Source organism: Oncorhynchus mykiss, chromosome 2, assembly GCF_057628025.1.
Source record: "Oncorhynchus mykiss isolate SJ-2025 chromosome 2, ASM5762802v1, whole genome shotgun sequence".
Taxonomy (NCBI): domain Eukaryota; kingdom Metazoa; phylum Chordata; class Actinopteri; order Salmoniformes; family Salmonidae; genus Oncorhynchus; species Oncorhynchus mykiss.
Genome location: NC_143023.1, coordinates 62230927 through 62375105, shown reverse-complemented (window position 1 = coordinate 62375105; position 144179 = coordinate 62230927). Strand labels below are relative to the sequence as shown.

The 144179-nt window shown below is 43.3% G+C and overlaps 1 protein-coding gene and 2 long non-coding RNA genes across 5 annotated transcripts; 1 reads left to right on the top strand and 2 right to left on the bottom strand.

The window, feature by feature from the left end:
• Positions 1 to 64318: 64318 nt before the first annotated feature.
• Positions 64319 to 65539, bottom strand: LOC149985178 (uncharacterized). The gene is made up of 2 exons (XR_016487608.1): positions 65400 to 65539; positions 64319 to 64483 (listed from the first exon to the last, which is right to left on the bottom strand). It is a non-coding gene; the product is annotated as an uncharacterized LOC149985178 (long non-coding RNA).
• A 14437-nt stretch (positions 65540 to 79976) lies between these two features.
• Positions 79977 to 94809, top strand: LOC149985177 (uncharacterized). Its single transcript, XR_016487609.1, has 2 exons — positions 79977 to 80018; positions 94358 to 94809. It is a non-coding gene; the product is annotated as an uncharacterized LOC149985177 (long non-coding RNA).
• fbln1 (fibulin 1) lies at positions 91140 to 142184 on the bottom strand. 3 transcript variants are annotated; one of them, XR_016487607.1, is made up of 17 exons: positions 141613 to 141928; positions 131835 to 131943; positions 129914 to 130046; positions 128608 to 128758; positions 128196 to 128264; positions 127993 to 128085; positions 127712 to 127849; positions 127309 to 127446; positions 126482 to 126625; positions 126037 to 126162; positions 125233 to 125358; positions 122295 to 122414; positions 122012 to 122143; positions 121613 to 121736; positions 111401 to 114953; positions 110563 to 110700; positions 91140 to 91983 (listed from the first exon to the last, which is right to left on the bottom strand). XR_016487607.1 is itself a non-coding variant. In XM_036952607.2 (17 exons), exons 1-17 carry the CDS (start codon positions 141665 to 141667, stop codon positions 91844 to 91846), a joined length of 2082 nt encoding a protein of 693 aa, XP_036808502.2. In that variant the 5' UTR covers positions 141668 to 142184; the 3' UTR covers positions 91140 to 91843. The 3 variants fall into 3 exon arrangements, 2 of the variants coding, with proteins under 2 accessions (XP_036808502.2, XP_090060287.1); XM_036952607.2 differs by having other exon boundaries at positions 111401 to 111546; positions 141613 to 142184; XM_090204161.1 differs by having other exon boundaries at positions 111401 to 111543; positions 141613 to 141908.
• Positions 142185 to 144179: the final 1995 nt, after the last annotated feature.

The following is a 144179-nucleotide window of genomic DNA, read 5'->3' as shown; positions in this document are numbered from 1 at the left end:
GAGCAATTTGACATTAAGGCTAGAAGACAGAGGAAGCAAACAGGGCACAGACCAACCTGGACACAGAGCACTCACAAACAGTTGGTAGGTGTGTTCAATGCAAGTGCCTCCATGGGGGGCTTATTAATCACCCACAACCTGGATTCAGAAAGACTGCCAAAGCAGAGCAGTCTCATTTATCAATCTAAACCATCTGGAACAACCGTCTCAGTAACGGGTTGAATAAGTCCAACTACTAACAAATTTGATTAGTTGAGAAAAATGTATGTTATTTATCTTTGTGTAGCATAAGATCAATCAATCAATCAATCAATCAATCAATCAATCAATGTATATGCAAAAACACATTCATTAATCAACCTGCAGTAGAGCATGTTGGGAAATATGATAATATTGGTTGTGGTTTTGAGTGTTTTACTCTACACCGAGTCAAAATGACACAATCACGCTCAGGGCCATTATGCACCCCAAAAATCTGAGGGGCGCAAAGTACGTGAGGATGGCTGAGGGGCTAGGCCCCCCGACAATAAGTTGGAGAATTGTTTTGAATGTTTTAAACCCCTGAAACAATAGTTCTGCATAGTTAAGCATACCTCTTGAGCTGTCAGTGTCCTGACTGTTTTTTTTTAAATAAACTAAATATGCTTCTGTGCATCTCTGCTCAAATCTGGGTAAAATATTGAACGGAATGTGAGTCTTATTCAGTTCATTTAGTTATTGCTTACTTTTTTAAAAGTCTACCAACATTGCCAGCAGGCATGCCAGTTAAGACAGACAAGCGAGTTACTCAATCTTGATTGACACATGACAAATCTGATGGGGCACATGCCCCTGTACCCCCTATGGGCATGACACTTCTGATCACACTCACCTTTGGTTAACACCAACACTTGGGTTCTTTTACACCACTGAGTGTAAATGTACCTCTTTACAGAGTTCATTTAACTCCTGAATCAACTCTACAGATATTTCACTGAAAAGTCAACTAGGTAAAACTGGCCAATTTGCTATGTACAAATATTCCCGTGTAGGTACAGTTTAAATCAATCTCACACCTGTCCTTTTAAACTCTAGAGGGTTAAAGTTTAAACACTGGGGTAAACAGTAATACTCAGGCACTATTTAAAATAAAGGAAACAAATACAATACACAAGCTTATTCAGATTCTGAAGTGTCCTATGTAGAACCCTTCTCACCTTCCAAAGAATCTTTCTTAGCGTCCAAAGAATCATCAAAGAACCCTTTCTTCCAAAAACAGTTCTTAGGATGAGAAAGGTTCTAGGTTGAATCCTTTGCCTTACAAAGTACCCATGTCTTCCAGAAAGGGTTCTTCAGATGAAAATGGATCTTGGTAGAAGCCTATCCTTCTGCAAAGAACCCTTTTGGACCCCTTTTTTTCTAGGAGTGTAGTTATGAAGGATGAGAAAAAAAAAAGAAAAATCTACACGTCTTGAATTTAAGCTCAGAAAGTAAACTTAAAATTTAAAGAAGTGTGTAGACAAATGAGGTCAATGGACAGCAAACGGGGTTCAATCTGACACAATGACAAACGAGTCCAGATGACATTATTCATTGGGGAGGCACAACTGCATACCGTTTATTGCCCTTTATGAACAATATCACATAAAAGACAGCAGTGGCATATTGAGCAACACAGGCCATTGTGGCATGCATACTTATTCCTTCAAACTGAAGAGTTTGTGCCGGGGGGGGGGGGGGGGGGGGGGTAGACAGAGAGATAGACAGGTCTAAGAGCTGCAGCATTCACACACGATGTGCACTGAGAGGCTCCTTTCTCCCAGTGGCAGGCCCTTTCACAGGTCCCTCCTCGCCCCTGACTGGCCCCTGAAAGGGAGTCGAAGGCCACACCGCCCAGGCGGGAAGGGAAAGAAGAAGCAGTGACAAGTTAGTCTACGTATTTTCCTTTCCCATCATTCTCTCCCTAGTGCACCAGCTGTTACATGGCCGTGGCGTCTTGTCTTTATTTGGCTGCTTTTACAGTATAGGCCGAGTCTGCTCCAGTCAAAGGGCTAGTTGAGAGACAAACATTATACAGTTGTTTAAATGTAAGGAATACATTCACATCTGTAACAAAATGATTGTAAAAAAAAACACCCCAAGTGCAAGGCATGAGCTCAGCAACCAATTATGTTAAATCTAGGACAGCAATGTGATACATGAACCCACTGCACCCTCAATCTCTCTGAAGAAGACATGCCATCATCAGCCACAGTGTTTTGGCCATTTCTGGGTTTGGTCTAAACAGGTGCACCACCATCACCACCGCCGCCACCACCCTGATGGATTGGAACGAGCATTATGTCTCTTACTAACCCCATATCACTCAGAATCCACATAAAGACCTTGTGGATTTTTCAGAAGGGTAGTGATGACATTCCATGAAAAAGTGAAAAAATTCGCATAGCATACTGTTAGTGTTAGTGGGCCTGTGCCAGAAGATAAATGCCAAAGAATCCCCATGTGTGGAGGTGGTGAGCTAAGAAACCTTCAGAATGTTGGCAGAGAGGTTCCGCATCCTGACTGCACATGTGCAGTAATCCAACGGATTAAGTTTCCACTCGCTTGATTTTACGCCACACACACTTTACTGTCTATCTCATATACAACTCCAAAGAATTGACATTTGTGCACATTTCATTTTCACCCGGTTTACACAAAGTTCTACATCGTCATAAAACAGTAACTAGATTTCACTTTGTCAAAGTTATTATTCACACGTAGAAAGTGTACAGATGTAGGATCTTAATTCTCATTACCCCAGCCCCACACCTTCTCACTCTCAGTCTCTCTCTCTCTCTCTCTCTCTCTCTCTCTCTCTCTCTCTCTCACTCTCTCTCTCACTTTCTCTCTCACTCTCTCTCACTCACTCTCTCTCTGTATACACTATACATTTGATCAAATGAAGATCACACATCTGTACGTCTCGTTCTTGCTTCCCAGGTTCCTTTAGATTATCATCTGTGGCCTAAAGTATTTTAGAGTTGGTCTAAGGCACTGTGAGTAAATAGGATTAAGTGACATAGTCGTTGTTCCCTGCCAAGGTATTCAGCTGAAGGCTATCCTACCTGTGACACTTGGACACTCAATTTGTTGCCTGCAGAAAGCATTCCGTCTGTCAGTGGTCAAGGCAATTAGACAGTTGATTAGCACTTGTACTTGTGGGTAACTTTCATGATCAAAGCAGCATACCAAGAATGTCGTCACATTTGGCCTAAATGGGTTGTTCTGTTGTTGTTGATTTTGTTGCTAGCTCTGTTTTGCATTGCGAGAGACTCTACATCATGTGATTACAAACTCCTGTATGTCCTGATGTGATGTTCTGTGTGCATGTTTCTGTCTGACACTGAGATGAAGCTGGGATGTGCTTCGTTGCCACAGGAAATGAGACGTGGCATTGCGTACAAAAAATAATTTATTCGATTGTGACATAAAAGGTGGCGAAATTTACACATCTCACATCACACTTGCTAGGTTGGCACCGAACTCATGTTTACAGGACTGAAGGGTGACAATGCCTTCACTGGTGGTGAGTGGTGGTGAATCAAAAGAGGACAAAAATAACAGAAGAGGGTAGACAGGGTAAGTGTAAAGTATTGCTATACTATGCTATTGGAGGAATTTGGGCACCAGTTTATGCAACCATATAATCTGCTCAAATATATAAGGGTTCTCATCTGAATTGACTTCCCAAGCTAGCCGTATGGGTGAGGTCATTCCATGCCTGATGCCTACTCAACAGTTGACACCCGTTTTGTGACGGTTGACAACAGAAAGAGCGCATCCCCACTCCAAACTAGAGCATTTTTTCCCCCTCCAAAACTACAACTCCCATACCACAGATATTTTGTGTCCCTTTCTATTCTCGTCATTTTAATAACTTTTCAATACTCAAGCGGACAAAAGTTATCTAGATAAACCCTCACATTGCTATTCTTTCTCACAACTTGGTCCCACCCTGGCTAATGCATGGGATTTCCTGACCACTCGCCCGTTCCCATAAGTAGCTGTGCCGGTCCTAAGGCCCAGGCAGGTCAAGACATCCATTCTGCGGCGCTGCGGTCACCATGGTCCAATTGATAATCATTGAGTATGTGTCTTGTGCCGACACTAAGTGGTGAGTCAGGTCAGCGGCCATTCACTGGAATTCCATCCTGAGCATTCCGATGGGCATTCCAATGGTAACATTCCCCCAGGTTCAGGCCAGGAGGGAGGGGAGGGGAAGGGGACAGGTTATAGGTGGTTCACGGCTCTCTCCTAGCTGCCTGAGATATGAGTTAAACATGTGGAATGTTAAGCTGTCAATGTGTGGTCATGGTCCTATTTTAACCGGTTGTGATTTGAATCACGAGGCCCTGCCTGTTGTGTTTCTCTCCCTCCCTCAGCCATCCGTCCTTCGGTCCCCACCCATCAGCTGTGATTAAAGGTAACACACTCTGACACACTGATGGCCGTGAGAGGCATCCTTGGCTGGGCCAACAAAGCCACATGTCACACACTGACAGGAGGCCATCTTGTTTTCTATCCACCAGGCCTGTGGAATGTAGTTCATCCCCTCGCCCTCCTCAATAAGCCATTCTAGAACATTCAGGTTGAGAGGCCATTGTTTATCCAACTCTTAAGGGGTTGCAAAATACCCCTCGCCATGAGAAACTATGTAGAATGAATGCATTTCAGTGCCTGCATTATCCACCGTTGAATAGACTGTCTTCTCACTTAAACCAGAGTGATCCGAGACCACATCTTAGTAAACGTCTTGTCCGAAACAAAACAGTGAACCAGTGTTGAGGACAAATGCATGGACCAATAAACTTCCCAAAGGAGAAGTGTTCATCCCCCCCCTTTCCTTGAAAATCAATATCAGAGTTTTGACATTTTACAAACATTGCCAACATTACTCAAGAGTAATGAGTCTTTGGCCCCAAACACAAACACAAGAGTCACAACCTCTTTCGTTTCTTGTTTTAAGGAAGTGAAGAATAAATGGTTTTTACTCCCAATACGCTCGGATAAATCTATACCATGTTGGAAAAACATTTGTACCACAGCTCTGGTTTGTGGCGGGCTATTGTACCCAGAGTGGTATTTCACTTATGAAGTGATTCCGTTACAGCTGTCCCCCCCAAAAACCCCTGCACGCACTCACTTACTTACATACAACCACACACACACACACACACACACACACACACACACACACACACACACACACACACACACACACACACACACACACACACACACACAAACACACACAAACACACACACACACACACACACACACACACACACACACACACACACACACACACACACACTACTTAAAAACAGGTTATTTTAGAAATTACTCAATATGCCAAGTTGCACATCTGCAGAGCGGAACTGCCAGGCCTGGCCATGTAAAAGAGGATCTAATGTCGGCTTGCTTGGTTTCCAATGAATGACATCCTCACGCTTTTATCTGATGAATATTGCGTTTCAATTGCCCTTATATAGCTGGGCTCTCTATCAGGGGAAACAAATCTTGGAAGTATTATTGCATTGACTTTCTTTGGCTGGGCCTAGAATTGATATGGGGGGGGGGGGGGGGGTAGTTGTGGCTTTTGTGGTCTTGTGTTTATTGTTCATGCTTTGTTTTTATTCTTCATTAATGTTGTGTTGACGACCACTATCACAGACACTACCGAACAATAATTGAGTCTCATGCAATGTGCGGGCGATTTCCCTTTCCATCTCAAGGCGAGGCCGCGGTGTGGCGCAGAACGGTTCCTCCTGCCCAGCATGTCTCTCTCTCGCTGAGCTCGACTCGCAGAAGAAGACAGATGCGATACAAAAACACACACCAAACCAAAGAATGTCAATCTGCGTCCTCTTCAAATGTACTTTGCTCTTGGACTCGTTCCCCATGTTTTCAGCATGTTGTACTTCAGAGACGAGAATGTTCAATAACTGTTGTATATTTAAGCAATAAGGCCCGAGGGGGTGTGGTATATGGTCAATATACCACGGCTAAGGGCTGTTTTCTTAATGTTCTTAAGCACGACGCAACACGGAGTGCCTGGATACAGCCCTTAGCCGTGGTATATTGTCCATATACCACAAACCCCAGAGGTGCCTTATTGCTATTATAAACTGGTTACCAACGTAATTAGAACAGTTAAAAGAAATGTTTGTTATATCAGTGGTATATGGCTTGATATACCACCCAGTTTATAATATAATACTTTAACACACTTATCCAACTGCCTGGGGGCAAAGCACATGCTAGGTCCACCCAGGAGGTTAAATTCAGGTCTCAATGACCCCCTATTATGAAAGTCTCTGTCTCCACAAGTATTGTCATCAGATAATGTGTTCACTGACAGATGATATGATCGATGGGAAGTGATGATATGTGATGGTTGCCGAAATAGTTATTGATTTCTGAAAGGACAGATGTGAAAGGACAGACATTTTTTAAATTACAAGCTTAGTTGGTTTAGCCACAGAAAAAGACAAGAACTTTCCCGCTAGCCATGATTGGCTGAGATAATGGATGGGCTGGACATAACGAGAGATGTGTTCGGATTGGTCTGCCATGAAGCATGCTTTTGTCTGTAACATGAGCTGCTCAGTATGTGTAGGTAATCCTTTCTAACACTGCTTATTTAAAGATATCTCAAAAAACTGCAAAAGTGTTGCTAATGCTCTCCACTTTCTGGAGGACTATCGTGCCATGCTGACTGTTTCTGACTCTGAAAATGAATCAGACTATGAGGAACTCCCTGATTTAGGTAAAAACATTTTAATTGAACCAGACATTGTAGAGTCTTCTGAAATATAAACCAACAGTGTTGTTGCCACGGAAGAAGTTGACTGAGTTTTGAAATCTGTAGAATGCCCAGTGGAAGCAGAGTATGATAGTTAAGGAGATGGAGAAAATTCCAGCATTTGATCACCACTGATAAATCCACTATAATTGCGAATTTCAATAAGCATTTTTCTACGGCTGGCCATGCTTTCCACCTGGCTACCCCTACCCCAGTCAACAGCATTGCACCCCCCACAGCAACTCATCCAAGCCTTCCCCATTTCTCCTTCTCCCAAATCCAGTCAGCTGATGTTCTGAAAGAGCTGCAAAATCTGGACACCTACAAATCAGCCGGGCTAGACAATCTGGACCCTTTCTTTCAAAACTTATCTGCCGAAATTGTTGCCACCCCTATTACTAGCCTGTTCAACCTCTCGCTTGTGTCGTCTGAGATTCCCAAAGATTGGAAAGCAGCTGCGGTCATCCCCCTCTTCAAAGGGGGTGACACTCTAGACCCAAACTGCTACAGACCTTTATCTATCCTACCCTTCCTTTCTAAGGTCTTCGAAAGCCAAGTCAACAAACAGATTACCGACCATTTTGAATCTCACCATACCCTCTCTGCTATGCAATCTGGTTTCAGAGCTGGTCATGGGTGCACCTCAGCCACGCTCAAGGTCCTAAACGATATCTTAACCGCCATCGATAAGAAACATTACTGTGCAGCTGTATTCATTGATCTGGCCAAGGCTTTCGACTGGTTTCGCAAATGATTGCCTCGCCTGGTTCACCAAAAACTTCTCTGATAGAGTTCAGTGTGTCAAATCGGAGGGTCTGTTGTCCGGACCTCTGGCAGTCTCTATGGGGGTGCCATAGGGTTCAATTCTTGGACCGACTCTCTTCTCTGTATACATCAAGGATGTCGCTCTTGCTGCTGGTGAGTCTCTGATCCACCTCTACGCAGACGACACCATTCTGTATACTTATGGCCCTTCTTTGGACACTGTGTTAACAACCCTCCAGGCAAGCTTCAATGCCATACAACTATCCTTCCGTGGCCTCCAATTGCTTTTAAATACAAGTAAAACTAAATGCATGCTCTTCAACCGATCGCTGCCTGCACCTGCCCGCCTGTCCAACATCACTACTCTGGACGGCTCTGACTTAGAATACGTGGACAACTACAAATACCTAGATGTCTGGTTAGACTGTAAACTCTCCTTCCAGACCCACATCAAACATCTCCAATCCAAAGTTAAATCTAGAATTGGCTTCCTATTTCGCAACAAAGCATCCTTCACTCATGCTGCCAAACATACCCTTGTAAAATTGACCATCCTACCAATCCTCGACTTCGGCGATGTCATTTACAAAATAGCCTCCAATACCCTACTCAACAAATTGGATGCAGTCTATCACAGTGCAATCCGTTTTGTCACCAAAGCCCCATATACTACCCACCATTGTGACCTGTACGCTCTCGTTGGCTGGTCCTCGCTTCATACTCGTCGCCAAACCCACTGGCTCCATGTCATCTACAAGACCCTGCTAGGTAAAGTCCCCCCTTATCTCAGCTCGCTGGTCACCATAGCATCACCCACCGGTAGCATGCGCTCCAGCAGGTATATCTCTCTGGTCACCCCCAAAACCAATTCTTTCTTTGGCCGCCTCTCCTTCCAGTTCTCTGCTGCCAAAGACTGGAACGAACTACAAAAATCTCTGAAACTGGAAACACTTATCTCCCTCACTAGCTTTAAGCACCAGCTATCAGAGCAGCCACAGATTACTGCACCTGTACATAGCCCATCTATAATTTAGCCCAAACAACTACCTCTTTCCCTACTGTATTTATTTTAATTTTATTTATTTATCTATTTTGCTCCTTTGCACCCCATTATTTTTATTTCTACTTTGCACATTCTTCCACTGCCAATCTACCATTCCATTTCTACCATGCCACCATGGCCTTTTTTTGCCTTTACCTCCCTTATCTCTATATCTTTGTATATCTCATCGTATATAGACTTGTTTCTACTGTTTTATTGACTGTATGTTTGTTTTACTCCATGTGTAACTCTGTGTTGTTGTATGTCGAAAAGCTTTGCTTTATCTTGGCCAGGTCGCAATTGTAAACGAGAACTTGTTCTCAACTTGCCTACCTGGTTAAATAAAGGTGAAATAAAATGTTTTTTTTTAAATGCAAATATGCGGAGGGAGTCGAAAAAAGAACACACAGAAGAAGGTTATTGTATAAAACACCTGTCTCAGGATTGCATCTTCAAACTAAGGGCAACCATGGCACCCGTGACAGAGGGAGAAGCGTTCATCCCTGTATACGGGAAGAGAGTCTAGCTAGCTATATATTCAGTTATTAGACGTTTCTAACTTTGGCAGAAAGTATTTTTCATTGCAAGTTAAAGCGTACTGTTAGCTAGCTAGCTAGCGTTAGCTGGCTGGCTCGCTAGCTAACGTTATATGTATGATCTGTGTAGTAATATTATTTGTATCTCAGAAAGCCATTTGCATTGCTAGTTATAGCCTAATGTTAGTTAGCTAGCTAACATTGAACCTAGTTGGTTAGCTTTAGCTGCCTGCAGATTCATGCATGGCAGTAATGTTATGAGTTGGGATTATGGTTCATTGTTTAGCTGGCCAGCTACATGTCTAAACAAAAGATTCCATTATGCAAGCATCCATTTCTTTTTTTAATTTAATGTTTATTTTACCCCTTTTTCTCCCCAATTTCGTGGTATCCAATTGTTGTAGTAGCTACTATCTTGTCTCATCGCTACAACTCCCGTACGGGCTCGGGAGAGACGAAGGTTGAAAGTCATGCGTCCTCCAATACACAACCCAACCAAGCCGCACTGCTTCTTAACACAGCGCACATCCAACCCGGAAGCCGCACCAATGCGCCGGAGGAAACACCGTGCACCTGGCCACCTTGGTTAGTGCACACTGCGCCCAGCCCGCCACAGGAGTCGCTGGTGCGCGATGAGACAAGGACACCCCTACCAACCAAGCCCTCCCTAAACCGGGCGACGCTAGGCCAACTGTGCGTCGCCCCACGGACCTCCCGGTCGCGGCCGGTTACGACAGAGCCTGGACTCTGATGGCACAGCTGGCGCTGCAGTACAGCGCCCTTAACCACTGCGCCACCTGGGAGGCCCTCAAGCATCCATTTCACTGTACAGTTTACACCTTCTGTATCCTTTGCATGTGACAAATAAACTTTGATTTTATTTGATATAGTGCGTGTTACCCAGAGACGGTAATGTGAAAACAACATGACCTACACCAAAGTCAAATTAGGATATAACGTTAGGCCAACGAGACAGCGTCCAAGTTCTAAAATTCTCTTGTAGAATGCCCTGCTTCTATTTCACCACACTCACAACCGTAAGCTATTTTCTGTAATTAGCTCGCCATTAACTTGTGAATTATGATCTTGTTGTGAGTTTATTTTCCTGTAATAATTAATAAAAAATGAGCTAAAGTTAAGACGTTGTCAGCTATGATATGGTCATTATTTGAACTGGCTAACCAGCTAAGTTAACGTTTGCTAACAAGCTAGAAATGAACCCCAACTTTGTTCAGAAAGTTGCTTTTAGTTGCCTGGTTTGCTAGAGTGACAAACAGTGTACACGAATTTTCATTTTGAAACGGATGGGTTTGTTGGTGTTAAACACACCCGTTATGCTATTTTGGGACAACCAGGCTGCTGATGTCATGCAGCCTGTCGTTTCTGTGTTTATACTTTTTCATAAAGACAACGGCAATTTTGATGTTGGACGACAATAGAATTTTCATGATGTCTGCAGACATGTCGATAGACGTAGTGTAAACCAGACTTTAGTCATGGAATCTTTGGTTGTTTACTACACTACTCTACTCACTCTGTTTAGCACATGGCCTCGCATGTGAATCCTTCAAGAGATGGGAGGGGATGAGGCTTAAGAGGGTGTGAGCAATGCTGAATGGGTGAAGACAAAGAGGAGCGCTCCAAAAGGTGTACCAAAACATTCAAGGGACATTTTTTCAATAGTGGGGTTACAAGTCTATCAAAGTTCAAAGCAGAATTACTTCCCCATTGTTCCTCAACTGTAGTGTATGTAGAGTCTCTACTTCTATCCAATGTGAAAAACACAATTTCAAATTGTGCTACATGACCGTATTAAGACGGTCACATATGGCTGTCAAATGGGGAGTCCGATGCTACACTGCTAAAGCATCAAAGGTGATCGACAGTGAAGTTTCTACAAACTGACAATGGCATGATGGTGGTTGCTTGGGTCAAGGCAATTTCTAGCACATCTCCTGACTTTCCTTAGTAAATATGACCCTTGGTTACTTTCAATGTGGCGTAGTAGTGGCAATGTTTTCTATGTTGAATGTTCTGGAATAAAATATTATTCTTACTCAATAAAGAAGTTAAAAACCCTTGTGACTTTTCCAGTCAAGCATGGTGGACTGACTTTGTTGGAGATATATCTCTTTGTTGGAGATATATTTTAGCAGTTGAATGTTCTGGAATAAAATATTATTCTTACTCAATAAAGAAGTTAAAAACCCTTGTGACTTTTCCAGTCAAGCATGGTGGACTGACTTTGTTGGAGATATATCTCTTTGTTGGAGATATATTTTAGCAGTTGAAGGGCATGTCAAGCCTCCATATTACCCTAGAGAGGAAAACAGAACACTGCTATGGTTGGTTTCTATCCAGGGTCAGTCTCCCTGAGGGAGAGCAAGGGTTTTTGCTCCACCCGCTCGCTGACTGTAGCACAGGGGCCACTCCAGAATGTATAATCTGTGATGCACAGCTGTCCTTTACTACATACTACTGTCGCAGCAGTCTCCCAGCATCCCGGCAGCCCTGTGGTTTGGGTGGTGCAGGCCCTGGAAGTTTGTTTTTGTCTCGCAGGCCCTAAAATCATATCTCATCACCCAAGGACAGGAGCATTTACTATTTTGATTCACTAGCGTGTGGAGTTGTTCCACTCAAAAAATAGTGATTTCAACACCCACCATCTCAGATTGTTCTGAAACTTTTTTCTGAGTAGGGGAAATAGTACATCACCAAATTGACATTGCTGCAGGGACATGCTTCCATTCAGTCACAAGAGCATTAGAACTGATGTTGAGAACTGATGTTGGTCGATTAGGCCTTGCTCACAGTCGGCGTTCCAATTCATCCCAAAGGTGTTCGATGGGGTTCTGGTCAGGGCTCTGTGCAGGCCAGTCAAATTCTTCCACACCAATTTTTAAAGCTCAGAAATGCTCAGAAATGCTCAGAAATGTCTATGTCTTGTATGCTATAGCATTAAGCTTTCCCTTCACTGGAACTAAGGGGCCTAGCCCAAACCATTAAAAACAGCCCCAGACCATTATTCCTCCTCCACCAAACTTTACAGTTGGCACTATGCATTGGGGCAGGTAGCGTTTTCCTGGCATCCGCCAAGCCCAGATTCGTCCGTCAAACTGCCAGATGGTGAAGCATGATTCATCACTCCAGAAAAAGCGCTTCCACTGCTCCAGAGTCCAATGGCGGCAAGCTTTACACCACTTCAGCCAACGCTTGGCAATCCACATGGTGACCGTAGGCTTGTGTGCAGCTGCTCGGCCAAGGAAACCCACTTCGCAAAGCTCCCGATGAACAGTTCTTGTGCTGACGTTGTTTCCAAAGGCAGTTTGGAACTCGGTAGTCAGTGTTGCAACCGAAGACAGATGGTCCCATTGTGTGAGCTTGCTTTGCGGCTGAGCCGTTGTTGCCCCTGTATGTTTCCATAATAACAGCACTTACAGTTTACTGGGGCAACTCTAGCAGGGCAGACATTTGACGATCCTGTGAAGATGCCACGTTGAAAATCACTGAGCTCTTCAGTAAGGCCATTCTACTGCCAATATTTGTCTATGGAGATTGCATGGCTGTGTGCTCGATTTTATACACCTGCCAGCAACGGGTGTGGCTGAAATAGCTGAATCCACCAATTTGAAGGGGTGTCCACATACCTTTCTATATAAGGAGGGATTTAAAAGTTGTCAATTTGATCAAATGGCATTTATCCTACATGAGTCTATACCCAGTGTCATAACACATTACGACACGGTCATAACCATGTCATAGTATGTCATAACAGCTGACTTAACCTGTCATAACCTGTTATAATATGGTCATAACACTGTCATGTGACATCTATTTAGACCTGTACATACATTTGGCTATTGCTGTTATGACACTGACGAAACTGACCACACAAGGCAAAACATTACATTACACCATACCCTGCTTGTATGTTTATGTAAAATTTGAAATTTGTATTAATCATATTAAATCATCATTGTAATTGCACACACATTGATATCAGACATGCATCTACCCCAAAGCTATGTTGCTGGTGACTAGGATGAATGCAGGAGCAGATTTCAGGAGCAGGACAAGACACACTCTTTTTGACCGATGACTGACATAAGGGCATGTACGTGATAGGGCTATCTGGTTTATGTGATTATGACGGTCATAATGCTTCTTGACAGTGTCACAAAGAGTACTTTCTTAGTCCAAGTAAATTGACACAGGATGGTCATAATGCTTCTTGAGAGTGTCGTAAAAGGCATTTTCTTCATCCAAGTAAAGTGACACATGATGACCACAATGCTTTATGACAGTGTCATAAAGTGGATTTAAAATATGCTGAAGAAAAAAAACATGACAGCAAAGAATTCATTACAATAACAACAAAGGATTAAAGAGAGAAACTTACAAACAAAAGGAAACTCTTGTCATGGAAAAACTAAATTGAACAAATGTGGGTCTTATCTAGCTGTGAACCAGACATAAAATAACACAGTATTTTTCACAACAGGTATAAATGTATTGGTCATGACAGTGTTATCACCATATAATCACAGGTTGTGACAAGTTATGTCAGCAATGACACATTTTGACATGGTTATGACCGTGTCATAACGTTTTATGACACTTGGTGTGAAGTAAAGCGTTACCAAATAATCATATATTACTAGATTGGATTACATCACACAGACTTAAGACACTGCTTCCTTCACAGTGCCCTTCACTTAATGCCCTCTTTACCTATCGGAAATCTATGGACCCATGGCGGTAATCCTGAGAGGCACCCTGTACACTCTGTCTTGTGGCCAGCCCTGTTGATATGTGGGGATGGGAGCAGCCTGGCTGGTCAGGGAGAGGCTGGAGGGAAAACAGCAGGGCCCAGGCTGGGCATAGAGAGAGAGACAGCCTAGCCCCATTCCCAGTCCCCATCTCTGTCCAAGCAGCTGCTCGCTGACTGAGCTTCCTTCACAGTGCCCACTGCAGCCCAGCACCCGCTGCTCCCTCTCCCGCCGCGGTGTGGCCAATACCCAGCCACAGGAAGTGTCTCCCACCGCTCCCTCTCTTTTCCTCCTCTACTCTTCTCCCTCCCGGCGTGGAAACTATTAGCAGGGCAGGGTTCCATGGAGCTGTAAGGGGAGGTTATATCTCTCTCTCTCTCTCTCTCTCTCTCTCTCTCTCTCTCTCTCTCTCTCTCTCTCTCTCTCTCTCTCTCTCTCTCTCTCTCTCTCTCTCTCTCTCTCTCTCTCTCTCTCTCTCTCTCTCTCTCTCTCTCTCTCTCTCTCTCTCTCTCTCTCTCTCTCTCTCTCTCTCTCTCTCTCTCTCTCTCTCTCTCTCTCTCTCTCTCTCTCAAAGTAAACCCCACCACACAGCCCAATATAGAGGGGAGACTCACTTCACTTTGGCTTTGCCCTCTTTTTTTCCCTTTTTTTTCTCAACCTCCACACCACAGGGTAAGAATTTTTCCTGATACGCGTGTGGTGAAAATGCGTAAGACCTGACCTTTTTTTCTACTCCCTTGTGTGTCACAGGCAGGAGTGACATGGGAGGAAGGAAAATGTGATCGCAAGCAAACTGCAAAACAGTTAGAGTGTCAACACTAAGACAGAAAAGAGTAATAAGGGTTAGGGTTACAACAGGACAACTTGAGAGCTGAATGTAATGTACCTGCTCTGTGGGCAGTGAGTCCAGTCTGTACTGCTCTCCTCTTATACCCTAATCTTCCTCCGCTTCTCCTTCTTCAGAGGCTCATGTTGCATTGGGCAGCCTCACTGAAAGACCTCCATTTAAACACACACCTGCTAACAAATGGCAACAATGGCGTGCATGGCTGCCAGTTCAGTGAGCTACTTACACTGACCCCTCTCTCTCGGCCGGATATTAAACTGCCTCTATTTACCCAGATTGGCACACAGCTCAGCTCACAGCACAGCAGTAATGTTAAAGCACAGTGCATGCCCCATCCCCACAGAGATTTGTCAGGAGTGTCCTCAATCAGCCATTGTCGAGAGACTGAGAAGCGTCTGCTAAGAATGCTGAGGTAAAACTGAGGTTTAGATCATTCTGAGATTTTGAAGAAGACCTTGGGAAAGGCATATGAGTAAATCCTTGGCAAAAAGGTACTACTTCACTACCTAGGCAGGTGCCCAAAGATAGATCAAATGGTGTGTCTACCTTGCTATTAGCAATGAACTTCAGGGGTCAATCCCCATGCTATTACCATCGCTGTAACTCTCCTCCCTCTCTTTCCTATTGGTTATCGGGCATTTATCACCGTGCTTTAAACATGTTCTTTAGTAGGTTGTAAAATGAGAACCATGAAATGAAAAGATTGCCCGTATTGAGATAAACTGTGTCTCCTCCTCCTTGGTGGACGTACAGGGATAAAGCCATGCTGGGAGCCGGTAACACCGATGGCTGCCATTCTTCAGATGGGACCATTCTCCAGCACAGCTCAGCCCTGGCCACTCCTTTTGTGTGCTCTGAGGGGGGCAACCCATTCAGGCCTATCTGAGGGATAATAGCACACTGGCCCACTCCCCTCAGCAGCCCCATCCTCCCATCAAATTCCCCTCTTTAATTGCGTTCCCTGGAAGCCAGGAGGAGAAGAGGAAGAGGAGAAATGCAAAGGAGAAGAAGAAAAAAAAGAAGAATCTATAGCAGGGAGGCTTTATTCATCCAAGACTACACATTGTTTTGAAACAACAAACTGTGAACCCAGTTTCTATGAAGAAAGAGGCACAACGGTCAAAAGGACCATGTGGAGGACTGGCCCACCGGTTTCCAATTGAGCCGGGCCTGGCTTCTTTAATGACCGATCGGGTTGAGAATTAATCCCCCCTGGCTGGTAATAGAAGTCTCTTTAGAGGCTCAATTGCCATTGGTGGGACACAGGGGGACTGTTGTGTCCTGGGGATTAGAGCCGGCGGGGGAATCAAAAGGCACTTTACAATACAGTAATCAGCATGTTTTCACTCTGAAAAGCCCTCCCAGTCCCCCATTTAGAAAACACAGAGTATTACCCCTTTTCTGCTCTCTACAAACCCATTCAGTTACCTGTTTTATTATATGGATTACTCCTATGTGTTTTGTGGACCCCACTGCTTGGCAGGCCGGGGCGAAGGTGAAGAAGTGTACCACTCCAGAGGGGTGAGTGAGTGAAGGGGAGTGAAAGGGACAACCACTGCCTCGTTCCCCAGGCTGAGCCAGGCCTCTCCTCACCTCTATGGACACAGGAATCCCCCCCCCCCCCCCCCCTGAAGTTAACCCTTTACTGTCTAGACTCAGTTCAACCAAACCTTCTCACGGCACAGATCCACAACAAACATTGGTCATGATGTGGACAATGTAATAATCATCGGATGTTAGGTATCAAATCCAAGCCCTTGAAAATGTTCACTGAGCGTTACAATGTGAGCGTCTTTCAATTTGGTCAGCTTTCATATAATCAAAGAAAGGGATAGGGAAACTTCCCAAAGCCATACAAGTTCCTATTCAGCTTTAGTTTGATTGTTAATAATGTGTACCATAAGGTAATGACAATACTGGAAATGAATAGCAGAATACAGAGCTGCATATTTGAAAGAACAGAGACTTGAGAACTAAAAGTAATCATATGGGTAGAAATGTTGAGTGATGAAAAAAAAACAACAGCATGCGACTGAAAACAAGGGCCATCTGGGAAGAGAGGAGGAATGGAGAAATGCACCACAGCAACGCATAATGATATCAAAGCTGCTATTATGCTGCCCATCGTTACAGAAGCCTGGTCTGGTATCATGAAAGCGGAACTCCTTGTGCCGGGGATGAGGACAGGAAGTATTCCATTTCTCTGTTCTTCAACTTCCTGATGAAAACAACCACGGTCCATCTGCCTTCATTTACAGTACATCACCACCCACCAGTCTCATTGAGCTCTGTAACAAAACAAGCACTGTATATGTCAGACTGAGACTAGGCAAATCACAAACTCCTTCCTACCCTTGACTTTTTGACACTCCTCGACCAATCAGAGGCATCGAAAACAAAACATTTCAGAATGTCAAGGAAAGGGTATTTCATAACCAAATGGACACCTCTTGAACGTCAACAAACCTGACATCTACAACAGTAAATGCAGTGAAGCGTTGACCCGTTGTTAGCTCAACCCCTTGCTCTATGAGCCGCCGCTTGTGGACTAACAAACCATTAACATACCAGAGCCAACCAACGCAGAGGGAAAGTGGAAAAAGCCACTGTCGTGTTTGCTTACCCTACAGCCAGCCTATTAGGAGGTGTTGTGAACAATACAGCTCAGATGAGTCATGTGGTTTAAAGACGTAGCTAGGGAGGAGGAGGAGGGCAGTGATGCAAAGACCAGGCACAGACCAGGTTCACAGAAGGGCAGAGATGCTAGGTAAACTGACCAATGAATGGAGAAGTTGGTCAATGATCAGAGATCAGAGAACCTCAGTTCAGACCTCTTCTGTGGGATCACACTCCAAAGGTCAGACCAGAGCCTTTTATAGAGAATAGCATAACATACTGTAAGGCTCTGGATTAGACAGGTGGACAGAGGAAGCAGACAGGCACTGTGTAAAAGTTCCTACACTCTAAAAAAATGCTGGGCCCTGGGTAAATAGTGAACAGAACACACATTGGGTTATTTTTGACCCAGACAGTTGGGTCACTTAGTTGGGTTATTGAGCTATGATCCACCGGGTCAGATCAGAATACTGGAGGCGTGGTTTAGTAGGGGTGTGTCTTTCAGGTTTTTTGGCCACCCGTGATAGTAAATGTTGTCCCGGTTCATCTGTTCTGTTGTATTGTCAGCCAATGTTAAGGTTGAGTATTAACACTTTTGTTGTTTAGAGACTAAAACAAGTTAAGTGCCTATGTGTATCCCAATGTTAAGATAGTTACTACTTTGTTGTGATATTTAAATAATAACGTCATTAACCCTTTCTAACACATAGCAATTGTCGACGGCCGTTAATTAAATTACCGTAGCTAAATTGACGTGCTAAGAACTTGCTCTTATTCACGTGCTTGTTGTCATCAACCAGAAACCGGAAACAGGGTGTGCTGTCACATTACTTTTTACTCAAAATGACGTCGCAAATTTTCACAGAGCAAGAGGCTATACAGTTGAAGTCGGAAGTTTACATACACCTTAGCCAAATACATTTAAACTCAGTTTTTCACAATTCCTGACAATTAATCCTAGTCAAAATTCCCTGTCTTAGGTCAGTTTGTCACACCCTGACCTTAGAGAATAAAAAGGATCTTTGGTTTGGTTAGGTCAGGGTGTGACTCGGGTGGGAAAGTCTATGTTTTCTATTTCTTTGTTTGTGTGTGTGGTTCCCAATCAGAGACAGCTGTCTATCATTGTCTCTGATTGGGCATCACATATAAGTTGTCGTTTTCCTTTTGGGTTTTGTGGGATCTTGTTTTCTGTTTAGTGTCTGTGCCTGACAGAACTGTGCGTTTTCGATTTTCACGTTTGTTATTTTGTTTGAGTGTTTTTTGTAAATAAAATCCTGAACACTTTCCAAGCTGCGCTTTGGTCCACTCCTTTCGATGAGAGCCGTTACACAGTTAGGATCACCACTTTATTTTAAGAATGTGAAATAGAGAATGATTTATTTCAGCTTTTATTTCTATCATCACATTCCCAGTGGATAAGAAGTTTACATACACTCTATTAGTTTTTGGTAGCACTGCCTTTAAATTGTTTAACTTGAGTCAAACGTTTCGGGTAGCCTTCCACAAGCTTCCTACAATAACTTGGGTGGGTTTTGGCCCATTCCCCCTGACAGAGCTGGTGTAACTGAATCAGGGCTTTGTGATGGCCACTCCAATACCTTGACTTTGTTGTCCTTAAGCCATTTTGCCACAACTTTGGAAGTATGCTTGGGGTCATTGCCCATTTGGAAGACCCATTTGCGACCAAGCTTTAACTTCCTGACTGATGTCTTGAGATGTTGGTTCAATATATCCACAGAATGTTCCTGCCTCATGGTGACATTTATGTTGTGAAGTGCACCAGACCCTCCTGCAGCAAAATACCCCACACATGATGCTGCCACCACCCGTGCTTCACGGTTGGGATGGTGTTCTTCGGTTTGCAAGCCTCCCTTTTTTCCACTCGCCTTCTTTAGACTAGTGTCAGAAACAAAGACCTCAAATCAAATCAAACTTTATTTGCCACATGCGCCGAATACAACAAGTGTAGACTTTACTGTGAAATGCTTACTTACAAGCCCTTAACCAACTGCAGTTCAAGAAGAAGAAAATATTTACCAAGCAGGCTAAAATAAAGAATAATAATAAAAAGTAACACAATAAGAATAACAATAACGAGGATATATACAGGGGGCACTGGTACCGAGTCAGTGTGCAGGGGTACTGGCTAGTTGAGGTAATGTGTACATGTAGGTGTGGACTAAGTGACTATGCATAGGTAACAAAAAAACTACGAGTAACAGCAGTGTACAAGAGAAGGGGGGAGGTCAATGTAAATTGTCCGGTGGGGATTTTTATGAATTGTTCAGCAGTCTAATGGCTTGGGGGTAGAAGCTGTTGAGGAGCCTTTTGGTCCTAGACTTGGCGCTCTGGTACTGCTTTCCGTGCGGTAGCAGAGAAAACAGTCTGTGACTTGGGTGACTGGAGTCTCTGACAATTTTATGGGCTTTCCTCTGACATTATATATATCCTGGATGGCAGGAAGCTTCGCCCCAGGGATGTATTGGGCCGTTCGCACTACCCTCTATAGCGCCTTATGGTCAGATGCCGATCAGTTGCCATACCAGGCGGTGATGCAACCGGTCAGGATGCTCTCGATTGTGCCGCTGTAGAACCTTTTGAGGATCTGGGGACCCATGCCAAATGTTTTCAGTCTCCTGAGGGGGAAAAGGTTTTGTCATACCTTCCTCACAACTGTATTGGTATGTTTGGACCGTGATAGTTCATGGTGATGTGGACACCAAGGAATTTGAAACTCTCGACCCGCCCCACTACAGCCCCGTCGACGTTAATGGGGGCCTTTTCCTGTGAGTCCATGATCAGCTCCTTTGCCTTGCTCACATTGAGGGACAGGTTGTTGTCCTGGCACCACACTACCAGTTCTCTGACCTCCTCCCTATAGGCCGTCTCATCATTGTCGGTGATCAGGCCTACCACTGTTGTGTCGTCAGCAAACTTAATGATGGTCAGTCATTTCTTGTTCTGAGAAATGAAGGCTATTCCATGTGAGAAATTGCCAAGAATCTGAAGATCTCGTAGTTCCTCTGTCCAGTGTCTGTGTTATTTTGCCCATCTTAATATTTTATTTTTATTAGCCAGTCTGAGATATGGCTTCTTCTTTGCTACTCTGCTTAGAAGGCCAGCATCCATGAATCACCTCTTCACTGTTGACGTTGAGACTGATGTTTTGCGGATACTATTTAATGAAGCTGCCAGTTGAGGACTTGTGAGGTGTCTGTTTCTCAAACTAGACACTCTAATGTACTTGTCCTCTTGCTCATTTGTGCCCCCAAGGCCTCCCACTCCTCTTTCTATTCAGATTAGAGCCAGTTTGCGCTGGTCTTTGAAGGGAGAAGTACACAGTGTTGTACGAGATCAGCAGTGCTAACATAATTGCAAAATAGTTTTCCAATGATCAATTAGCCTTTTAAAATTATAAACTTGGATTAGCTAACACATTGGAATACAGGAGTGATGATTGCTGATAATGGGACTCTGAATGCCTATGTAAATATTCCATAAAAAAATCTGCCGTTTCCAGCTACAATAGTCATTTACAACATTAACAATGTCTACGCTGTATTTCTGATCAATTTCATGTTATTTCAATGGACTAAAAATGTGCTTTTCGTTCAAAAACAAGGACATTTCTAAGTGACCCCAAACTTTTGAATGGTAGTGTATATATAATCAATTTTGAATTAATTCTGAAAAATGGGATTTGTGTAATGGGATTTGATTGATTGAAGGTGCTGTGTAGCATCATGTTTTAGTGTAGTTTATTAGGATCCCCATTAGCTATTGCACATGCAGCAGCTACTCTTCCTGGTGTACCACATGATGATACTGTATACGGTGTGTGCGTGTGTGTGCGTGTAATGGGTGTGTGTGTGTGTAATGGGTGTGTGTGCGTGCGTGTGTGCGTGCGTGCGTGTAATGGGTGTGTGTGTGTGTGTGTGTGTGTGTGTGTGTGTGCGTGCGTGCGTGTGTGTGTGTAATGGGTGGCGTGTTGTAACCGTAACCAGTAAGGGTGCGTGGGTAAAATCGTCTGAGGAAGCCAAGCCAGTAAAAAAGCCACACTACAACCTATGTTGTGATAATTGCTTTGTTTGCTCTGTAACCCAATCGTTCATACTCCACCGTGACATACAATAAGGCCGTGACAACAACAAGTCAACCGTCACACAGTGGAGGAATAAATTAAAATAGACGTATGTTTCATCACAAAATCAGAGAGCATCATCTGTCCGGTGAACTCCACAAAGCAAATATTCAGTTATATCACCTGCAACATGATCAAGCAAGCTAATGTTTTCCACAGTTTACGAAATAACTACTGACTTAGAACCACAGAGTTACAGCAAGTCAACACAAAGACAACAGAAGCACTGCCTCCACTATTCCAGCACCATTTCAACTTAAACAGTTACACACCATCAAATCAACAAGACTATATATGCTTAGTTTCACAAAAACAATTTAGTCCAGTCAATGTTGCTAAATATCATGTGGTTGTCCATGATACTGATTTCTGTGTGTGTTTCTGTGTGGCCATAGATATGATATGCACTACAAATACGTAACTCATTTGAACATAATCCATTTCTAAATGTTCTTGACTGTCTTAATGAATTATCACATTAACTACAATCACATGAATATCACCACAGTTTTCCCTTTTAAACCACTCGGTGCATTGTGCTATGTGGCATATGACTTGGCTAGATTGAAGAGTCGTCCCTGTCCCAAATGCTCTAATCCCTGCTCGTGTCCCCTAAACTTTTGAAAGTAGAATAAACACCCTCCACATGTCAGCCACCTCAGTGTGTGTGTGTGTGAGTGTGAGTGTGAGTGTGAGTGTGAGTGTGTGTGTGTGTGTGTGTGTGTGTGTGTGTGTGTGTGTGTGTGTGTGTGAGTAAATTGGAAAGTAAACATCCCAAATTCATACAACCAATAGGCCTAGGCTACATAAAAGAACAGCCTGGTCTCATAGACTAGACGTGACATAGTTATCCGGGATACTCAAATTTGTATGACACTGTATGTTACATTTGGTATGGTTACATAAAACACCATGGTTACTTAAGGCAAAAATTAAAGTAGGGTGGTTAGTCGGGGTGGATGGATGGATGAATGGGTGAGCATATAATGCCTAGCAATGTCTAGCAACCAAAAGGTTTTGAGTCACATCATGGACAACTTTAGCAGTTTAGCTAATTAGCAACTTTTTAACTACTTAATACATTTTAGCTACTTTGCAACTACTTAGCATGTTTTCTAACCCTTCCGCTAACCCTAACACTTTTAGCTAACCCTTCCCCTAACCCTAATCTTAACCGTTTAACCTAACTCATAAAACTTAACCCTAACCATAACCGTAACACCTATCCTAGCTAAAGTTAGTCAGCTAGCTAACATTAGCCACCTCGCCAGAATTTGTAACATATCATACATTTTTTACATTCGTAACATATTGTTAATTTAGCAAATTCATAACATATTGTACATTTTGCAAATTCGTAACATATAATATGAATTATAATTTGTAACATCCAGAAATGAATACATACCATACTAAATGGAGTCTCGGATTTACCTTCAGAATAATACAAAATTTACTGAGACTATGTTGCAGCTAAAAATAAATGCTAAAAAGCAATGAATCTGATGCAACAGATCCAAACGTTTAGCTTAAAACGTTGATTAAACAGTGCAGCAATAATTAACTAAAGTTGAAAACCAATAGAACATGAGAAAAGTAAACTACTGGTTTTAATGGCACATGGAAGTCTTTAGAAAATAATTGCCACGGATATTGTCGGATGCCTTAGGCTACTTAGAAGCAAGGTAAAACATGCCTCATAATATGTAGTAAAATATTCAGGTTTCAAACAATGAAGTATCTACAGTACATATTTTCTAAATACATACAGCCTCCAGCTCAAGTGGTGTGTGACGCGTTGATGAAGCCTGTCTACCGTTGCCTATACATTTGAATGGCGAATAGGAGGTGAGCCTCAATTACCAGTTGAGAAATAAAAATAGTAGCTCTTTTTAATCGTGGCCAAAAAAAACACATTTTTAACACACAATTGAATTTAGAATTGTTGCGCAATGATTGGGTTTGTAAAAGCGCTGTCTGATAGATTTTCCACTCAAAGATTCTAGCTGTACGCTGTGCATGTGTGATAAGATACGTTTGAAGGGCGCAAGAGAGGATGTGTGGTGTGCATCCGGAGTGGATGCAGTGCAAAGATTTGGAGATGTGTAGAAACCTCCTTTGGGTGCTCTGTGTGTTCTGTGCTACTTTGCAGGATGGGGGCATGCTTCAAGAAGTTCCATGATATATCCTAGGCAAAATGCAAATGCTAAAGTAACAGTGTGAAGTATTCATTTGTCCTACAAAACTTTAGGGGAAACTGTGTACTTTTTGAAATAGTCTCTGAACAGTTGTTGTGTTTTGGATCTCCTCTTGATGTCAAAGTAGGCTACTATTTCTCCACTTTGTCAGGCCTAGTCTGTACTAAATTTTAATGAGAGGTTATCTACATTTTGAAATAGTCTCTGAATAGTTCTTTGCAATTTTACATTGTTACATAAGTAAGGATGTTTGTCAGTCCAGTAACTTTACTTTGCGTGGGTTTTGAAATACTTTCTGAATATTGTCCTAAATAATATGTATAAGTGTAATATATTATACTTGGTACATTTTGAGTGAGCAATTTAGCCAAATTTACTCAATTTTAAATACCCAAGGGTTTTTTGCTGTGTTGAGTGTTACTAGTTTTTTGATAGTGTCTTGAAAAAATGACTGTTATTCCTATTGACATTAATGTGGTGTCATATTAAAGAAGAGGTTCTGCTCTTTAAAACTAAGCTAACTTGTAATTGTCATTAGTCAAAAAAAAATGCCACATCTGTTAATTTTAAATGTGTGCAACAATGTGCTTTATCTTGAAAATTCTCAGTAACCTACAACAGCAATTCTACTGGGGTGTAAAGGGTTAATTGTATATTAAAATATGTAATGTGAAAAACTATTGAAGGGCAATTTAAACCTGGGGTAAACAAACATAACATGATATTTACTTTCACGGGTGGCCAAAAATACCTTCCTGGAAGACATGTCCCAACAGGCCACGCCTACTGAAAATAACCAGTAAATTACATAAAAAAAGACCCATGTACTGGCTCGTCATGAAAGTTATTAAAAACCCAACTGATGGTTAACCCATGTTTAACCCATGTTAGTGTAATCCAAAGGTGTGGCCTACCGGGGACGTAGCTTTCAGTTAATTCTTTTTGGCCACCCATGAGGGCAAATGTCATTCATTTTTGTCATGTTAATTGTTGTACACCACAAATTTTATTTTACTACACATTACATATTTTTTTCTATAAAATGAATAACATTATTATTTAAATATAACAAAGTGCTAAATATCCTAACATTGGGATATGAATAGGCACTTAAAGAACTCATACTTTTGTCTTAGCCTTATTAAGCTTCGGAAGTGTCAGTGCTCAACCTTAACTGGAGTGACATTTACTCACTTGTGGTCAAAAAAGCCATGCCCCTGCTAAGCCACGCCTACCATCTTCTGATCTGACAATGACCCAGCATCAACAACCTCAATAACCCAGCATCAACAACCACACTTAAAGAAAACATAGGGTTGTTTGTGACCCAAATGGCTGTGTCAAAATAACTCAATGTGTGTTCTATCCAATACTTACTTCGATTGGGTTGTTTGTAACCCAGCATTTTTTTTGAGTGTACAATAGAAGACTGCGAAGGACAAACAGTTTTTAGACCAATTTGCAAAGGTTTTAAAAAAGACTCAAAATGGAGCTCACTTGCATCCTGCTTCCATTGATCATCCGTGTTTCTACAACTTGATTGGAGTCCATCTGTGGTAAATTAAATTGATTGGATATGACTTGGAAAGGCACACAACTGTCTATATAGGGTCCCAAAGTTGGCAGTACATGTCAGAGCAAAAACCAAGCCGGGAGGTTGAAGTAATTAGAGCTCCGAGACAGCATTGTGTAGAGGCACAGATCTGGGGAAGGGTACCATAACATTTCTGCAGCATTGAAGGTTCCCAGGAACACAGTGGCCTCAATCATTCTTACATGGAAGAAGTTTGGAACCACCAAGACTGTTCCTAGAGCTGGCCGCCCGGCCAAACTGAGCAGTCGGGGGAGAAGGACCTTGGTCAGGGAGGTGACCAAGAACCCGATGGTCACTATGACAGAGCTCTATAGTTCCTCTGTGGAGATGGGAGAAACTTCCAGGAGGACATCCATCTCTGCAGCACTCCACTAATCAGGACATTGTGGTAGAGTGTCCAGACTGAAGCCACTCCTCAGTAAAAGACACATGACAGCATGCTTGGAGTTTGCCAAAATGGAGGTAAATACCCTCAGACTATGAGATACAAGACTCTCTGGACTGATGAAACCAAGATTGAACTCCTTTGGCCTGAATGCCAAGCGACACGTCTGGAGGAAACCTGGGACCATCCCTACAGTGAAGCATGGGGGTGGCAGGTTCATGCTGCGGGGATGTTCTTCAGTGGCAGGGACTGGGAGACTAGTCAGGATCAAGGCAAAGATGAACAGAGCAAAGTACACAGAGATCCTTGATGAAAACCTGGTCCAGAGCGCTCAGGAACCAGGACTGGGGCGAAGGTTCACTTTCCAACAGGACAACGACCCTAAGCACACAGCCAAGACAACGCAGGAGTGGCTTCGAGACAAGTCCCTGAATGTCCTTGAGTAGCCCAGCCAGAGGCCGGACTTGAACCCAATTGAACATCTCCGGAGAGACCTAAAAATAGCTGTGCAGTGACGCTCCCCATCCAACCTGACAGAGCTTGAGATGATCTGCAGAGAAGACTGGGAATAACTCCCCAAATACAGGTGTATCAAGCTTGTAGCATCATACCCAAGAATACTCGAGGCTGTAATCGCTGCCAAAGGTGCTTCAACAAAATACTGAGTAAAGGGTTTGAATACTTATGTAAATGTGATAGTTTCGTTTTTTAATTTTTAATAAATTAACAACACATTTTTAAAAACTGTTTTTTTAATCCATTTTAATCAATTTTAGAATAAAGCTGTAACATAACAAAATGTGGAAAAAGTCAAGGGACTGTATCCATTCAACACCAAGACGGGATAGTCTAAGTAAAGACAAACGTGTATAATTTTCTAAAACCTCCCACACATTCCTGACTAACCCCCCTCACGGTCTTCTTCTGTGAGCGTGTTGCAATAACCTCAGTGGTGACCCCTTTGCTTAAATCAAATCAGAGATGAAAAATGCGGAAGAACAAAATGGTGGTACTGTACAAGTGTTTTGAACGAGGAGGAGGAGGATGATAACGTCAAAAAATATCCCGAAGGCCATTGCTGCGTGTGGCACGCAGTGTCATGACAGACAAGTAACTTTACTTCACTATTCCACGGTCTCTCTTCCCTCTGTGAATTGTGTAACCTTTTTAGGAAAGGAGGAAGGGGGTTTCTCACTTGCTTATTTTTAGTCTGATAAGAAAAGAGCTTTCCCAATGAGAGAAGGAAAGAAAGAGAGGAGAAAGGGTCTGAGGTGAGTTTGGCAGCTTTCCATAGAAACCATTAAAGGTCCAGTGTGTGTGTAAGACGTGGTGCACTCCTCTCCTCCCTTTCCCAGGTTACCACTTTAGTTACGTCCCAAATGGCACCCTACCCCCTATATAGCGCACTACATTTGACCAGGGCCCATAAAAGCTCTGGTCAAAAGTAATACCCTCTATAAGGAATAGGAAATAAGACCTGTGCATTATGCCGTGACTGCCTTCCACTTGAAATTTTAAAACAGATCACATGGCCCCTGGCTCCCCTCCCGCGGTATGACACTCCTGGTCCACTACTGGCTCCACTTATGGAGCAGGTCCTTCCAAATGCATTAATATGCAATCTGACCCCAATGACTGGGTCATCATCATCATCATCATACTGGACATTGACATGTTAATGTGATAATAAGTGCGGTGGAGTGTGACCCGGTTTTTCAACTTGCACGGTAGTACATATAGTAGTACATATTCCTCATGGGGCTGAAAGCAAGGATGAATGAAAGCAATGAAGGCAATGATATACTGGCTGAAGAGGAAACCACAGAAAAGTACACAATGGTACCATGACCTTAATAAGAGAAGGGTTGTGACTTAATCGAGAGGCTGAGAGTGAGTCGGGAACATTCTGGAGCATTATCAGTGGACGCCGGTTGGGGTGCATATGATGGGGAAGGTGATGCTTATTCTATGAGTAGTGCTCTTGTTAGCATGTGTCGTCATGCTAACTCAGCCACCCAGTCGGCCAGTGGTCGCTGTGGGCTGAAGTGCGACAGGGTGATTAGCTGCAGTAGGAGCTAATACTCCCATTACACTGTTGTCTTGCAGCCCAGAGGTGTAATGAAACATGGCCCAGAGGCCAGAATCCTTAGAAAAACTCAACTCTCTTAGATTGTGGAACCCAGATTCCCTCGTATTCACTCTGGCCTCCAATGTTTCCATGGTGACTGTAGTAATACCACTGGTGTATTTGTTGCAAATCAACACGAGGGTTTCAAGTAACTGGGCTATGAAAGCAACATGAATGTGAAATAGAGAGACTGTGTAAACATCAGATATGGTTTTATAACTTTTGCAAATACAGATTTATTCTAAAAGGCCTTTGTGTGTTGTGTATTGCTATAATTTCCATCCACCTCATACTTTAAATTGGTACGTAATATGAATTTAGCACAATAGAAGCTACTAAGATATTGGATCAGAGTGCCGTAGAAAGCAGGCTCTACGCCAAGAAATTATAACTAATCCCTCTACGCTCACTGAACACGAAGTAAAGTGTGTGTGAGTGTGTGTGTGCGCGCGCGCGTGTTTTGCCAGTTCAACATAACCCCTCTTCGCCTTTGACCAGCCTCACATCCAAAAGAGTCACAATGGCTAGTTAAACATTACAAGAGAGCGCTGAAGGAGCATGAACCACCTGGCACTAGTGGAACAACATAGCCAGTGTTTCTCAATACCAACAACATTTATAACTTAAACCTGCTTCAATGGACATTGACACAAATACAATCAAGCAAATGCCGAGGTGGGTTAACAGGTTCATAGTGTCTTTAAGTATTAATTGTTGATAAAGTTTAAAATCAGATTCCAAAACCATGATAAAACCCACATTTTAGGTCGGCCAACTTATATCTACTTACTAACTGAGTTGTTTATGCATTGTGGATTTATTTATTGCTTACTTTACAGCTGTTAGTACTTTTATTGCGGCTGCAAATATGCTTTGACCTCAAATGGGGTATAATGCATAAATATCTTTCCTCTTTTTCTATGTGCTCCCAGTGACAAACCGTAAAAAGTATTCTCAAAACAAGGCTGTTTTTCTAATTAAATGTTGGCTGAAGGTGAAGTCCTCACTGAACTGAACTCCCGTCCTCTGACTCTCCTCCACCCCGTCCGGCCGGAGAACCAACCACCAAAATAAAAACTCCGCAGCCATGAACAAACACACATAGTCAGGCCGCGACAAAGCCTTCCCATGCAAGGCTGGATGACAGCCTCCAATATCCCCACGGAAACCACAGAGAGATGAATTAACCCACACACATCTCTTAGCGGAGGGAGAGGAAGGAAAGGGAGGGCCGAGCCAGACTAAGCCCAGGACGGTGTGTTACTCACAGCATGCCACGCCAAGTTCACAGGTCACGACTGGACTGGGCCGTGGCTCACCAGATTCTCCAGTCCCTCTATCTACTGGAATTCATGTGTATCAATCTACTCAACACGTTTAGTTGTACTGCTTCACATAAAGTCTCAACAGGCTCGTAAAGGATTTATAAGCAGCCCTTGATTACATCAATTTTTGAAGAGGAGAGAGTAGTCCTTAAATCAAACTGTTAGTCTAAAATAAATACTAGAACGCTTGATAGATACTTCAATTAACGTTTTTTTCCCTTCCGTTTTTCAGTATGTGAGTCTGAGAAACGCTGTGGCTAGTAAAAGGACTTTCCGACATGCCAGTTTAACACTTCTTTCACTGTCTTTTGTTCTCTATTGGGTTTCTCTATTCAACTATACCATTTTGTTCCGGAAATAAACTCGCAGTCACAGAAAGCTCCTGATGGATATTTTCTGAGGAAACCACTAACACTTGAACTGTCTGCCAAGAGCAAAGCATTTGCTCATTTGCTAATCACATATCCAAAACAAAATACAAAGAACATGTTAAGCTCATGGAATCGACCACAAGCATGACACAAACATTAATTCCCCAAACATCGTAAAAATGAGCCTCAGCAAAGGCAAACACAAATAAAATGTCGTGCAAGTTTTCTTCCCCCTGCTGCTGGGAGCTATCAATGCAGAAAACCACCGCTCGCAGAATGAACTCAACAGTAAAAACATCCTGAGGGCCTGCCAAGGGAAAACACCAACACTAAATACAGGGACACCTCGCTGTCACATCTGGCTTGCTGGCCCAACCCAGACCAACCGATCAACACACAGCCAGTCTCTGGTTCATTTGGCTGCAGACACTGTCAACACCTGTTTCAGTAATATCATCACTATTTGTAGCCTTGTTTGAATAAAAAAATAGTATTGACTTCTGCGCACACACCACACACACACACACACAAACCATCTCATTAACCATGCCACTTAGTGTACATTTAACTGTCCAAAACCTTTTAGATGTCTCCATTTATCACAGTCTCCCAGTCAGACGGCCAAGGATTCATCTGTGCAGGTAGACATAGGAAGCAGCCTCGTCCGGCCCTGCTGGTGCCCCCACCCCATCGCTCTGATGCCTGACACTTCAAATGGAGCCATTGTTCACACACACACACGCGCACACACACACACACACACACACACACACACACACACACACACACACACACACACACACACACACACACACACACACACACACACAGCGCCAGTCGGTCCAACCCAGCAGCACCCTACCTCCCTCCTTAGGGCCCCAGAGCCCCTCCAAAATACCCATCCCTCAGAGGGAGCGAGAGCTCAAACATTTCCCCTGCCAACCAGGTCATGCCACAGTGACAAGGAAGCACAATAGATGATCAGCCAACGAAGGGAGAAGGGCCCATCTATCCCAATCGCCCCTACTGTAGTAGACAGCGATTCCTCCAGGTTGTTGAGTGACTTTCCCTCCCTGAGACATGTGCCTGACCTGACTGGCTAAGAGGCATGGGGGGAGGTGGGGGAGGTTGGGGGGAGATGGGGTAGGAGGTGCTCAGGGGACGTGATGAGAGAGAAAGCTAGCGCGGCTGCAGGTGAATCTCCCAATCAGGGAGATTTGACATGCTTCACTGTCAACAGTCAGACCAGGCCAGTAACTCATAGGGGTACCATACTCATTCACAGGTACTGTACGGTGATGGATATATACTGTTTAGTGCTCATGTATAGGGGAGGTGGTTGGGTGAACTATAGACTTGCATGATGAGCAACAGTCTCCGAGACCTGAAGATGTTAGCGCCCAGAAGATGTGTTAGCGCCCAGATCTAATGCCTAGGCTTTAACTCAGTGGGATAATGCGAGAGTGAGCCGCACAGACAATCTGAGTTTGATACCCGGTTTGGTCACACTCACACCTTCTCTGATTAGCATAACAAAGCTCTAGTTGCCGTTGGAATTTGCTAGATGGGAAAGTATCATGAAAAGCCACTGCTGATTACTTTGGGTGTCTAATCCTTTCTCAGTGCCATTGGGTGGTCTATTTGCATAAGCCAAATGCCCCTCTCAAGGAATTACAAGCCTTAGCTGGTAGACCTTTTTTAGGGTTTCATGTCGATACGTCCATCTTGTCAGATTAACTGAGGCTCAGAGTGAGAGCGTTTAAGCAGTAGAGGAGGCCAATGCTAAAACGGATTAGAGGTTAAGCATGGCCCACCTCAACACAGTTATCTCCCGGGGTAACGGACTGTTTCAACAGACTCACCAACAGTGCAAAACTCTTTACTCCTTAGCACACCCTATAACTATAGATTGCGTGCACTCTGTACAGACTAGGATACCATTTTCGGAAGCAGCCAATAACATTGTACTTTACCTCAGCCCCTGATTCCTCCTCCTCTCCTAACCACACAGCTCCCCTGTGCTACTTTCTCTCCCCCTGTGCGGCAGGCAGGCTGGCCTGCATGTGCACCTTTCAGACAATGAGCCTAGAGCCAAGGTTTGAGCCGTGCAGTGAGTCATGGTTTCACCCAGAGCAAAGCAGAGCAGAGCATGGCATGCTGCTACAGCTGGATGTAAAACAGACCTGTTGCTTCCTGCTGAGTCAAACCCACAGCTCTCATTAAGTCATTATGCAGTAATTAGCCTGTGTGTTATATAGTTGATAGGTAGAGCAGGAGGAGGAGAAGGAGGAGGAAAGAGATACTTCAGCACACTGCAGGACACACACCCTGGTCACAGATCACTACTGCATGGGTCTGGTTGTTTTGTGATTCAATTTAATGTCAACACTTACGCAACTTATGGCCATGTTCTGTAGCTGATTTTGTTACTCATGTTTGTTTTAAGAGTGGACTGTGAAATGCAGGTGTCTTATACACTGCCTGGGTGAGTTTGTGGTTAGCTTGTGGTCCAGGCCAGGTTCTGCAAGTACATCCCGGTCACTGTCTCTGACAAGGACACGCTGGGCGCATCCGTAACCTAGCAACGGAGCGGAGGGCACATAAATCTGAGTGGAGAGGGAAAAAGAAACAGAGCCGTCCGGGCCGAGAGAGTGAGAGACAGGGCGCTGAGAGTTAGAGGGCTTCTCAAACAAACTGCTCCTCTCCACTCTACAGGGCAAACACTGCAGCCATTCTCTGCATGCAGAACAAACAGCAATTAAACAGTGTGCCAGGCCTGCGGAGCATGGAGAGGAGCGGCTTGCAGTGCAGAAAGAGACATGCCGAGAGAGGGGGTCCTTACTGACGCACATATGTCCCTTTGTCCCTTCCCTGTACCCCTGCTCTGTCCTGCCTCACTGCCCCTACCCCACAGCCAGGGGCCGACACATTCCAACACTGGGCTTCTGTCTGAACTGTAGTGTTGGTTTCTACTATGGCCAAGGAGTGGTGTTGGGGCTGGAGATAGGGTTATTGCTGAGGTTAGGGTAAGGGTTATGGCTAGGTTTAAGGTTGAGCCGGGGTGTGGACATGAAGCTAACATGCTGACAAGACCGACGCACTAGCTTGCCGTTTAGCTAGCTATTTTGTCCTGGGATATAAACATGGGTTGTTATTTTACCTGAAACGCACAAGGTCCTCTACTCCAACAATTAATCCACAGAAAAAAGGGTCAACCGAGTTTGTTTCCACTAATCTCACCTCCTTCAGTCTTCTTCTTCTTTGGACTTTACATGGCAGTTGGCAACTAACTTTAAGGTGCATTACCAACACTAACTGGACTGGAGTGTGGACGTCAGTTCATCTTTCAATCACCCACGTGGGTATCTGCTCCTAAAAACCATTGAGGGGATGGGAGGAGCGGCATTTGCAGTGAGTCAAGCTTCACAAATAGAAACAAGTTATATTTTAATGCCTGGCTACGCAGACGCTCGTATACTCGCTCGAGCAGTTTGGATGCAATGATTGATTAACATGGATGTTTTCCAAAGCGAGAGCGTGTAATGCGAGCGGTGTGGTCAGCATGAAAGGGTTAGGATTATGACTAGGGTTAGGGTTGAATGTGTGGACATGAAGCTAGAGCTAGGTCATATTGTAATGAATCCCCAAGGTTGATCCGATGCCTTCCAGCTGTGCGGAGACCGCTGCTGGACAGCAGCCCCCGGGGGTCCGGACACAACCAGCCCAGGACTTAGGGATAGGTATTTGGTTGCAGCCAGGGTGGTCCAGCCCATGTTACGCTTGGTCCGCCTGCCACCAGTGCCCATCCGCACCTATTTGGTTATGAGGTACTATGGTAGAGTGAAGATGTAGGTTACCGTTGAAGGGTAAGTTCTGTCCGTTGGTCAGGGTTAGGACAAGGGTACAGTTAGGGTAAGGGTAGGGTTAGGTTAGGGTTGAGCTAGCCTCGTTGAGAACCAGGCTTTCCTATTACTGGAAAAGGGTTGGGGACTCGGTGCAAATCAATCCAATCAAATGCCTTGCTCGGGCGGGGTTTAACATGCAGCTCCAATCAAACACAATAAAACACTTCAAATCAATTAAATGCCTTGTTTGGGTAGCTTAGCATGCAGCACTCCTTAAATGGGCATGTGGGGGAGGGTTCTTGAAATGTAACATCAAATAAAAATGTAGCCGCAGGAATTACAAAATTCTCCAAACGTTTTTGGAGGTATGGCTATGCGAGACTAGGGTTCAGCCAAGTTGTGGACATGAAGCTAGGGTTAGGGTCATGGCTAGGTTTAGGGTTGAGCCAAGGTGTGGACATGAAGCTAGGGTTAGGGTCATGGCTAGGTTTAGGGTTGAGCCAAGGTGTGGACATGAAGCTAGGGTTAAGGTCATGGCTAGGTTTAGGGTTGAGCCAAGGTGTGGACATGAAGCTAGAGTTAGGGCTGGGGCTGAGGGCTGGGGCGGCATGCAGCAAAGGCCTGGCTGGAATGAGGGGCCGTGGCCTGGAGGGCTGTTTGTCACCAGTCTGCTACCGTTTCTCCCAGTGAGTGGTGATGGTAGAGGTCCGCGGGGCATGGAGCAGACCCAGCACACCCAGCCAGGGCACCAGCTGCTCCCAACACATGAGGAGCTGATGGCAGGTACAGCAGGTGCTCTGCCCTAAAACCACAACCATCGCTTTTATCTGCCGTTAAATGAATGACATCATGATGGGCTGGTTCAGGAATAACTTCAGTTTAATAAATGATTTAATTGAAACGCTAATCCCGATGGAGAGCCAAGGGGCAAGGCGAGGAAAGGAAAAGAGAAAGAGAGAAAAACAACTTTGATTAAGTAGAGCCCAGCTATTGATCTCAGATCAAAGGTGGAATGTTAATTTCACGCAGGGGGATTTTTTTTTACCCCAAGGCTACTGTACCTCAGAATACCTTGTTTTAATTGAACTTCCAAAAGATATCACTGCATACAGGATAGTGGTGTAAGACCAAATTGCTTAATGTTAATGTCCCAGTCTTTTGAAAATGGTAGCAAAAATGCCTTAAAAGGTATGGTGTGACTATGAATCATCTATGTATCATCAGTTATTATGAATCGTGTGATTCATATTGGCATCATTCTAAAGAAGACAACAGAGATATATATGCAACAATGTCCCCTCCCCTGTCTTCCACACAATCACAGTAATAATCACATACATCATGGAACGACCACAGATTACAGGCCACTTCTCTGGTAATGACTAGTGCCCCAAACCAGGGCAAAACCAAGCAATTTCCGCTATGACGAGTTACCATTCCAAAAGTATCGGGTTCTGCATGGAATTCAGGATTCCCCCCTTTTTTCTCTCTTGTTTATATATACCTTTCTTACACTCGCTTGTGAATCTTCAGATAAGAGAATAGCCATTACTTTGTGTGCTACTGTGTTCAGGGCCTATCGCCGTGGTAACACAGCACCCAGCCTTCCTCCTCTCTGGATGTGAGTCCCACACCTCACTGAACTACCACGGAACACTCAGGAACACAGGCTGAACTAGCTGACCTCACACTGACAGATACGTATTGCAGGAAACACGAGGAATGATACTCCATGCCCAACATTTCCAAATAAACTACACAGCAAATTCTCTAGTGTTAAATCAACACTGACAGTGTTCAATTTAACACTGATCCAGTGTCTATATGGATACACACTTTTCAGTGTCAAATTAACACACTGCTTAGTGTACAGCCTTATTTGCATATTTCCCAAAGTGCCCTGCCTTTCTGGTGAATTGTAGAGTCACCACCCATGACTGAATCTGTTAGTAACAGAGACATGGTTGTTGCAGTATTTGTCTTACCAAGTTGGAATTTAATGAATGTTATCTTTCAAATTAAATTCTTTAACACAGCAAGGCCTTATTTTGAGGGTGTAGTTTTAACTAATATAGTGTTCTGAAAACATACTTAGCTATGAATCAGTATCCAAATAAATTGGATGTAGTGATCACGATATAAGGAAAACCAAAGTTCCAAATGCTGGGCCTACTATAGTGTATAAGAGGTCATACAATAAGTTTTGTAGTGATTCCTATGTTGTTGATGTAAAGAATATTTGTTGATCCGTGGTGTGTAATAAAGAGCAACCGATGCTGCACTTGACACATTTATGAAATTGCTTTTTCCCCAATTACTAATAAGCACGCACCCATTAAGAAAATGACTGTAAAAATCTGACTGATGAGGAATTAAAATTGTGTATGGCTCACAGGGATGAGGCAAAATGAATGGCAAATAGTCTGGCTGCACAACCGATTGGTAAACATACTACAAATTCAGAAATCATGTGACTAAACTGAATAAAAAGAATAAGAAGCTACACTATGAGACAAAGATAAAGGACATAAACAATTACAGCAAAAAGCTTTTGAGCATCTTAAATGAAATTCTGGGCAAAAAGGCATACTTTGCCCCGAAATTAATTGAACCCAACTTCTCATTCATCACAAAAACAACTGTATAGATTTTTTCATTGGCAAAATTAGGCATGGCAGCAAAAAAAATGCTGATGCTACACATCCAAGTACTGTATATCTGATCAAATTATGAGAGACAAGCGTTGCAATTTTTATTCCTTAAAGTAAGTGTGGAAGAGGTGGAAAAAAGTGTTGTCTATCAACACTGACAAGTGACCGGGGTCTGACAACGTGGATGGAAAATTACTGAGGATAATAGCAGAAATTATTGACACTACTATTTGCCATATGTTCAATTTAAGCCTACTAGAAAGTGTGTGCCCTCAGGCCTGGAGGGAAGCAAAAGTAATTCTGCTACCTAAGAATAGTAAAGCCCACTTTATTGGCTCAAATAGCTGACCAATCAGCCTGTTACCAACCCTTAGTAAACTTTTGGCAAAATTGTGTTTGGCCAGACACAATGCTATTTTACAGTAAATAAATAAACAGACTTTCAGCACGCGTATAGGGAAGGACATTCATAAAGCACAGCACTTACACAAATGACTGATGATTGGCTGAGACAAATTGATGATAAAAAATATTGTGGGAGCTGTTTTGTTAGACTTCAGTGCGGCTTTTGACATTATCGATCATAGTCTGCTGCTGGAAAAACGTATATGTTATGGCTTTACACCCCATGCTATATTGTGGATAAAGAGTTACCTGTCTAACAGAACACAGAGGGTGTTATTTCATGGAAGCCTCTCCAAGATAATCCAGGTAGAATCAGGAATTCCTCAGGGCAGCTGTCTTGGCCCATTACTTGACGACATGCCAGTAAACGAGTACTGCCATGTAATGTGGATGACTCCACACTGTACACGTCAGCTGCTACAGCGACTGAAATGACTGCAACACTTAACAAAGAGCTACAGTTAGTTTCAGAATGGGTAGCAAGGAATAAGTTAGTCCTAAATATTGCAAAAACTAAAGCATTGTATTTGGGACAAATCATTCACTAAACCTTAAACCTCAACTAAATCGTGTAATGAATAATGTGAAAATTGAGAAAGTTCAGGTGACCCTGAATTGTAAACTGTCATGGTCAAAACATAATGATACAACAGAAGCTATGATGTGGAGAAGTCTGTCCATAGTAAAGTGCTCTGCGTTCTTCATAACAACACTATCAACAAGGCAGGTCCTACAGGCTCTAGTTTTGTTGCACCAGAAAGGGAGACTTAGGAAAATTGCAATTGGCTCAGAACAGGGCAGCACGACTGGCCCTTGGATGTGAACAGAAAGCTAACTTAATAATATGCATGTCAATCTCTCCTGGTTGAAAGTGGAGAGATTGATTTGTATTTGTGAGAGGTATTGACATGCTGAACGCACCGAGCTGTCTGTTTGAACTTCTGGCACAAAGCTCGGACACCCATGCATACCCCACAAGACATGCCACCAGAGAAGTCCAGAACAGACTATGGGAGGTGCACAGTACTACATAGAGCCATGACTATATGGAACTCTATTCCAAATCAAGTAACTTCTTCAAGCAGTAAAATTGTATTTAAAAAACTGATAAAAATGCACCTTTTGGAACAACGGGGACTGTGAAGCAACACAAACGTAGGCACAGACACATCCATACACACACACGATAACATACACACTACACACACACAAGTACACATGGGTTTTGTGTTGTAGATATGTGGTAGTAGAGTAGGGGACTGAGGGCACACAATATGTTATGAAATCTGTTGGGAATGTATTGAATTGTTACTTGATGTTTCTAAAATTGTATAACTGCCTTGGTTTTGCTGGACCCCAAGAAGCTGCTGCCTTAACAGGGATCCATAATTAATACAAATACATTATAATGCATTCCAGAGTGGGGACTGCCGGGTCGGGAAGACGTCATTATGAGAATACCTAAACAATCTAAACAAAGAACAACCATTGCAGTAATGGGTGCAATATGTCCAAGTAGCAGATTGGATTAGTTTAGAAGAATGTATGTTATGTATATTTCAGTAACATAACATTAATTAACTTCTTCGATATAGGGGGCGCTCTTTGAATTTTTGGATGAAAACATTCCCGTTTTAAACAAGATATTTTGTCACGAAAAGATGCTCGACTATGCATATAATTGACAGCTTTGGAAAGAAAACACTCTGACGTTTCCAAAACTGCAAAGACATTGTCTGTGAGTGCCACAGAACTGATGCTACAGAAAAAACCCAGATAAAAATACAATCAGGAAGTGCAGCATTTTTTGAAACTGCCTCATGGCAATGACTCCTTATGGCTGTGGAGGAGCAAGGAGTCAGCTTACCTTTTCCACGTTTTCCCCAAGGTGTCTGCAGCATTGTGACGTGTTTGTAGGCATATCATTGGAAGATTGACCATAAGAGACTACATTTACCAGGTGGTCTTATATAATGTTACTTACCCTACATTATTCATCTCATATGCATACGTATATACTGTACCCGTATATACTGTACTCTATATCATCGACTGTATCCTTATGTAATACATGTATCACTAGCCACTTTAACTATGCCACTTTGTTTACATATACATGCATACTCATCTCATATGTATATACTGTACTCGATACCATCTACTGTATCTTGCCTATGCTGCTCTGTACCATCACTCATTCATATATCCTTATGTACATATTCTTTATCCCCTTACACTGTGTACAAGACAGTAGTTATGGAATTGTTAGTTAGATTACTTGTTATTACTGCATTGTCGGAACTAGAAGCACAAGCATTTCGCTACACTCGCATTAACATCTGCTAACCATGTGTATGTGACAAATAAAATTTGATTTGATTTGATTTGATTTGATCGCTTGGTGTCCTCCGTCGCAATTATTGCGTAATCTCCAGCTGCAGCATTTTTCCGTTTGCCTCTGATGAGAAACCGACTGCCAGGAATGATTTTTCATCGAACAGAATTGTGAAAAACACCTTGAGGATTGATTCTAAACGTTTGCCATGTTTCTGTCGATATTATGGAGCTAATTTGGAAAAAAGTTTGGCGTTGTAAGTGACTGTGCATTTTCGTTTTTTTTTCTTAGCCAAACGTGATGAACAAAACGGAGCTATTTCTCTCACACAAATAATCTTTTTGGAAAAAATGAACATTTGCTATCTAACTGAGAGTCTCGTCATTGAAAACATCCGAAGTTCTTCAAAGGTAAATTATTTTGTTTGAATGCTTTTCTTGTTTTTGTGAAAATGTTGCCTGCTGAATGCTAGGCTTAATGCTATGCTAGGCTATCAATACTCTTACACAAATGCTTGTGTAGCTTTGGTTAAAGCATATTTTGAAAATCTGAGACGACAGTGTTGTTAACAAAAGGCTAAGCTTGTGTTTCAATATATTTATTTCATTTCATTTGCGATTTTCATGAATAGGAAACGTTGCGTTATGGTAATGAGCTTGAGGCTATGATTACGCTCCCGGATACGGGATTGCTCGACGCTAGAGGTTAATCAGTCAATGTACATGCAACAACATACTGTAGATATTGAGACAAACAATTATAAAATCCACCTGTAATAGAGCATGCTGGAAAACATGATAATAATGGGCGTGGTTTCGGTTAAACACTGGTTATTACAGTGTTTCCAAAAATCTGTCCTCGGGACCCCAAGGGGTGCACGTTTTGGTTTTTGCCCTTACACTACACAGCTGATTCAAAGGATCAAAGCTGGATGATTAGTTGATTATTTGAATCAGCTGTGTAGTGCTAAGGCAAAAACCAAAATGTGCACACCTCGGGGTCCTGAGGACTGAGTTTGGGTAACCCTGGGAACCAGCACTTGAAGGCGTACCTGTACAATTGGAGGTGTACCTGTGGATGTATTTCAAGGCTTACCTTCAACCTCAGTGCCTCTTTGCTTGACATCATGGGAAAATAAATCAACCAAGACCTCAGAAAAAAAATTGTAGACCTCCACAAGTCTGGTTCATACTTGGGAGCAATTTCCAAACGCCTGAAGGTATCACGTTAAACTGTACAAACAATAGTACGCAAGTATAAACACCATGGGACAACGGAGCCGTCATACCGCTCAGGAAGGAGATGCGTTCTGTCTCCTAGAGATGAACGTACTTTAGTGCAAAAAGTGCAAATCAATCCCAGAACAACAGCAAAGGACCTTGTGAAGATGCTGGCGCAAACAAGTACAAAGTGTCTATATCCACAGTAAAATGAGTCCTATATCGACAAAGCTGAAAGGCCACTCAGCAAGGAAGAAGCCCCTGCTACAAAACCTTCATAAAAAAGCCAGACTACCCTTTGCAACTGCACATGGGGACGAAGATCGTACTTTTTGGAGAAATGTCCTCTGATCTGATGAAACAAAAATAGAATGTTTAGACCATAGTGACCATCGTTATGTTTGGAGGAAAAAGGGGGATGCTTGCATGCTGAAGAACACCATCCCAAACGTGAAACACAGGGGTGGCAGCATCATGTTGTGGGGGTGCTTTGCTGCAGGAGGGACTGGTGCACTTCACAAAATAGATGGCTCATGAGGGAGGAAAATGATCTGGATATATTCAAGCAACATCTCGACATCAGTCAGGAAGTTAAAGCTTGGTTGCAAATGGGTCTTCCAAATGGACAATGACCCCAAGCATACTTCCAAAATGGCTTATGGACAACAAATTCAAGGTATTGTAGTGGCCATCACAAAGCCCTGAGCTCAATCCCATAGAACATTTGTGGGCAGAACTGAAAAAGTGTGTGCGAGCAAGGATGCCTACAAACCTGACTCAGTTACACCAGCTCTGTCAGAAGCAATGGGCCAAAATTCACCCAACTTATTGTGAGAAGCTTGTGGAAGGCTACAAAAAACATTTGACTCAAGTTAAACAATTTAAAGCAATGCTACAAAATACTAATTGAGTGTATGTAAACTTCTGACCCACTGGGAATGTGATGAAAGAAATAAAAGCTGAAATAAATCATTCGCTCTACTATTATTCTGACATTTCACATTCTTAAAATAAAGTGGTGATCCTAACTGACCTAAGACAGGGAATTTGTACTAGGATAAAACATCAGGAATTGTGAGAAGCTGAGTTTAAATGTATTTGGCTAATGTGTAAGGAAGCTTCAGACTTCAACTGTATATATTTTGAAAAACCTTTCTCTTTTTTTCTCGCTATCCCCCATTTTTTGGATTGTCCCTCCTCACACATAACCACACCTACACCCCTGCACCAAGGAAAACCACAGCGAGCAACCTTTTCTGAGGGCACAAAACTACCAGTGCGAAATAATTAGGTCCTCTTATGAAAATGAAATGCAGCACTTATTAAAAGCGAGATAGCCGGGATACCCAGAGCCAGGTTGTGTCAGGAAAACTCACAAACTAACCCCTTTCCCCTGACATCTTTTTTTTCTTCCCCAAAATGTGCACTCCGGCCCTGGCCAAAAGGAACCTGCCAGCCAGGTCAGTTTGAGTGAGTGAGTGAGTGAGTGAGTTCCACTTCCCACAGTCTCTACCTCTCAGTGTCAGAGAGGCAGGCAGAGAGGAGGAAAGAGAGAACAGAGCGAGCGGGCCACTATGGACAGACGTGGGGGGTCAGAAGTATATTCTCTCCCCGACCTGAGTGAAGAGGAAGAACGGAGGAAGAAAAAAAAAGGAAAGTGTTAATATAGAGATTAGATTCCTGACATTCTGCAGGTCACCTCGAGCTGATCTCTCCTCCCTGTGACGAAGACATGGCGGAGTCACCATCCGCCCTTATCACTGCACAGGGGTCCTGCCAAGAGGTATAGCCGTGAGGCTGCTGATGAAATACAGGAGCTAGCGTTGTCTCTTTACTTTCTGACAAAGCTTGTGTATCTGGTCTATGTTCTGTGTGAAAGCACATGCAAAACATGCATTAGGAAGTCAGTCTGGATAGTACTGGTAGTGCTTCTTTCTTTTTTGAAATTTAAATGTAGGTGATGTGTTAAGATAAGCACTTCCCATCTAATCTTTTTTCCAAAGTGGTGATTTACAGCACAATACCAAATGAACACTTTTTATTTTAAGCTATGCTATAGATTCTAAGAGGGACAAATGGGTCCACTGTTTATATGAATCTATAAATTAGATTTAATTGTATGATGGGGTTTTAAGACGTGTGTGTCCTTTTTATTGGGTGGTTCATAAAATCAGAGACAGAAAAGGGTGCCGGAGTGCTTAACTGATAAATTAATATGGTAACGCCAAACTTCAAAAGCATCTAGGACCATGTTTATTTTATTGCATGATCTTGGATTTCACAACTTATACACTGAGCTATGTGTCAACACAAGCTAAAGCGCTTTGTATAGGACTGCGGAAAATGCATAGGGAATTAGAGTGGCATTTGTAAGACCCCATTCATGGAGGGTACACCAGTGTAAAGTGAAGGTGGATGGGCTGGCTGTGGCCACGTGAGTCAGAAACGACACTGACATCTAGTGTTTAATTGAGCTACGCAAAAATCAGCTTATCAAGTCACTAAGAACTAAAAGGGATGAAAAAAGCGGAGAAAAAAGGCCAAAATGTATATCAGCAACGTTTATCAATAAAAAGGAAGCTCTATGAAGGATCAGTAGTTACTGTATCTGTTGCAGTCGTTGGAGATGCTATGTGTGATTACATCTTCTGTCACTGACAATCATTCCACCTCTAGAATAATCAAAACAAACAAAACTGATGTCCAGACATCATGTTAAAGTAGTGTGGAGGTGAGTGAGACGGTGTTAAAGTCCTTTCTGCTGCTGCCGCCGCTCCCCAAACCACACACAGCACTCAGGCTCTAATCCCAGATTCTCTTCAGGGTAGGAGAAAACAGGGAGATAATTAGGCGTGTAAATTCCAGCAATCCGCTCAGCAGCTCAACGGGCTGGTGTTGAGAGGTGTGAACGCCTCGCTCTCGTTATGTTGAGAGAGAGAGAGAGAGAGAGAGAGAGAGAGAGACACACACAATAGGCTTTAACTGCATGTACCGACGGAGGGAGGGGGGACAGGGTGATATTTTTAGACATACACCCACCCACACCCTCTCCTAAAACTGTTGAATCACCTATGGCACACAATGCTCCATCATGCCTGTGCATATCACAGGTTAGCAGCTAAACCCAATCGTTAAGCAAGAAGAGAAAAATCTGATTGGATGGGAGAAGATAATTAACCACACAATGAGGCAACGGGTAATTAGACCTACGCCGGGATTCAGTCAAGTCGTGGTAAACGTTGCCGATGTTGGCTCATGCATGAATTACCTTTAAAGGTCAAGTGCAGTGTGCTTGTCAACAATAAGCCTTTGATTGAATCCCTGACCTTACCCTCTCCACTGGGAATTCACTATACTGGCTTCACTGGCAGACGTTGTTCTGCTTGCGTGTTGTGCTTCCTGCCTGCGAGTGCGTGTGTTTACTCTGGTAGCTATGGTGGTGTGAGATCTGGAGAGTAATGAGCCAAGACTGGCCTGTACGTCTACCTTACTGACGAATACAACTCATGTTCGGTAATGTTGACTTCTTTTGGACCTATAGGTACAGCACACCGCTGGAGCACGCCTCCCATTGGGGAAAAAAAATGGTTTGAATCAACGTTGTTTCCATGTCATTTCAACAACAACATAAATCTATACGTTGACATTGAATCAACGTAGGAAACTGATTGGATTTACAAAAAGTCATCAACGTAGGGAATGTAGTCTTTTTTTCACCCAACATTTAACCTACATCCAATGACATTGTGCCTTTTTTGTTGTTGATTTCACTTTTGAATTCACGTTAGTTGACAACCCAACCAATGTAAATAAAAATAGATGTTGAAATGACTACTGTGTCCAGTGGGTTATTCCTTCCAGAACTGGCACATCTGACTAAGTTAAATGCGGTGGTGAAATGTCAAGTAGTTCACATCTGCATCTGGAGAAATTGAAGGTAGGTGGTGAAAGGAAGAACACAATTTATTGAACACAGCTCATGTCTGTCTGGGGCTGGGCAGATGAGAAAACGATCACTTGGACTATTTTAGCATCTGGGTACCGACCTTGCATCCGATTCAGCTGGTTTAGTCTGGGGCTGACTAACAAACCTAAGAGGAGTAGTTGTGCAGCTCTGCTCTCGGCAGGCTGGCCTGGCTGTCCTTCGGGCAGGGACAGATTGGAGTAGCAGGGTAGCAGGGGAGGGGATCTGATTCCTGTTACATCATACTCTCCTGCCTGCCTGCCTGTGGCCCACACCAAATGACACTGACTGGCTGGCTGCACCACCAGACTTATCTGTCTGTGGTCTCGGATGACATTAGTCTGGACCAACAGCCATGAGTCACACTTTCTGTTTATCCTGACACAGCCCCATCCCTGAGGCTGGAGGCTGAGAGGGAGGTGGTTGAGAGCGAGGTGGGAGTAGGCTGGGGCAGGAAGGCTTGGCTTCGCTTCCCATCACATCCCATCCCATCCCATCCCTTCCTCTCCTCTCCCCTTTCCTCCCAACGGCTGGGTTGGGGTTGGCACACACTGCCTACCAGGAATGTGCTCTGCCCGCACCTCAGCGACGCGTAACACCTTTCCTGTGGTATGAGGCTGAATCCTCCCACAATGGGCTGCCATGCAGGCTATAAGAGTAAATATACATTCCTACAGTACACACTCACTACAGTCTTTGTAAAAAAGGGTTCCAAAACGGTTATTCGGCTGTCCCCATAGTTTACCTTAATTAAAAGGAGAACCATTTTTGGTTCCAGGTAAAACCCTTTATGGTTCCAGGTAGAACTATTTTGGGTTCCATGTAGAACCCTCTGTGGAAAGAGTTCTACATGGAACCAAAAAGGGTTCTTCAAAGGGTTCTCCTATGGGGACAGGCGAAGAACCATTTTAGGTTCTAGATACTATTTTTCTGAGAGGAGAGGACAGGAGGTTTACCCAAATGGTCTGGGTTGCCCAAAATCTGTTAGGGGAGTGGAGGAGACTCTGCAACATTCAAACTACATACAAGCTTTGGCAAAATATCAACTTAAAAAAAAAAAGAGTTACAATGACTGGTAGCGTAGGAGTTAGAGTGTAATTTAGGTATCAAATAACTTTCGATAACTTTCCCAGCAACTTTTTTTGAAATATGTTTTGAAACAGGCTTTGGGGGGATGGATTGATGAGTAGGTAAAAGACTGACAGCAATCCTACTTTTCCCCAACCCATCACTGCTACCCCGTTTCCACGACTACCTTCCCACTACACCACACACCCCCACCCCAACAGCTTGGCAAAACGCTCATGTGACCACTATGAGGCAAGTTCAACATTAACCAATGATAACAACATCATCAACTGGTCAGGAAGCCCCCTTAGAGGGACACAAACTCAAATTAGTGTCTCATCCCCGGTGAAAAGACACCCTGGCACTGTGCCCCAGCTCTGCTCCGTAATCTAAACCAGCAGCTAGAGCTCTTGTTCTCTCTCGTGAGAATGGGAGTGCTTGGACCGTCTGCCATGGCCCCCGCCACTGTGTTAGTTATATCCTCATCTTTATCTGCTAAGCAACTGTTGGTTTTCTCTTTCCTCAGTGCAGAGAAAGAGCGTATTTTATCAGTTCCTCCTCTTCCTCCTGTTTACATCGCTTTTTTTGCATACAGAGGTAATCAGAGAGGGACAAGCTAACTACAGTAACATGACAGGGATACAGGCCTAGTTGCATCCCAAATAGCACCTATTCCCTATATAATGCTCTACTTTTGATCGGGGCCTGTATGGTTCACCCATGGCCAATTCCATGGCCAATCAAGACAACAAGACAGTATTGATTAGGAAAGTGGGGGGAAAAAAAGTTATAGTCATGCTGGGAGATGATGCCACACTTCCAGTGGAGCAGGACTAATTAGGAATGCAAATAAACACAATTAAAGCAAAAGCTGGCCTGAGAGAGAGAGGGATGTGCAACTACTCTGTCCTTCTGTAATCTTCTGGGGTCTGGACTTGGCTCATTGGAGTATGTTAAATATACCATTGTGAGAAAGATTGAAATATGCAAACGCTTGCCACCGCCACAGTGATGTTTTTCCACCAACTAACACACACACACACTGCACTTTTACAGATATCAGATAAATCATGATTATACTATACATACAGTACAACTATGTGATTGCCTATCCGATTGCCCAGCTAGGACATTTTGTTCCTTAGAGGTTTTGGAAACGTATGTTTTTGGTATCACATTGGTTGTAGGAATGAAGCCATATGTTTCCTGACTGGTAAAACTGAACGTTTTTTAAACATTCTGAGAACAGAAGTGAAAATGTTGCTTGTTCCGAAACATGTATATTTGGGTTGCAGGGAGGTTCTGAGAACATTCCACTCTGGTTCCTTGAAAGTTTTCTTGGGAGGTTTAATTAACGCTCTGAGAACTGAAATTATAGGTTATTTGGAGGTTTTTGAATAACTTCCTTAAAACACATGTTTCAAGGCTTTTAGTAACACTGCTAGCTTATTTTGGGTTAACTGTTTTGAACTGCAATCATTCAAAGACATGTATTTTTTATTGTGACACAGCATCAGTGAGATTCAAACTTAATATTTTCTGTTAGCTATTGTCATGACATTGACCTCGGGGTAGGTTTATGACAGTCATAAATACCTCTTCCCTCCTTTTTCCTCTCTCTACCCTACTCATGTTACATTTGCAAACACCTTGGTTAACATAGAGATTCTGGGAACATCAGAAGGTGGGGGGAAATTAACTATATTCTGGTAATCTGACCAATTGAACATATGTGGTGGTACTTAATGAATATGATGTCAGTTCGGTTGTCATCTGAGACATCCTCATCAATGATAAGATGACATAAACTCTACAGTGGAAAGTCTACACATCAGAGTTATTGGATTCACATGGAATTGTTGTTCAATTTAAATGTTTGAATATGAAATTATTTGTGATGGGATGAAATGGGATTTTAGCTTCTAAAATGTGAGATTTGGGTTTTCATAAGGTTAGAGCCCTGCTCAATCAGTGGCCCGCCGCTGTGAAGGGACATGGGCTATAAAACTTTTCAAACACGCCCTCCTCTCCCTTCCTATATAAAGCCTTGGCGACAATATAACCTCCTGTTCCGAGGATGTGAGGACGACGGTCTGATGTCAGAATGGTTCCGATAATAACTACAGAACAAGGCCAACATCAGCGTGAGCTTTGGTTGCGAATGGTATGAACTTTTAACTCTTATTCACTACAGAAGTGATACATCCTAGCGGTTGAGTTAGCAACAGCAGCTGCAAACGCAGGTTAGGAAGGAACAGACAGAGTATCCTGTCTACCACACAACGACGTTACTACAATGTACTCGATTTACCAGCAGAGACATTCTTCAAAGGACAAAGGACTCGGTTGGACAACACGGCCTTCCATCTACCACCAACCTACCGAAGCGCAGCTCAGAGTAAATATTTATTGCATTTTCCTTTTCCAAATGTGCGGTAATGTAGAATGAATAAGATACTGTATTTACGATAGCACAGCTTCGCCCTTTGTTCCTCAGTCTTCCCGCTCTTTCACTCAACCCCAGCCCTTTTCTTTTGTGTAACAAGCTGTCGTACCTGTTCCGCCCGTAATTTTTAATCAAGTTATGATTAATTATGTGTATGTGTAATTCTGTGTGATTAGTTAGGTATTTAGTAAACAAATAATTAAACCCAATTTTGTATTGCTGATTCAACTTGTTAGCCAGGGTTTGTGCAGGTAACCAAGAATTTACAACTTTCAGATGAGACTGAATTAAGGTGACGATTAATATTGACTGCTATTGATGTAAAATATTACTAGGTCTTTAAGAGTTTATTCGGAAGATAACAGCTCTATATATATTATTTTGTGGTGCCCCGACTCTCTAGTTAATTACATTTACATAATTAGCTCAATCAGGTAATATTCATTATGGAGAAATTATTTTATAGAATAGCATGTCAAATCACTTAATCCTGCATAGCCAAAGACACGACACTATCCATGGAATTAGTACATGGCGCCATCAGAATGGTATAGTAGCATGCCATGTTTTTTTACACATACAAAGCTGTTCATTTTAGTCTATTCAAACAGACTCCATTTAAAGGAAACAAGAACTCATTAATATCAGGTGTCCTGTTAGGGGGTGTGGCCAACACACCTGATCACACTCAACAAGATAGACGATAGAGTTTTGTTGATGCTGAGAACAGAATGTACACTGTACGTTTTTAAATAATATTTCTAGAACGTTCTCTGAACGTTACAAAAACATTTTTGTTTTTTTGAGAACGTGACTTTAAATAGAACCATATAGAACCTTGAGGAAACCTGTAGGAAATGTTATGCTGAAGTACTACAATTCCCACAGAAGAATGTTGTTTCTTAATGTTTTCTGATTCATTTGAGAACATTCTCAACGTCAAACCAGTTGGAGAACGTTCCTAGAACATTCTCAAAATTGAAATGTAACCACGTTTTAACTTTTAGGAACATTCTGTTAAAGTAATGAAATAACTTACATTCTGAAATCCTGCTCTGATTTGTCATCCAAAGAGTCCCAGAGATAACATGAAGTGTTGTTTTGTCAGATAAAATCCTTTTTCATATCCTGAAAAGGTCCATATAGCATGCACGATCGATTTTTTTTTTATTTCCACTCGTTCAATTTGCAAAGAAATTAATCTGTTGAAGTCTAATCCTAAACGTTGTTTCAACCAGTCAAATCATGTTTGTATGTATTCCTCAGATCCTAGAATGTAACCAGACTTCACTATACCATTACGGGTGTAATATATCCTATAGGACACCATATTTGGTCAGAGAGCGACGCCTTCGTGGCACGCTGATGACGCGGGCGGTCTTCACTTGAACGACTCTAACTCTGTCAAATAAGCACCAATCAGGGTCAAACAAAGCTAGCTAGATAGCCAATGAGATTGGCTTTATGGGAGTATCCGTAAACCCTGTGTCTGTTGCAAAATGTAGCTGCTAACCTTGTGCGACAGCATGCCATTTCCTTTTGGACAAAAATTATACGAATATTCAGAGTTATGAAGGAATAAAAACTGGTTGTTTTGCAAATGTTGAACTTATAATATGGCTACTAATATTGGATTTATGAAAACTGCTGCACTGCTGCCATCTTGTGGACACCATTGGAATGACAACAAGAGCTATGGCTAGAACTGGGACCTTTCTTTTGCATTTCAAAGATGGTGGTAGAAAAGACTTACAGAAAACGTTTGACCTCTGTCATTGCCAACAAAGGGTATATAACAAAGTATTGAGATAAACTTTTGTTATTAACCAAATACTTATTTTCCACCATAATTTGCAAATAAATTCATTAAAAATCCTACAATGTGATTTTCTGGATTTTTTTTCTCATTTTGTCTGTCATAGCTGAAGTGTACCCATGATGAAAATTACAGGCCTCTCTCATCTTTTTAAGTGGGAGAACTTGCACAATTGGTGGCTGACTAAATACTTTTTTTGCCCCACTGTATATAAGCTGTATACAGTATTGTGCTATAGGATGGTGCTGGTGATCTTTAACACAACACATCTCAGAGACAACTGGGCAGTCAGGGACAAATCTTTCTCCGTTATGTGACAGGTTAATTGGGATTGATCATGTTTGAGTTGTGTGGTGAAACCTCCAGAGGGGTATCACTGACTGCAGTCTGGCAGCCAAACACAGATGGCTTCATCTCAACTTGAGCTCTGAGCTGGGCTCTCCTCATTGTCATTGGAGTATCACATCTACCACAGACACAGCGAGAAGCTTCCTACTGTAGACACAACAACAACAAGAGGAGTTTTCACACAGCAGGCACACAAGACACACACAGACATAACAAGTGTTTGAGAGATCCACAGACACAACAAGAGTTTGAGAGATCCACAGACACAACAAGAGTTTGAGAGGTCCACAGACACAACAAGAGTTCCACAGATAGAACACAAGATCCACAGACATAATCAAGATGGTTGTAGGCGCAACAAGAGACACGCAGACAAAATATGGTTACATCTTAGTGCCTTGATTGATTAGCTCCAGAAAAGTCAGACAGAAATGCTCCTCAGCACCCCCTCCCCTGCAGACGACCGCCCTCCCCTTCAGACGATTCTGCAGGTGAAGAAGTCGGATGTAGTGTTCATGGACTGGCGTAGTTACACGTGGTGTGCGGTTGTGAGGCCAGTTGTAAGTACTGCCAATTTCTCTAAAACAACATTGGAGGCGGGTTATGGTAGAGAAATGAACATTACATTCTCTGGCAACAGATCTGGTGGACATTCCTGCAGTCAGCATGCCAATTGCATGCTTCCTCAAAACTTGACACATCTGTGGCATTGTGTGGTTTGACAAAACTGCATATTTTAGAGTGTCCTTTAATTGTCCCCAGCACAAGGTGCATCTGTGTTATGATCATGCTTTCATGTAGATGTATTATCTTGTCAAGGGATAAATGCTCACTTACAGGGATGTGAACAAATTTGAGCACAACATTTTAGAAAAATTAACTTTTTGTGCGTTAACAAATATTTCTGGCATCTTTTATTTCAGCTCATGAAACGTGGGACCGACATGTTGCGTTTATATTTTTGTTCAGTATATGTTATGTCTAGTCTATGAGACCAGATTGAGTTCAAATTGAAACATGCAGTAAGTAAATACTCAATGAATGTGAAGGATGCTTCCAGGAAAAGCTTCACCGAACAGAGCCCAGTAGAGATAGCTGCTAATCTGAGCATGGAGCAGAAACCCAAAAAGTAGAGGACCGCAGGCAGGGCAGGCCACCCGGGCGTGACGGCCAAACGCATCAGACACCTTTGGGTGACACCAAACCACAGGAGGCAAAGAAGCCTGGGATCCACAGAGGGAGCAGCAGAGGGAGCAGCTGTAACTCGCTGTTGAAATAACCCTGACCACACTGAGGCACATCTGCGTCCCAAATGGCACCCTATTCCCTATTTAGTGTGCTATTTTCAACCAGAGCCCTTTTGGGCCGTGGTCGAAAGTAATGCAGTATTTAGGGAACAGGGCGCCATTTGGGACACAACCTGATGCACTCAGCTCTGCACAGCACACACCATCTCCATATCCCCATGGCCTGCAGGGAGCAACTCTATACATCACACTTTAAATACAGATCACAAGACATATAAAATACTCTCAGAGCTCCACTGATGCCGAAAGTTTCACAATGGATCCACATCCAGACCAAATTTCAATATCAACAGGGTCTTAACTGGCATTAAAATGCCCATATTCCCACACGGAGAGAGATGGGAAAAACAGACAATATTAATTGTCACTCTGCCAAAGAAGATGAGGTGTTCATAAGAAATGGAAGCCACCATATTATTGTGTAAGGATTTCTTTTAACACCAGTTTGCCACGGTATTCCCTTGGACATAACTTAATTAAGGTATATGAGGAAACTGCCACTTGCGATCGGTTAATAATTATAGCCTCTCACTTTAAAGCCAGGTTTTATAGCATTTTACAATGTTATTCCAAGAAATATTTGCTTTTTAACTTGTCTGTTTCATAATCAAAACCATACCACCATCAGTATTTTTTTTAACCTAAATCAGTGACCCGCATGAATCGGTTCTTTTAAGATTTTTTTAATGTAAGAGTATATTATCAAAATACAAAAGCCACGTGCTGCAGGTAATAGAAGACGTGATGGGATAAGCAAAAAGCCTGAGGACTCATAGTGGGAACTTTATTTTAGGCCCCAACCTCTCCAAGTTCAAATCAGTCTCGATCCCAAAACCCTTGGAAACTGAGCTTGGATGCCTGAGTCTCCATCTATTTAAATGATCATGTGCTGGAGTTTAAAACATGAGGTTTAATATGGGCCTCTGATCTCTTGGAGTTGTCACTTGCTTGTCCTTCTGGTCCAAATTGTTTTTCCTTTTTCCAAGCTGAACAAGACTCAGTGACAATTCCAAATGTCCTTAAAGTGACAAGTCTGCCAACTGTGTGAAGACCTTTTTTTTCCCCCGAAATATGTTTTGTGTTTAGATGCAGAGACAAGATATGAATAACTGTAGAGTTATACGGTACTGTGGTTAGTGAAATGAATGTCCTGGCTGCTTGTATCACGTATCACCCATTGATCCTTAACTAGCGGTCCAGCCACATCTTTTAATTTAGAACCAGACCTCTAAAATTGTCACCATTCAGGTACAGTACATAGCAATGTATCATACATAATTGAAACAAAGCTGAATTACCATTTGCAAACAAGATGATTATGGAAATGATAAGCTACTCTGTCAGCTACCCCCTCAGCCAGACCTGGGTTTAAATTGTATTTGTTATCTTGAATATACTATAGCTATGGTGGATTAAGCTTGTTTGGAGCAATGGAACCAATGTATTAGTCCCAAAAGCGAAAACACCATCTATCTGGCACCAGACAGGCTGAACCAAACCGAACCAAATGTTAAAGATTTCAAATACTATTTGAACCCAGGTCTGTCCTGAATAAGCATACACCCACTCTCAAGGGATGTCCAAGGATTCCTTTTTCAGAATAGAAAGATGGGCAATTATGGAGAAGGAAAAAAGCTTCCTCTCAAACGACCACAACTTATATCGACAGAAAAACAATAACAGTGTGGTTGCTTAACAAACAAGTGGAAATCACCATATTTTGGTTTGTGGAAAAGCCTGTTTGTCTTCAATATGTCACATCCTTACCATCAGTGGCACTGCACATCACGTCCCTGCTGTTGTGGTGTTGCCAGTAGGAATGTTCATGCACATTTTACAATGGAGAAACTATTTGTGTCTCACAAGAGTCTCAGCTCATCATTTCCTATAAAAACGAATAGTCAGACTAGAGAAATACAACTTTTACCTATCAAATTAACCTCATAATAACACCAGACACAAACTGTCAAGCAAGACTTTAGACAGAAGGTCTGATCAGTAGTGATGATGGTGTCTATTGCGTATCAGTATCGGCACACGCAGCACGCATACGCACACGCACACACACACAAACACACTTTGACACTGACACAAGTGCAGAGCACCAAATGAGAAAATGATACAGTAAACAGGAAACATGGGCGTAAGGACTCCAAATATATTCTGCCTTTTCAGCTCCAGTCTGGCGTATGTCTGGGAGAATTGTCTTCTGCGCAATGGCGTCTATTCTGGGAAAGACTTAAAAGCAGGCCAGAACTTTATCGCAGCACAACAACATCAGAGTAAGATTTGAAGAAGAAAAAACACTCTATAAAATGTGTCAAATAGGACGATGGAGGAGAAGGTCAGCTAAAAGCCCGTACAGGACAGCTTCACACTACATTTTCATGTGCTGCCTAGTTTGGTGGAAAGAGGCAGCCTGATGGTTGGGAGGCATTTGCCTCTTGTAAAAGTGGGCTGCCTGCCAGATTTTGGTCTGCTTCATTAACTGTGCTTTGTGTCTTAGTGATGGCTTCTACAAGTCATGAATAGCAACTCTTTTCCATTAAAATAATACCCTCATCAAGAGGGCTCATGACCACACAGTCCTCTATGTGCCAGGCCAAGTTATTAGCATAAAGGCAGCCTGCGGAGTGCTCACCAAAGAGTAGAATTGTAATTGTTTTTGGGATCAACTAGTTAGCCATTCAAATAGGATGGCTCAGGACAGCTTTCTGATTAAAGATAAGGCAAGGATACAGGAGGGAGGGGATTCAGGCGAGTTTATTGTAAATGAACCCTCTCCAAAAAACAGCTTTGAAAAATGTAGCCTTCTTGACAAATGTAGGAGGAGAAAAAACAACAGAGAAACATACTCCTTGAGGAGGTGGGAACCTTGTGAAGTGAACTAAGGGGGAGATGGATCCTTTCGAGTCTCAGGGAGATTACATATTTTAACTGACACAACACCATATTAGCCTCTCCATGACCTTTGGGGATTGACCTTTGACTTTTGGCCTGCTGTGATTTACCCCCCTTTGTGAGACACTGTCATGAGTATTTTCAAGACTACTAATGGCCAAAAACACCAAAAGGTTGGGATGCCCCTCTTTCTCTCACTCTGTGTGTGTGTGCTTGCACCCATGGGGGGATGACGGAGGGATGAGAGAGAGAGAAGAGTTTAATTAGAGACACAGCACCTCCGGTAAATCCACTCTCAGCCCATTCATGAAAATAACGGGGGGGGGGGGGGGGGGGTGAGGAGAGGTCAGAGAAACTTTGGCCAGGAACACCGGCCTTTATCAAATCCACTGGTAAATCCGCAGATTATTCCATTCCATTGTTTTCAGGAAGTCCGCTCCCACTGGCCCGTAAGGCAGGAGGTGGATTTAGGAACTGAGTGAGGGCTCCAAGCCACTGGGCTGGAGGGCTGGGTGTGTGTGTGTGTGTGTGTGTGTGTGTGTGTGTGTGTGTGTGTGTGTGTGTGTGTGTGTGTGTGTGTGTGTGTGTGTGTGTGTGTGTGTGTGTGTGTGTGTGCTGAGGGGGGCTGACACACTGAGGAAGAGGGTGTCAAACAGGCTCAGGCTCATACACGGGGCACCAACCAGCACATTCCAATGGTCACTTCTGACTCTCTGGCCACCAGGCTTCCCACTATGACCCCTCCATGGATAATATGTATCTTGGACACTGTCTTCCCTCATTTTTAATATATATTTACATGCCCTGCTGATTTTTTTCCCTATACAAAGTAAATTTGGTAAAAATATGAAATCCTCCCCTCTTAAATAAACATCTTACTCTTCTTCCCTCTGGACACAGAATGTACCAAAACCAAAGGCATCATCGTTGGCGTTTGATTTACATGCAATGGTCAAAATGAGTTGTGGACATAAACTTAAAATCAACATTTGCTTCACAATTTGTTGTACAGCATGTTCTAGCGACCTAAACCATTAGTCTCAGAGTTGAAAAGCCATAGAACCAAAAAAAACTCTGTTTAGCCCTGGGCAGACCCGAGCTGGCTGTACCTGCTCCCTGTGTGTCCCCGGCACTTTGCTTTCCATCCAGACAAGGGAAATGGGGGCATTGGGGCGACCACAGGGTGTGAGAATTACTGAACAGTCCTGAAACTGGCCTAGTCCACTCCTTTCTCACTAAGAGTACACTTATGTCAACTCCAGAATGAGCTCAGAGGAGAGACAACACATTAGCAACAGGGACACAAAAGCCCAATGATTTATTATAGCTTTCAGCAAAAATACCTGCCTTCAGGTGTTTCTCTATCAGAGGAGGAGCAGGATGAGAGTGTTGGTGCTGAGAGACATGTTGGTATGAGTAGACTCAGCCGGTGCCCGTTGCAGTAGTGCACATACTGCAGGTGGGGAGGTAGGAGGGGGATGGGGAGAGAGAGATGGGGAGCGAGAGAGACTAAAGCTACTGGAAGAGGGGTAATACATCTCTCTCTTGTTTTCATAAACATCTCACATTTACAGCTCACCTCCTCACATGCAGGTGGGTTTTCACCCCTGTTTGTCCTTCCTGATTTCTATCTCAAGCAAAACATGATGACTTTTCAAACTTCTCTGAATAAGGGATTAAAAACACGGAAAGAAATGTTGTTTTCATGTCAGGCAGTGAAATAATTGTGGTCACATAACCAGTCTGACTTTTTCGTCTGGCAAAATTGACAGATATGCGCTGGAATTTGCTCAAGCAGAAGATTGTGTACTCACTGAGACAATGAGTGAGAAGAAGAATCATTTCCAGCATTTACTGATTAACATTCCTACAAATAGCATTCCTGCATCTTTCACCATAGAGACACCATCACTGGTCTGCTCCTAAATTTGGGCCCCGTCTCGGTTTCATACAGAGTATATAAATTCCCAGACGCACCTCTTTCTCCCATTACACTATCCATTGCATAAAGGAACTTAAACCATCAATTATGAACTGGCCTCTGTTGGACCTTAACGAGCCATTCTCTTCCCACCCTGCAATGTGTTGAAGAAATTCCTAACCATGTGACGATGCCAATCCCAGCTCTGCTGCCTCTAACAAAAATAGCCCCCGGTTGTGGTCAACTCGCTGTGTTCTGTTTACCAACTAATCTCAAGCCATTAGAGTCAGAGAATCATACATTTGAACTTCTGTTGCCACATGGAGGAACCAGCATTTTTTTTCATTTCCTCCTGTATGTGAATAAGGAAGGAGGCTTCAAGTCATGATGACAGAGAAACAGACAGAAACCATACTGCATTGTGGGATTTACCTCTGTTGATTGGTCAACCCTGCACACCATGTGGTGCATCTCCTCCTTAAGCAGCATGGAAGACTATGAGCCTTGTGTGATTATGAAACCCAGCCACACAGAACAAATAGCCGCAATACAATGTGTTGGGCAGGGAGGTTTACTAAACAGACCTGAGATTTGTTTGGGTTTGGCTCTAACAGCATGTGACTAATTTGTTTTGTCTGCATCTGTGTCTGTGTGTTTGTCAGGGGTGATTTCACCTAGTTTTGGAGAGTGGGGGATTTAAATTCTTATTTACCAAAAAATAGACTTTGGGGATTTTAGCTCAATTTAGTGCTTCTTCAAGAGAAAGTACAGGTCTGTAATAAAACGAACAATAAAATAGAATCAAATGTTTTAGGACTCGCTATGCCAAAGCAAACCTGCGATTTGTCTGTGAGAAAAATCCCCCAATTCTTTATTCAACTTTTTAAAAGTTTGCTTCCAGGCTGCCATAACATGTTTATCAAGTCCAATTGGGATTTCATGTTAAATTAACTTCCTCTAAAGTTACTTCAACCTAGTGAAGTAAGTGGAACTGACAAATGTGGATTTAATAACTTGTTGACTGAACTTGATGCTTTAAGTCAAAAGTTAAATTGTTATAAAAAAATGTTTTTACTGTGGAGCACAGTTGGGACTCAACCTCATTTGAACTCACAACCTCTTTCATGCCAGTGACCTAAATGTCTTGCTACACCACCAGGTCTATTGGCAAGAATTACATTCCTGCACATATTTATTACCAGGAACATACACTCAGTGGCCAGTTTATTATGTACACCTAATACGAAATTGGTTTGCCAATGACAGACAGTGAGTCATGTGGCTCTGGCTTGCTATATAAAGCAGGCAGATTGGCATCAACCTTAACTGAAAAAAATACATGAATTTCACATGTATCACATCTCGTTTAATGTGATAAAGTGTTTTTGGAACACTTCACATTTAACATTTCACGTTTGAAAACATTTTGTTTTTGGAACACTTCGCATGATATTTCACATGTGAAAACGTGCTTTTGAAATACTTAATGTGACATACATGTGAAAATATGTGGGGGGGGGGGGGTTTAACTTCACATGTGACATTCCATGTTTTTCACATGTGCAATTTCATGTGTTATCACTGTTCAGCTAAAGTGTGATCCCACCTGGGATTTGAATTCACATCTTCTGGATTTGAGGAATGCTGACCTTTCTGCTGTGCCACAAAGTCTGTATCATTCCCATACACATTCAATCCCTACAGTGTAATACAGTACATCTCTGCCCTTGGCAAAAGTGTGCCATTTTATTTGGCAGTTATTCTGACTGTTCTCTCATCATGGATTACATTTACTCAGGGTTTTCTGTATACTGTAGTTGTCTAATGTTGGTGGAGCATATTATGTATTCTGTTTTACTGTTACACCTGAATTACTACGATAAATATAACAATTTTTCTTGAGTGTATTTTTAACTAATCTGAGATGTACTTTGAAGTCTAAAGTAAAAATTCTTGTAAAACATGTAAAAGGTTATGCGATCACATGTGAAACTTCATCTGAAATATCATATGTAAAGTATTCCAATAACACATGGTTTCACATGATTTCACATGTGAAAATCCCCATCAATATATGTGAATATATCCAAAAACACATGGTTTTCCAAAACTTCTGGTAATGTCACGTTAAAAAATGTGCTTTTTCAGTTACTTTTCGATTGAACATTAGAATGGGCAAAACGAGTGACCTAAGCGACTTTGAGCATGGTATGATCTTCGGTGCCAGGCACATCGGTTCCAGTATCTCAGAAACGTCCGGCCTCCTGTGCCGTGTCAGTCCTGTGGGAGAAAACAGCTTGTTGATGAGAGGTCGAAGGAGAAGGAAAATAATCATGCAAGCTAACAGGCGGGCAGTGGTGTATTGGTGTGGGGAATGTTTTCCTGACAAATGTTAGGTCCCGTGATACTGATTGAGCAATGTTTCCATACCCCAAATAATTAAGGCTGTTCTGGAGGCAAAAGTGGGTCCGACCCGGTACTAAATTAGTGAACTTAATAAACTGGCCGCTGAGTATATATCCACACACTCTCAAAATAACGGTACGGTTAGGATACAGTGCTGTTCACTGTAAAAAATATTTTGCCTTTTAGTTGTTTCAGCTCATTTTCCAAAGCCAACTCAACTCAACTGAAACTGGAAAAAAATATTTGTTTATTAAACTTTTAAAAGTGTTTTACTGTGCTGCCAATTTGAAATCAAATCCAATCCAGATTTCGTTTTGAGTAAACCTAATCTAAAGTTACAACCTAGTAAAAGAAATAGAACCGACTAATTTGGATTTGTTGAGTGAACTTGATACTTTAAGTCAAATCAATGTGCTTCATCTGATCTATTTAGGTGTGCCAACAAAGTTACATTGCTAAACATGTCATGTAATTTCATGGTACACTACCAGCTACTGGTTGCAGTGAAAATACAGTAAATATACAACAAGTTACTATATTTTTTACAGCTGAAATAAAATGTTATTGCTGTAAAATGACAGTATGCTGCTACATTCTGATTACTTGGGACTCAATCTGACATTGGATTTGAACTCACTTGGTTGCCAGCAAACTGAATTTCCTGCTACACCACCAGGTATGTGGGTATGACAGAGATTGGCCACGTATTTACTGGCAAGGACCTTCTACGTGTTCACAGGACCTGTGTTCAAAAATGACACAAATCAAAAAGTTCAAATTAAACTAATGCGAGAGCACCAGCCTCTGCCATATGGACACATTGATACACTGTGATCCATTGGCAGCTAAATAAATGAGCACATAGAACTCAGAGACAGCCTATTTGCCAATGCAGCAGTAGGCCTATTAACTTCCATCGTCAACTAAGTAAAATGCATAGGCCTAAATCCGACAAATAAAAACAGTAGAAAATAACCAGTTCAAAATGCAGGTTATTTCAATCACATTAATCTCTCTAATGCGCCTGTCTGCCTCCCTTTCTATCTGTCTTGACTTGAGCTTTAGTGAAGTGCACAACTGTATAAAAGCAATGAACTGGGTCTGTCCCGAAACTGTCGCTAGCGAACTTGCAACATAGTTTCAACTAGCCTATTCCGGTCCCTCAGAGTTTCCTGTGAACTCGGGACAGACAGCTGTTTTTTAAAAACATTTCCACTGGATATATTGAACATCAGATCATGATATGTTGCTCTTTTCCACCGAGACTTGGTGATTATCAAGGCCGAGAGAGTGTTGGCAAGATCTTTCAAATACGGTGAGGAACTATTATCAATAGCAATGGACAAAAAAAAAAAAAAAGACTTTGTTGGCTTACTATGTTAGGTGAAGAAAAAATTACTGCGAAGCTCAGCTAATTAGTGGTGGACGTGTGAGTTAAGACAATCAGAAATCAGACAACCCCGAATGGGCACTTTCCTACATTTGCACGCAGTAGGCCAGGTACCTCTATGCGTGCTCAGGCGCGAGCGCTCCCTCAACATTATCAGAACTCCCTCAACATTATCAGAACTCCCTCGACATTATCAGAACTCTCTCAACATTATCAGAACTCTCTCACCATTATCAGAACTCTCTCACCATTATCAGAACTCCCTCAACATTATCAGAACTCCCTCACCATTATTAGAACTCCCTCAATATTATCAGAACTCCCTCACCATTATCAGAACTCCCTCAAAATTATCAGAACTCCCTCAACATTATCAGAACTCTCTCAATATTATCAGGACAAAGAAACCAGACAAATGCTCATTGCTCACATGGAGCATTCCAAACAAAAGACAATGAACATCTTTACAAAACTCGTAAATGAAGGTTATGAAATAAACCAAAACTTGCAGGTAGTTTTTAAGTGTGTACAATAAGTATCCTATAAGCATAACTGTATTTGCAGGTGAGGCATGCTGAGATAATTTACAGGGCATCCAAAACGTACACAAGTGCATTGCGATTTACAGTAAATATACAGCAAAACAGTAATACAGCAGTTGTTTCAGTTGAAGCACATTGATTTGACTAAGGTGACAGAACAAGTTATGAAATCCAAATATGTCACTTTCCACTTACCTCAATAAATTAAAGGAAAAAATATATAAAAAACAAGTGTGTCTGTGTGTGCTCGTGTGTGTCCCCTCACAGTCCCACCATTCCATGGGTTGCTGTATAATAAAATAATTGAAAGGTCATTTTGCTGTTTGTTTGAGTATTTGGAGATGGAAGGGAGATCTATGAGATCATTGCTCTGTATAAAACTGTGCATTGCCGTGAATTTCTTTTGGACATGGGGACTGTGAAGAGACCCCTGGTGGCATGTCGTGCATTGGTGACTGAGCTGAACGTTATTTGATTACGCAGATCTTTCTTTTTTTAAAACAAATCTTTTACAACAACTTCAGTATTTTTCCATTAAATTGACTTGGGAAATTAACTGAAACCACTGAAAGCAGCAGGTAGCCGAGTGGTTAGAGTGTTGGACTAGTAACTGTAAAGGTTGCAAGATCGAATCCCTGAGCTGCTAAGGTAAATGTCATGTATTGTCATGTTGTGTCTTGTTTCTGTCCTTTCCCTTCACCCTGTCTCCCTCTGCTGGTCGTTATTAGGTTACCTTTTCTCCCCCTCTTTCCCCCAGCTGTTCCTTGTCTCCTCCTAACTACCTCGTCACCCCTTTTCCCACCTGTTCCCTTTTTCCCTCTGATTAGTCCTCTATATCTCTCTCTGTTCCTGCTCCTGTCTTTGTCGGATTCTTGTTTGTGTTATTCATGCCTGAACCAGACTATCGTCATGTTTGCTGCAACCTTGTCCTGTCCTGTCGGAATCTGCCGGTCCATCTGAGCCTACGTTTGTTTTGTTATTAAAGAAGCTCTGTTTACGTTAATTCGCTTTTGGGTCCTCATTCACGCACCTTAACAGTAAAAATCTGTCATTCTGTTCCTGAACAAGGCAGTTAACCCACTGTACCTAGGCTGTCATTGAAAATAATAATTTGTGCTTAATTAACTGACTTGCCTAGTTTAAAAAAAAAGGCTAAATTACTTTTTACAGTGTAATGACTACTCATACTACTCATGCTAGAACTCTACTGTCACGATCATCTAAGGTGGAAACAGGGGACCAAAGCGCAGCGTGGTGAGCCTACATACTTCTTTATTATAAGATGTCGCCAACAAAACAATAAACATCAAACGAAACCGTGACACCAACGTAGTGCTCACAGGCAACTATACATGGACAACTACCCACAAATACAGGTGGGAAAAAGGCTACCTAAGCATGGTTCTCAATCAGAGACAACGATAGACAGCTGCCTCTGATTGAGAACCACACCCGGCCAACCACACAGAAATACAAAACATAGAAAGAGGGACATAGAATGCCCACCCAAATCACACCCTGACCAAACCAAAATAGAGACATATAAAGCTCTCTACGGTCAGTGCGTGACATCTACTCCCCCACCTGGTTCTGAAGTGGGATAGGTTAGTCTCGTGACATGATATTACACATGCTCATCCACTTTTGGTTTTAATTTCACACAATTCCCACCAGCGTCATGACATGTTTTAACCTTTCTCACTAAAAATGTAATTGGCAACCCAAAGGAAAAGCAAATATTGAACAAAAACCCTAAAATAAAAATCATTTTCCACTCCACTAACAGGACCACACACATTCACTCTCACTCTGTCTGTCTCTCACAGACTGCACACACACACACACACACACACACACACAGACTGTAAACACACACACACACACACACACACACTGTATACACACACACACACACACACACACAGTATATACACACACACACAGACTGTATACACACACAGACTGTATACACACACACACACACACACAGAGACTGTATACACACACACACAGACTGTACACACACACACACACACACACACACACACACACACACACACACACACACACACACACACACACACACAGTGCATATATTGTATTTGCACCAGTCTCTCCATTGCATTGTGCTCTCCTCTCCACTCTCCACTTTCCTTACCTTTGTCAAAAATTACTGACTTCAAAGGCAAGTTGCTTTAGGAAAATAAGTGTTTTCAAATCATACATAATCCTACTGCAAAAATATACAATTCACCATAGTGTGGCCTAAGGCAGAGGTTCCAAAACTTTTTCACTCGGGGCCCCCCTTCCAGCATTGGAACATCCCATGCCCCCCCCGTGCCACGTCCATTTCTATGGGCACAAGCACTGTTCATGACACAAACTATTCACACCTCTCTTGTTGGTGGAGGGAAATTGCAGTTTATTTCCTGCAATTCTACATATTTTGTTATGGGGTGCAAAGAAAATGTTGCAGTTCTAAAGCACATTTTGTCATCTCTCATGTGTATTCATGTGATATTTGAGTGACAAAAAAATTACAAAACCTATGGGCTAAAAAAACTGACAATGAGCTAGCTGAGCTGGACATTTCTGCCAAGATATAAATAGCTCTCTAAAGTACGCAATGACAAACATGACAAGAGGAACTGATGATGCGCTACCCAATTTCAAAGTTGCACTTTGTGCCCCCCTGCCGACCCCTCGCCCCCACACACAGTTTGGGAAACACTGGGCCTAAGGAATCTCTGAGTCTGCATTACCCGGAGGTCAAGAGTGCATCTCCATCAACTCTCTTCAAGATGAACAGAGAGACATAACAACCGCAATGGAGAGGGACATTTAGAAGAGGTATAGCTTCAGCAGATTAGCCCTAGGTCCATTTCTATACATTCTTTGGTTGGGGTCCATGGGGACTGAGGTGGAGGTTAGGGCCAGGAGGTATGCTTCACGAGGCCAGCCCAAGGCCAGCCAAGGCCAGGGTATTGAGGGGCTGTGGAGGGGGTAACCCCAGAGCTGGCCTGGCATGGGATCCAGGTAAATGATACTCTCCCTCTCCATCATTATGGCTGAAATCAGCTGAGCGTGCAGAAACGTACCACTTTAAACTAAGAGAGCACTTAGCGAGAGAGTAATCTCTCAAGTTGGCGTTCCATCCCACTCCATGTCTTTAGTTCATTTGCGAAGCAAAGAAAATCCATCCGTATTAATGGATGGTAAGCGGTCACTTTAACTGTTTCGAGATAAATTGTGCATCCAGTTCAAGGAGGCCTCTATGAAGGGATAACAATATAAACTGAAAATAAAGATGTGCAAAGAGGCCTGAAATGCATGTCATGAAATAGTATGTTAACACATTTGACTATTTTAATAGGATTGGAAGGCAATGACCACCACCCACCTTTCCCAGTAGCCAGCAAACTGTACTGTGGCTAGAACTGAATCAGATTACACATAATCGCCATGCATTCCTGAAGCCCAGTGCAAAGGTGTGGTTTCTTGCCGAATAGCACACTCTTCCAGATGAATTGATGTACTGCAAACCTTATTCTTTGACATGAGCAACAGGCAATACTGGTAACAGTGCACTTAATGTAAAAGTGGTGCCCTTTTGATCACTTTGAATGTTGTTTTCTTAGATATGCTGAATTTGGTATGTGTAAGTTACAGTAATATTTTTCTGGGGATTCTGAGGCTTAAAGAACATTGCAATACCTTGAAGTATTATATCAGTATCATACGTATCAAACGTGCAATAAAAATGAGAATGTCCATTCGGAAGTACGAGGTGTATTTCTGTCTCCTCCTCACAGGAGAATCTCCATTGGAGAACCTCCTATTCTAGTCCTCTACTGCTGGACTCCGCCCAGTGAATATTTTAATAAAGGTACTGCAGCGGGCTTCATTACTGCAGCGGGCTTCATTACTGCAGCGGGCTTCATTACTGCAGCGGGCTTCATTACTGCAGCGGGCTTCATTACTACAGCGGGCTTCATTACTGCAGCGGGCTTCATTTAGGGTCACACAGAGTGTCTTTTGGTAGTCTTAAAAAAATTGACTTTGAAACTAAAGAATACACCTCACACACATAGCTATGGTCTTAAAGAGTTTAAAATGATTTATTTTTAAAAATGTTGTTTGTTAATTATGAAACTATGAAACATATTTATAATGTTCCACCCATGAGGCCACTAGAGGGATATTTGGTCGTTTGACTGAAGGAAAGGGTTTTAATGAAACAAGATTAGATTTGCCAGTGGTCGTAAACATAAACACAACAGAGAGATGTGGAAAACTAGGCTTCCAGATGTCATCTTTAGCAAAGCAGGTTTCCAACAGCAAGGTTTCCAGAGAACAGGATCCCACAGTGAAGGGCTGGACAACACAGTGGAAACAAAAAAATGATTTAGTCTGTGGCATTTCTGTCAAGCAGGAGATAAAATCAGTACATTGTCTGACGGAGAGGTATGCAAGGCACGCTCTCTTTTGGAAATGAATAGCAAAGTGCACACAAACCTGTTGCTAGAATAAAAGCCTCCATATTCAGGAAACTGGTCATAAATGAAGAACCAAGTCCATAATCAAGCTGATTATATGTATAAATATATATATATATATATATATATATATAAAATCAGAATTCATAAGAATGTATACTCTCACACTGTACTGTACTGTACAGTATAGCTTGATCTGTAATCAGTGGTATAAGGTACTTAAGTCAAAATACTTTAAAGTACTACCTAAGAAGTTTTTTTGTGTATCTATACTTTACTTTGCTATTTATACTTTTGAGAACTTTTACTTTTACTCCATTACATTCCTAAAGAAAATAATGTACTTTTTGCTCCATACATTTTCCCTGACACCCAAAAGTACTCATTACACTCATTAAGTGCTTAACAGGACTTAAGTATATATAAAATCAAATACTTTTAGACTTTTACTCGACAAGTATTTTACTCAACTAGTATTTTACTTTTACCTGAGTCCATTTCTATTAAGGTATCTTTACTTTTACTCAAGTACGACACATGGGTACTTTTTCCAGCATTATCTGTAATGTAATGTGTTATATGAGTGTTATAGAGTAAACTAGTAAGAGACGCAGTATGATGGCTCTAATAGTTAAAATCACCCATCCAGTACTTTGGTTACAACAACAACACCCTAAACAACTGTCTATCGTAAGAAACTTAACTATGATAGGCCTATATCGTAGCCATCAACAGCTAAACCAAGCCCCTGCATGTGAGACATACAAAATACCAGTGTGCCAATAAGAAGTCACCGTTTAAGCCAATGATCAGAGTGTTTACTCAAAGTGGAGCGAGTCGAATTGCGCTCCAGGGGCCGATGTTTGCTGGGCTGGGGCCACACTGGAGTCTGGACCTGTAGACCCTGGACATGTCACACATCTCCCAGTCCGTGTCCAATGTCCAACATCCAATGTCACTTCAGGGGCTGGTGGTTGCTGGGCTGTGGCTGGGGCCTGTGGAAACACTGCAGTATGGCCCTCAGGCTGGCGATACACTGCAGTCAGTCTGGCCCTCTGGTCACACATCTCTACAGCTGGGTCCCTGCTGGAGGAGGAACAGTGAGTCCAGAACCTGGCCTGAAAGGGAAACTTTGTGAGGTCAGGCACTATGATGCACTGACTGGCCTGGTCCTCCAGAAACTAGCTGTGTTTGTTTTCACTGAGGAAACTGTGGCTTTTGGGGCTCTATGTAGCTCACTGTCCCACCGCCACCCACTCCTCTCGTTTTTATTACAACGAAAGTCCGGCCGCGGTGTGTGTGTGTGTGTGTGCAGTGCATGACGCCAGTTTGCATTCAACAGCAAGTGGTGACGGCAGAAAACCTTTCATCGTGTGCTAGCGATTAGGTTTGGCCCACACAGATGTCAACTGGGTAGCTAGGCTATAGCCATCTATGGTGGTGGATGGAAGATCTTCTGACTCACAACCATGGCTTTGATATTCTAAGACATAGTACCATTGCCAAAGAGGGTCAATGTTTGTGGACCAAATAATGGAACTAAGGGGATAATCTCCACACTGACACTGACAGTGTCTAGACAAACGAATGATACAAAGGGTGTTACAACATGTCTGAAAGTCACTGTTTCAACGTGTTCCTCGACGACATAATGTTCACGAATGAACAATTCCGACAGAGCGTTTACTGTGTAAATTGAACATTTTCACAAAACACTACGATTCTGAGAAAAGGGTCAGTGTTCTTCAGCTTACAACCAATGGCAAGCAAATGCAGCGCAGTAATCGTCAACCACCGACAAATAATGAATATAACTGTTTTCATCCTTCATAAACGATATAATGAAAAGGAAGTCAGACGAACCCCTGCAGCTACAAGCAGGGATAGTTAGCGAGAAGACTCAATTCATGAGGTCATAAAAGGAGAAACTTCGGGTTTGTTTTTCCAGGCTATTTCAAAGTCAGTTGCTTGCAACAGAGAGCTCATAAAAACAACATAAAATGCAATGACAGTACAACGTAATTCATTCGACTGTCAGAAAATACTTTGACTTGATCGTCTCCATTAACAGAGAATTCCCTATGTGCTGGTCGTGACCTAATAGGACAGAAGACTGATCCAGAAGAATGAATGGCCATTGGCTGTAATGGTCAGTAATGGCTGGTGGTTTGGCTGAATCTATTCGTCGTTACCCAGCTCTTCCTGTCCAAACACACTCTGTATAGTGAAGGCTTCCTTACTGCGCTGAAAACAGCTCACCCTTCACCTCACTGCTATGTGAGGTTTCTCTCTCCCTCTACCGCTCTCTCTTTCCCCCTCTCTCTCTACTCTGACCTTCCCAAGCCGTCCTAGCTGTGTCTTTATATTTGAGGCATTGAGGCTACATCTGCAACAAAAGCAAAATTATGGGTCTGGCTTGGCTCTTGGAGAGCGCAGTGACCCCGAAGTGTGGTTTGCTCAGGCCAGACCAGAGAGAGGTGAGGTGGGGAGAAGAATTTGTGTGAATCCAACTGTGTATTTAAAGAAACCCTAACCGCGGCTAATTTGAATGTGTCATTAGCAGGAGGGGGGAGATCTAAACTTGGGCTGGCGGACGACGTAGCAAAAGCCACATATTCCTGAAGACACCACTTGTTTTCCCTGGGTTGTTGAGAGATTCTAGGGGGAGCAGCATGGGGCCGACTGCCTCAGGGTTACGCACTGTACTTATCACCTCATCAATCACAACCGTCCCCATCTTACATCCAAGGCATGAAGCTCTTGTGTTCTAACCCACTGTGTTGGAGCTCACATAACCACTGTCACTTCTGGCTTAGAGGCATCTGCACTGATGGACTGCGTCATTCATACTATCTGGTGCCCTTTGGACCTCAGAAAAAGGACATGTTTGAATTTCAGAAAAACATATTGGTCAATCTCGGGACCCCCCCAAAAAAATCATAGAATTCCTCACCACGGTTAGGTGCATAATATTAACAGGGTGGAACCTAACCGGGTGGATATTTGGAGCCTAAATTAGCCATAGCTCTGTGGGTGATTGAGATTGAGCTAGCATGATGGTTAACACTTGAAGAGGACTTTAACTGCTATATCAAACATATTTGATACATTTTCTCAATAATTTAGCCTCACAGTGTGGGAATGTATGAGTGAGACAAACAGACTAACATCATGAAACATGGAAAATAGATACAACCAAGTGTTTATTTTTACTTAGCTTTTCACCGTTGTTTTCCCACCAAAAACAAATATGTCACTTGCTGAACGTGATGTGGGAAGAGGCTGTTTTTAAAGGGGAATCACCACAAATGAACAGGGCGGAAAGTGAAATCAGGAACACACAGAAAATGTTAAATACAATTATAATGAATACAATAATTGATGAACGAGATAGGACTATAAAATAATGAAGAAATATTTGTAATATTTTATGGCTTATATTTGTTGTAGACGTCTAATAATAACACCTGGGACATGGCAAAAACTCCCACATCCACTGAAAATAAGTATTCAAAATGCATCATATTCCCATCAATATTATGTATGTTTTTAAAGAGAAAGAAGACGACCTTCAGAGTGGTGCACTGCATCGCAGTGCTAGAGGCATCACTACAGATCCGGGTTCGATCCCAGGCTGTGTCACTGCCGGCCACGACCGGGAGACCCATGAGTCGGTGCACAATTGGCCCAGCGTCGTCCGGGTTAGGGGAGGGTTTGGCCGGCCAGGATGTCCTTGTCCGGGCCGGGCACATGCACATTGACTTCGGTCGCCAGTTGTACGGTGTTTCTTCCAACACATTGGTGCGGCTGGCTTCCGGGTTAAGCGAGCAGTGTGGCTTGGCAGGGTCGTGTTACGGAGGACGCATGGCTCCCAACCTTCGCTTCTCCCGAGTCTGTACGGGAGTAGCAGCGATGGGAGAATACTGTAACTACCAATTGGGGAGAAAAAGGGGTCCAACAAAAAAAGTAAAGGAGACATCATATTTAAAACCTTTTGGAATCAACATTTTACACTAATTTACGCCAAATAAATAACAAATATTTCCTGTGGATAGAAAAGGAACCGCACTGTAGGAATGACACGGCTAGCCTATAGCCAGGCAAAACACTATCTCAAGTCAAACTGAGGTGAATGTCTTTTGTCTGAGGCACACAAGACAACAAGTCAATCAAACCAAGTAATGTCTTAATTACATCGTATAACACAGATTAGCTGCTAATATTCAGGTCATTGTCAATGTCAATGTCATCCTGACAAACGTTATACTTTGCTTGACAACAGTTTTGGCTGACAGTCAGGGGACTGTTCTGTGTCAATACTGTCACCACAAGGGCACATACTGTATGCTTCAATGTGCATGAGATGACATCCCTTTTATTGGACTAAATACATAGAGACACAGAGAGAAAGGGAAGCAGAGTCACAGAGAAATAAACGAAGAAAGACATGGATATGACCAAAAAAGATGGATGACTCCAAAGTAAAACAATCAGTAAAGAAGGCTCAGTAGTGTCTTCCTGTGTCTCTGAGCGTTTCCTCCTGTTGGGTTGTCCTACTGTGTGGTCTCCTCCTCTATTTAGACCTGGTGGGTGACCACTGTACAATTAGGTTACACTACGTATCACTGCTGCAGCAGAGAGTGTTTATGTCACAAATGGCACCCTACTCCCGACATAGTGCACTACTTTTGACCAGTGCCCTATGAGCCCTGGTCAAAAGTAGTGCACCATATAGGAACAGGGTGCCATTTGTGAGGCAACGAGTGAAATTCCTGTCAGAGGACCAGCCCTCCGCATGTTTACCTCTCACATAGTCTCCTCGCCAGCCATGGCACAGCACCCAGCCCCAGCTTATGGTGATTGTATGATGCAGTATGAAATAACACAATTATAACCCCATATAAGACAACCATGTTTATGGACAAATGTTGAAAGTTTAGATCCTCCAAGGGAAAGACTTACAGCATGCTAAATTGAAAAGCCCAGAACATTTTCAGAATACAGACCTCACCAGTGGTACATGCCTTCTGGTTAGGACTTGTTTGATCCAGTGAGAACTCGAGCCTGTAATGTAACAATTTGTCTGTTTGCTTCGCAGCCGACAGTTACCCTTTCAGTACGGTATTAGGCCCTGTAGTACATGTACAGTACATGACTGTGAGCTGATGTGGATTGTATTCCTGTGTCTATTGTCAATGCCTTTCTGGTTTTGATCACAGTTCTAAACAGGCCTGGTTCTTCTGACGACAATGTAAGATAACTCAATTTCTACCCTTCATATTTCAATGACACTTTCACACAACGTTGCGTGAGCCTCTGGCTTAAAAATCTATCTTAAGACAATACACTTAATCCTCTTTCTTTCGTCATAGGGGCGGGTATCGCTCAGTAAATTCCACAAAATGTCACGGTACTTGTCCCTGGAGCATCATGGTGCCGTAGCTCATTCAAAATCTGGGAAAGCAGACACACAAACATCTAAGGGCAAGACATGTTCTTAGATCTTACATCCACGTCTTGGTCAAGGGGAACCAGCAAAAAGCCACAACTCTACTGGAATCACATGTTTAAGCCATTACAATTACACAATGAAGACCCTCACTGCTCCTAGCTGGTGTTGTCAGGGAAATCTATTATTGTAGTTCTGAGTGAGTGCTGATGGTGGGCGGGCTGAGTGAAGGCTGTGTGACATAGTCCTCAGTGTTGTGCTGCTATTGCCTCATCTGCCGGCCTGCAGATGAATGGTATATCCTTGAGACTAAGCTGTAGAAACCGCCATGGCCGCTTAAAAGCTGGCCAACCAATGGCATTGCTTTCTCAGAATCCACAACGTGCCTTAGACCAGGCCTCCTCTCCCTCTCCTACAATTACCAGTACCACACACAGTCCATTTGAAAATACAGCCACTCTTCCATACAGTGCTGAGACCATCCACTGGTAGATCCATTGGTAAACCAGTCATGATTGGCAAAATGCACTTTTTCAAATGATGGGTTTGGTTAAATCTACTACCTACTTCTGCTATAAAGTGACCAATGTTCGTTCCCCAGCTGAAATCCATGTTTGACCAGTGGAAAGGTTGCAGGATGCTGTGATTTTTGTCTTGTAAAACATGGCTGTACGAGCACCTTACTTTAATGACCTCCATAGGTTTTTATGAGCCACAGGATCTGTAACCTGTAACCACAGTGCATGAGGTTCCACAGGCTGAACTGTCTGTATGGTTAGGAAGACAACTAGAGAGTGACCAGTGGCCAGTTAAAGCTTTATAGGGAACCAGTGGGCATTTAAGACCGTGTGACCAGTAGCCACTCTTAGCACCAGCATCTTCCCACACACTGTCCAGAACGTGCCTGGGGCAAAGTGCTGTGTGTGGTCCTTTGGTGCTCCCAGGACAGTGCAGTTGTCCAATAGAAACCAGTGGCCAAATCCACAATGTACTCAGAAACATAATAACACCTTCTCAAGTTCAGAAATCATATTTTGAGGAATATGGAGACAGACATCTGACCACACACTACAATACATCAAGATTTTAATTTAATTTCAAGTTTGTACCTGTTTCCATGTCCTTGTCAGAACAGTATTGTTGCTAGTGTTCTACTTCTACTAGTCTTATGTGACAACACCAACGCACACTATTTACAACATTGCAATTGTTAGGATATGACACATTTGGTAGATAGTAATTGAGTATCTACTCGAAGGCTGTCTTTCGCCGATGTTAAATCTGGTCTTATACACGTTTCTATTACCAGTTGTATTGTAACAATGAAGAATGAGAAATAACGGAGCACTCGATGTTATGGATGGTTTTGTTGTTTTCTAGTCGGAAACCCTAGAGAGTTTGTCAGGGGATCTGCCTCTAGTCATTGTCTCAGTGGAGAAAAGGGCACAGTTCGGGCAGCTTCTTCCTGTGCGTTCTCCAACCCTGCGACGCACAGCAAGTCTGTTCTTAATTGTGGCGAAGAGAACATCAGCGAGACTCATTCTATTCTTAATTTCTTCCCCACAGACTGACAAAAAAATGGGTACAGTAGTTTGTGCAGGCTGCAAGATGAAGCCACAAGATGAAAAAAGCTATGCACAATGTCATCACGCAGGCATCTGAGAAATACCAGAAAGTCTGAGTTTTTATACAAAAAATTATCTGTGTGCACATACAAATATGGAGCACAAACATGCCTTTTAATTGACATGGCAGATGTCCCCGGTTGGTCGGTCAGTCACCCCAGCCAGACTAGCCAGAAGACCAAGGAGTGGGACTGCAGTGGAAAACAAAACTGTGTCTGGAGCGACCACGACCCACCCCTCTCTTGCTAGGACTCACAGACTGGGTCTGGGGTTGGAACCCACAAGACTGAAACACAAATCACCATTGTTGCCTAAACAGGACAGACAGACAGACCAATTCACAGGAACAAGTTGTCTTGGGTTTTTGGGGGGATGTTGTTTACCCAGTTCATCATGGTTGTTGTGTATGTCTGCTACTGTCTGAGTAGAGGAGTCATTCCCGATGATGGCTCACCACTCATCCTACTAGGGGACTAGTTTACTAGGGGATTAGTTTATTTCCACCGCTTTCTTTCCACTCCTTTACTCTTTTGACTTCACCCTTTCTCAGTCACCTCCCACTCACAAGGCAGGCAATACACTTGACCGCATCTTCACTCGAGGCTGTTTGCCCTCTATTCTCACTGCAACACCCCTCCATGTCTCTGATCACTACTTCGTTTAATTTTCTCTCCATTTCTCCTCCAACACTACCCACTAAGCACCTACCCTGCTGCTCTCTCCTCTTCTATCCTATTGTTCTTCTGCTAAATCCATTCCCCCCGTCTCCGGACTCTTCAACCCTACACTCCTCCCTTTCAGCATCCTTTGACTCTCACTGTCCCCTTTCTTCACGGCCGGCCAGACCTTGCCCTCCCGCTCTTTGGCTGAGTGACTCACTGCGTGCTAATAGAACAGGGCTGCGGGTAGCTGGAAATGGAAGAAAACTACATTTCCGGAGGACCTAACATCCTTCCACACCCTCCTCTCTACCTTCTCTTCCTCTGTATCCACTGCTAAAGCCATTTCTATCACTCTAAATTTCAAGCTTTTGCCTCCAACCCTGGGAAACTCTTCTTCACTTTCTCCTCACACCTTAATCCTGCAACCCCCCCCCCCCCCCCCCCTCCTCCCTCGCTGCGGACGACTTTGTCAACCTCTTTGAAAAAAAAGGTGGACAACATCCTCATTCGCTCAGCCTACTGAGCCAACTGGTCCCACCCCCACATAATGACCATACTACACCTTGACCTCTTTCTCCCCTCTCTCTCCAGATGAAATCCTGCAACTATTGATGTCCGGCCGCACAACAACCTGCCCATTTGACCCTGTCCCCTCCTCCCTTCTCCAGACCATCTCTGCATACCTTCTCCAATTCCTCACTTCCCTCAATCCACTCATACCTGACCACTGGCTGCATGCGTTCCTTCTGAATTCAAGATGGCCAGAGTCGCTCCCTCCTCAAGAAACCAACACACTACCCCTCTGACATCAAAACATGTAGATCGGTATCCCTAAATTATTTTCTGTGCTGTCTCTGACCAACTCTCTCATTACCTCTGTCAGGACGATCTTCTTCACCCTAACCAGTCAGGCTTCAAGGCAGCTCACTCAACTGAGACCGTTCTCTTCTGTGCCACAGAGGATCTCTGCTCTGCCAGAGCGGACTCACTCTCCTTTGCTCTCATCAACCAAGATCTATCCTCTGCCTTCGACACCATGAACCATCAGATCCTACTCTCCGCCCTGTCAGGATTGGCCGTCTCTGGCTCTGCACACTTCTCTATTGCATCCTACTTGGCAGTTCATCCCCGACCTCCCCTCTGGATAAGAGAGTCTGCTAAATGACTAAAATGTCAAATGTAAAACCCAAGGAGTGATTACTGGTAACTTTGAAAGTGAGGCTCCTGGAGAACTCAACCTGTAATCCTAAATGACTTGAAAGTAACCAAGAGTAGATGGGAAAGTGCATTCATTATGAGGAGGAATTAACAAGGAAAACAACTTCAGGAAGTGACTTCATCATGAACTAGGCCGAGCAGCTTAAAGAACCTCAGTGGCTTGAGTCATTTCCTTGGGCGAAATGTATGCAATGGATACAGACAATAAGTAAGAAAATGAATAGCAGTCAGTTGGTTTCAGACTGTTGTGCTTAATTCAGCCAGAGGGGTAAGAGAAAGGATCCAAGTCTGCCTTGAAATTCTGGGCTCGCCATGGTAATGGGATCTCCTGTTTAATAGTTTACTGCAGTGGGAGAACTGAGCGAGTGGTTTCCATTCTCAGCACTGCTGGTAAACGTATTTCCTAGTGGCCACAACAAAGGGAAAGACAAGTAGGGTGGGGGACCCGGTCCAGTGTTCGCCCCAGTGTGACTATGGATGAGGTCCCAGAGTTTACCCAGTCTGACAATGGATGGTGGCCCAGAGTTCTCCAAGTCTATGATGGGGATCTCAGGGGATGATGGTCCATTGGGTTACACTAAACCCTTGCTACCCTCAACTAGTCTTGCATGGCCATACCTCCAGAATCACGTTGTTGTCACCCCTCCTTTGGAAGTCTTGTTCTCTACAAGGCTACCCACAACGCTTCACCTATAAACAAGAGAACCCTTTGAAGAACTTGTTTTGGTTCCTTGTAAAACCCTTTCCACAGAGGGTTCTACATGGAATCCAAAAGAGTTCTACCTGAAACCAAAAAGGGTTCAACCTGGAACCAAAAATTGTTCTACTATGGGGACAGCCAAATAACCGATTTGGAACCATTTTTTCTAAGAGTGTATCAATAACTCATATTGCGCATTTCCACTGAGGATTTAACCCAGTGTTTTACCCAAATGCTCTAATTTTTCTGTTACCATCTATGTGGCCCGGCACCAGTGTCTCACTAGGCCATGGCTCTGGCGGATTTAGAGCCAAGGCAAAGACTTGGGTACTTCTCCGCCTGCATTTACATAACAATGGCTAACTGTAAACTTTCACACCTTCTCAAAAAGCAACAATCTTGAATGATGCAGAGGTTGTTGATTCTGCTCCCCACAAGTCTTTAGTGTCCCACTCCTGATGACAGCACAATAACAGTAGAGCTTACATTCAAATCAAATCAGATCTGTCACATACACATAGTTCGCAGATGTTAATGCGAGTGTAGCGAAATGCTTGTGCTTCTAGTTCCGACAGTGCAGTAATATCTAATAAGTAATCTAACAAATTCACAACAACTACCTTATGTAAAGGGATGTGCATATAAATATATGAATGAGCGATGGCTGAGCGGGATAGGAAAGATGCAATAGATGGTATGAAATACAGTATATCCATATGAGATGAGTAATGTAGGATATGTAAACATTATTAAAGTGGTATTATTTTAAGTGACTAGTGAAACCTTTGATATATCCATTTATTAAAGTGGCCAGTGATTTGTGTCTGTATGTTGGCAGCAGCATCTCTATGTTAGTGATTGATGTTTAACAGTGATGGCCTTGAGATAGAAGCTGTTTTTCAGTCTCTCGGTCCCAGATTTGATGCACATGTACTGACCTCACCTTCTGGATGATAGCGGGGTCAACAGGCAGTGGCTTGGGTGGTTGTTGTCCTTGATGATCTTTTTGGCTTTCCTGTGACATCGGGTGCTGTAGGTGTTCTGGAGGGCAGGTAGTTTGTCCCCTGTGATGTGTTGTGCAGACCGCACTACCCTCTGGAGAGCCTTGCAGTTGACGGCAGTGCAGTTGCCGTACCAGGTGGTGATACAGCCTGACAGGATGCTCTCGATTGTGCATCTGTAACATTTTGTGAGGGTTTTAGATGACAAGCCAAATTTCTTCGACCCTCTGAGGTTGAGGAGGCAACGTGAGGCAACGTGAGGTAACGTTGATGACAGACGTGAGTGCTACGGGGCAATAGTCATTTAGTTCAGTTACCTTTTCCTTCTTTGGTACAGGAACAATGGTGGCCATCTTGAAGCACATGGGTACAGCAGACTGAGATAGAGAGCGATTGAATATGTCCTTAAACACACCAGCCAGCTGGTCTGCGCACGCTCTGAGGACACAGCTAGGGATGCCGTCTGGTTCAGCAGCCTTGCGAGGGTTAACACGTTTAAATGTCTTACTCACATTGGCCACGGAGAAGGAGGGGGGGGGACCCGCAGTCCTTGCTGGTGGGGCACGTCGGTGGCACTGTATTATCCTCAAAGCGGGCATAGAAGGTGGTTAGCTTGTCTGGAAGAAAGACGTTGGTGTCCATGGCGTGGCTGGTTTTCCTTCTGTAGTCCGTAATTGCCTGTAGACCCTACCACATACAGTGCCTTGCGAAAGTATTCGGCCCCCTTGAACTTTGCGACCTTTTGCCACATTTCAGGCTTCAAACAAAGATATAAAACTATATTTTTTTGTGAAGAATCAACAACAAGTGGGACACAATCATGAAGTGGAACGACATTTATTGGATATTTCAAACTTTTTTAACAAATCAAAAACTGAAAAATTGGGCGTGCAAAATTATTCAGCCCCTTTACTTTCAGTGCAGCAAACTCTCTCCAGAAGTTCAGTGAGGATCTCTGAATGATCCAATGTTGACCTAAATGACTAATGATGATAAATACAATCCACCTGTGTGTAATCAAGTCTCCGTATAAATGCACCTGCACTGTGATAGTCTCAGAGGTCCGTTAAAAGCGCAGAGAGCATCATGAAGAACAAGGAACACACCAGGCAGGTCCGAGATACTGTTGTGAAGAAGTTTAAAGCCGGATTTGGATACAAAAAGATTTCACAAGCTTTAAACATCCCAAGGAGCACTGTGCAAGTGATAATATTGAAATGGAAGGAGTATCAGCCCACTGCAAATCTACCAAGACCTGGCCGTCCCTCTAAACTTTCAGCTCATACAAGGAGAAGACTGATCAGAGATGCAGCCAAGAGGCCCATGATCACTCTGGAGGAACTGCAGAGATCTACAGCTGAGGTGGGAGACTCTGTCCATAGGACAACAATCAGTCATATATTGCACAAATCTGGCCTTTATGGAAGAGTGGCAAGAAGAAAGCCATTTCTTAAAGATATCCATAAAAAGTGTAGTTTAAAGTTGTAGTTTAAAGCCACCTGGGAGACACACCAAACATGTGGAAGAAGGTGCTCTGGTCAGATGAAACCAAAATTGAACTTTTTGGCAACAATACAAAACGTTATGTTTGGCGTAAAAGCAACACCCTGAACACACCATCCCCACTGTCAAACATGGTGGTGGCAGCATCATGGTTTGGGCCTGCTTTTCTTCAGCAGGGACAGGGAAGATGGTTAAAATTGATGGGAAGATGGATGGAGCCAAATACAGGACCATTCTGGAAGAAAACCTGATGGAGTCTGCAAAAGACCTGAGACTGGGACGGAGATTTGTCTTCCAACAAGACAATGATCCAAAACATAAAGCAAAATCTACAATGGAATGGTTCAAAAATAAACATATCCAGGTGTTAGAATGGCCAAGTCAAAGTCCAGACCTGAATCCAATCGAGAATCTGTGGAAAGAACTGAAAACTGCTGTTCACAAATGCTCTCCATCCAACCTCACTGAGCTCGATCTGTTTTGCAAGGAGGAATGGGAAAAAATGTCAGTCTCTCGATGTGCAAAACTGATAGAGACATACCCCAAGCGACTTACAGCTGTAATCGCAGCAAAAGGTGGCGCTACAAAGTATTAACTTAAGGGGGCTGAATAATTTTGCACGCCCAATATTTCAGTTTTTGATTTGTTAAAAAAGTTTGAAATATCCAATAAATGTCATTCCACTTCATGATTGTGTCCCACTTGTTGTTGATTCTTCACAAAACAATATAGTTTTATATCTTTATGTTTGAAGCCTGAAATGTGGCAAAAGGTCGCAAAGTTCAAGGGGGCCGAATACTTTCGCAAGGCACTGTATGTCTCGTCTCTGGGCCATTAAATTGCAACTCCATTTTGTCCCTATACCGACATTTTGCTTGTTTGATGAGAATAACTACACGGTTTATATTCGGCCATATTTACCAACCTCTTTCCACAGTTGAATGTGGTGGTTCGTGCTTTCAGCTTTGAACGAATGCTGCCGTCTATCCACGGTTTCTGGTTGGGGTAGGTTTTAATAGTCACAGTGGGTACAACATCTCCAATGCACTTCCTAAATAAACTTACTCACCAAGTCAACGTACAAATCAATGTTATTGTCTGAGGCTTCCTGGAACATTTTCCAGTCCACGTGATCAAAACAATCTTGAAGCGTGGATTCTGATTGGTCAGACCAGTATTGAATGGTTCTAGTCATGGGTACAACCTGTTTGAGTTTCTGAGTATAGGACGGTATGAGCAAGATGGAGTTGTGGTCGGATTTGCCGAAGGGAGGGCGGGGAGGGCCTTGAATGCATCACGGAAGTTAGAGTAGCAGTGGTCCAGTGTTTTGCTCGAGCACTACAGGCAATGTGCTGGTAGAATTTAGGTTGCCTTGTTCTCAAATTAGCTTTGTTAAAATCCCCAGCTACAAGAAATACAGCCTCAGAATATATGGTTTCCAGTTTACAGAGAGTCCAGTGAAGTTCTTTCAGGGCCATCGAGGTATCTGCTTGGGGGGGATATACACGGCTGTGACTATAATCAAAGAGAATTCCCTTGCGGTCGGCATTTGATTGTAAGGAATTCTAGGTCAGGTGAACAAAAGGACTTGAGTTCCTGTATGTTGTTATTGTTATAGCATGAGTCGTTAATCATGAGGCATACACTTCCGCCCTTCTTCTGATCAGAGAGATGTTTGTTTCTGTCAATGCAACGCATGAAGAAACCCGGTGGCTGTTCCCGGCTCTGACAACATAGCCCGAGAGAGCCATGTTTCCGTGAAACAGAGAGTGTTACAATCTCTGATGTCTCACTGGAAGGCAACTCGTGCCCTAATTTCGTCCACCTTGATTTCTAGAGACTGGAAATTGGCGACTAATATGCTCAGAAGTGGTGGGTGTTGTGCTCGCCTTCTGATTCTGACCAGGAGGTCGCTCCATCTGCCTCTCCTGCGGCGACGACGTTGTTTTGGGTCGGCCTCTGGGATTAGATGTCCAGGGTGGAGGTCCGAACAAAGGAACCTCTTCGGGACAGTGGAATTCCTGGTCGTAATGTTGGTAAGTTGATGTTGCTCTTATATCCAATAGTTCTTCCTGGGTGTATGTAATAACACTTAAGATGGGCTAAAAATGTAAGAAATAATACACAAAAAAAACAAATTACTGCATAGTTTCCTAAGGACTTGAAGCGAGGCAACCATCTCTGTCACATAAAACACTGGCGATGCCCTGGTGTGGGGTTAATTCTAGATGGAAAAGCACCAAAAGTGTAGACTAGCCATCCCCCGGCCCTGCTACAAAACAAGCCCTGGCCTCTGGGTAGTGTTCTGACATACTAGTAGTCAGGTGGCTATAGTGTCTGAGCACTTCCCAGGTTTGACGAAGTTTACAGGCTACAGCTAAGGCTAAATTATTAGCTATCTTGATTGTCAGATTGACCTCAACAGTGTCTCTAAAACAAGGATGAAATTGCGGTGTACATATTGGAGAGGGCGAACTTAAACTTTCCCTCACATTGTAATGAATTATAGGTCATATATCATAGAATTCTGGAAACACTGGATAGTTACTTTAAAGGTCGACTTTGGGAGAAAAAAAACTCACAAATAACGGCTTTAAACTGCATAACTGATCAATGCACCATCATACAAGGTTATGTATTGCTTAAAAAAGTGGATGAATAAGATATTTGGCTACCAAGTCCTACAGCTTCCATTCAAAATAATATCAACACATACTGGAGGAGTTACTGGCTAGCTACAAGTGGCTAGTTTAGCTAACAAACTAGCTACGTCGGTCATGACGTGCAGGACCAAAATGACTCACCGATGATCCACCAAAGGCACACCCCATTCCTGTTTGAACATTTTTAAAGAAGAGGAATTGGACTGTTTTTGTGCCCAAAGTAGAAAAAGTTAAAGCAGATTTCCTGCAATACATTTTTTGTTGCCATTGTTTATGCTATCTGGGGGGCCCCCCAACCTCCAGGAGTCAGGGGTCTCCCTTCCCATTTATTTATTATTGGGGGGGACGAATCGGCCTGTTCTGAATATTGTGGGGGACATATCCCCCCATTTCCGTGGCAATTACATCAATGCTCTAAAACATAGCCTTATATTGTTGAAAGATGTCTTGTGTCTTGTTTTTGATGAAAAGCAAAGAGAAAAAAGGGACCAGTACATTCAATCACACTGGCAGCATAGATTATAAGAGCCATTTCCTTCCCTTTTTTCTCACTATGAACAAACAGCTCAGCTCCACACACTGCACACTTGAGGTAGGAAACTTTGTTCCTTTGTTGAAAGGTGGTGTGTTGGGTGTTTGGGGTGTGGCAGCTCAAAAAATAGATCCTAAGTCATGGGTGATTGAATAGCATGGACTGCACCTTTCCCTGGCCGGTGGCCACCTCTTGACTCTTAACGATTAACCACGCTCACTTTGTGCAAACTGGTACCAAAACCAAAACATATTGACGGATTTTCCTAGCTACAATTATGAACAAAGAACAGACAGGCATGCTTTTCAAAAGCAAATGTGACACACTAATTATTATGCAGCAATAGTGGGCCAAGTTGTTGTTTTGAGTTTTTGTGCTGAAATTCCTCATGCCTATTTGACAACTTCAAAGGCCCTGCGTTCATTAATATCAGAAACGACCTCTGTCTCTGTGTGGTTGCTGGAGAGAGCTAAACAAAGACATTCGCAGAGTGTAGCAGAAAGTGAAACTGAACGTTGGGCAGTCAAAGCTCTAACAATGGCAACAGAAGAGATAGAGAGAGGGGAACACTCTGAATGTCGTTAATTCTAAATGTTCTGTTTCTGCCGGCCTAAATCCTTCCCCCAGGGATATTACTGTTGATTCCTGTGAACTATTGAATAATCCTTTGTGTCTTAATCCCAAAAATGAGGGTGTAGTAGGGTGTACCGTATATACCGAGACAGTGGTTTGGAACGAACATGCAGATGTCTTGTTATGCAGAAACGTCCACTTAGGATCCATCCCTAGTCAGTAGATATAGTCAATAGATGTGTCCATGTTGCTTTCCTGCATATAATATATTACATTGTTAGAAATTGCAGATTATGACGTATGTGTAACACCTACAACCTGACCGTGGATGGATTGTCTCTCCTATGCACTGGTAGGATCCTGCTTCATTAGGCTATCTATGCAAAGCTGAGACTCTCACACACGGAGCATGTTTTGCTCTATGAGGCGCACAAGCTACACAAGAGTCTTTAGAAGGTATGGGGTTCTTCTACATAGAAGATTGTAGGAAATCCCAGGGTATAGTTGCTGTCACAAACTAATGTCACTGACTAGTTGGATATTAATTTCCCAGTGAGCAAACATTTTCTGTACATACAGCGTTCATAATTTTGAACAGGTTTTTGCTTTAGTGGACATTAATTATTTTTATTGACGTTTGTCAATAACGCTCATGAATGCAACTATTTATGTCTATTGTTTTGTGTTCTACTTGTAGCTCTGGTTGTCCTGAAAATGAAATGGTGTAACACTTCATTGTGGGGCTAAATATAAGGGTTGGACATGAGATAAATGAAAAGCCCATTTTTGCTGGGAGCTCAGACTGATATGGTTAATTTAAAGGTACTATGTCTCACTTTGCTTTCCCCTTGAGGAAGCTATGCAAATTGCAACATCACTTAGGCTGGATATATAAACAACTCTTTTTATTATGGAAAATATATTTAGATGGTACAATTATTCTCTACACTCAAATGCTTGTTTTATCACATAAACTGAAATTGAGCGAACAGTGTAGAATTTCACCAAACAGGAAACGGCCATATTGAACTCAAGCCCCTGTCATTATTGGTTGTGCTCGAGGAGGAGAATGCCACGCCTCTCAGTGACATTGATGGAAGAGAGGGAGGGTGCAACTTTCCCATTTGACAACAGAAGCGGACCGTCTTTTGTTGTCAAATAGAAAGGCTGCATTTTCAGAATGCGATTTTGTTTGGGCACAAAATATTTTTTTTTGTGAATAACATTATGGGAAACACTATCATTTAACTATTATGGAGATACATTATGGACATTTACTGAAATATATTACAGAAAACATATCCAAATATTACATAATGCTCCTTTATGGTTAGGGTAAGCCATAAGGTTAGCAGTGTGGTTAAGGTTAGGTTTAAAATACACATTTTGAAAGACAAATTGCAGAAATGGGCACGATTCATGACTTTGTGGATATGGAAGCTAGTAACAACACTCCGGGGACCGTAAACCCTTGCTATTATAAGGCAATATAATAGCCTCGACTAACCAATGGGATAGCTGTTGAAGAAAAGGCGGCCTCCCCTTACACTAATGCAAGACAATTATAATTATCACTGACCTTATGCATAAAGGCGGGGGTTAGGTGACAAAGTTACCTTGGACAACCACAGGGAAAACTGTAGGCACGACTGGTGAACTGTCACTCAGATGTAACAGCAAGCAGTAAAGGAGAGATATTTCATCTCCAAGCTTTCCAGCGGCTCAAAAGGCTGATGTGAAATAGCATCTAGCACAATAGATAGGTCCCAAGACGGGACTAAAGACTTGGAGACTGGGCGTGGGTGACGCGCTCCCTTAATGAAACAAAATAACAGAGGAAACATGAAACAATAACGGTGTTATTGTCGAAGCCGATATGACTTAACAGTGGAGAATTCCTTCCCTCTGTCCAAAAGGTCTTGCAAGAAGCATGTTGGTAACGAATGATCTGTTTTTGGTCACACCACTTCTCAGAAATGCACCACTTGTTCCATACAGTGATAGGATCCCGTTGAAATCGAGTGACTTCATAACAAACTGCAGTCTGTATGCCTTTGTAACTGTGGACAAGACCCATGTGCGCCAGTTGCCTGCTTTTGCGGCGAGTCGCCCACAAGTCGGATGACACTCGCCTGCCAGTGGTGCTGATAGGGCCCTCTGGCGGCATTATGGTGAGTTGCCCCTCTGCACCCTTGGCAAGACAGAGACTTTTTTATTGAAAGTGGTTGGGTCAAAACACGGAGAAAGTGCAAGGTGGAGATTGACATTTGTCTTCCTGCCCCAGCTACTTGAATGAGAGCCAGGGGGAGGGCCAGGGGGAGGGCTGTGGCATGGAGGGCACTTGGGGGTAGAGTGAGCTCCCTCCATCTTCCCTGTGAGCAAATATGAACCACTGCACGAGGGGCAGGGTTGTAGGAGAACAGATGTGCCTCTCCCCCACTGTGCTCAACCAAGAGCGGACACAATGTGGACTGTTGACTGCCCCTCTCTGCCCCAGTTGGGTTAGATGCGGCTGCAGCGAAGGGCCACTTCCCCCACTGCAGGCCTCTGTTAGGAGGCTTCACAGTGCAGAAAACCCTGGTGTCAGCATGTAGCCTTCTTCCTGCCATGAAGCCTTGGCTCGTGGAGGGGTAGACCGGGTTGCCATGGTTCCTGGGTCTACGGGGCACCCTCTATCTGTCAAAGTTCGCACTTCTGCAGTATGGCAACAGTCACCCCAAACAGATCCTTCGGCTCAACAGGAAAGTCAAGGAATTTGGCTTTCTCCTTGTCAGAGTGAATGTACAAGTTGAGCCACAAGGCTCTCTCTTCCACCATAGCAAGGCTGATGGAACACCCACAGCCTTGAATGGCACCTATGAATGCCCAGAGTTTAATATCTGTAATGACACAGATCTCCTCCCAAAGGGCCTAGCTGGCTGGCTGTGCCAATCACTAGTTGATTACCCATCTCGGCCTGGTACTACAGCCGGGACGTTACTGAATGTGTCGCAGACACGTAGACTTTCTTGAAGATGGATGTGGAAAAGTGCTCCTTCTCCCCAGGCAGAGAAGTGCCGCAGTTACGAGGCATTGGGGTTGAGGTGGTTGGCCAGGGATGGCTCAGGGGTTTGTTGAAGCCCAACTCTTCCATGTCCTTAACATCCATGTTAGCCAAATGTCTGGTTTAGACTTTGAGTGACAAAGGTTTGTCCCAGTTGCTTTTAGATTCTGCCACGCAAGCTAAGACTGCTGGGAGGAATTACTTTCCCAGGACGGTGTGAGAGGGGATTCTGCTCCCGTCGAACCAGTCTCTTTTGGCGCTGCCACCCGCTATGGGTGCAGGCCACTCAATACTGAGCCTGACCGCTGCCCCTTTTGCAGACATCAATTTGCCTGCATTTCTCATTGGGCACTGATGCTCCGCGAAGGGCGGAAGAGGGCCTTGAGCAGTCTGCCTGAGACTCCTCTTCCTCCTTTTCCTCCTCTTCTTGGTGGAAAAGGTTAGCCATGCCCTTGTCATCTTCCTCATCGATGACAAGGTCCCCACCCTGCTCCCCAGCTACTAGATCTTGAAACAGCAGGTGGAAGTTCTCGGGGTTCCCACTCATCCCCTCAGCCCAGGTGGGTTGGGGTTTTGGGGGTTAACCTCGGCTGAAGGCTGTGAGGAAGATGAGCCTTGTGGAGGGGCTGCTCTAGGCAGTCTCAGTTTGAGGGCATTCAAAAGAAAATCCCTACAGTGCACCCAGGACTCAGGGTTAGCAAGTGCTGCCTTAGCATACTCAAGCCACAAGCAGGCAACACACAGAGAGTGTGTATCCTTCCCTGCTATAGTGGCCCCGCATGGACATGGGTGTGCCGGTGCTGCGGCAGGAGTCCTGCTCGGTTCTCCCTGTGCAGCGGCAGCAGCCTCCATGGTTACAAGAATAGTATTCCTTGTAGTAGGAAGGAATGCACGTGTGGTGAGCTTGCTTTCCAGTGAGCTAGCCAGGTCAGCCTAAGCCTTACAGCGTGGGGGTACCAAGTGTCAATAGTTAGCAGTAAGCTAGCACTATCACGAGAAAGCGTGTGTCAATAGTTAGCCGTAAGCTAGCACTATCAGGAGAAAGCGTGTGCTTTGTTCCTGTCCTTCAACGAGAGGAGAATCTAGAAAGAGAACCTAGGCTGGTTGACTTTGTTCTTCCCCACAACAATTAGGCCTAATATGTTAACCCCTCTATAAAGAGAACTCACAACAGTTCATCATAGCATTACAAAACCTTGATAGATGTGATAAATGTAATAAAACCCTCAATCATCAAATGATCAATCGTGACAATGTCTTTACTCACGACCACTGGTGTGAAGTTTAGCGTGTCCACCAGCGACCATCAACCTTTGTTGTTCTCTCTCTCTGTGTAGGAACATGCAAGGCAGCAGCATGGTCCTCGTCCCCAGGCTAGCGCTAGTGAACTGAAACTCAATAGCGAGATAAACATGGTAAAGTTTTACACGGGGATCTTTCTCCTTCGTTGCCAGAGGAACTCAAGCCTTTGCCGGTCACAAGAGTGCTGGTTTCCTTGTGGAATCGTCCCTGATGAGGTAGATTATTTACACAGCGGTGATGCTTTCAACATACTTCACTGATTGTAGCTAATGAAACATGGTCGAAAGAAAAACTAGTGAAATAACCTGAACGAGTAAACTTAGACCCGATCACTGCAAGTATTTATTATACTCAAACTTTTACGGTATGCAAAAACAGAGATCTTGGCGTGCTCGATTTCCTGTGCCTGTGGTGGCTAGCTCTTTTAGCCTCTTTTCTGATTTTCCTTTACCCTGCCCTCAGACCAATTCCTCACAGCTGATTGTCCATGGTTGGTATTTCCACTGGAAGCCCAGTGACTGGCAGTGGGAGAGTACGGAGCAAGATGGCTGACATTCTGCAAATCTTCTCATTGATGAAACATTTGATCTTGGTACAGTTTTACGTTCCCAAAACAAGAATCATATACAAACAGAGTGGACTAAGTTTTGTGGATTTTACCCTTTGCCAAAGTTTTAAAAAATTGCATTGTTTAGGCGTGCAAGGGCGATTTGAGTTATTGCACATGCACACTTCACAGAGTAGGTGTTCCCTAATGTATATATGCAAATACATGCTAGAACGAACCAATAGGATCTCGCTAGTCAGTTCTTGACTATGCCCACCTCCTTGCTTGTTCTGGCCACTATGCTTCCCTTTGCTCCCTTTGGAAATGACAGGTTATGGTGTTTCTTGGGTTAGTTATACAAATCATTGCCTAAACCTCTTTAAAAAATACTGTGCAAATTTCTCTGGCATACGGAGAGCGATAAATTAAGTATTGTGTGTAGACACAGCTCCAAACACTAGCAATGTCTCCACACACTAACACACAGTTAGCTACAATTTATTTCAAGACATTTTGCTAGATTATATTGCCTTAAAAGACATCCAGTAATTGTTGCTAAAGCAAGCTTCTCAGCTAGATGTCTGGTTAAGTAGCTGGGTAGCCATCTGGCATAGCTAGCAGCCTACAAGTGAGCGATGAAGCTAGCTAAGAAAGCCTGCTGAGTGAAGAAAAATACACTAAAACAGGGGACATGTGCAAGAGGCACAGAGGTAGGTCAATTGGCACTTGGTAGCTAGTTATTGGATGTTGTTGTGGGCATAACTTTGCCTGCTATGATTTTCAGGAAACCATTTCCTCCTATTTTATATGTGTATTGTGTGTGTGTGTGTGTGTGTGTGTTGGTGAGGAGGTCATTCTGCCACTCCCTATTTTTAGCTGAAATAACACCCCTGCTGGGTGAACTTGTGCATAAGCAGAGTATGTGGATAAGTTTGGAGCTTGGCTGAAAGGAAGTCTTCCCTCTTATTTCGTACTCCCTCATCAGTCATTATTGCCATAGGTTAAGTGAGTGATTTGATAATTCATTACTGGGTGTGATTCCAGTCAGTCAGTGTAAAGTGCTGATTGCCAGTGTCAGGTTCTGTGGGCAGGTGGCCTAAACTGTACAAGTTCAAAACAATTACACGGCTGACAACACTTATCAAAACGTACAGTGTACTGATTTCCTTGTAACCAGATGCCAAAACAGCATGGTGACTCCCAGGTTGTGTCCGAAATGGCACCCTTCTCCCTATATTGTCCACTACTTTTGACCAGACAGCTCAGTGGGTCTGCAGTGGGAGGACAGTAGGGTGTGTGTACGCAGCCACAGACCAAGCAACACACTCTCACACAGACACAGCAAACTCTCAAGCTGTTTTCACTACAAGAAAGACTCAAACGTTTAGGGTCAAATGGTTGGTGATGTCAGAGGAGTCTTAGTAGAGGCATGGCGGGGCTGTCGCTAAACGCGGCAGGTTTTATAAACCCTTTTCTCGTAGGATCCCTTAACGGGTGCAAAAGTGCAAAAACGTACAAAGTAACCTGCTGTTATGGAGCAACTGTGGTTTCCTCTCAAAAAATTTAAGTTGATCAAGACCTATTCCATATATTGATCCTTGATCTTTAACTCAGCAGACTTGTAAGGTGACGCCGTGTGGTAACTCCACTGTTGTCAAATTGTGAGTTGATTCTGTGTCACAGATCAATTGAACCAAAGATCGATAGTCGATTTCATTTATATTCATAATTACAAGTATACAATGTGGCCTGTTTGATTGTCAACCTCAGAATGGGCCTCCATGCTGCTTGCCTAGACACACACACACACACAAAAAGCCTTTCACATTGTAAGAGCTCTGGCTACAGAGAAAAAAATACTTTTGAATTCCCATTATTGCCTATTTACAAACCTCGCAGCCAGTATGTCATTTGGCACATGGCTATTTTCTTCAATAAACAATGTGCTATTATTCTTATGAAGAACACATTTGTTTTAAATGTGAAATAGAACAAATATGTGTCTGTAATGAATAGAGTCATGCTAAAGCCATCCATCCTCTCATCCCATCATCCCATATGAAAAGGGCCACTTTACAACCTGATGTCACCATCTATTTTAGGGTCGTTTGCAACACTATGAGGTACTCAGACCGTCTCCTATCCATCTTTCCCTCCATATGATATGCATCTAGTTAAGCTCTGCGGACGTCACCGTGCGTCTCTCCTCCCAAAATAAGGAGTGGCGGTATGGTGTTCTTTTCAGGAGCTACAACAACAGAAAAACTGTGCTCTGAATTTTCATGAGTACGGCCCGACTCCCTACTCCCCGATGTGATTGATCCAGTGTGTACTCTGGCATCAGGGTGAGTTCAGCACTGGTCATAGGGTGGTTAAGTCTGGAGCAGTAAGTTATGGAGGGTCACAACTCGGGTGTTTTATGTTGTTCTTTGGGGTCAAGGTGGAGCCCGCTGGGTAATTGGTCCACTGTCTCTGCCTCAAAACCACAGAGAGTTTCATTGATCATATGAGAGGGGATATTGCCATGGCCAGGTTCCATGAAGGCCTAAAGAAAGGAATTAGCACAATTTGTGTTGGGTTGGTTTTCCACCATGGTGAAGCAGTTCAGTCCTTGTTAAAGCAGTTGCAGTGGACAGAGAGTTGTGTAAAGCAAGAGTTGTGTTGTATGTGTCTGCCATCTATTGGACTACTGTGAAACACCAAGTAGAAAACTAAAGAGAAGATGGGTGTTGTGCTGTACTGACATTTTAGTTAAGAATGTCAGTCAAATGGATGTGTTGGATACTTTTTTACTACCCTCAGGTCTAATATTTGCTGTATGTTACATACATTATTGCAGGTTTACATACATTTCTGAGTCAATACAACTACAGTGAATGAGGGGATCATCACTTCCACAAAAGTTGCGAGGAATAAATATGAATAAGTGTCCACCAAATTTTTAAAATTAACCTATCGTCTTCAGAATGGATGAAAAATGACTGTAAGGTCATGTAAATGAAATATATACTACATGACCAAAAGTATGTGGACACCTGCTCGTTGAACATCTCATTCCAAAATCATGGGCATTAATATGGAGTTGGTCTACCCCATTGCTGCCATAACAGCCTCCACTCTTCTGCGAAGGCTTTCCACTAGATGTTGGAACAGTACTGCGGGGACTTGGTTCCATTCAGCCACAAGAGCATTAGTGAGGTCAGGCACTGATGTTGGGCGATAAGGCCTGGTTCGCAGTCGGCGTTCCAATTCATCCCAAAGATGTTCGATGGTTTGGGGTCAGGGCTTTGAGCATGCCAGTCCAGTACTTCCACATCAATCTCGACAAACCATTTCTGTATGGACCTCGCTTTGTGCATGGGGGAATTGTCATGCTGAAACAGGAAAGGGCCTTCCCCAAACTGTTGCCACAATGTTGGAAGCACAGAATCATCTAGAATGCCATTGTATGCTGTAGCGTTAAGATTTCCCCTCACTGGAACTAAGGGGCCTACCCTGAACCATGAAAAACAGCCCCAGACCATTATTCCTCCTCCACCAAACTTTACAGTTGGCACTATGCATTCTGGCAAGTAGCGTTCTCCTGCCATCCGCCAAACCCAGATTAATCCGTTGGACTGCCAGATGGCTGTGATTCATCACTCCAGAGAACCACTCCAGCTGACGCTTGGCATTGCGCATGGTGATTTTAGGCTGATGTGTGGCTGCTTAAACATGGAAACCCATTTCATGAAGCTCCCGACAGAACAGTTCTTGTGCTGACGTTGCTTCCAGAGGTAGTTTGGAACTCGATAGTGAGTGTTGCAACCGAGGACAGGCGATTGTTACGCGTTACACGCTTCAGCACTCAGTGGTCCCATTCTGTGAGCTTGTGTGGCCTACCGCTTCGCGGTTGACCGGGGTAGCTCTAGCAGGACCGAAATTTGACGAACTGACATGTTGGATGGGTGTCATCCTATGACGTTGCCACGTTGAAAGTCACTGAGCTCTTCAGTAAGGCCATTCTACTGCCAATGTTTGTCTATGGAGATTGCATGGCTGCGTGCTCGATTTTATACACCTGTAAGCAACGGGTGTGGCTGAAATAGCCAAATCTACTCATTTGAAGGGATGTCCAAATACTTTTGTATCTATAGTGCAGATGAGGGTAGGACATTGGCATTCTAGTAGTATCCATCTAACAGCAACATTTTTGTGTTTTCTGTAATGAGAAACAGTGGTTTGTAACCTTAAAAAAAATACCCCAACCTTTATTAAAAGAACTCACTTATATCCTATAACATATGTTGCGGTGGTAGCCAGGGTTGGCCGCCAGGAAAAAGCGGGATCAGGCGAGTGCAGGAGTCAGCCCCAGCACGTGCCTCCATGGGCCCTGGTGTCTGTCCTGGCTCCTGCCACAGCCTCTCCTCCTCCACTGAGCCCTCCAGGCTGGGGATCAGGTCATCTCAGTCCCCATACCCCTTTCCTTCTTCCCCCAAAGCCAGACACCACCATGACAACTCACACAGAGAGCCCTAACCACAGTGCCACAGTAGAGTACATAAACAAACAGGCCAAACCAGTCCAGTCCACACAGGTCTTCTCTGCTGCTCTGCCATTATGTCGACTCATCAGACCCACGCTAGCTGGTTAGTCATAGGAGCTTCCAGTGTAAGGCAAGCAGCTCGTCTTGGCTTTGCAGAGGGAATCTGGCAAGAGATGTTTGCTCATTTGTCCCCACACATGTATGTGGTTTTGTAGTGCAGCAGCGCAGGGAGTAGGGACTGCTGCTCCAGCCTTTCTTGACTGTCCATATTATTCAGCTTGTTGGAATCTGTGCTGTCCTCCTACACACTCTACCCTGCCCAGTACAGTCTGTACACGCTGTCCCATTGTCCATGTTCAGCTATACTTAGCTACTCTCACACATCTACCCAATGTGTCTGTCCTATGGTCCTTCAAATAATCCCCCACGTCAGACAGTTTGTAATGTCCTTCCAGATTGGCTAATTGCCTTTACCTCTGTGGGTATGTCTTTACAGATGCTGGTCTAACCATCATATTATTGTCATCTGTTTTCTTCACACGCACGCACACACAAACAAACATTCCAAATATTTCTCCTTTCCTTTTCACATCTGAACAGGTCTGACCTCTTGGCCTCTATTTGATCAAATCAAAGTTTTTTGGTCTCGTACACAGATTTGCAGATGTTATTTCAGGTGCAGCGAAATGTTTGTGTTTCTAGCTCCAACAGTGCAGTAATTCCTAATAAATACAAAAAAAGAACAATAATCCAGGGAATTATCTCCTCAGTACCTTTAGAGCCGTCCGTGTAGACAGGCTGGGCTCCTGATGAATGTCACTCCTTCCTCCATTGTCTGAAGCATTGGAAAGCTCTGCCTGGGCCTCAACCACGGGGATGATTACAGCCCCATCGTTAGAACATTGCTGTCATCTGCTCCACCAACAGCGTCTCATGTCCACTAGGCTGACTTAGTGGGAGTAGAGAGAACCGTTCTGGTTCAGTGACTAACCTAATTAGGGCTGTGGTTCCTGGTTCCTAGTGCCTATGTACCCGTTCTCTCTCCCCTGACTCACCCTTTTTTTTCTGCACTCTCAATCACTGTACCAGAAATGACTTCTGTCCCACTTCTCCTCCAAATGAACACAAGTTAAATTCATCAACCAACCTGAAGCTTTCACTCGCCCGCACACAAAGAAAAGGCTTCATAAGTAAAAACAAGATGGTTTATTTAGTACCGTAACACCTTTCGCAGTGTATTACGTAAGAAAAGGAAATGTAATACACGCCATGAACCTATGGGTAAGTGTTACATTCAACTGTTAAATCCTTCAATGGTGTTTCACCTCTCCATGTCTACGCATGCCCTTTCAATTCACAATCACATTCTATTGTCTTTCAGCATGACAGCATGCTTACATTACACGATACAGTATGTGAGGTCTTCACATCAAGCTCTGTGCGCCAGATGCATGCGTCCACTCATGGCTTGGCTTGTTACATCAATTTCTATTACATGTAAACTGACTGGGAAGTGTGCCTTAGTTTCATACAATATAAAAAGTGATTAAGCAGCTTGTGGTCTGTTCATCTTAATGGAAACGGAACGAAAAATGAACAAAAGTCAGTTACAATGTGTTGCGTTGGGTTTATCAGGAATGACTTGTGTTATACCTCCCAATGGTGTGCATGCACATCCTTGTAGTTATACACCTAAATAATCTTCCTTTTCTCCTCCATGCACTCGGAATTCGAATTGCTCTTCATGTTAGGACGGTAAGTTATAGTACGGTGGTAGTACTGGGTGGTAGTAATGTGTAATTGGTAGTACTTTGTGGCTATTATGTGACGGTGCTGGTAGTACTGTGGTAGAACTGTGTGGCTATGTGTGGTGGTGGCGGTGGCATGTCCTAAACTCAGAACCAGAACTCGGAAACAAAGATGTGGACATTGACGATGTTCCGATGAGACACCACCCCAGAGGTGACATAGTTCATAGCCAGCTTCAACACCATGTTTAGCGAGCCAATCAGGGGCTTCACCTGTCGGACGACACCTAAGGGAGACACAGAGGGATAGTCAGAGAGTGAAGGGTACCAAACGTACTGGGTAAGGGGGGGGGGGAGTTTTTTTGTTTGTTATGACTGACCATCAAGTTAGCTTAATTAAAACAGTTTTATTTAGTTTGCAGTCATCCTTACAGGGGATAGGAAACCTTTCTCTACATTTTTTGCATTCCTACTCGTAACATACTGTATGGAAGTAATAGGCCCATTCTAGTTCTATCTCGGGACATTCTAGAATGAAAAGTGGCAGCAGGGATGGATCGATGTTGTTTTCTTCTCATCACGTGCAGCAATACTATTACTGGAGCCTGGTGACGTGCTGACCTCATACGATGAGAGGAATGTCAAACCTAGTGATGTGAATCAGGCTTTTATTTCTCTCCTTCATCCCTCCCTCCCTCCATCCACCTTTCCCCCACCTTCCTCCCTCCAACCGCCAACCTCCCTTGGAGGACAAGCAAAAGAGACACTCTCCTATCACGGTAACAACGTGGGGAAAACACAACACCACTGCTTTAGACCGAGACCCAAGAATGACCGAATGCACATGGAATTTGTTGGAAGCTCTTTTTAAGTGAACATGCGATTACAGGGTGAAAGAACGACCGTGTTTATCCAGGCTGTCAGCAGGCCCTTTCTCTGCGGAGGGCTGGTGACATTTCAGCTCAGTCCTGTTTGAACAGCCATCGCCCAGCGTGCAGCCAGGCAGCACAATCACTGCACTGTCCATTCACTGTTGTCTTTCTCTCTATCTATCCATCCATCTCTCTTGTTCTCTCTCGACGGTTTCTCACACAGAGAGACAGGTATTAGATGAAGTAGGTATTGGTCTCATAATTCAAATTTTTTTTTGAATTCAATGCGGTAAAGTCTATCAAAAGTACAGCCTGATGAATGATCTTAAATCAAATCAACAAGATGTCCCGCCATCACTCAATGTGACTCATGAAAAGCCTTTGTACCACAATTGTCATAAACCAGTGAGAGACATTTGGTCATGGGTATTTCCATGTAAAAAGCCCCATGAGCACTAACATATGAAGTTCATATGAGCACATAAAATTTGATGTCAAACGAAAGCTAGAGAAACTAAGGCTTTTATAAATTTTTCTACGGTTTCCATCCTAAAAATTAGGAATATGCGAAGGCTTTGACTTCTGGTCAAACAGATGGAAAAGGGGTCTTAGAAAACAGAAAAATTCATTAAAGCTATTTGAAATACATCAAAACACAATAATGTTGGAGTAAAGACCCCTACCAACTAATATCAACATTTTATATTTCGTTTTGCATAAATTATTTGGCATACGTTGACTAAATATTGCCTATTGTCTTGTCATTACAAAATCAGTAACATAATGACTGCAACTGAACCTTCCACTGGCATTCTGTTATGACCGGTCCGGACTAACCAAATGTGGTCTTGTTTGGAGGTGGAGCTCATTCAAATAATAGCCCGTGCGTATAATAATACCCAAACATGTAAAGGAAGATGTAAACATTTTTCTACCATGAAGAGAAGGACATTCATAATTATGCATTTCTGTATAGTACAGATCAAAGACCCATGATTTCATTCTGTTACCATCAGTCTGTTAATGGGTGTTAATCCACTTCACTTACAGATGTAGGATCTTAATTTGAGCACTCTTTCGTTGCTGAGAATTTTCCTGCACAGAAGGAAATGCAAACTTGTAGTGTATTTGAGGTTTAAAAAATTTTCTAACGTTTGTAATTTCTACATTGACATTTCAGACTTGATTTGCCCATTAATTATAATCCACATAATTCACATTTCCTGTTGCTGCAGGATTATTTTCCTGCTGTAGCAAACTGGCTCAAATTAAGAACCTACTATAGTTCAATAACCAAAACATATTTTTTTCAAACATAAGGTGTTATTTCATAGCTGGCAACCCCCTTTTCTGGAGATATTTAAGAGTTTTTGTAAAACATGGTCACATAAAAAACAGGGAGATTTTACCGTCCATCTGTTACCAAACTTTACATCTGCACTGTTCTTCGAGTAAATGTGATTTTGGAAACTGTCCTGTGGAAATAAAAAGTATTCCTTGTGCATAGAGTTGCATGGTTTGTTTAACTTTGCAATCAATGGTTTTTCTTTGGCATACTTTTAAAGTGAAAAATCGGAGTCTCAGCATCATCCTGTTTCTGTGGAATTGCCCTCATTCTCACCATAGGGCAAACGATGAAGATCAAGAGTGAGCTGTTTGCTGCAAATGTCCTCTGGGGTGGACACTGGCATGGTGTGGGGTTAGAATCTAGACCCTCTCTAAAACGCTAACATTATTTTCTCTTCTCCTCTCTTGCCTTCTCCCTGTCTCATCTTCTCCTCTTCCTAAGGGCGCCTGCCTGATGTTTGTGGCACCATCATTGAGGCCCGCGAGGGTAAATGAGTCCCATGTGTTGGACGACGGGAAGCGGACTGGTCTGTCACGCGATACAGCCATGAAGGCAGGCAGGCATTCCTTCAGGGATCCATCTTTAGGCGGCAGCAAGAGAAGCTCAACCAGAGTCAGTCTTACTGAGCCTAACCTCTCATCCCCGGCCACACAGAAGATTCCAGAAGATTCCAGCGATAAGCGCCTGAAGAGTGTGGAATAGGGCCCTTCTTACCAGGGTTGCCCCCTTGTTTTGGTGTTTTGGGACTCTGTTGCGTAGTGACACAGGGCTGAGGGACCGAGGGGAGCGGGACGGGGGTTTTATTGTTTCCAAACCGTCAGCTTCATCAGAGAGAAGGAACCTCTGTGTGAACTCAACGACAGTGCTGCAGCACTAATGTTCAGAAAAATAAAGGACATGGAAAAACAGATTGGGGCTTTGCGTATATGAAACAATTATTATCATCACCAGCAAATGGAGGTGGCATGCTGTTCAGTTATACAAGTGCCAAATATTCACTCAATACAGAGAGATAATGTAGACATACAGTTGACTGAGTTTGGGAATTGATCCACTGCATGTGAGTCGTTGACGTACAACAAGATATACTATCAATGCAACATGTGCACTGTGTGCAATGCATGAGAAGAAACAGAGTTCATGAAGTTCAAATTTGCCCATGTAACTTCGAAGTTAGTCAGTTCACAGGGTTCAATATTGGATGAACTGGATTACCCAATCAAGACGAGCGAGAGCGAGACGAGCACAATGAAACATATCATTCATTATAAATACAGTATGGCGCACCACAATACGGCATGGGTTTCACTTTCACAATAGCCCTGTTTTATTGGGAGTAGAGCAATGGTTTCAGATCATAAATGTGACCGGAATCCAATGGAGGCTCTAAATGTTTTTTATTACAAGAGTCAGCTGGGGCCAAGTTTGCTGCTGCCGCAAACAAAATATATCAAGGACAAATGAAAATCGGAGGGACAAACAAGCGAAACGTTACATTATTTTAAATTTACACGATATAAAAAAAATACACTAGACAATGTAGGATTCAACTAAATGTTGCCATGAGCATCCACAGTCAAAACTCCTCAATATCTAAATGGCATTGCATAACTCTGTTACGCCTGTAGGCGTCTCACGGCTTTCTCAGGTGCGGTGCTCAGTACTACTGTCAGCAGCTTTACATGTCGTCACTGATCAGTGAGGTGCGGCAGCTGAGTCCTTTGATTGGCTCAACATAGCTCAGCAAGTGGCAGAGTGATGTAGTGCATGCAGTGCGTGTTCCTCTTAATCATCCCAAGTTTTAATTGCGCAGTTAGACCAGCCAGATGTTACACCTGAAGAGGCTCGTATGAAGCCTTATAAGGGCTCTGTGCTTCAACATGTTTCACATCCACAGCACACAGAGTGCCGTATCCTCCACGAAGACAAGGCATCTACAGTGACAGCTGGAGCTCAACATACTAGCTATGAATCTGAGGTGAAACCAAACCACCACAACCACATAATCATTGCAAACATTTCACTCGGTCACGAGCTGTGGTGAGGTGAAAACCTCAAAGCTACCAGGTTTTACTTTGATGCAATCATATCGTCAGTACCTGAGGTGTAGGCCATTACACATAAACAATAAAAAAAAGACCAGATCTCTCACTGATATCATCTCTCCTCTACTTTGTGTATCTAGTACATTCCAGGATATGATTGTACGCCTACAGAACGTCTGAAAGTGCTCTGCTATCCCTGGGAGTGTGTTGAGGTAGTATATCTGGGAGTGCGTTGAGGTAGTATATCTGCCGCAGGGTGCAGAGGTGACCCCACCATGTTCCAACCTCCATCAAACACACAGCTGCACAAACCCCCTGTTCCCCAGAACATTCCGGCACACCGTAACATAGCCTGTAAGTAGAAAAAAGCGTTAACACTAGAGGCGCAGAGGCAGTCATTTTGACTGTGTAACAGTATAATTTTAGACCGTCCCCTTGCCCATACCCGGGCGCGAACTAGGGACCTTCTGCACACATCAACAACTGACACCTACGAAGCGTCGTTACCCATCGCTCCACAAAAGCCACGGCCCTTGCAGAGCAAGGGGAACTACTACTTCAAGGTCTCAGAGCAAGTGACGTCACTGATTGAAACGCTATTTAGCGCCCACGCTAACTAAGCTAGCCGTTTCACATCCGTTACAGCTGCATATGAATTTAAAATTGAAATATCTCTTCCATTTTTTTAAGTCATGCTGCCCTCCTTCCTTGAATTTTCCTAAATAAGTATATTTAACACACATATGTTGTTAGAATTTAGATATGACCATTGGTGATTTTAGCATGTAAATCCTGGTAGGGCAAACTAAAGCCACCACTAATTGGAAGGTGGCGCGGCGGTCCTTCATGGACAGATTTTGTCATTAAACTTTGTCATCAAAGTCTGGCATTCTCTGGATTTATGGTGCTATCAAGACCACTGAGAACTCGGAAAAAACAAGGTTGAATCATGATGACGTCAGTGATCTTCAGGTCGTAGCTCTTGAGCACTGATACGTTTCATCTTCATATGACAAGGATTAAAGAAGATTTTCCAGTAGATTGTCGACTTGATGATGACTGCTAGCTAAGATTCAGTCCAATCAAAGCTGCTGTAGATATAACGTGATGTAACGTAATTTTATCTGTGGCCAATGACCTTGAGCCTTCTTGGATGGGCACTTCTAATGTATCTCTATGGCAGCACCCAAGAGGCTTGAATTTTCAGAGCTCTACCCGCAAAAAGATAACAATTATTAACTCAATAATTATTATTTGAAAAAATTACATTGTTTGCAAACAAATATTAATAACAAAATAACATGCAAAACAGGCAACCCTGATTTTTTTAAGCTAAAAATGTGGGGCTCAAAACAGGTGGGGCTCTGCCCTGAATGACTGGTCGCCACTGGATATCACGAACGGAATTTGTGTTATAAGAAGTTTTAGGAGGACATGTCATTTCTTTCCCTGGATTGCCAAAAAGTGACTTTTTCTAATCATCCTATAGAGTCACATGCAGGTAAGACGTTTTGATTTCTATCAGAGGAGCCTGGTGGGAGGAGCTATAGGATGACAGGCTCATTGTAATAGCTGAAATGGAATCAATGGAACGGAGTCATACGTGGTTTCCATGTTTGATGTGTTTGATACATTCCATTTATTCCATTCCAGCCATTACAATGAACCCATTCTCATATAGCCCCTCCCACCAGCCTCCTCTGAGTTCTATATAGTATCAGATAGAGCAGATTCTGAGGTTTCCAAAAACACTTACCCTTGCTAAATACATTTCAAAATGTAAATTTTTCCATGAATAACCGCTGTTCTTTTGCGCTCCACACGTGAGATTATCTACAGTAACATAAACTAATAAAAATGTTATGGTGTTCTTTGATTGTTACCCAAGACCTTCATGAACACAACCAAAGGATACTTTTTCTGATAGGATATGGGAAATGTACTTACACTGCTCAAAAAAATAAAAGGAACACTAAAATAACACATCCTAGATCTGAATGAATGAAATATTCTTATTGAATACTTTCTTCTTGACATAGTTGAATGTGCTGACAACAAAATCACACACAAATTATCAATGGAAATCAAATGTATCAACCCATGGAGGTCTGGATTTGGAGTCACACTCGAAATTAAAGTGGAAAACCACACTACAGGCTGATCCAACTTTGATGTAATGTCCTTAAAACAAGTCCAAATGAGGCTCAGTATTGTGTGGGGCCTCCATGTGCCTGTATGACCTCCCTACAACGCCTGGGCATGCTCCTGATGAGGTGGCAGATGGTCTCCTGAGGGATCTCCTCCCAGACCTGGACTAAAGTATCCAACTCCTGGACGGTCTGTGGTGCAACGTGGTTGGTGGATGGAGCGAGACATGATGTCCCAGATGTGCTCAATTGGATTCAGGTCTGGGAAACGGGTGGGCCAGTCCATAGCATCAATGCCTTCCTCTTGCAGGAACTGCTGACACACTCCAGCCACATGAGGTCTAGCATTGTCTTGCATTAGGAGGAACCCAGGGTCAACCACACCAGCATATGGTCTCACAAGGGGTCTGAGGATCTCATCTCGGTACCTATTGGCAGTCAGGCTACCTCTGGTGAGCACATGGAGGGCTGTGTGGCCCCCCAAAGAAATGCCACCCCACACCATGACTGACCCACCGCCAAACCGGTCATGCTGGAGGATGTTGCAGGCAGCAGAACGTTCTCCACGGCGTCTCCAGACTGTCACGTCTGTCACATGTGCTCAGTGTGAACCTGCTTTCATCTGTGAAGAGCACAGGGTGCCAGTGGTGAATTTGTCAATCTTGGTGTTCTCTGGCAAATGCCAAACGTCCTGCACGGTGTTGGGCTGTAAGCACAACCCCCACCTGTGGACGTCGGGCCCTCATACCACCCTCATGGAGTCTTTTTCTGACCGTTTGAGCAGACACATGCACATTTGTGGCCTGCTGGAGGTCATTTTGCAGGGCTCTGGCAGTGCTCCTCCTGCTTCTCCTTGCACAAAGGCAGAGGTAGTGTTGCTGCTGCTGGGTTGTTGCCCTCCTACGGCCTCCTCCACGTCTCCTGATGTACTGGCCTGTCTCCTGGTAGCGCCTCCATGCTCTGGACACTACGCTGACAGACACAGCAAACCTTCTTGCCACATCTCACATTGATGTGCCATCCTGGATGAGCTGCACTACCTGAGCCACTTGTGTGGGTTGTAGACTCCGTCTCATGCTACCACTAGAGTGAAAGCACCGCCAGCATTCAAAAGTGACCAAAACATCAGCCAGGAAGCATAGGAACTGAGAAGTGGTCTGTGGTCCCCACCTGCAGAACCACTCCTTTATTGGGGGTGTCTTGCTAAATGCCTATAATTTCCACCTGTTGTCTATTCAATTTGCACAACAGCATGTGAAATTTATTGTCAATCAGTGTTGCTTCCTAAGTGGACAGTTTGATTTCACAGAAGTGTGATTGACTTGGAGTTACATTGTGTTGTTTAAGTGTTCCCTTTATTTTTTTGAGCAGTGTATTAGACAGTTAGAATGTTGCAGTCAAAATGGCTGCTCATTGGCGTAGTAAGGGGGGGTATTTTAAGTGTTAAATACATGGTAGCAGAGGAGACACTGCCACAAAACAAAGTGAAGCAAATGTCAGGAGGCTGCGAGGGATACAATATTAAAGGGTTACATGTAAACAGTACAATTTCGGGGTTTTCTGGTTTCTACAACTCGGCGAGGAAGTGTATGACAAAATCCAAAATGAACGGGTTTAACACCAGAAACAAATGAAAAGCATGCGTCGGCCTTACCACAGTATTGTATAATGACACGCTGGCCGTGGTGCGATGCATACTCCGTGCTGTAAAACCATTGGACAAAGGCCAGGCAGAGCACGCTACGGCCCAGGCCCAGTCCGCTCTGAGAGAGGCATAGGATTAGCATGAAACCCCTTGGGGACCGGACCATAGGGCACGGGCCTGACTGGCCTTTCTTGTGTGTTTGGTATAGCTCCTGATCACAACCAACTGACCGACGGTTGGGCAGTCCAGCCAGGCTGTCTAAACAGTCCCTTGACCACTCCAAAGGAGACGTGAGCACTGAACACCCCCAGTCTGAAAGGCCAGCTCGTGTGGTTTGGTATTTCAAGGTCATTTAGCAATGAGTCACAGTTACAGATCAAATGAACCGTTGGACGCATGCAATCATGCTCCACTGCTTGTGACATCATTGAAAAAGTAGCTACAGTAGCTGGAAGGAAAAGATTGCTGCTTTTCTTGGACTTTCTATGTTCAGTGGTTGTTTAATGGATGAGTAGCATTGATGATATAGTAACATATATAGTACATTATCTTTATTGTGACCTTCACATCGTAGTAAAAGTGACCTTGTACAGTAACCTAAACTACCGCTGAGGAGCATAGGACAAATTAGACAAAAGCACTCTATATCTAGAAACATGACATTAAAACCTACAACAGAAGTTGATGCTGGATTTGGTGGACTTCCTGGAAACATTGATTTATCAACATGCGCATTTCCTGAATGTCTTTTGGATCCATATTTGATAAACGGATACAGTATGTCAGTATCCCTGGATACCTTTAATTACATTATCTGTATTGGCCAAAAATATATCCATAAAGCAGTGGCGATCGGTGCCATTTAAGATGAGGGAGGACGATTTTTTTTCATGAGAATGGCCTTATTTCTATAACAGCATACTGGATGACTCTCATTCATATTCCATTCACCTAGTTCAGTGTAACAGCGATAGGTTTAGGCTACTACATAATATTCAAATGTTCCCTATACCCATCTGGAGGTTGCTACAACCTAGCCTATGAAGGAAAGTTTACAACGTAGGTGCAGATAGGTCGAGAGACAAATATGTGACATTCAATACCGCCTATCACACTCTTGCCTGCATCTAGCTGATATAGGGTGTAATCATTAGTCCAATATTTGGAAACGAGAGTTTCTATTAGACAAATTAAGGTATGTTAATCCCTGTTTTGTTCCATTTGCTTCCGTTTAAGAAATGTTTTTCAACAGAATTTTCGATCACACGTAAACACAGTTCACTTTCATAGCAGCCACGTTGTATTCCTTCTCGCATCTATGCGCTCTCCTCCTCTCACCTCTTCCCTTCACTTGTTGACTTCAATGCACAACACATCAGCTATAGGTGACCAGGCGAAAAAAACTTTCTAAGCCAAACTGATACACACAGCCAACATCGTTCTCACCATATTCGCTAATGTAACGTCATAGTCAGCATAGCTAATAGAACTAACGCGTTACTAAACCCACTACAATCATGCAGTATTATTACAATGTACAGTCAGTAAGCAGTTACACCGGTGGGCCCCAGTGGCAATAAATTTGCAATAACAAAAGCTTACCTTGACTTGGAAAATGTCCAGTGTTGTATTGGAAAGTCATAGCCAGCTAGCTAGCATAGCATCCCTCAGTTTGAACAGGGTGTTTGAGTAGGCTAAACTAGCTAGCTGCATTTGATAGCTAAGTAAGTGTAACTAGAAGTGAAAAAATGAGGAGATCTCTCTCACTATTCCTCTTTTGCTTCTCCTTCATTTTGGAAGATATTAATTTGTTCAAAACTATTGTCTTTCTCTCTCTTTGAGTCAACTACTCACAACATTTTATACACTGCAGTGCCAGATAGCTGTAGGCTTTCATTCTCTGATCATTTTATTGGGTGTACAACATGTCTGTTCATACTGCAATAGTTCTAATAGTCTGGAGGGTGCCCTCTGGAAGTTGTTTAAGTCTAAAGAAGGTGGTGAGAACCATGAGCCTACTATGTTTCGTATTGAAGTCAATGTACCCAGAGGAGGATGGAAGCTAGCTGTCCTCCGGCTACACCATGGTGCTACCCTACAGAGTGCTGTTTGTATATGTATTTATTATGGATTATGGATCCCCATTAGCTGCTGGCAAAGCATTACATTACATTACATTACAATACATTCACAGATTTCACAACATACTGTGTGCCCTCAGGCCCCTACTCTACATAACTATAGTACTAAATCCATGTGTATGTATAGTGTGTGTGTGTGTGTGTGTGTGTGTGTGTGTGTGTGTGTGTGTGTGTGTGTGTGTGTGTGTGTGTGTGCATGTCTCTGTGCCAATATTTGTATTGCTTCACTGTCCTCGCTGTTCCATAAGGTGCTTTTTTAATCTGTTTATTAAATCTAATTTTACTGCTTTCGTCACTTACTTGATGTGGAATAGAGTTCCATGTAGTCATGGCTCTATGTAGTACTGTGTGCCTCCCATAGTCTGTTCTGGACTTGGGGTCTGTAAAAGGACCTCTTGTGGCATGTCTTGTGGGGTATGCATGGGTGTCCAAGCTGTGTGCCAGTAGTTTAGACAGACAGCTTGGTGCATTCAGCATGTCAATCCCTCTCACAGATAAAAGTAGTGATGAAATCAATCTCTCCTCCACTTTCAGCCAGGAGAGATTGACATGCATATTATTAATATCTGTAACGGCAGATTTCCTCCTCTTCGTCTGAAGAGGTGTAGCAAGGATCGGACCAATACGCAGCGTGGTAAGAGTCCATGACGATTTTAATAAGAAAAGCCTGAACACTATGAAATACAAAACAATAAACGAAATAACCAAACCGAAACAGTACTGTGTGGCGACAAACACTCACACGGAAACAAACACCCACAAACCAACAGTGAAACCCAGGCTACCTAAATATGGTTCTCAATCAGGGACAACGATAAACAGCTGCCTCTGATTGAGAACCATATCAGGCCAAACACAGAAATTGAAAAAACATAGAAACACAAACATAGACTGCCCACCCCAACTCACGCCCTGACCATACTAAATAAAGACAAAACAAAGGAAATAAAGGACAGAACGTGACAATATCAGCTCTCTGTGTACATCCAAGGGCCAGCCGTGCTGCCCAGTTCTGAGCCAATTGCAATTTTCTGAAGTCCTTTTTTGTAGCACCTGACCACACGACTGAACAGTAGTCAAGGTGTGACAAAACTAGGGCATGTAGGACCTGTTTCCAATCTAGGGTTACTCCAAGCAGTTTAGTCATCTCAAATTGCTCAATTTCCACATTATTATTACAGGATTTAGTTGAGGTTTAGGGATTTGTGAGTGTTTTGTTCCAAATACAATACTTTAAGTTTTAGAAATATTTAGGGCCAACTTATTCCTTGCCACCCACTCTGAAACTAACTGCAGCTCTTTTTTGAGTGTTGCAATGATTTCAGTCGCTGTAGTAGCTGACGTGTATAGTGTTGAGTCATCCGCATACATAGACACTCTGGCTTTACTCAAAGTCAGTGGCATGTCGTTAGTAAAAATTGTAAAAAGCAAGGGGCCTAAACAGCTACCCTGGGGAATTCCTGATTCTAACTGGATTATATTTGAGAGGCTTCCATTAAAGAACACCCTCTGTGTAACACTTTATTCACATTATTGCAGAGGGTGTAAAGCCATAACACATACATTTTTCCAGCAGCAGACTATAATCGTTAATGTCAAAAGCTGCACTGAAGTCTAACAAGACAGCCCCCACAATAATTTTGTCATCAATTTCTGTTGAGGCTACTGTCGACCTTCTTTGCAAGATAATGTGTTTTAATCAATTATTTGCTGACGTGATTATATTTAGTATTTATATACACTGCTCAAAAAAATAAAGGGAACACTTAAACAACACAATGTAACTCCAAGTCAATCACACTTCTGTGAAATCAAACTGTCCACTTAGGAAGCAACTCTGATTGACAATAAATTTCACATGCTGTTGTGAAAATGGAATAGACAACAGTCAAAATTATAGGCAATTAGCAAGACACCCCCAATAAAGGAGTGGTTCTGCAGGTGGTGACCACAGACCACTTCTCAGTTCCTATGCTTCCTGGCAGATGTTTTGGTCACTTTTGAATGCTGGCGGTGCTTTCACTCTAGTGGTAGCATGAGACGGAGTCTACAACCCACACAAGTGGCTCAGGTAATGCAGCTCATCCAGGATGACACATCAATGCGAGCTGTGACAAGAAGTTTTGCTGTGTCTGTCAGTGTAGTGTCCAGAGCATGGAGGCACTATCAGGAGACAGGCCAGTACATCAGGAGATGTGGAGGCCGTAGGAGGGCAACAACCCAGCAGCAGGACCGCTACCTCCGCCTTTGTGCAAGGAGGAGCAGGAGGAGCACTGCCAGAGCCCTGCAAAATGACCTCCAGCAGGCCACAAATGTGCATGTGTCTGCTCAATTGGTCAGAAACAGACTCCATGAGGGTGGTATGAGGGCCCGGTGTCCACAGGTGGGGGTTGTGCTTACAGCCCAACACCGTGCAGGACGTTTGGCATTTGCCAGAGAACACCAAGATTGGCAAATTTGCCACTGGCGCCCTGTGCTCTTCACAGATGAAAGCAGGTTCACACTGAGCACATGTGACAGACGTGACAGAGTCTGGAGACGCCGTGGAGAACGTTCTGCTGCCTGCAACATCCTCCAGCATGACCGGTTTGGCAGTGGGTCAGTCATGGTGTGGGGTGGCACAACCCTCCATGTGCTCGCCAGAGGTAGCCTGACTGCCATTAGGTACCGAGATGAGATCCTCAGACCTCTTGTGAGACCATATGCTTGTGCGGTTGGCCCTGGGTTCCTCCTAATGCAAGACAATGCTAGACCTCATGTGGCTGGAGTGTGTCAGCAGTTCCTGCAAGAGGAAGGCATTGATGCTATGGACTGGCCCGCCCGTTCCCCAGACCTGAATCCAATTGAGCACATCTGGGACATCATGTCTCGCTCCATCCGCTCCATGCACCACAGACTGTCCAGGAGTTGGCGGATGCTTTAGTCCAGGTCTGGGAGGAGATCCCTCAGGAGACCATCCGCCACCTCATCAGGAGCATGCCCAGGCGTTGTAGGGAGGTCATACAGGCACGTGGAGGCCACACACACTACTGAGCCTCATTTTGACTTGTTTTAAGGACATTACATCAAAGTTGGATCAGCCTGTAGTGTGGTTTTCCACTTTAATTTTGAGTGTGACTCCAAATCCAGACCTCCATGGGTTGATAAATTTGATTTCCATTGATCATTTTTGTTTGATTTTGTTGTCAGCACATTCAACTATTTAAAGAAAAAAGTATTTAATAAGAATATTTCATTCATTCAGATCTAGGATGTGTTACTTTAGTGTTCCCTTTATTTTTTGAGCAGTGTATATATATATATTTAGCTTTATCAAAAAAATGATAACTTTTTAAATGTTTTACAATTTCATTTTTTCTGAAATTCACTGAGGATGGTGGTCTTCCCCTTCCTCCTCTGAGAAGCCTCCACTGACATAATGTGGAAATAAATTAGTCAAATATAAATAATCAAAATAAAGCTGAAATAAACAGCTGCGTGGCTGTGGAGACACTAGTAGGGAGTGATGATGAACAACTGTATACAAATCAAGTGGAGCGCAGAGGAGAGGGAGACAAGTACTTAGTTAGCTATGTCTGGCAAATTATTGTAATACACTTACAGTAAGAATCCATGGTGTCTCAATGTGTGTGGGTATAGTATGTGTGTGAGGATGTGTGTAGGCATATTGTATGTGCAGGCATATGCAGAAGAGTGCAATATTGCATGCAAGCTTACATATATTCTGTGAGCGCATGTGTGTGTGACAATATCTAGCATCAGTGTAGACCAACCCGGGGAAGAGAAGGCGTTGTGTGTTTGGCTGTGCTGAGGGGTTGTCGGGTGGAGAAGACACTGTTTTGATTAGCTGTACTAATCCCCTCAGTGACAGGCAGGCAAGCAGGCAGGGATTCTTCATGGGCTTGGCCCGCTCTGGTGGGGCCTGCTGATGCCATGTCATGATTCATGATCATCCCCTGACAAGACAGCCTCTCTCTCTTTCTCTCTCATTCACTCTCTCTCTTTATCTCCCTCTTTCTCTTGCTCTCCTTTCCCCCTCTCTGCTTATCACCCTACCCTTCACAGTTCTGTCGTCAGCTCCACACGAACCACACAAAGACAACACATAAACTAGATTGCACCTGAAATGGCAACCTATTGCCTAGTATGATTCCTCTTGAAACTAGAAGAACAAAAAAAGATCATGATTTTGGGGGGAAATGTATCCTTAGAAGGGTCCTTTGGAGGAAGGATTGTTGACATGTGTATCTTAAAGCATAATTGAGAAATAATTAATTGGTTTTGGAATATTTGTGATATTTTGGTATTACCCAGGCTCCTCCTTTAAGACTCCATAACGTTTCATCTGTAGTTGCTTTTCTGCTTGTTCTGTAATATGAGTAGTATTTCAATTTCAATAAAAATCTTACATCTATGAATTTTGAAAAATATAAACATGAATATTGAAAACATTTTATTTGGCCAATTTTTCTATATACTCTATGGGAATATCAAAGTTCCACAGTGGGATCTATGGTACTTTATGATCCATTACCAACAGAGTAAATGTCAAAATGGATTCAAAATGGTTGATGATGGAAGCGCAATGATACAAATAAAAGGAGAGCTGTGATTGGTTACATTGCTTACTATGCCAATTTCTCTGTATAAAATGGGCCATAACTTTAAAACTAGCATAGATCCCACTCAGGAACTTTGATATACATGTAGATTATATTTATTTCAAACACTATATTGAAAAATTTGCCAAATCTGACATTTTATATTTTCAATATTCATGTTATATTTTTCAATATCCATAAATGTACGTAAGAAATGTGTGGTTGAAATAAAAAAATAATACTCATATTACATAGCAAGCACTAAAGTGTCATATGACACCAACAGCTTTGTGCACCTACCGATGAAACATTATGGAGTTTTAAAGCAGGCCTGGGTAAGGCCAAAATGTCACAAATATTCAAACTTCAATGAACTATTTCTCAATTATGCTTTAAGATACAAATGTCAAATCAATGTGAACAATCCTTCCTCCAAAGGACTTTGTGAAAATTCAGAAAATCATGGTCTTTTTTTTGTTCTAGTTTCGTGAGGAATCACCCTAGTGCACTATACAGTATAAGGTGCCACTTCAGACACATTCCTAGACTTAAACCTCAAGCCCCACTCTTCCACAGTAACACTCTACTAATATTTGATACACCACGGCCAAATTACACCAGCTACTGTGGAAGACTCCATTGACACAGTCACAGACAGGTTTCTTACTCCATGGTTCCCTTCACAGCCCGCCATCTCCATGCCAATAACATAAAAATTGTTTGGGAAGAATTGAACCACAAGCATTTTTCTACCTGCTCTCTACAATGGTTGGAATCAAGCTGTGGCTTCTGGGCCCTCTGGTCAGTCCAGGGAAGCTTTATATGGACCATTGTTGGTGGTTTTGACTTACTGTCGGATGATACTAGCGTCACCAAAGGATGAGGTTGAGGAACTACCCTGCGATGGTTGGCTCACTTCCCCACTCATGGTGGCCAGAAGGAAAGCTTCGAACCCTTCTGTGGAGAATCTGGAGATGCTACTCCCACCCTCTTTCTTCTCTAATATAGATCACATGTTGCTACTCCAGCTCAGCCCCATCCCATATTCTCATCTTCATTCCCACCCTCAGTACCAGCCCCAGCCAAGCCATGGCTACCTTTGCCTGCTAACATGAGCATGACGTGAGCTCAGTCCATCCACACCATGCGTTCACTGGGAGTGGTGTTAAAACAATATTAGTCCCACTGGGAAAGCATGGCCTGGGAGAGGAAGTCAAACAGGGGGAACCACCAACACCACTGGCGAGATCACCATCAATCTGTAGCACACCACACACGCACACATATACACACATCACTACCATCACAACAAGCTGCAGCAGAGGAAAGCCCCTGATTCTGGACCACCACCTGCTCCCTGTGCTGCAGACCACAGAACCACAAAACCCTTGTTTTTAAATGGAGTAGCTCTGCAGTCCACCTGCTGGCTTCCAGAATCAATCATCCTATCCTGTCCCTTCAAACAGACGTTGTCCTCAATCTGACCAAATCAGAAGTGCACGTGTGATAGTGCAAGATCGTCTCAGTAATGCATACCTCTTCCTTCACCGTTTGTCTTTCCGAATATGCGTCATCTGATGTGCCAGTGATGATGTCCCAGTCATGACACACCATCAAGCTGGATCTACTCTATCTCTACCTGTAGTGCCGTAAGACACCATGTACTGCCACGTCCACACAGCGTCCGTTGTGCGGTCGTGGCAGTACGTGGTGCTGGGCTAGGCCCTGGGCTCCAGGACATTGGATTCGGTGAGTGTTTTATTGGTTGTGATCATGTTTTCTCGAGCGTTGGGGGGGGGGGTGTTGTGTTAGCACAGATGCGGCTGGCTGTCAAGGCTGTCACCCAGACGTGACAGAGCTGGGAAAACCTCTCCTATGACACTGATGGATGACTACAGAAGAGTGGTGCGGCTCTCTCGCAGTGTGTGGCTCGTTGTATAGCCAGTGTGAGAGTGGGTGAGACTGTGCGTCACTGTGTGAAATAGAGCCCCAACTCAGAATCATTTCCCCAAAGTAGCAGTGTACCAAACTTAAACGGTTTACGCTGGTCAAAGTGGTCAGTCTATTAAAAGCGGTATTGGTGAATACAAAGGAGGACTTTCCTCTCACTCACAAAGTAGATTTATACGCAACTCGTACGGATAGTTTACATGTCAGCTAGCTACAGAGCTAAGCCACAGTCAGTAGCCAAACAAATCAGAGCAGAGCACCACCGCTGAGCAGAATAAACCAAACTCCATAGCTAATCACGGACACGGACACTTCAAAGCAGACAGTCACTGACCGAAGCCTTTGTCAGCAGAGCACGTCAACATGGCCGACTAAGGCTAACACGTGAGAGCTGCATCCAATAAGCATCCTAGGGTTTGGGAGAGAAGTGGCTCCTCACAAACAGGGCAGCGAGGCCTTTCATGTGGTAGTCAGTTAAAGAACTCTAATGTTCCGCGAGACACTGAGGGCTAGTGGGGGAAATGGAACAATACATTTAACCACATGAATCACAAGGGCCTAAGATGACTTCTGCACACATTGGGCACGCACGCACATACAGACACACACATTCATTCTCACATATGCAAGTCACACACATTCTCTCGCATACATGCCCCGGTTTAACTTCTGAGGAGTGGTGAAGTAAGTACCAAATACCAAAGGATAGTTCATTTATACCCCCAAAAGCAATGACACGATAACCACTGAACTCAACAGATAGTATCTGCACTCTATTGCGTGGTTGTTAGAGTTATGTTTGTGTACGCTTGTGTGTGGGCACCTGTGTGTCTGTGTGACTATACACATATGTATGTGTGCAATGTGAGACCTTGCGTGCGCCCATAGCCTATGAGCTGATGACTGCTTGGCACACTCTCTCCATTTTTCCCTGCTCAGTTCTGGGAAGAGACCGAGTAGTAGTGTAGTGACAGGCCATCCCTTCATCCATCAGCACAGTGTGCATCTCTCACTATCTCTCCCACTGTCCCCATCCCGCCATCCTCCCATCGCAGAGCCAAAACATCCAAGAGGGCCAAACTATGTGTCACCGGTACACCCCCGTCCTCTTGGGGCCAGGCTTCGGTTCATCTCCCCCAGAGACCGTGAGCAGCGCTGGATATTCACCAGACCAGTGGAGGTCACAGTAGAGGGATGGGCTCCTAAACTACAGAGGCTCCACATGCAGTCACACCCATTAGGGCTCCTCTCCTCTCTGTTTTACATGAACAGACTTAGATCTGAGCCTTGATTGCCGCTAGTGTCCATGACTGTCTCAAGGCCTGTATAAGGACTGATATTAGTCATAGACATGTACACACGCACATGGAAAGATATTATGCACATCCAGACTGCTTGATATGCAAAAGTATAAGGCCATCTCTGTACATCGTAGCCACAATAATCTGTCAGGGAGAAGAAGGGCTTTGTTGCTGAAGAGGAGTGAAAAAAACATGGCGGTCAATAAGTTCATTAAATGGTGCTTTCCCACAAGTGTGGGACAAACTGTCGCCAAATGTTTGGTGGATAAAGAAGAGAAAGCCGTCCTTCATTGGTCTCGGAGGACAACCCAAAGGACAGCTCTCTAGAGGGAGACATAAAGGGCCACAGAAGACGCTGACAGCTCCCAAATGCCACCAGAGTGCAAATGTTATTAGAAGTGCGTGTCAGATGTACTTATGTCACAGGAGCATCCTTATGACGGAGAATTTCATGCTTTTCAATCCAAGGCTTCTCTTTCTTCTCCTCCCCACTCTGCTCTCACATGGAGACACATATGCATTTGGTTAAAAAAAAAAAAAGAAGAAAAAAGCCTTTTCGTAATGCGAAATTAGGTCAGAAAACCACTATTTTTTTTGTTCTCAGAGCAAATTAAATATCCATCCGTCCAGGCCTCGGGACTAGGGAGAACCCATAGTGGTCTCCTGCTATTGTTATTTGTCCCTAGTCATTTGAGGAGTTACTTATACCTTAATAACCAAGTCAAGCGACGTATGGCCTAGCTAGCTGCATCCCTTCGCTCCACTCACCCACGATCTGTTCCTAGCCACCTTCCCTCCTCCTTTCTTTCCACTCACCCACAATCATGCCATGCTCCTGTCGCTTGACGATGTCGAAGGAGTTCTGGACGTTTCCCTCCAGAATGTCGAAGACAATGTCAGAGCTGAGTTGGGGGGAGGAGTGCGCCGGCGACATGGTTCTCAGGAAAACGATCTCTGTTGGGAGAAGATAACAATTAGAGACAAAAGAGCTTTACAGAGCTTTAAACCCTCATAATCAGGCTGGGATTGAAACAGCCAGGCTCGTGCCAACTTCTCCTCGGTGGAAGACAATTAAATGGGAGGCGGCTGAGCTCTGGGTTTATTGTGTGCAGAGGGGGTTATGACGGGGCAAATGGGTGTTCAGTGCTGTTGTTCAGTTGGAGGCCTGCAATTCCTAAACACCCCGACGAGGAGCTCATGAGAAACAACAAGGATTTAACTTCCCATGAAGTTGAGGATGAGTGTGTCTGAAACATGCACCACATGTAGGACCAAGTTTGTCTCGGTTTGTCTGTGTGTGATTACAGTGGTCAGTCAGTCAGATCCATCCTAAGTGACACTTAGTCATTGGTTTTGGGCTAGCGGCTAGCCAATACTTGATAGTGTTACCAGTACATTAACCTCATCCCCAGGCTTTGGATGAACACAGCTCAGATATATACTGAGTTTGGGAGGACATGTCTGGTGCACGACATTACAAGTACACTGTCAACAACACTCTTAAGCATTGGTTGATTTTGGGCAAGAGGTAACATAAAAAGGACTACACTTGCAATATTTTTTTTTATATAACATGCAGTGGAAAAAAAACACTGGGTCTGAAAAAAAGAAAGTTAGTTGTAATCCAAATAAGTGTCTGAGATTGCGCCCCTACCTTCTGGCTTGGTGAACTCCCTGAAGGTGGGCAGGGAGATGACGGTGTGGGAGATGGAGTGTACGGGGTCCAGGACACAGCCGATGTCGTTGGGCTGGCATGACTTCACACAGCGGATGGTGTCTGAGCGCTCAACCCTCGCCCTGCTAAGAGAAGAAAAACATGCACACACAGCCTCTGACCTTTAGGGGTGAGACTATAAAAAGCCTTTAGGCACCAACCGCCTTCAGTTCCTCCCCTGGTGGTCACAATGACAGGGCATCCTCTTCAAAGGGAGAAGTACAACCGCACAATCAAGAACTCAGCAGGGCCTGTGAAAAGACCGCTACACAAACACGATCTCTCCGCCGACAGCGGGGGATGCTGGGTATAATGTTCGACATTAAAAAAATAATAAAAATGGTACTGAATGTGGCTAGCAAGAATAATAAAACAATGACGGCCAAAGATCACATAGCAGGCAGATTATGCCTGCTGGAGGCTTTGGTAGACGTGGATGGTTCAGTTTCTGATATGGTTCAGTTTCTGATGCAACGGTTGTGGGTTTTTTTTGCGGAGAGAAGAGGAGTGAAATATGAAATACTAAGAGGAGATGGGAGAATGATGCACGACCTGCTCGCGGGAAAATATTTTGGATTTGTTGAGCGTGTGTCCCCGGCTTCGTATCTGATAATCTCCTGAGGAGAATTTATGGGACGAGGGGGGTTCTAAAAGTCTCCTAAATTGTGAAGAACATGACTAGACAACTCCCAAGCGCTCCAAGCTGCTCTCATCCCATTATTTAAGACGGTTTATTTCACAGTCTAATCAGTGGCAGCTCAAGGGGAGACCCCGCTGAAACAAACGCCACCCACCAGCATACCTACAACTACAGGGCCGCTACGCTGCCAGGAACCTGTACTGGAATCTGAGAGGAACTGCTTCTTCACCACCAAGCACCAGGGACAGAGCCCCGTCTTTAAATCATCAAGGCCCTGGGGATGACGAGAGAGGTCCTGGTTACAAAACATATCAAAACAAATTCTACAACTCAACGTCAGCTGTTATCTCCTCAGCTTGGTGGAGTGTAAGGATGTATCATGCTCTTCCCAATGAACTCAGCTTCTCTATGAACCTAGTCCAAACAGCCAAAATACCCTATATGCCGCTTAAATAGTCTTGTGTGGATGGGCTTCAAACAGAAGTTTATGCAATGTGCGTCACCCTGTAAGTAGCTGGCCAGTGCCTACATGATTTGGCTCTGGTTTCCAAGAGTAACATGTATAGATCCAGTCAACATCCACCACTGCTCCAGTATAATATAGAATGTAGCTACATAGTGGTTCATTATCTCTCCTCCTGGGACCTATAGGCAGCAGCTCAACCCCAGGCCAGAACCTGGCTCGGGTTGCACGGCTCCTTACATGGAGAGAGGGGAGAAGCCCCTGACAAAAAGTAAAGCCGCCACTGGGTAGGGGCTTGTAATTAGCAATTAGCGGCTGGGTCCAAGTTTTGCTTTGGTCCAGGCCAAAGCCACAAAATGTTCTCCAAGTTTATAATACTTCGGCCTGCAGCAGCGAGAGGAGAGAGCAGGCCCTGGAGGACAGGGCGAATGCTCTTCTCCGCTGGGCCACAGAGTAAATTGACGAGATTATAATGACCCAGGGTGAACTGCCCCTCGCCCAGAGCGGGGTACATCAAAGACAAGACAGCAAGTGGAGAAGAGTGCTAATTATGGCCTGTGTGTGTGTGTGTGTGTGTGCGTGCGTGCGTGCGTGCGTGCGTGGTGTGTGTGTGTGGTGTGTGTGTGTGTGTGTGTGCGTGCCACAGGAAGGCCCTTGCGTCCCAGTCCTCTCATCTCTCTCTCCAGCTCACGTGGCCCGGAGAGACCCAGCCCTACAGAAAAAACCCCAATACTTCAAGACCAGAAAGGAAAACAGACTGTTGGATGGGATGGAAGTCCTCTGGTCAAGCGCTGCAAAGTTTTCTGGGTAATTATTATTTATAGTCTGCTCATTGATAACGCCCCAACACAAATACAGCAGGGCATCATTCATTCTCCGAGCGGTGATGTTGCTCCGCCACAAATTGTTCAGACCACCGGCCAGAACCCAGATCCCCATAACTCAGTGTCAGAGTAGAGAGGAAAACCTAGTGTTCTGTAGCTGTGTCCCGACCGCCATGTTTTTTTTTATTTTAAGGATATCCCCAATAGAGAGGTGCATCCTTACTGCTCTGACAGGTCAGGAGGAACCTGGTACCCACACATGAATTTACAGTTATTTTAAGCCACAGCCCAGGCAGGCTCTGACTAGTGGCCTAACGGCACGTCAAGCTATTTATACTGTGTGCTAGACATATTTCCTTGTCTTCCACGACTGCATCCCATCACCTGTCACTAGCCCTGCCTTGTATTTGATTCACTGTGTGCTTGGTTTTATACACGCAGTATGCAGTAGAATCTATCTGTGCATTTCACATTATTCCTAAAATATCAATAGGCTGGTGCAGGATGTGAGACCGGTTTAGAATTATGTACATCCAACAATTAACTGCTTCCACCAAATCAACCATGACTTGACAGTGCTAATACGCCATATAAAACATTGATAATCACCTACGGGAATATCACAGTTCTATTAAACAGATGTGCCACTGAAAATACGTTTTTACAAATCACATACTCTTGCCCCATACATTAACTGCATACTTAGGTTCCAGGTCATAGTGCCCCCAGCTATGTAATTCTCCTATTCAAAGTGAGATATCTGATGCTGTCCACAAAACATACTATATGTTAGAAAGTAGATCCGGATGGAACGTCTGATTCAATTTATTCAACAAATCAACACTAAGATATTAGGACTACACCATGTAGATGATCATTCACAATACTGTACAGTAATCAATAGGCATCCCCAGGCAACTACCTCAATACCCTGCCCTAGAGTGCCACCTAGTGGCCATTCAAACGCCATACCTCCAACAGAGGACATTACATTTGGCCTGTCTTGCTGGGGAATACATGGAATAAGCTACAGTAATCACAAAAACAAAACAGGAACAAAAACAATGAGACAAATGACAGCTATGCGGCTTTAGGTCTACGTCAGCTGTGTTAGTGTTTGCTTATCGTGGCAGTGTTTGCTCTTTTTTTGCTGTTGTCGTTACAGACCTATTTTTGTTGCTATGCTACTACTCTCTACTCTGGAACGGCATTATAGGGTGCTCCTGGACAACAAACACAAGGACTTTGGCTAGGTAGGTGCTGGTGGTGCCGTAACGCAGCAGTCTCATCTCCAGAGACAGCTCAAAGTCCTGTGGCTCGGTGATGGGCTCCACCACAGCCATCACGCCACCAGAGGGTACTCTCTGAGCGCTGAAGAAGCTGCCCTCGTTGCCGCCGACGATGGCAATCTGGACGTGGTCTCCGGGCACTGTGTTGGACGGGCCCATGCGAAAGATGTTAGTTGGCACAGGGATGTTGGTGGGAAAGGTGAGGTGGTAGTAGGTTATTCTCAGAGGCGAGGCCAGGCACTCGCTAGTCTGATTGCAAAGCAAGCGTTCACAACGACTGTAAGGAAAGACAAGGGCCAGGGACAGAACAAGACAAGACAAAGACGGACAGATAGAACAAACAGAGAAACAGAGAAAGTAGAGAGGTATAAGTTTGATTTGCCGTGCATGGCATGCTGCTAGCTGGGTGGGTGGGGCTAGGTTGGTAGGGACAAAGTCACATCAGAATCAGCAGCCTCATGTGTTTCTGTGGAACGGCAAGTGTCACTCTGCCCCCTGTCGGGTCATGCAAGAACATATCAAAGCAAAGTATTACATTTTGTCACTCAACTGCCTGCATTAACACGGAATAACAGAACATGCTTTAACTGAATCCTAACTGATTGTGCATCAACATTGGGCATGCACAGCGTCCATACAGAGGTAGGAGTTGGAGATGGGGTTTAGGTTGTGTATATACTATAGAGCAATGGCCATAAAATAACTGGTGCCTGATCCACACTATGCCGACCCGACCATGGCGTGCTGGCTCTGATATTTTTATTTTCACATTATCATTTCCATCCACATCCTGGATGTGTAACCAGGCCAGCCCAGTAATGCTTGACTCGGCTCAGTAGAGTGAAAAGGCTTATGTTCTCTTGACCAACAAGGAGTTCCCTGAAATCATGAGAATTTAACTGAGAACTCCTTACCTGACAAGCTTGTGACGTTGGCCATACTAACGTACTGCATACTTCAACTGCATACGACACAGTAAATCAAGTAAAGTTGAAATGACAAAGTAAAAACATTTAGAGATAAATTCATTCTACTGGATTTAACCCTGAACAGAGTGATACGCTCCCGGGAGTTAGTGTTGATAACTGGAGTTAATTGGGACGGAGTACTTTGAACTCCATTAACAGTAACCAGAGACAGGGAGTGAAAACTAGTGATGCAGAACAAAGCTTCTTGAATCATTGAGGTTTTCCAGACAATTCTGTTGAAAATAGGTTGTTTACTCAAGGCATTGATCAACACAGTGTACACTAGTGGCACCTGCTGGTCAAAATAATTTAGAGTAGCCAAATTATTATAAATGACATCCCACACACTGTAGTGCATACACAGCATAACCTTTTTGTCTTCTACCAAACCAATCAGGTGGTTAAACTAGTGATGTTACATTTAATACCGGAGCTCCGAGGCATGTGTCAAAATCGCTAAGCAGTGTACTTCGAAGCAGTGTGCCGATGCCTGTATCACATTACCAGAAGCACGTGATCAATGACGTCCGAAACGTCGCTTTGTCGGACAACCACCTGATTGGTTTGGTAGAAGACAAAAAGATTATGCTGTGTATGCACTTCAGTGTGTGGGACGTCATCTATAATCACTTGGCTGCTCTAAATTCTTTTGACCAGCAGGTGCCACTAGTGATCAATAATAAACCTATTTTCGACACAATCGGCTAGAAAACCTCAATACTTCAGAAAGCTTTGTTTCCCCATCACTAGATAAAACTATGGAGGTATCCACAAATGTGGGAGTTATTGTCATATTTCTCAGCATGCTCTGTTGCAGGTAAATTTTTTGAATTGTTTGTTTCAATATCTGTGTTTTCACCATAATTATTTCTGATCCACACGATGTTATATGTAACATACATTTTCCTAAACTAATCTAATCTGTAAGTGGTTGGATTTATTGCAACTCTTACTGAGAAGGCTTCTCCAGTTTACTTTATGTAGGTAGTCTCTAACAACAGTGCTCTTCTCCCTGCTCTGACATGCATTCTGAATGCAAGCCAAATCAAATCAAATGTTATTTGTCACATGCGCCGAATACAACAGGTAGTAAAACGCTGTTTAGAGTTGAAAAAAATAAGAAGTTGTGGGTGATGTAAAATTGCTGGACAATCCTCACTTTAAAATCTATACCAACAAAGATTGGATGTCATATTGCAAGCTACCTTTATATGACACGTTAATATAACACCCTAAAATGTGCCCATGTAAACCTCCAAATAGTGTTGAGTTTGACGACACAGGAGTTGAATTAACTCTAAATAATGAACTCTAGAATAACGAACACCCCTGCAGAGAGTTATAAAAGTAACTCAATTAATACTGTACGAAGTGAAACGCAATGGCGTAGAGTTAAATATCAACGTTAACTTCAGCATATACAACTGTGAAAAAATAACTGTTGCCAGAGTACGTTTTACTCTTTTAGACTGGTACCAAATGTTGTATGTGGCAGAGTAAAAATGTATTCAATTACAGTTAACTTTACTCTGTCATTTAAACTGTGTACGTACTCATCGTCACATGCTATTTAGCACATACCGTTTAGTAAAAAGTATGCAGTATGACACGGCCGCTGGGCAGGTGGGGCGGGGCCGAGTGTGGGTGGATACTTTTTTGCATCGCATTAACCAGCCTGATAATAGCTAAATTCCAATTAGATTAATTTCTCTAAGCTCTGAATACATTAAGAATGGCTTTACAGGCCTATTCAGGTTGGTTATAGGCAGACTATCATATTCAACCTATACCGTAGCCCATATAGCCCATCTAAAAAGGACTAAAGACAGAAACCGATAATTTGGTTTCATGTTAACATATTTATTAGTGAAACCATATGTGCTGTAACACCTTTAAATGAAATTAAACAGCCTAGAACACACCCTAAAACGTTTCGTATGTTCAAATCAAAAGGCTATTGGACCGAAAAACGTGGACAAATTCAGAACCGCTGGACAGCAACATAATAAACTGAAGCACTGATCATTGGGAACGAGATCTGAATGACTGCTAAAGGCTTGCATAATTAAATAGGTAGCCTAGCCTACAAAAACAAAAAAACAATCCAGACGTTCAAATCAAAAGGCCTGATTAACATGACATCAGTACCGCAGCCACATCCCGAGTCCCCGGTGCTGACACATTCAGAAATAAAATAAAATGCAATTGTATTGGTCACATGCGTCAAATACAACAGGTAGAACGCTTAAATAGAGTTTCACTAAATAAAATTAAAAACTAAAAACTTACAATAAAATTACAATAACGAGGCTATTAACAGGGGGTGCCGGTACCGAGTCAATGTGCGGGGGTACAGGTTAGTCGAGTTAATTTGTACATGTAGGTAGCGGGAAAGTGATAATTCATAGATAATAAACAGCGAGTAGCAGCAGTGTAAAAACAAAGGGAGGGGGGTGTCAATATGTAAATAGTCCTGGTGGCCATTTGATTAATTGTTCAGCAGTAATATGGCTTGGGGGTACAAGCTGTTAAGGGGCCCTTTGTACCTAGACTTGGCGCTCTGGTACCGCTTGCCTTGCGGTAGCAGAGAGAACAGTCTATGACTTGGGTGACTGGAGTCTTTGACATTATTTTGGGCCCTTTGACACCACCTAATATATAGGTCCAGGATGGCAGGAAGCTTGGACCCAGTGATGTACTGGACCGTACGCACAACCCTCTGTAGCGCATTACGGTCGGATGTCGAGCAGTTACCATACTAGGCGGTGATGCAACCTGTCAGGATGCTCTCGATGGTGCAGCTGTGGAACTTTTTGAGGATCTGGGGACCCATGCAAAATCTTTTCAGCCACCGGAGTGCCCTCTTCACAACTGTCTTGGTGTCTTCACAACTGTCAAACCATGATAGTTTGTTGGTGATGTGGACACCAAGGAACTTCAAACTCTCGACTGTTCGGCCCTCCATTTCCTGTAATCCACGATCAGCTCCTTTGTCTTGCTCACATTCAGGGAGAGGTTGTTGTCCTGGTACCACACTGCCAGTTCTCTGACCTCCTCCCTATAGGCTGTCTCATCGTTGTCGGTGATCAGGCCTACCACTGTTGTGTTGTCAGCAAACTTAATGATTGTGTTGGAGTTGTGCTTGGCCATGCAGTTGTGGATGAACAGGGAGTACAGGAGGGGCCCCAGTGTTGAGGATCAGTGTGGCAGATGTGTTGTTGCCTACCCTTACCACCTGGAGGCGGCCCGTCAAGAAGTACAGGATCGAGTTGCAGAGTGAGGTGTTTAGACCCAGGGTCCTTAGCTTAGTGATGAGTTTTGTGGGCACATGGTGTTGAACGCTGAGCTTTATTCAATGAACAGCATTCTCACATAGGTGTTCCTTTTGTCCAGGTGGGAAAGGGCAGTGTGGAGTGCGATTGAGAGTGCATCATCTGTGGATCTATTGGGGTGGTATTCGAATTGGAGTCGGGATGATGGTCTTGATGTGAGCCATGACCAGCCTTTTAAAGCACTTCAAGGCTACTGACGTAAGTGGTAGTGGTAGTCATTTAGTCAGGTTACCTTCACCTTCTTAGGCACAGGGACTATGGTGGTCTGCTTGAAACATGTAAGTATTACAGACTCAGTCAGGAAAAGGTTGAAAATGTCAGTGAAGACACTTGCCAGTTGGTCCGTGCATGCTCTGAGTACATGTCCTGGTAATCCGTCTGGCCCCGCAGCCTTGTGAATGTTGACCTGCTCAAATTGGCTATGGAGAGGAACACATTGGCTATCATCAGAAACAGCTAGTGCTCTCATGCATGCTTCAGTGTTGCTGGCCTCGAAGTGAGAAAAAAATGCATTCAGCTCATCTGCTAGGCTTGCATCACTGTGCAATCAGCGGCTGGGTTTACCTTTGTAGTCGGTAATAGTTTCCAAGCCCTACCACATCCGACGAGCGTCAGAACCGGGGTAGTAGGATTCCATCTTAGTCCTGTATTGATGGTTTGCCTGTTTGATGGTTAGTCTGAGGGCATAGCGCAATTTATTCTAAGCGTCCGGATTAGTGTCCCGCTCCTTGAAAGCGGCAGTCCTAGCCTTTAGCTCAGCGCAGATGTTGCCTGTAATCTATGGCTTCAGGTTTGGATATGTACGTACAGTCACTGTGGGGACGACATCGTCGATGCACTTATTGATGAAGCCGGTGGCTGAGGTGGGATACTGCTCAATGCCAATGGATGAATCCCGGAACATAATCCAGTCTGTGCTAATCAAAACAGTCCTGTAGTGTAGCATCCGTGTCATCTGACCACTTCCGTATTGAGCGAGTCACTGGTACTTCCTGCTTTAGTTTTTGCTTGTAAGCAGGAATCAGGAGGATAGAATTATGGTCAGATTTGCCAAATTGAGGGCGAGGGAGAGCTTTGTATGCGTCTCTGTGTGTGGAGTAAAGGTGGTCTAGAGTTTTTTTCCCTCTGGTTGCACATGTGACATGCTGGTTGAAATTTGGTAAAACTGATTTAAGTTAGCCTGCATTAAAGTCCTTGGCCACTAGGAGTGCCATCTCTAGATGAACATTTTCTTGTTTGCTTATGACCTTATACAGCTTGTTGAGTGCGGTCTTAGTGTCAGGTTTGTGGTAACAAATAGATGGCTACGAATAGTATAGAGGAAAACTCTCTTGGTAGATAGTGTAGTCTACAGCTTATCATGAGGTACTCTACTTCAGGTGAGGAATACCTTGAGACTTCTTAAATATTAGACATCGCGCACCAGCTATTATTGACAGATAGGCACACACCCCAACCCTCGTCTAACCAGACGTAGCTGCTTTGTCCTCCCGATGCACGGAAAACCCAGCCAGCTCTATATTATCTGTGTCGTCGTTCAGCCACAACTCAGTGAAACATAAGACATTCCCATTTTTAATGTCCTGTTGGTAGGATAGTCTTTATTTTCCAGTGATTGCACGTTTGCCAATAGAACGGATGGTAGAAGTGGTTTACCCACTCGCCGATGAATTCTCACAAGGCACCCCGACCTCCACACTCTGTATTTCCGTCTTTTCTTCACGCGAATGGCGAGGATTAGGGCCTGGTCTCAGGGAAGCGGTATATCCTTAGAGTCGGATTCATTAAAGAAGAAATCTTCATCCAGGTCGAGGTGAGTAATCACTGTTCTGATATCTAGAAGCTATTTTCGGTCATAAAAGATGTTGGCAGCAACATTACGTACAAAATAACTTACAAAGAATGAGAAAAAACTAACAAAATAGTACAGTTGGTTAGGAGCCCCTAAAAAGGCAGCCATCCACTCCAGAACTGCTGGACAGCAAAAGATGATTTAGTATTTAGTTTAAAAGCTCTGACGGAGGCCAAGAGCTTTGACAAGCTCTGATGAAGGCCAAGAGAACAAAACAAATGTTCAAGTAGGAAAAAGAAATCCACTTTAAAAAAAAGAAAAATACTTCTGTTTTCAAAGATGTAGCTTACAATGCAATACTCGTGATCATTTTAAAGAAAACAAAAACTACTTTTCCTACATTTGAACACCACCGCAGAAGCTTCGTTATTCGGCACCTTCCCAATTATGTAGCCTAGTTTTTTTGTCTGGCTACTTCAAGAGAACTACGGCCTATCACTCGCAGCCCACCTCTTCCAATGCATTGTGGAAAAGAGTGCATTGAATTTTACTAGACGAAGAGCCAAAATTAGTATAACATCCTGGCATTTAAACCATACTCGATTTTTTTAAAATTCAATACTATAACTCATCCAATTTTCGCACACTGAGAATGCATCATGCGCGATTGCTTTGTTTCCCGCTATTCGTTGATTTCGGTAGCACATCCCCATGTCTAATAGATCAGCTGTTGTCAAAGCCAAAATGAGCCTACTATTTAGGACGCAAGTATGAGTATGTGAACTTAAAACAGATATATACCCCCATTATTTGAGAAAGAGACCTCAGGTAGGTAGGTACTCACATCTCCCCTGCTTGGCGGTAGTTGGGCGGACACTCGAATGACAGGCATCTGAATCCACCCTGCACGTTGAAGCAGCTCTCTGTCACAGAGCATGTGTGTGTTCCTGTCACACACTCATCAACATCTGGACAGGGAGAGAAACAAATAAACTCAGAACCACAAAAATGGAAAATCCTTTATTTCAAACATAAAACCCTGGGTTCAAACCTTGAATGTGTTAGACCGCTAATCTAAAGCCTAGGCATTATTAGCTCAGAGAGCTAGCATACATTTTCAGGTCTCAGGCGAGGTTACTCATGCACCCCGAATCATCACTGTTACAATATGTCTTCTGATCTGAAGTATGACCATGACCCCATGCTGTGGACTCCTGCACCCCCCTGAGGAGTGAGGCCTTACCCTGGCAGCTGCGTCCATTGGGAGCCAGGGTGTAGCCGGAGGCGGGGCAGGTGCAGTAGAAACTCCCAGGGGTGTTGTTGCAGCGGTAGGAGCAGATGTGACCCCCGGTGGGCAGGGCACACTCATCAATGTCTGGAAAGGTCAGAGGTTAAAGATCAGAGGTCAAACATGGTGGATGTAAAGGGTACAGGAAGTAAAGATAAGAAATACCTCAGTTATGGGGCTCCTGATTGGGTTTGACAGTAGCCTATGGCTCATCGGATACCGTTTTAGCATCTCCTACCTTCACAGTTGATGCCATCTATGTCACTGAGCTGGTAGCCACGGCGACAGTAGCACTGGTAGGAGCCATACACGTTGGCACACTCTTGACTGCAGGGGCTGCTCTCGCATTCATTTAGATCTACACCCAACAATATAACTCAGTTAGAGGTAACACTAGTGACACAATGTATCTGATGATTTATGCATATGTACAGTCGCTAGTGAAAGTCTACACACACTCCTTACACAGACTTCACATTTGCTGCCTTAAAAGGGAATTCATTTGATTATTTTGCTACTGATCTACACAACCTACTCCAAAATAAAGAAATGACGATGTCTTAATTGCGTATGTCTTCACACCCCAGAGTTAATAGTTGGTGGAAGCATGTTTGGCAGCCATTATAGCTGTGAATAATTTTGAATACGATTGTACCAACTTTGCACAACTCTTAGGGCAACATGTACCAATTGTTTTTGTCAAAATTGCACAAGCTCAGTACATTTGTTTTGGGGTCATTGATGGACAGCAATATTCAAATATTGTCTCTGATTTCCAAGCAAATATATGTCAGGATTGAGACTGGACCACTCAGGAACACTCAACACCTATTGGAAAGCCATTATGGTGTGCCTTTGGCATACACTTTCTTGTAATTGTCCTGCTGAAAAATACAACTTTATCAAATGGTCCGGTTTTCAGAAGACTGGGATGGGTTTTCCTCTAACTTTATATCTGGGCTTTGCTCCTTTCATATTTATTTTGATCCTGACAAACTCAATAGTCCCTGCTGGTGACAAGCACACCCATAACAAAATGCTGCTACAGCAATACTTGAAAATACAGGGTTTCACTCTCTGTTTTGCTGTATTGGATTTGACCCAAGCCTGTAGTTTTTAATTTAAGCAAAAAAAGTGTTTTTATTTGCTGTGTTGTCTTGCAGTATTACTAAACAGCCTTGTTGAAAACATAATTGAGGATTTGGAGTGGATTTTTTAACACAGACTTAATTATTTTCACTTTGTCACACAGGCCAGTAATGTGGAGTGAATGCAATGTTGTTGATCTGTATCTTCAAGTATTGTGGCGGCAGCATTATTTATGGGTATGATCGTCACCGGCAGGGACTGGTGATTTTGTCAGGAACAAAAGAAATATGAACGAAGCAAAGGCCAGATAAAAACCCTGACTCAGTCTTCTGAATACATAACCCTGGGATAGAGTTATATTTTGTACACAAATGTTAATTCCAAAGACACACCATAATGGATTTCCAATAGGTGTTGAGTGTTCCTGAGTGGTCCAGTCTTAGTCCGGACTTAAATCTGCTTGAAAATGAGAGACGAGGTTTGAATATTGTTGTTCATCAATTACTCCCAACAAAATGTATTGTGCTTGAGCAATTTTGACCCCCCCCCCCCCCCCCAAAAAAAAATGGATATACGTTGCCCTAAAAGAGTCTTATTCAAAATTATTCACAACTGTAATGGGTGCCAAAGGTGTTACCACAGAGTATTAACTCTGGGGTGTGAAGATATATGCAATCAAGACATATTTTGTGTTGTATTTGTTATTCATTTGGAAAATGTTCAGAAAAAGTTATTGCACTTCGAAAATGTGAAGTATGTTGTGTACACCGATAGAAAATGTGAAGTATGTTGTGTACACCGATAGAAAATGTGAAGTATGTTGTGTACACCGATAGAAAATGTGAAGTATGTTGTGTACACCGATAGAAAATGTGAAGTATGTTGTGTACACCGATAGAAAATGTGAAGTATGTTGTGTACACCGATAGAAAATGCGAAGTATGTTGTGTACACCGATAGAAAATGTGAAGTATGTTGTGTACACCGATAGAAAATGTGAAGTATGTTGTGTACACCGATAGAAAATGTGAAGTATGTTGTGTACACCGATAGAAAATGTGAAGTATGTTGTGTACACCGATAGAAAATGTGAAGTATGTTGTGTACACCGATAGAAAATGCGAAGTATGTTGTGTACACCGATAGAAAATGTGAAGTATGTCGTGTACACCGATAGAAAATGTATCAATTTTGGAATTTTATTTTAAGACAGCAAAATGTGAAAACTGTGCAAAGTGAGTGTAAACTTTCTCTAGGCCCACATTGATCGTGTCCCCGCTTCTAAATATCTGGATGAGTTAGTTAAGAAGTTAAGAAATAAAATGGTATTTATTTATAGGAATATGGCATGCCTTTTCGTTAAATAACTGAAAACAAATCATTCACTCGACAGTATAGATTATGGTGATATCGGCTATATGAACGCAGCTGCCACTGTATTGAAGACATTGGACACAGTTTATCATGGCGCACTACTCTTTATTACGGGCCACAAGTTCAGTATACCTCACTGCCTTCGGTCTCAGAAAGTAGTAGGCTGGCCCTCAGAGGTCTCGTAGATCAAATGCATTGCACTCTTTCTGTTTATACAGCCCTCTTACACAAACTTCCGCCGTACCTTACTTCATTGTTAACCTACAGACGTACGAGCTACCAGACCCGGTCTCAGGGATGGCTACCTTTGGAGATCCCTTCCATTTCCACTAAATTATGTAAATCAGCTTTTAGTTTTTTCGCACCTTACTTGTGGTATAATCTCAAAACTCTCTAAAATGTGATGTTTTAGTGCCTCCAGATTTCCATATCTATACAGTTCCTGTACAATAATGGGGTATACGGTATTACCAGCAGTGCACACAGGAGGTGCTATTTCCTTGCAAGTGTTAAAATAAATGCTGACAATGTGTTTTGTATCTCTGCTCTGCTTTTCGTAGTGTATTGATGTGTATATCTTTTTAAAAAAAAGATGCTGCACATGATATTGAGAAAAAGACATGACCACAAACTTCAGTAAGGCAAAACAAGAGATGGCCAATGAGAGAAGCCCAGATTTGAACACCTCTGTTATCTTTTGAAGGCTGCCTTACCATCACAGTTCCTGCCGTCGCTGGCCAGCTTGAAGCCTTGGGTGCAGCTGCACTTGTAGGACCCCAGGACATTCTCACACTTGTGGGCACAGAGGCGCCCAGGGTAGTGCCTGCACTCGTTGATATCTAAGACACAAAAGAAAATGACACTAACTTGAACATCTACAGTTTGAGCAAGCACAGATGACTGTATCCAGTATCCTGGTCCTGTATGACACATCTACAGACCCAAGCACAGAGGACAGTATCCTGGTCTTGTATGACTCAGTTGACCGAGTGTGGCGCTTGCACGCCAGGATTGTGGGTTCGATTCCCGAAGCCACCAATACATAAAATAATATATGCATGATTGTCAGTCGCTTTGGATATAAGCATCTGCTAAACGGCATATATTTGATTATTTTATAAACTGCGTGGTTTGAGAACTGCTCTAATTACATTGGTAACCAGTTTATAATAGCAATAAGGCACCTCAGGGGTTTGTGGTATATGGCCAATATGCCACGGCTAAGGGCTGTATCCAGGCACACCAGGTTGCGTCGTGCATACGAACATCCCTCAGCTGTGGTATATTGGCCGTATATCACAACCCCTCGTGCCTTATTTTTAAAAGAACATTATTGTATAACAGCCACCCAGTCTTGGGTGACCCTTAACTTGAACACTTTGTCATAAGACCTACATAACACTGTGATAACACTGACATGACAGATGTCATAAACAGTCATGACTGTTGGCGTCCTGCTTACGTCAACTGACATCACACTGCCATGTAACTACTAGGAGGATTAGGTCAGTGCGTACCTTCGCAGACGCGGCTGATGCTGTTGAAGATGAAGCCAGCCTTACACTCACAACGGAACAATCCTACCAGGTTGATACAGCCGTGGCCTGCACACGCTCCGTCAGGACCCTTACACTCATCGATATCTGCACCAGGGGGGAGCGAGACCACAAGATATTACAGGAAGAAACAAGCACATTCTTAAGCAAAAGAATGCATTCCAAAGGATAGCGAGGCCACAGGAAATACATGGAAATGTAGGCTACAGTATCCGGTTGCTGATGCTAATCAATGGAGGTGAACGTGGCAGAGATCCTTTCTAGCAGTGCTGCAGTGTACACCGGGCATGTTGAGGCTCCCTTGAACAGAGGTGTCCAATATAGCCCAGGAGCGGGGCCTTATGGAGGCCTTATCCCCAACTGGCACGATGAGGTCTAAGTATGCAAGTGAGGCAGCTGTACGTACCCACGCAGCGGTTGCCGCCGTCGTTGAGGTGGTATCCCCGGCCACAGTTGATAGAGTTTCTCTGGCAGGTGAAGGAGCCCATCGTGTTCATACATAACTGGCCAGGGCGGCACGGCTCTGTCTGGGCCAGACACTCATTGATGTCTGGGATAGAGGTCAGAGGTTATACTGTACAGACGGGCAACGATTATCTATATATTGACAAGATATTGGACTGTATGCTCTAACAATGGGAATGAATGTTCGCAAATGCGGAAGGCAGACGGGAGGAGGAGGAGCTGGTGGGAACATTCTAGCCAATGAGAGGACAGATACTCATGTGAACAACATGCCCAACTCTGATATAGAATTGTTTTTTCAAAGTTGCCGGGATACCACGTGAGTCCACTTAAATCAGTACATTCGTAACAACCTAAACATTATGAAACTTCTATTTGATCAAATAAGCCTCACTTAGAAAATGTGCAATTAAATTTTGTGCTGACCGAATTCGACACTCTCATTGACCTTCATACAAAAAAAATCCCACTTGGTCTGCTTTACGCTTATTTCTTGCAGGGACAGATTTTGGGGCGCAGTCAGATCTCTCGCTTCGCCTCTTCAACTCTGATATGGTTCACATAGGGCACCACAGGGTCATATCACTGAACCCCCTCCCCGCCACCACTACGATGATGAGTTCCTAAAATATGCCATGTATGTCAGAGAACACTGTGAACTGTACTTTGAAGATACTGGGTTTGGGGGTACATGTGGGATGGATGGGGTTATGTGTTGCCTTGATGATAGGTTGCCATGGTAACGTCTGTCAGGGTCCTGATGCTCACCGATGCAGCTGCCCATGGCATCCTGGATGTATCCATCGCCACACTGGTTCTTGGGCAGACAGCGGAACGACCCCTGAGTGTTCTGACACTCAAAGTCCGGGGAGCAGTTGTGGGTGCCCGACTCACACTCGTCAATGTCTGGGGAAAGAAGGCATGTTGTACGAGGAAAATCAAACTGTATGTGATTCAAATCTATTCTCATAAATATTCAACAATAGTTTCATTGCAAGTCAAATTCTACCAGCAAATTCTACCAGCTGGGAATAGATAGAAAGAGACAGACAGACGGACAGACGGACAGACAGATCCAGTTTATCATGGATGTATGAATCATGAATCATACATATTGATCCTTCCTTATTCCTTTTCCCCCTGTAGGAGGCATTGTGTTGTGACCTCTGACCTTTGCAGTTGTTGCTGTCCGTGAGCTCGTAGCCAGTACCACAGCTGACCTCTCTCTGGCAACGGAATGACCCCACTGTGTTGATGCAGTGCTCGCCTCCTCTGCAGTTACTGGCCCCCAGCAGGCACTCGTTTATATCTGGGAGATGGAGGGAGGAAGAGGGGCAGATAGTATCGAAGCCGTATGAGAAATCCTAGTCCTGGGGAGCTACTAGATGTTTTATTCCAACTCACTAACTTTTCAACAAGATGTGGCTGGTACTGTACCTCCAGTCTACTCACCCTCACAGTTCTTCCCATCTGGTTTGAGTTTGTAACCTTTGAAGCAGGCACAGGTGCTGTTGCCCACACATTCCTGTGCACACTTGGCTAATCCTGTGCACATTATAAACAAACAGAAGATAATTGACTCGTGTTCCTGACTTTCTCTGTGAGGACACAGTCTATTACTAACATGTGAAGGTCATGTGTGGAGGGGTTGTTACCGCTGCTGCACATGTTATTCGGTAAGGGATTCTCCTTCTCAGTGAGGGTCTCGTTGTCTTTGTCAGAAACTGTGGGGAAAGAAAGGAGAAGATTGACCAGTATTGGCCAAAACTAAGTTCGCAAACAAAGAGTGTTGAAACCAATGAATGCATCAGGACAATGGAGTTCTTTACTAAAACCCCTGTCTCCTAATGACCACCAGAGGGCAGAGTAGCATTGGACATACACTAGAAAGAACAACGTTCCAAACATCCTTCCACTCTTCACTCTCTCCACCTCTCTACTCCAGCGTTCACCTCCTCCCACCGCTCCACTCGCTTGACTTCTCCACCTCTCTTCCCTCGATCCCTCCACCGATCCCTCCACCCTCTACCATTAGTCCTTCCCTCGTCTTAGAGTTGATTCTCTTACCCAGGGAGTTGCTGGTCTCCACATCAGGGGCTCCGTCATCGCAGCAGGCCCGGGACACCAGGCCACACTGATAGCCCAGAGACAGGCTGTGGTCACAGGTCAGACCATGCTCGCGAGCAGCCCGGCCCAGCAGACAACAGTCACAGCACATCTGGAGGGGTCAGACCAGAGATATATACGATTCCTCAATGTGTTTATATGCATCATTTGGCCAGAATTACAGACGGACGGATGGACGGGGGGAAATTACATCATCACCACCACTTTACAACTTCCCCACCATCATCTATCACCATTTTCTGAAGGGGATCCATCCGGGCTTGTCAAGCGGGAGGAATCTAGTTTGAGTGTGTCTGTCTGGTCTGTCTATCATCTCTGTCCTTGAGGTGTTGAGTGGTGCGGTTGTGGCAGGCAGCCTAGTGGTTACGAGCGTTGCCCCAGTAACCGAACGGTCGCTGGTTCGAATAACCGAGCCGACTCTTTAAAAAAAATAAAAAAAATATGTGCCCTTGAGCAAGGCACTTAACCCGTAATTGCTCCTGTAAGTCGCTCCGGATAAGAGCGTCTGCTAAATTACAAAGAAAATAAAGTGGTGGTGTACTGAGAGCTTTTAGGGGGAGCTTAAAAATGACCATGGTATGCTATGGTTCCTCCTCCACTCTAAACTCCCATTTATCAAACGCAGCACACCTCAATGCAATCAGCCGACATCTGCAATTCGGGGGCGGATCAAGTAAAGGCGTGTTGCTGCCTGCACTAACAACGACCTCATGCTCCTGGGCAAATGTACTGTGGCTCACTTGGCAAAATGCTTCAAGGACCTTGACTGATGCCATGGTGTGCAGCAGGATGGGGACATAGAGGGTTGTGTAGGATCCCGAGGAAGAGGACAGCCAGGTGTAGAGAGCCTACCCTGGCAGAGAGTATCTGAGGGGAATTGATCATCTACCTGTCAGCAACAAGCTCCATTCCTCACTCCTCCCCAGAGTGACATGTTTCAACCTGCTCACCAGGCACACACACACGCTGACACTCAATCTCATTCACTCTCCTGCAAAAATTGCACGTCCATTGATGTACGGTGATCAGCTTGAGGTTCTTGAAGCGGTCAATGATTACTTCCCCCGACACACTTTTGATACACGCACTTACACACACATGTAAACACAAGTATTTGGCTGTATGCGCACACGCGGACAGTCTTTCACACACACACACACACACACACACACACACACACACACACACACACACACACACACACACACACACACACACACACACACACACACACACACACACACACCTTGGCAGTCTTGGTCTCGCAGGTGCTTCCAGTGAACTGTGTGTCACAGACCCCCTGCTCTTTGGCCATGTTGATGCCACTGGTGCAGATATTGTCCTCCAGAACCGCAGCGCAGCACTGCTCCTGCACTATCCTGTCAGACAGGAACAGGAAAGACACAGGGAGCACAGTTTATTCTTAACTCCATCACTGTGCTCCTTAGTGGAATAGAGTTCTGTCTCAAAGTGCTTCCTGTTAAAAAGAGCCCCGGGCATGCCTACTGGGGATCTGCTAATAGTCCTGGTTGGTGCAGCTGCTGTACGTGGGTTGAGTGAAGAAGGAAAGCCCTGTGTAAACTCAAGGTGGATTAAAACTTTGTTTTGTGTTCATAATCTTCACTTTACCAGAGTTGGGTCAATGCAGCACTGTTTCCAATTGGCTTACCACGCTAACTGTTATGGGTACATTGAAGCTAACTTAAGAATCCATTTTTTACCGTCACTGTTTTAACCCTCCCACCTCCCATTGGATGTCCCTCCTCTGATGGACACAGAGGGCTGTAGGGCGGCAACACTTCCTAGATAGAGTTGCAAAATTCCGGTAACCTTCCCAAAATTCCCAGGTTTTACCAGAAATCCTGCTTGGATTTTGTAACCCGAATTCCCGAACAACATTACTGGAATACATCCCTCTCTGAGTCTGGACCGGCCAGGGAGAACTTCCTGACAGCAGGATGACCAATGATTTGTCTCCAGCTGGACTGGCTTCATGAATATTTTACAGTAAAACCAGAAAACGTTACAGGACCGTAAGACTTCAAAGGAGAAAACTGAGGTAGACAAAGAGCTGTGTGAGTCTGTTGTAAATAATCAGATCTGAAGTGAGTGAGAGCAGGCAGAACACCTCTTTATCATACCATCAACTGAGACTGGGTTACGGTGCTCCAGCTGGAGAGATGGTTTGCTACTCTGAGGAAGGACAATAAGTTCAGGGGTGCTTGTGTCTGTCTGTCAGTGTGTCTGCCTGTTTCTGCCTGTCTGTCTGAAGGGAGGGAGTGAAACCCATTGTCTGTTTTACGAGATTGGGTACAATGCAGCACTTAGATCTCCTCTCCACTCCACTCCTCTACCAACTAGCCTGTCTTTATCAACCCTCTTACCAGAAATTCTCTCTTTCCCTATAATCTAGATCTGTCCCCACGACAACTGCACTCACGTCACCTCCGCAGAACCTTTTAAGGGCACAGCAGTGCTCCTGTCTGCCTTTTCTCTTCTTGTCTTTTTTTTTGTGTGTCTGAAATAAGCTCTCTGATTTCCTGTTCTTCCCCCTCTCCAATCCTTTCCAGTCCTCTCTCTATAGTTTCACCTCAGTGGTATTTCCTGGATTTGGCAATACCCCCTCTCTCTAAACCCTAAACCCACCCCCCCCCCAACCAAAAACCATCACACTTCCACCCTTACTCTATAATTTGAAAAAATTCTGGATCACTTGGGTAGCCAAGGTCAATACATTTGCCATCAGAGAGAAGATGGAGCGACAGATCTCCTTCTTATTGGCCTTGAACCTGTGGCAGAACACCTTCTACTCTTACTACCAGAGCTGTTGTTACCCTGTTATTACACTGTTATTACACTGTTGTTATCACTAGTGTAATGTCTCCTGCTCTCACGTCAATTCAAGAATGTGGCTGGGGATTTACGACCGGGGGTACGGTAAAGTCATCTCACACTATGGCCTACCACCATACCTATTGCACCATAGTCTATCTATACCGTTTACAGTCAACCCCATGGGACTAATATTGAGGTAAGCAGTCCCCCCTATGGGCACAGAGGTTAAGACCATAGAAATATAATCTATTCTCTATAGTCACTGTATTTCTCTGAGTAAGGCTGTTCAGTCAGAGAGTACATTAACTACTGTAAAAAAAGGCCCCACTCACCTGCACGTGGTGGACTCAGAGATGAGAGGGATGGCTGTGCAGTCCTGGTTGTCAATGCCCCGAACCCGACCATCCTTACAGCACTCATCTATGGAGATCTGTTTTCCACCTGTGGATGGACACAACCACAAACAAACAGCGTGTGTTATTCATGGGCTTACGCTGAATGCCGTGGCTTGGCCTACTGAAGCGAGTGTAACAGTATCGGTGTGGGAGATCTAGAGACCCCAAATGGATTGTGACTCATCAGTCCTCTAAAACAGTTAGAGACCCATGAGAGCTGTCAACATCTGCATCAGATCTCCCATGATAGGGGTGTTAGCCTAATGAGCTAAAGCCCAGGCATTAGCGCCGTGAGCTAACGCTAGCCTTCAGGGCTCAGGTTACTCATGATGCACAGAGCCACCTTCTATGTTGCATAAGGTGACAGTCAACCCAAAGGGATAAGAAACACTCTCACATGAATTAGAAACTAAACTGTTAGAACAGAATAATTTAAAGGTTTCAAGCCATGTCTTGCATACAACGGAGTCTATTTTGCTGGGTGAGTAATACATGAGGATTGACATGTTTAGAACGATTATGCAAAGTATGTTTGCATAAAGTGCAACAAAAATAGTCCCAAAACACAAGTATATTGTTGTCACCCAATGCCACTCACACTTTCACAGTATTAGCAATTTGTCTTCCAAATGATTGAAAAACAAATTCAAAGCTGTTTGGAATGTTTTTCTAAATGCCTGTAAGCCTTTTGCCAGCAATACTGAATGATGGATATGTTGTGTAGAAATAAGAGGTGGCGACCCGGAGTTGGACTAACTCTGTGGCGCTCCGTCTGCTTCTCCATGTGGATTAAAAGAGCTCGGAATGCCTCGACTCTGTAAACAATTCAGCCCATCAGATCAAATACAGTCATTTCCTTGTGGTTAGTGTATTCTGCCAAACGTGAAATAGCTTTGGCAGGTTGGCTGGTCCTTTCTTGCTTTAGGCTTAAACTAAGGCCTGTCTGCCAAATTGGTTTTTTATTAATATAAGTAATCCTAAAGGACTCCTAAGATTCCTCTGTTACTCAGTTGGTAGACCATGGTGCTTGCAATGCCAGGATAATGGGTTCGATTCCCAGGACCACTCATACATAAAAAATGTATGCATGCACGACTGTAAGTTGATAAAAGTGTCTGCTAAATGGCATATGTCATTATTAAAGGACACTCAAGAGTAAAATCATAGTTGTTCATCTAATAAACCAGTTGTTGGAACAAGGAACAATAGTGTATTCAACCACTGACTATAATGACACATATCATAGTGGATCAGGGGGATGTCTAACTGCTAAATCTAGCTTGGCTAACGAAACAGGATCAGAGGTTTCAAGTAAAGGAGGACAAGTGCCTGGAGGTTTTATCTTAAATTTACAGTTCCATAAAAAAAGTATACAAATATATATTTTTAGTTCCAATTATTTCTACCAGAGGAGGGAACCTGGTTTACAGTGCATTCGGAAAGTAGTCAGACCTCTTGAGTTTCTCCACATTTTGTTACGTTACAGCCTTATTCTAAAATGGATTAAATTAATGTTTGTTTCCATCAATGTACATACAATACCCCATAATGACAAAGTGAAAAACAGGTTTTTAGAAATTTGTGCAAATGGATTACAAATAAAAAACAGAAAAATCTTATTAAGATAAGTATTCAGACCCTTTGCTATGAGACTCAAAATGTACCTCATGTGCATCCTGTTTCCAATGATCATGCTTGTGATCTTTCTACAACTTGATTGGAGTCCTCCTGTGGAAAATTAAATTGTTTGGACATGATTTGGAAAGGCACACACCTTCCTATATAAGGTCCCACCATTGTCCATAGAGCTCCAGGACAGGATTGTGTTGAGGCACAGATCTGGGGAAGGGCACTAAAAAATTTCTGCAGCATTTAATGTCTCCAGGAACACAGTGGCCTCCATAATTCTTAAATGGATGAAATAGAGAACCACCTAGACTCTTCCTAGAGCTTGCTGCCTGTCAAACCTGAGCAATCGGGGGAGAAGGGACTTGGTCAGGAAGGTGACCAAGAACTCGATGGTCACTCTGACAGAGCTCCAGAGTTACTCTGTGGAGATGAGAGAACCTTCCAGAAGGATAACCATTTCTGCAGCACTCCACCATTCAGGCCTTTATGGTAGAGTGGCCAGATCGAAGCAACTCCTCAGCAAAAGACACGACAGCCCACTTGGAATTGTCCTTGAGTGACCCAGCCAAAGGCCGGACTTGAACCCGATCGAACAGCTCTGGAGAGACCTGAAATTAGCTCTACAGCGACGCTCCCCATCCAACCTGACAGAGCTTGAGAGGATCTGCAGAGAAGAATGGAAGAAACTCCCCAAATACAGGAGTGCCAAGCTTGTAGCGTCATACCCAAGAAGACTCAAGGCTGTAATCGCTGCCAAAGGTGCTTCAACATAGTACTGAGTAAAGGGTCTGAATACTTGTGTAAATGTGATATTTCCGTTGTATTTTTATACACTTGCAAAAAAATCCCCCAAAAGGTTTTTGCTTTGTCATTGTGGGTTATTGTGTGCAAATTGATGAGGGAAAAAAAACAATTGAATCCATTTTACAATAAGGCTGGAACGTAACAAAATGTGGAAAAAGTCAAGGAGTCTGAATACTTTCCAAATGCACTGAACAGTATATCCTTGAATATGGTAACTGCAGGCAGGGGCCAAAGGTGTGAACAAATGAACTTAATATAAAAATAATATGGTCATTTATCCAAAGCAAATTAGAGAACTGTCAACATTAACTGTGGGAAATAGCAATGAAAAGATGTGGACAGATTCATAAAAAGCAGTTTTGTTATACACCAACCATGCTAATTTTTCCTGCAAGTGAAAGTCATTCTTATTGTTAAATAAACAGCAGAGTGTATAATCAAACAACAACGTAATAGGTAGTATAATAGATGAATTACCAAGCCAAGAAACACTATTTTGCTGACTCACTGAACAAGCCTGTTGAGGCCAGCCAGACTAACAATTGCAACAGTCGAGCTCCTTGTCCCGCCGTGAACTGAGTAATAAAGCTCTTAGCAACAGGGGGAGATGAGAGGGCATTTTAACAGGCCCCATAACCAGCCTTCATTGGGCCTCAGTCTGACTAGAGCCACAATCTTCAACAGTGATAAGGTCTAACTCTGCTTTCATCTGAGGGCAGGAACCAACACCAGGATGCTCTTGGAAAGGGTCAAAAGTGTTGCTCAGAGAGAGTTACACACGTAAAAAAGTAAAGAAAATATGTCTGCTGGAAGAGTAGGGATTGGTCGGAAATTGTTAACACCTCCTGTGGGGAACAATTCTCCTTGCTTGGCTTCCCCCCAGGACAGTTTTTGCCAGTCTGGACATTTTATTTTTCTTGACCATTACCACTGCCATTAACTGACTTCCCCTTGCCAAAACACCCTAGAATCTGGAAGCCTCCGTATGTCTTTAGAAACATCAGACAAACCCCCAGGGCACAACTACCATGAAGCACAAAGCTCTAGAATGTTCCCTTCCAAGCTCAGAGGAGGCATAGAATGAGAATGTCATACAATGTCTCACTTTCAGTCTCAACTGACGGAAAGAGGTGGTCACATGACTCACTCCCTGGTGTGTTCTGGTGTTTTCACACTACTCTCTCTCAACATTACGAGAGTGAGGCGTTCACACCTCTCAGCGGATTGCTGGCATTTACACGCCTAATTATCACCCTCTTTTCTCCTACCCTAAAGAGAATATGGGATTAGAGCCTGAGTGATGTGTGTGGTTTGGGGATTTTTCTAGAGGTAGTTGTAGTATGAATAGAGGGGGAAGATAAAAAATAAAAAAAGATATTCAGTACCAGTTAAAAGTTTGGACAAACCTAGTCATTCAAGGGCTTTTCTTTATTTTGACTATTTTCCACATCGTAGAATGATGGTGAAGGCATCAAAACTAGGAAATAGCACATATGGAATCATTTAATAACCAAAAAAGTGTTGAACAAATCAAAATATATTTTATATTTGAGAGTCTTCAAAGTAGCCTTGATGACCGCTTTGCACACTCTTGGCATTCTCTTAACCAGCTTCATGAGGAATGCATTTCAATTAACAGGTGTGCCTTGTTAAAAGTTAACTTGTGGAATCTTCTTGTTGCGTTTGATCCAATCATTTGTGTCATGACAAGGTATGTTTATTAAACCAGGCAAGTCAGTTAAGAACAAATTCTTATTTACAATGACGGCCTAGGAACCGTGGGTTAACTGCCTTGTTCAGGGGCAGAACAGCAGATTTTTACCTTGTCAGCTCAGGGATTGGATCTAGCAACTTTTCAGTTACAGGCCCAACGCTCCAACCACTATTCTACCTGCCGCCCCAAAGGTAGGGTGGTATACAGAAGATAGCCCTATTTGGTAAAAGAACAGCTCAAATAAGCAAAGAGAAATGACAGTCTATCATTACTTTAAGACATACAGAAAATGTCAAGAACTTTGAAAGATTCTTCAAGAGCAGTCGGCAAAAAAAAGCGCTATGATGAAACTGGCTCTCATGAGGACCGCCACAGGAAAGGAAGACTCAGAGTTACCTCTGCTGCAGAAGATAAGTTCATTAGAGTTAACTGCACCTCAGATTGCAGCCCAAATAAATGCTTCACAGTGTTCAAGTAACAGACACATCTCAGCATCAACTGTTCAGAGGAGACTGTGTGAATCAGGCCCTCAACCCAATTGGGATGAGTTGGACTGAAGAGTGAAGGAAAAACAGCCAACAAGTGCTCAGCATATGTGGGAACTCCTTCAAGACTGTTGGAAAAGCATTCCTCATGAAGCTGGTTGAGAGAATGACAAGAGTGCGCAAAGCTGTCATCAAGGCAAAGGGTGGCTATGTCAAAAAATATTTTGATGCCATCACTATTATTCTACAATGTAATAAATATAAGAAAATATAGAAAAACCCTGGAATGTGTAGGTGTGTCCAAACTTTTGACTGGTACTGTATATACAATATGTTTATTTATCTTCCCCCACTATTCATACTACAACTATTTGCAAATGTTATATTTTTGCATATTGTTTATTTAACTTGCTTTGGCAATGTAAACATATGTTTCCCATGCCAATAAAGCCCCACTGAATGAATGAGAGAGAGAGAGAGAGAGAGAGAGAAAGACAGAGAGACAGAGAGACAGAGGGAGAGAGAAAGACAGAGAGACAGAGAGAGAGAGAAAGACAGAGAGAGAAAGACAGAGAGAGAGAGGGAGAGAAAAAAAAAACATGGCTGGCCCATGTCTAGACTTCTCATGTAAACACTGCTTAATGAGCCCAGTGGAGCTCTAGTCCCTCAGCCTAAGCCCACAGCAAAGGCCTCTCGGAGACAGACCCAGACATCACAGCAGCACAGTCCACTTCCATGGGTCACATCCTTTATCTTACACGCTTCAGTCAGTTTACCCTACTGTCATCATCGTGACACAAATTACCTTATAATGTAAATGCTTAAAATCTTTATCATTTGTAATTTGACTAACGGTCTGAATAGCCTGTAGCAATGCATTTGTTGGCCATATTATAACATTCGATTTACAGGTACGTATTTGTCTGACTGAGTCTAGTAAGTTTGAGTTCATACAAAAATATGTGAATAAGTGATTCATGTACATGAATGGTTTATATCCGGATTCTATGGGACCATCTTCAGATCTTCGATCCACCCTGACACCATACCTAATGGAAGTGATACACCACCCTGACCCTTGACTCTCTCCCGTGTAGCATTGAAGCTGAGAAGAGGAGCAAGGGGCGCTGATAGGTGTTGGAAGGAGGGTATGGCCCCAGTGAGACATGCCCAATAAAATTGAATTCAACGGAGGAGGGGTGATGTCAAATTCTTACATTAAAGTCAATGGGCCAGAATTCCTAAGCACACCACCGACACGAGCCCCACAGAATGTGAAATCGGCACCATGTGTGTCCAGGGGACCCTGATCTGGGGTATATACAGTGCATTCGGAAAGTATTCAGACTCCTTTACTTTTTCTCAAATCTATTAAATTGTTTGTTTCCCTCATCAATCTACACACAATACCCCATATTGGCAAAGTAAAAACAGGCTTTTGATTTTTTTTGCTAATTTATTACAAATAAAACACGGAAATATTACATTTAGATAAGTATTCAGACCGTATATTCAGAACTTTGTTGAAGAACCTTTGGCAGCGATCACAGCCTTGAGTCTTATAGGGTATGATGCTACAAGCTTGGCACACCTGTATTTGGGGAGTTTCTCCCAGTCTTCTCTGCAGATCCTCTCAAGCTCTGTCAAGTTGGACGGGGAACGTCGCTGCGCAGCTATTTTCAGGTCTCTCCAGAGATGTTCGATCGGGTTCAAGTCCGGGCTCTGGCTGGGCCACTCAAGGACATTCAGAGAGTTGTCCCGAAGCCACTCCTGCATTGTCTTGGCTGTGAGCTTAGGGTCATTGTCCTGTTTGAAGGTGAATCTTCACCCCATTCTGAGGTCCTGAGCACTCTGGAGCAGGTTTTCGTCGAGGATCTCTCTGTACCTTGCTCCGTTCATCTTTCTATTGATCCGGAAAGATCAATGTTTCCATGTTTCCTCCAGAAGTGATGCTTGGCATTCAGGCCAAAGAGTTCAATCTTGGTTTCATCAGACCAGAGAATCTTGTTTCTCATGGTCTGAGAGCCTTTAGGCGCCTTTTGGCAAACTCCAAGTGGACTGTCATGTGCCTTTTACTCAGGAGTGGCTTCAGTCTGGCCACCGTACCATAAAGGCCTGATTGGTGGAGTGCTGCAGAGATGGTTGTCTATCTGGAAGTTTCTCCCATCTCCACAGAGGAACTCTGGAGCTGTGTCAGAGTGATAATTGGGTTCTTGGTCACCTCCCTGACCAAGGTCCTTCTCCCCCGATTGCTCAGTTTGGCTGGGCAGACAACTCTAGAAAGAGTCTTGGTGGATTCAAACATCTTCCATTTAAGAATGATGGATGCCACTGTGTTCTTGGGGACCTTCAATTATACAACTTGATTGGAGTCCACCTCTGGTAAATTCAATTGATTCGCCATGATTTGGAGGCCATCATTCTTAAATGGAAGATGTTTGGATCCACCAAGACTGCTACCCTTCCCCATATCTGTGCCTCGACACAATCCTGTCTCGGAGCTCTACGGACAATTTCTTTGACCTCATGGCTTGGTTTTTGCTTGAACATGCACTGTAAACTGTGGTACCTTATATAGACAAGTGTGTGCCTTTTCAAATCATGTCGAATCAATGGAATTTACCATAGGTGGACTCCAATCAAGTTGTAAAATCATCTCAAGGATGAGTCTCATAGAAACAAGCCTGAATACTTATGTCAATGTTTATTTATTTAACTAGGCAAGTCAGTTAATTAAGAACAAATTATTATTTTACAAATCCGGCCTACCCTGGCCAAACCCTTCCCTAACCCAGACGACGCTGGGCTAATTGTGCGCCACCCGATCACAGCCAGTTGTGACACAGCCCGGGATCGAACTAGGATCTGTAGTGACGCCTCAAGCACTGATATGCAGTACCTTAGACCGCTGCACCACTCAGGAACCCCAAGGTATTTCTGATTTTAATTTTTTATAAATTTTTAAACATTTCTAACAACCTTTTTCACTTTGTCATTATGGGGTATGTAGATTGATGAGGGGAAAACATTATTTAATACATTTTTTAATAAGCCTGTAACGTAACAAAATGTGGAAAACGGGAAGGGGTCTGAATACTTTCCGAATGCACTGTAGGTCGTCCCATGCCTCTGTGACCCATGGATGGTCCCCCTCTTAAGGATCCACCCCTTTTTTTCCCCATTTTTTTTTCAATTTGCCAGCCCAGGCGCAGTTTGGATTTTGTCCACTAGATGGCAGTAGTGTATGTGCAAAGTTTAAGACTGGTCCAATTAACCATTGCATTTCTGTTCAAAATTGTGTATCAAGACTGCCCAAATGTGTCTAGTTGGTTCATTAATACATTTTCAAGTTCATAACTGTGCACTCTCCTCAAACAATAACATGGCATTATTTCACTGTAATAGCTACTGTAAATTGGACAGTGCAGTTAGATTAACAAGAATTTAAGCTTTCTGCCAAAATCCAATATGTCTATGTCCTGGAAAATGTTGTTGTTACTTACAACCTCATGCTAATCACATTAGCCTACGTTAGCTCAACCATCCCGTGGGGGACCCACCGATCCTGTAGAGGTTTAAATCAGGACCGTGCTCCCTTTCCAGACCAGCCACCACTCAGTGTTTCCAGACTCCTTTGACACCCCCTCATAGTGAAAAATATGAAACACACCGTGAATCGCACTTCTGATAAGTACTTATTATAGTGGGAGGTCGTTCCTTCTCTTGCTAGAACAAAAGCGATACCTGCTGCGTAGTGACGAACCTACCTATTCTACTTGTAGAATCGCAATGCTCACAAGTGGCCAATTACTTTGAGCACAAAGTGGGGAAGCCAACAACAACAAAAAAGGGAAAGGGGGGCATTTGTTCAAACATCCACGGATGAGACAGTCACACTACATATGCAATGTAGACTATGGGAGGTAGCTAGTTAAGTGCACAGACACAATTCACACAACAATAAATACTACATCCAAACTAGTTAACCACTTTAACTAGTATTGACGTGATAATTAAATCACAATGGATCAGCTAGTTTGAAGAAGTTTCCATGAAACGGCTGCCTGTGTTAACTGCTGAGTTAGTGCAGTGTCCTTAACTAGCTAGCTAGATATGATAACATTACCTAGCTAGCTAAACATTGGGCTGTGGGCTAACACTGGCAGTATGGTATGGAATAACTTGTTTCTTTGTCATTTTGCTAGCTAGTTGTCTAGTTGTAGACACCTGGCTAGTATCAACAAGGGCTTTTGACAAAATAGCAACATTAGCGCAGATACCTTGGAATCTAGACCATAAGCAATACGCACTGATATGCGCTGTCAAGCGCTACTGCCACCTTCTGGTTTGGAGTAGTTTAACAAGGCTGAGTGGCTGACGACATCCAAGTCTTTGCTGTGTGAGCACACAAGAGATTGACAATCCTACTGGTGTGTCTGAGTTTTAAGGAGAGACCTGCCCTGCATCTGGTTGGCTGGTTGAGCAGCAATCATTTTGGGCACATTGCCTTACTCTAAACTTTAAAACCTTGTTACGGTTTCAGCTTGGGAAATCATTTCCAGTAGTCTGAGAAATTTCTACTGGTGAAATTAGTCCATATTTTACACAACGCAAAATACATTTAATCCCTGTCAAATCACTTTAGGACAAATTGGGAATGTTGAAATCTTCCCTAAAACTGGTAATCATGGGCAGATGTTTTACTGGCAACAAGACACACACACACACACACACACAAAATCAAAGCAAACCAAAATCCAAATGACACACACACTGAACAGCATGTAACACAGTAGGCTTCAAGTTACTACTGTAATATAACTGCCATAAAGTGTTCATGAAATCACATGTAAACACTTTATGGGAACTTTTTAACTCCAGTGCTACCCGACCTTATATCTGCCCATACAGTGATAGTGCAGTAGCCTGCTTAGGGTGATACGTTTGAAATATCTAACATGCCTGAGTGAATGTATATGGTATTCCAACCATATGCATCACGCATGGGCATGGATTGATTCTCATGGGAAGAATTCAATCTTGAAACAGTAGGTTAGTATCCTGAAGTAAAACGGTAACTGACCTTGTCCGTTGAGAACTCCGAACAGAGAGAAAAGTATAACTATCCCGGGACCCATTGGATAAAGAAGATAATTTTTTTGCAAACACCCAAAAAGTGTCAAACAGTCAGATCTGTAATATTCTGCACTAAGAGCGTGAACCAACAGTACAGTTTCTCACGGACACGCAGATTTTCAAGCGAAAGGTAGAAAAACGGTCAGCTCACGCTGGACAGGAGTAGTCTATACGAGTGTGTGTTTGTGCTTGTGATGGGGCTAGTGAATCGCAGCGTCATCGTGTCTGTCTCGGAACGCAACCTCGGAACGAGCGTCTTTCTTGCTCCTAGGGGCGGGTAAAAAAAAATCTAAACTCCAGAAACCACAACTGTAGTGTATTGATTTCCACTTTACAGTAGTATACGTCCAATGTCTTATAGGACACACTCATTTAATTCACGCCGTTTCATTGACTTTCCATTATGACAGATAAATAAGTAGCCTAAAATATAAATGTATTATTTTGACTGAAAATCTGTAATGATGACATTATTTGACAATGTCCCCCAACTTCAATTACTTTCATCCAGACAACTCTGTCTGTGACAGAATGATCCCACTGTTTTATCGGAATAACATCTGGACTCCACTATGGAGTGGTTCTGTGGTTATATAAAAACCTGTTGTGGCCATAGCCAGACTTCAATACATCAAATCCTTAGAATTTTGTCGGTTAAGGCAAATTTTTGAAAATGTAATGCATATTCCATATTTTGGAACATTTACGACCATCCTCCTCGGTAGACAGACTTGTGTAATTATTCGCCACCGCGGTATTTGAGGTTGACAAAATTGCCCTTCAGGAAAATGATTGATTTAATTGAAGCATATGCTATTTGGTCTGTCTGTCTGGTTATTTCATCCTCTCAGACTGTGACAGACAGACTTGGGGTTTCTTTTTCACCAAATGGTGAAACAAAGCACATTCCGATATGGGAGAGATATAAACCTAGAAACCATTTCCTCTCAATTCGAACTGCCTGTGCGTAGATACACAACTACAGTGAATGCATGGATGTAGGCCTATCTACCTCACCGACAGCGTCATTGCGTTTTGGTACACCAGAAGCATGTTAATGAATGAATGCTGCGCTTGCTTTGCAGCCTTGCGTTGTGGAGGCAGTTGCAGTGGGTTCAGTGTTCTGTGTGGCGCATGAAATGGATTTATCCAACCTATGCATCAAATTGTATGCATAGATTTGACAGAAATACTATAAAAAGTTGAATGTTCTACTTTTGTTGCACATATAGGGTGATTATTGGTAAAGTGGGACACTTTCTGAAAATGTGCTTTCCTTACAGAATCATCCAATTGTCTTAACCCCAACATGATACCATTCTAAATAGCTTAAGAACTCTACTCAGTGGCGGCTCTAGGCTCCCTGGGTGAACCCCCCAGCACCATTCTGCACTAAATGTAATTTGTATTCAGACATTTGGAACACAAATAAATAATCATAACATTTAAAACTATATAAAAATATATTCAAAAATAAGACTCATAAATATCAAAAAGAAGTAACAAAGACAAATAGAAACAAATTTGTGTTGATTTGGCACTCAAGCGTTAATACATTACCCGTCCCCCAACACTCTCAACCAAGAGTCAAGACTAAACCAATTCATTTTGGGGGGTGTGCAGACTGGATTTATATTATACTGGATTTTGCACATACCAGAAAAAAATGCAACAATATGTCTGTGAAACTATGTATTCACAATATTATGAATGAATTGTGGTTTATTTGGTAGCATTTCGTAGTGTGACTGATTTGATTAATTGCATTAGTACTGTACAAAGTTAGAGGTTTGATAGATTCCCCCGTTCTCCATACCTCTGGCTTCCAGTGGAGAGACCTTAGGTCAACCTCGCCCCCCTCCCCATCTGTACTTCTGAATGGCAGACCTTCCCAGTCAGTAGCCTGCCTAGCTCACAAACTAGAATCAGTGTGCCCACTCCGACAAGGTTAATTGACCCACAGTCCCACACGGTGACATGATATCATTGACGTGACGCGCAAATGAGCGATAAAAAACCGATCGCGCAAATGTCACCATTACGATTTCTTATGTGGCCCTGGATGGCTGCCCATGTCGCCTAAACCTAAATCCGCCACTGAATCCACAACACTATACAAATAAAAAAATATATACATATTGAACACAGAATGGATGACTCTTCTTCAAACACAAATTGTCCTGACACCATTTTTTTTCCAGTTTATAACACCAAATTGGGACACCTTAATTGGACACAATTGTCTTTATTGTAAAACATGATAAATTAGAGAGTAAATGAGTAATTTCAATATTTTTATGATAAACTTCAATTATTCATACTAATGAAATGTATTAAAAATATTCTTTAGGTATTTTAATGGAACTCAATCACTTTTTATAGCTACTGTTTTACAGGCCTCCTAGGCCATATACAGAGTTCCTCACTGAGTTCCCTGAATTCCTATCGGACCTTGTAGCCATAGCAGATAATATTAAAAAATTTTGTGATTTTAATATTCACATGGGGCGGCAA

Bases quoted from the DNA above. Each gene is read 5' to 3' on its own strand.
- fbln1 (XM_036952607.2), bottom strand. From the start codon at position 141,667: ATGGGTCCCGGGATAGTTATACTTTTCTCTCTGTTCGGAGTTCTCAAC. The intron at 122,144-122,294 runs GTAGGAGATGCT...TGACCTTTCCAG, and splicing joins AGATGGCATCAACTGTGAAG to ACATTGATGAGTGTGCCCTG. The intron at 111,547-121,612 runs GTGAGTACCTAC...TTCTTCTCTTAG, and splicing joins TACCGCCAAGCAGGGGAGAT to CAGGGCGAGGGTTGAGCGCT.